The 144,179-nt window shown below is 36.5% G+C and overlaps 2 protein-coding genes and 1 long non-coding RNA gene across 3 annotated transcripts in view; 2 read left to right on the top strand and 1 right to left on the bottom strand.

Annotated features, from left to right (window-relative positions):
• Positions 1-30,405: 30,405 nt before the first annotated feature.
• On the top strand, positions 30,406-63,733 carry LOC115231171 (actin-related protein 6). Its single transcript, XM_029801252.2, has 12 exons — positions 30,406-30,520; positions 31,632-31,749; positions 34,797-34,865; positions 37,901-38,024; positions 40,075-40,213; positions 43,533-43,589; positions 43,847-43,945; positions 45,484-45,604; positions 54,678-54,801; positions 57,177-57,252; positions 59,704-59,766; positions 63,396-63,733. The coding sequence occupies exons 1-12, from the start codon at positions 30,450-30,452 to the stop codon at positions 63,523-63,525; spliced, it is 1,191 nt and encodes a 396-aa protein (XP_029657112.1). The 5' UTR covers positions 30,406-30,449; the 3' UTR covers positions 63,526-63,733.
• An 11,793-nt stretch (positions 63,734-75,526) lies between these two features.
• Positions 75,527-123,145, bottom strand: LOC115232345 (ubiquitin-conjugating enzyme E2 S). The gene is made up of 7 exons (XM_029802182.2): positions 122,933-123,145; positions 122,067-122,250; positions 93,925-94,085; positions 86,611-86,758; positions 82,929-83,119; positions 78,121-78,254; positions 75,527-76,045 (listed from the first exon to the last, which is right to left on the bottom strand). The coding sequence occupies exons 3-7, from the start codon at positions 93,946-93,948 to the stop codon at positions 75,895-75,897; spliced, it is 648 nt and encodes a 215-aa protein (XP_029658042.1). The 5' UTR covers positions 93,949-94,085; positions 122,067-122,250; positions 122,933-123,145; the 3' UTR covers positions 75,527-75,894.
• An 18,148-nt stretch (positions 123,146-141,293) lies between these two features.
• The window catches only part of LOC118762351, a 23,479-nt gene continuing 20,593 nt past the window's right edge, over positions 141,294-144,179 (top strand). Inside the window, exon 1 of the long non-coding RNA XR_004998098.1 lies at positions 141,294-141,339. This is a non-coding gene — a long non-coding RNA (uncharacterized LOC118762351). The remainder of the gene's footprint in view (positions 141,340-144,179) is intronic.

The raw sequence follows: 144,179 nt of genomic DNA, 5'->3' as shown, positions 1-144,179 counted from the left end.
AAAGGCCCAGTCTTATCACACTCTGTGTCATGCTTAATCTCCTCGAGAACTGCATTAAAGATTCACGTGTCCGTGGAGTGCTCAACCACTTGCACGCTAATTTCATGAGCAGGCTGTTCCGTTAATCGACTCAGCTGCGACCCACGTCGTCGTAACCGATGGAGTGTTCGTTTATAAATAAATAAATAAATATATATATATATATATATATATTATATATATATATATATATATATATATATATATATATATATATATATATATATATTATATATATATATATAATATATATATATATATATATATATATATATATATATATATAATATATATGTATTAGAAAAAATAAGGTGCTCAGAGATCCGGATGGTTGTACATTTACTGATTTTTATTAATATGTCACATGTTTTTATAAATCATATATTAGCGCTCGCATCTACTCTAGCAGATTCTTCAGATTTGAATTTTTTGAGGGGATTCGTCTCTTTTTATAGTATTATTGAGTGTGTAGGGATGGAGAGAGATATAGGATAGTAAAAGAGGGCGAGGAATGGGGAGAAAGTGAGAGAGAGTGTGTTTCTCGGTGTGTGTGTGTGTGTGTGTGTGTGTGTGTGTGTGTGTGTGTGTGTGTCTCTGTGTGTGTGTCTGTGTGTGTGTGTGTGTGTGTGTGTGTGTGTCTGTCTGTGTATCTGAAAGAAGTGTCAATGGAAAAGAGAAGGAAATAAAGGAAGAGAGAAAGAAGAAAAAATGTGTTTACATCTATACAGCTGGTCAGTTCTTTCAATAGAAAGTGATGAGTTGATTCTTGGCCTTTAAAATGGCAAAACAAGGTGGCTACTCAAAGTGGGGTCTTGTTTTGAAAAAAGTTATTTTTCAAAAAATTGTCTTGATTTATTATCATCGTCATCATCATTGTCCAGTGAGAGTGTGTGTGTGTGTTTTGTTGTATGTGTGTGTATGTGTGCGTGTGTGTGTGTGTGCCTGTGTATCTGAAAGAAGTGTCAATGGAAAAGAGAAGGAAAGAAAGAAGGAAGAAAGGAAAAAGAAAAAAATGTGTTTACATCTATACATCTAATCAGTTCTTTCAATAGAAGATGACAAGTTGGTTAATAAAAGTTATTTTTCAAAAAATTGTCTGGATTTTTTTATCATCATCATCATTGTCCAATGTTTGATTCCCGTGCTGGTATGGGTTGGAAAATCTGGATGTAAAATTGTTTCTATTTATGTATATGTACATATGTATAGTACTGTGTGTGTGTGTGTGTGTGTGTGTGTGTGTGTGTGTGTGTGTGTGTGTGTGTGTGTGTGTGTGTGTGTGTGTGTGTGTGTGTGTGTTTAATACAAAATTACAGTTTACTTTACAAAATTGGTCCTTCATCCAGTACAAATCATTACAGAAATAGTGATATTTCACCATTCACAGCTATATATATATATATATATATATATATATATATATATATATATATATATATATATATATATATATATATATTTCAAAAGGAATGAAGATAAGGAACAATTCTTTACAAAAATGAAGATATTAGGATAGGCAATAATGTACAAGGGAAAGTGTCTTGTGAAGGAGCTCAATGAAACAGATATGCATACATTTTCTTGTACATTACGAGGACATTATTATATAGACGAAGCTAATAGTTCTAGATGGGTTTATAGGGAAGTTGCTGTGATTTTCATATTTTGGAGGAGAACTTTGTTATGAAGTATTGTTCCATATTTTTTCTGAAGAAGGTGTCATTCATTGGGCATTTATAGAAAGGAAAAATCTTAAATTTTCCTTCTCTACATGTTTCTAAGTGTTTACTCAGTGGAATCTTTCGCAGTTCCTCCTGTCGGACATGTTGTCGGTGAATTCTGGCTCGTTGGCATAAAGAATTTCCAGTTTCGCCTATATAATTCTCCTTGCATGTGGGGCAGGTAAAGCAGTATATTACATTCTGCGTCTTGCAATTCATGTCTGCATTTACTTTGAATGTGACCACTCTTAAATTTTATTTGTTTGTTTCCCTCCATATACTTGTAGATGGGGTTACTGCAGATCCCACATCTACCATCTCCAAACTCTTTTACAAAGAATTCGGTTTTATTCTCTGATGAGAATTTTGCACTTGTTAGTTGTTTCTTCAGGTTATTCTCTTGGCGTTTACTGTTTTTTATGCAATATTTGTTTAATAGGTCTCCCATTTTGGGGCTTTGATAAGTTTGAATGTATAATTTGAAACATGTTGGTAACTCCAGGGTTGCGTGTGTTTATGAAAGGGATGATGTTTTCTTTGTTCTTCGTTTTTGGAGTTCTGAATTGTATGATGTCCAGTTTCATTGCTCTTGAGATTCTGTGTGTGTGTGTGGTGTGTGTGTGTGTGTGTGTGTGTGTGTGTGTGTGTGTGTGTGTGTGTGTGTGTGTGTGTGTAATGTATATATGCACCAAATAAATAAGCGGAAGAAAAATATAAGTTGATATGGTCTTTATTTTATCGTCACAATGTAAGATACAACTTCATCGAGTTGTACACAGATTATTTGCAATCTTGTCATCCATTCTGTAGGTGAGCGACTGCTAGAAGACAGATGGAAGAAGAAATGAGAAAGAGTAAAAGAATTTACCTCTCTGTGTTGACAAGCAGAGAGGGTGAAATTTGTTAGTTCCTCGCATGAGGCACTTCATCCGCGGTGCTTAATGAAAAGAGGAAGAACTGAATTTGGGTACATGCTGGGAAGCTGAACGTAGGACAGAGAACAATGAAAGTAATAAGTTTATCACACTTAAGTTGTATTTAACCCAAGAATGTTCACTTAAACAATGAAATTTAACTAAGTCGACCCCCATAAATTTCTAAGTACTTATATCGAGAACAATAGGTAGAAAGTTGTAGAAAAATCTAAGCTAAGATTTCTTGGCTAAGAATCTAGTAAACTATTCACTACACACACACACACACAAACACACGCGCGCGCGCGCACACACACATGAACATTAAGATAAACATAAGTATAAATTATTAGCTCCTACGTACGTTTCACTATTGCAGTTATTTGGAATGCTCTAAGTGCATCTGAATGCACTGGATCATCAGGGAAACACTTTATTGCATTCTGTTACAGAGATCTTATATACATACATACATACATACAATCATACATACATGCACACATACATACAGACATGGCTTAGTGGTTAGGGTGTTGCACTTACGATTGCGAGATCGTCGGTTCGATTCCCAGACTGGGCGTTGCGTTGTGTTCTTGAACAAAGCACTTCATTTCACGTTGCTCTGCGATTATTTTGACATCTGACATGTGGTACCCGTTGCACCTGTGCAGGTAATGTCGATCTGATGGAGGGAGCGAGCTTATGTCTACATAAACATTTGATCGCTATAAACAAATGATCTGTGTGGTGTTCGGTAAGAAATTGTTGAACCCTCATGCGTCGTCTAACGACAGAGGAGTACACCATGTGTGTGTGTGTGTGTGTGTGCATGTGTGTGTGTGTGTGTATTAAACTATTACGGCGTGTATGTGTGTGTATGTGCATGCATGTATGTATGTATGTATGTATGTATTATGTATGTATGTACAGTGATACCTCATTTTACGAAGACCCGCTTTACGAGACACCAGGTTTACGAGTCTTCTGTTTGCGAGTTTTCTCTTTACGAGTGTTCTCCGGGAACGAATTAACTCGAATATCGGGGCATTACTGTATGTGCTTATGTATATATACATGTACAGAGGTAAGAATAACAACGTGTGCATATAAGTATGTATGTATATGTATGTTTGTGAAGGTGCGTGGCTTAGTGGTTAGGGTATTCAGCTGACGACCGTAAGGTCGTGATTTCGATTCCATGTAACTCGTTGTGTCTTTGAGCAAGACACTTTACTCCACGTTGCTTCGTTCCACTCAGCTGATAAAAACGAGTTGTACATGTATTTCAAAGGGCCAGTCTTGTCACATTCTGTGCCATGCTGAATCTCCCAGGGAACTACGTTAAAGGTACGCGTGTCTGTGGAGTGCTCAGCCACTTGCATGTTAATTTCATGAGCAGGCTGTTCCGTTGATTAGATCAACTGGAACACCTATCGTCCTAACCAACAGAGTACCATTATACGTAACTGTGCATGTATATATGTGTGCAGACAACGATATGATTATATACGTAGAACTCTATGCTTTGCCTTATGTATTTGTGTAGATGCATATTTGCATCTTAACATCAGTGGATATATGCATTTATTACATGCTAGACTTCGGGAATATTTTACGTATTTTCACACTGCTTTTAACAGCTTGTAGCTGGTTTTTTAATTAGCTCTCCTCTTTCTGGTTTTGCGAAGCCCACCTAAGACACAGTCAATTACATATGAAAGAGTTCCAATAATTACAGGCTTAATTTTAAAGTCCTGCATATTTTTCATTATGCACTTGTAGTGTGAGTATGTTTGTTTGTTTGAACTGGGTATGATATTAAACAGTATCCGGTGGTAACGTTCCACTTCGGAGGAGTTGTGAAGAGCGTGTAGTCACCCCTTTAATTACCATTACTCCTGGATCTGTTCTCCGTCTAAGTCACGTTTATAGGTTAAATAGTTTTCCCAGAAGTACTGAAGGCTCCCGTTGATTTTGACAAAGCTGCGGGGAAGGCAGCTGTTCTGGGAGAAGATTACTATGACATAAATCTTGAAGTGAAAATAGTACTAGTCATTTTGCAATGCTTGTGACTAGAACTACTATAGTGACCGAGAGAGTGGCAAAAGTGCTGTACAAGCTTTTGTCACTTAAATCCAATGACGTACAGTAATCTCACTATCAAATTTGAAACGGCTATCATCTGACAAGATAAGACAGCCATCATATATGTATGGATGTATGTATGTATGTATGTATGTATGTATGTATGTATGTATGTATGTATGTATGTATGTATGCATGTATGTATCGATGTAGGTCACTTTCGAGTGCTACTGGTAACATGTAAGCCAGTACAACCTGTTGCATGGTCGGGTTGTCGGCGATTAAACCGGCAACCCCACCAAGCTTGCTTGGTGAGGAGGGTGTTTATTGGACACCCTGCGGGATGAAAAGCAAAACCCGTCAAAGGGCGGAGGAACTCTTGAGAGTCAACGGCCATCCAATAAATGTCTTAAGACTGTATCATGTGCGGGGACATAGAAATAATCGGACTGAATACCCGATCGCGCGGTTAAACTATTGGGAGTGAAGGACTCCTAGCCTTTGTTAGGGCATCCTTCTAGGAGAAGGTAACTCAGGTAACTGGGATAACTCCGACAGAAAACCTGCGGCTCAGTGGTTACCGATGATGTTGACTTGTTCTTCTTTTCGGATTATGGCTGCTGTTGCTTAGTGAGTGGGATTGACTCAGTGCACAGCCTTTCCTCACTTTAAAAAAATCTTCTTGCACAGGCATTGCACGATGACAACATTGATTAGGCTTCGTGCAATGGCCATACTCGATAACGAGGGGGCAGCCACCATGTATCGATGTATGTATCGATGTATATATGTATGGGCCGAAGAGTTCGTGAGCGGTCAACGGCCATCCATCAATATGTATACATGTGTATGTTTGCATGTAGGTATGCGCGGGGGGCATGGAAATTCCTGGGTTGGTGTTCAGGCGCACGTTTGGCCCACTAGGAGTGGGAGGCCCCTCTGTTGTTGTCACAACATCTCTCTAGGAGAGGGAAACTCTGAGAGAAAACCTGCGACACAGACAATATTCAATGATGTAGACTAGTTCTTCTTTTCGAGTTTATGCTGTCCATGTTCAGAGAGTGGAATTGGATTTGTGCTAATCTTTTCCCCGCTATAAAAAATCATCATGCACAAGCATCGCTTGAAAAAACGTAATATCTATCACAAAAATGGCTGGTTGTAGTATTCGCATGGTTAGGATTTTCGATCGGGTGATGGCAATACTCGAACACGAGTTTGCAGCCATTATGTATGTATGTATGTATGTATGTATGTATGTATGTATGTATGTATGTATGTATGTGTGATTGTATCTTTACTATCAGACAATTGCAAGAAAATGCATTGAACAGAATCTTGTCCAATATCATTGCTTTGAGCAAAGCATTCGATGCTGTTAATCGAAATGCTTTATGGCTAATTCTAAGGAAAATAGGTTGTCCAGAAAAATTTGTAAGCATGATCAGGGCATTGCATCAAGATATGACGGCTAGAGTTAAATTTGGCGGTAGGCTCTCTCAATCTTTTTCCGTGGAAAATGGAGTAAAGCAAGGAGACTTTGATGCACCCACCCTCTTTGCAATATACTTTGCTGTTGTGTTGTCACATGCTTTTCAAAACTCTGAGGAGAGTATTTACATAAAATATCGAACAACAGGGAATGTTTTTAACCTGACCAGACTGAAATTTAAAACGAAGGTTTTTACTTCACTCATTAGGGAATTTTTGTATGCTGACGTTTGCAATATTGTCAGTCATTCTGAAACAGGTCTGCAATCTCTTGTATCTGCATTTGACGATCAGCTTGTGATGATTTTGGCTTGACCATCAACTTGAAGGAAAAAAAACAGTTGTAATGCATCAACCTGCGTGTGGTGCTGTTTGTAATCCCACTAAAATTTTTGTTAAGGGTAAGTTACTTGACGTTGTCGATTCGCTTATTTACCTTGGAAGCTCTGTACAAAATGATGGAAAACTTGATACAGAAATACATCTGCGAATTTAAAGGGCAAAAGCATTTGGTGGCTTCGAGTCACGCATTTGGTGCTAGTGGCATATAAATAGCAATACAAAGCTGTCTCTTTACAAATCATTTGTCTTGCCATTCCTGTTGTATTCTTGTGAAAGATTGACTTGTTACGAAAGGCATTTAAAATTGTCAGAACAATTCCACCAAAAATGCTTCATCGCATTTTGAACATTAAATGGAGTTCTTTTACCCCAAACACAGATGTCCTTGCATCTACAGGCATTACCTCAATTAAAGCGATGATTTTGAGAAACCAAATGAGATGGTGTGGCCATATTGTTCGAACGCATGTCCAAACAGCTCTTTTATGCAGGGGGAAACGATATTGGTATAAACCTAAAAAAAGGTTTAAGGATGGCGTAAGGACTACTATGAAGTCATTTGGAATGGATCCAGAGGACATAGAAACCCTTACTTCTGATCGAGCTGGATGGCGAACAAAAGTGTGGAGTGGATTGAAAGCGTTTGAAGAGTCCAAGATAACGCATGCAACGCTCATAAGAGATTTAAAGAAGAATGTTACAATCGAGAAGGTAAATCACAATGACCTTTTTGTGTGCACAGTTTGTGACAGACCATACCTTTCTTTTGCTGGGCTCAAATCTCATTTGCGAACTCATGGAAAACGAACCTCTACCAACTACTCTGCCTATATGTCTGTGCACGCCTTTGAATGCAATGCATGCCAGAAGGTTTGCAAATCCAATGGAGGCCTCAAAAGACATTTTAAGATTCACAAAGATCAGAACTTAACTTGGTGGTCCAAATTGGGTGTGCAATTTATGTGGGGTCTTTTTCAGAACATTGTCTGGTTTAAAAAGCCACTTTAGATGCCATGATGGTTCTAAGGTGTAGGTACAGGGGGTGGTCAGACTCTGCATAAGGAGTATACAACCACCATGTATGTATGTATGTATGTATGTATGTATGTATGTATGTATGTATGTATGTATGTATGTATGTATGTATCCATGTCTGTATATATATGTATTTATGTATTTGTATGTAATAGTATGCATACATATATTCCTATGTACGTACATACACGTACATCGGTAAGGATTGGATGTCATATATGTGGATTTGTATGTTTTGACATTTGGATGTGTACACAGATATATGCTTGTATGTGCACTTATATGTTAAACGTCTTGATCGTTCAACATATTTTGACAGCATTTGTAGCAGTAATTTCCTGAATAAGCGTGTTTTCTTTTTTGTCTGAAACCAACTTTTCAAAATTGGTACTGAGACAGTCACGTGTCCCAACACTCTAATCTAAAGCTATAATTCCAATATAGTTACGGCATATTTTTTATCAGTTTGATACAGATATTTTCTTTTCCATTAATCTTTTACATTATGTTATCATTTGATAGGCAGCTGATTGCAACTGCTATGTCTAATTTCTTCTTTCTGTCCCAGATCATTCGGTCTGGTCTGTAATGCTTGCATTTTATCGAAATCGCGATAGGGACACTTCAGCTGTATTCTTTCATATTAAGTGTTTTTATATTCCTGCATCACTATAGTTTCTTTTATTTGCCACCTCAAAATTATCTTTTCTACCGATTTCGTTGCAAAATGCTTCAGCTACATCATTTAGGTAAATTTTGTGGTGACATTTTCGGATGTGTACTTTTGATATGGGTGCCATTCCCAGTGTTAATTCCACAAAGCCTGTAATCGGTTAACGCATCTAGATGGTTTACCCACCCTTTTTGTACATTATGTATTTTGTTATTATTGCCTGCTCCTGTATTGCAAAAGCTTATCCCCAAACCTGAGAGCAAATATCTCAGACAGATTACCTTGGTTATTAGTATTGCTGTAACTTCGGTCTTTTCTGGAAATATATCCATTCGTATATTCCAGTAAGATTGTGAGGCTTCTCTGTGTATATATCCCTAGTCAGGGATATATATACGTAGAATCAAGTAATACTTTCTAAGAAGCTCCTTTCCAACCATCATGCTGAGTTGATCCATGGGTGAATTTTGACATGTAGTAGTTTATAAGTTTTTCTAAGAGATATGATATGATATTCAGAGTCTAAGATTCTTCTGCTTTGATAGAAACTGTCTACATCACTGTTGATGTGGAAATTTCTGCTATTAGTTAACAATTTTTGGGCTTTAACATTAGTCCGGACCTCATATACTGCCAAGGAAGCTCAAATGCTGACATGAATACTGCTACAGCAAACATATTGTGGACTCTTGATTTGTTGTACGTGGAAAGTTTTGTGCGCTAAATTTTGCGTTGCTTGTTATGGATTCCATCCGTAAACACCTGCAACATTTTCCTTCCGATATTGGCAAAATAGTTGATAGCTACTGATATAAATGTTGCTATATGGGTTCATAATTGTATGTGTGCATGTATAACTGATGTGTTAACAGTGTTTCGTTTCGCTGCTATAATGTACGTTTACATAGCTTATTATTTAACCAGCACTATGTATTACGATAATTGTAAAACAATTCCTCTGTGCACTATGTGAGCGGACAGAAAAGGGGGAGAACAGCTGTTTGTACGTTTGGGGGTCTTTGTTCTAACTATTATAAACAATTGCTTACATTAAAGATTAAAGTAAATTAGACAGACCAATTTCCACATTTGACAATTTCATGACTGTGAGATCAAACATGAAATTATTGGTGTTTTAATTGAGTTTGATTTTGTTGCTATAATGTATTATAGAGTGTATCTATAGATTTTTTTAATATATGGAATGGAATTAGGCGAAATTTAGCGTTCACCAGATTTACATATAGATAAACGTATGTGGCATATTAACAATGAGGCTAATGGAAAGTTTGATGAATGGATGAGATGTCATTGTTTCCAGTCATATGTTTATTGTTAAAAATCGTATCGGACACGATCATCGGTGAGGAGCTATATTACTGTAGGAGAGTTGTTTTCATGCAAAAGGTTTGGTTAAGCAGGTTCTATTGTGATGTGCAGAATTGAGAGTGAGAGAAAGAGAGAGATGAAATATCACTGTCAGCTACCAGTACAGTCCTTAACCGTTAGCTAATAGGAGTTAGGTCGTTCATGTTGCAGAGACTTCATATTTGGTGAGTATAGTTGTCAACATTGATATTGAATAAAGTCTAACAAACGTATAACTATATCCTGTTTGTTCTGATGTCTGCTCTCGGTGCTCTCTGTCTTCTCTCAGACCCATTCTGTCTCTTCCTCTGACTTAGTTTATTTAAACTAGCCCGCCCGTCGCGCCAGCGGCAATGCGACACAAAGTCAGCGGCGTAACCTGACCGGATCCTCGACGGCGAAAAAACCCACAATCCCCTTCGCGCATCGAGCTGAGAGCGTGCGCGCCCAAATTAACTGATTTACTTCAAGCAACTTGAATCTAGCGTCAACCTTCTCCAGGAAATATTTACTTTTTAAAAAAGGCTTTATAATTTGTATGAAAGTTTTACGAACTGGAGAAAACAACCCGAGTTCAAACTGAAGTAGAAACCGGCTATATGCCCCAACCCCACCTTCACATTTTCTTAAACCAACAATTTTGTGTCACGAAATTGTAAACAATTCTTCAATATATGTGCAGACAGAAAAAATTGCAGGGAACAGCTGCACATACTTTTCAATTATTTTTGAAGTCTTCATCAGGAGCTGTGTATCATTGTTAACTATACATAAACACATTGCTTATAAACCCTTTAAAATCAGATGTTAAAATAGAGTTCATTGACCATATGTAACACTTTCTTGACAGTGAGACCAAACATTGAATTAATGGTGTTTCCTTTCTTTGCAATAATGTTCTACTGTACTGTAGAGCATAACTATGGATTATCTACAGATTGTAGTAGAGAGCATAACTATAGCAATTTCTCTATGCAATATAAGCGTGAATAGAAAATGGTTGGGGTGTTAAATATGCATACTGGCCTATCCATTTACTATACAATCTTTGTACCTTTAATAAGGTGTGTTTGTAAATACTTAACGATTCGTGTACCACTTCAAAAAATTCTCGAAAAGAATCAAAATGTGTATTCAGCTGTTCGCCCTTTCTCTGTTTGTACTCATTTGTATAACCGAATTCCTTACAATTCTCTTTCTCTTTTTACTTGTTTCAGTCATTTGACTGCGGCCATGCTGGAGCACCGCCTTTAATCGAGCAACTCGACCCCGGGACTTATTCTTTTGTAAGCCCAATACTTATTCTATCGGTCTCTTTTGCCGAACCGCTAAGTGACGGGGACATAAACACACCAGCACCGGTTGTCAAGCAATGCTAGGGGGACAAACACACACACCCATATATATATATATACATATATACGACGGGCTTCTTTCAGTTTCCGTCTACCAAATCCACTCACAAGGCTTTGGTCGGCCCGAGGCTATAGTAGAAGACACTTGCCCAAGGTGCCACGCAGTGGGACTGAACACGGAGCTATGTGGTTGGTAAACAAGCTACTTACCACACAGCCACTCCTGCGCCTATTAACAATTGTTAACTATTTATTACGAAATTCTATAGATATGTATGCATGAGTGCATGTGCGTGTGTGTATGTATAACGATTTTATGTAGGCAACAGTATAGTTTTATTAATTTGTTAGTGAGTTATACTAAAATACAATTCTCTTTTGCATTAATAGCTATGGCTGATGTTGCCTCATTTTTTTGCCTTTCTTTCCTTTGTTCAGCTAGAAATTAGCTTTTTCATTTTAAATTAGACTGAATGTGTCTTTATTGATACCCGTCTGAATGCGGCATGCCTAGGTCCAACATTTTTAGGTGTGACAAACAGTTAAATAGGCAGAGTTGTAACGATTATGATTTTTAGGTACAAAAAGACATGTGTTACAAGCGGACGGGGTGGAGAGATAACACACTATATATATATCCATGTTCACAAAGAAATTATACTTACTGAGATGATAAGAGCATTGTTCTCTTTTGTAGCTTATTTCAAGTGAAAGTTAATGAAAGCAGAATAATGAAGCGCATCCATATTACCCTTTTACTTGTTTCAGTCATTTTGACTGTGGCCATGCTGGATCACTGCTTTTAGTCGAGCACATCAACCCCAGGACTTATTCTTTGTAAGCCTAGTACTTATTCCATCGGTCTCTTTTGCCGAACCGCTAAGTTACGGGGACGTAAACATACCACCATCGGTTGTCAAACGATGTTGGGTGAGAGACAAACACAGACACACAAACACACACACACACACACACACACACGCACACACACACACAAACACACACACACACACACACACACACATATATACAACAGGCTTCTTTCGGTTTCCGTCTACCAAATCCACTCACAAGGCTTTGGTCGGCCCGAGGCTATAGTAGAAGATACTTGCCCAAGGTGCCACGCAGTGGGAATGAACCCGAAACCATGTGGTTGGTAAGCAAGCTACTTACCATACAGCCACTCCTGTATGTACACAGACATGACAGAAGTAAATAGACACCCTTATAATAGTTAAAATTTCTTTAAATCTGAAATTATATATTCACATTGTTTATTAATTATCATAATGTGAACATCTAAAATTTAGCAGACAAACCCTTTGCAGTTTTCAATGCAAGGACCCAATTAGGCATGCTACTGATCAGATGACGAATATTCTCTTGAGGAATTTCTTGCTAAGTTTCATGCAGTAATCTCAAAAGATCTAGCTTTGAGGATGCTTTCTTGTGTTTTTTTTTTTACCCCAGAGGTGTTCAATAGGTTCTTATCTTGTAACTACTTGGCCATGGAAGCTCTTCAATGCCATTCTCTTCCAACCAATCTTGGGTCCTTTTAGCTGTGTGACAAGGAGCTCCATCTTCCATAAATAGTCTTCTTTAATCATTTCACCACTAGAGAAGGTTGGAAGGAGTCCTTTCTGCAATATGGACACATTTTTATCTAAGTTTATGTTTCCCTCACACTCTACCAGCTCTGATCGACCATTTTTCCAAATTTCTCCCCAGACCATCACAGAATAGCCACTGTGTTTCATTGTTGCCTGCAAACTTTTCACATCAAATTCTTGATCAATCTCCAGACCCATGCTCAACCATTGTAAGAAAATACAGCAAATCTGGACTCATCAGAGAATATGACAGTGTCCCAGAATGCTAGTGGCCTCTCCACCATCTCCCTAGTCCAATCTTTTCTCCGCTTGATATTGGCTTGTGGAAGAAATGGCTTGTTTCTTGCTGCTCTGCCATAGTAGCCAAGTTTGTGGAGATATCTGTCAGCTTTTCTGGGACTGACATCAATTTGTTCTGCTATGTCAGAGGCCTTGCAACAAGGATTATCCTCCACACTTCTCTTAACAAAGGGCCCTGGGCGACCTGGGTGAGGTGATATGGACTCCTTCCATTCTCTGATGAATGGCACAATCACTCTATTAACTGCCGAAAGCGGAATCCCAAGGTTTTCTGCGATTTTACGCTAAATCCACTTTCAGATTGACTAACAATACGGCCTCTTTGAAATTCAAATAGTTCCAAAGCTTCTTTGTACGTGACATGATTAAACAGTCACATATGGAAACTGAAACATAAAAATGTCAATTAATAAAAATATATAAACCTTTTCAAATTAAAACAAGAGCACACAGAGAGCGCAAACCTCTGCCAAAGCAACGTCCTCTCAACGGTTAGCAGTTGATTTTTAAAATGAGAATATCTGAAATAAACTCGACTGCTCTCACAAACGGGAATACTAAAAATTAACCCGACCGCTCTCAAAAATTAAGTAAATAAAACCGGGAAAATCTGGTCCTAGACCGATCCCAAAATCTAATCAGTTGGTTCCAGTAATGAGACCAAACATCCCTGAAAATTTCAGCCGAATCCATCCAGCGGTTCTTGTGATATCTTGTTCACGGACAAACAATCAAACAAACACGACTGAAACAATACCTCCGCCTTCGCGGCTACGTCGGAGCACCGCTTTGATGGGTTTACTTGAAGAAACAAAGCCTACTACTTATTTTAAGCCTCGTACGTATTCTATCATTTCTTTTTGCCGAACCGCTAAGCTACGGAGACATGAACAAACCAACATCGGTTGTCATGTAAAGATGTGCAAATTATGCACAAGTTAAGAAATGGTAGCGAGTGAAAATTTTGTTAAAAAGAATTATAATCCTATTTACAAATGCCTACGTCCAAGTTTATATACCCTAATATTAGACCATTTTATGTTGTCAATATACAGTGAAAAAGTATAATTGTATTTGCGAAATTTTCTTTAGTTAGGTTGCCTGATCAGAAGCACAAAAGGAAAAAGAAGAAGTAAAAGAATGGTAATGGATTATTAGTTGGTGATTTAAACTCATTTTTCCTGCCCAGTAAAATGGAATGTAACCACATCCCGATGTACATAGTTTGCGACGAATTAAAATATGCGCTCAGGCAGGTGATGATGGAATCGCGACAGAAAAATGCAGGTCATTAAATATTGTTTCCCAAAAATTAGTGAGACCAAACATTGAATTAATGGTGTTTCCTTTCTTTGCAATAATGTTCTATTGTACTGTAGAGCATAACTATGGATTATCTACAGATTGTAGTAGAGAGCATATTCCATATTCAATAGAGGAGGATGTGTTAATTAGTCAAAATGCTTCTTAAATTAGAGATTCATACCTATCATTCTTACATACAATGATTATATTCAGTTTGACGAGCCGAATATTTTTGTGGAAGAATTTACACCGGAGCAGAAAGTCTAATTAAGACCTAATTAACGATCTAATTAAAGATTTCTTATTGTCTTCCAATACCTGGGATGTTTCTTAATTTCTTCCTTCCATGTCAACTGGGTCTAAGACATGTTTCTATGTTGCATTCATCACTTAGCTTGAAAACAGTTTTTCTGTATGTTTCTTCTTAATTAGTGTATAGTGATTAGTAGAAAATGCTTCTTAAATTAGAAATCCATACTTAAAATGGTTCTTAAGTGACATGAACAGATTCAGTTGGGTTTAGTGAACATTTCTGCGAAGTAATTGACGCTGGAGCAGAAAGTCTAACTAATTCCTAATTACGTGTCTAATTGAAACTTCTTAATTTGTCTTTAGATACCCGTTTTTTTTCCTTAAGTTTTCATTTAAGTATCACTTGTGTTTAAGGACTAATATTCAATGTAATTCATTACTGGAGCTTAAAGTCTAATTAAAATAGTTATTTAGGCTAGTTTATTATCTCATAATTAATAGATATTTGCAGATTTGAATTGTTATATTAACAGTTATTGACTACGAAGTTCAAGAAACGTCGTTAGTTATGTAACGCAAGATATTTTCAATAGGAAATTTAGAAGTACAAGCTAACATTTACCGGAAGTAAAAGAACAAAAAGATAACATTTCGAATCATCCCATCTGGAACTTGCCCATATATGTAAGAGTCTCTAAGATCAGTGTCCTTAACCAAAGATTTCTAGACATACCTTTACAAGTGTTCCCAAAATTCTTACTTCATAACTATCAGAAAAATGGATATCTTTAAACAGAATATTCTAGAAATACATTTCAGGTGAAGTAGATTATGAGTATTAATGGAATTTAATGAGAAAAACAAATTGGTGGGCGCGCATGCATGCATACATACATACATACATGCATGCATGCATGCATACATACATACATGCATGCATGCATGCATACCTACATACACACACGCATATATATAATACTATAGGAATACACATATGCATATATATATATATGAATACATATACGTATATATGTACATATATATCCATAAATATATGAGTGTATATAAATATGTGTGTGTGCGCGCGTGCGTGTGTATACTCAGCATATACTACGGTAACAGCGTTTTGATTCCTGGTTACAAGTTACTCCAGACTATACCTATTGATTTATTACCCAATGCTGTATGCAACAACGAATCTAAACAATAGATATTTACAGTGTGTTCGTGGACATAAAAAGAGGAAACGGCTGTACACAAATTCTAATGCAAGTCGTCTCGAGAGTTCATAAGCAGCTGTGCACTCTTTTTAACTATCTAAGAACATACGACTCATAAACTTAATATTTAGAGGCAAAGTAACGTACTTAACCCTTTCCTGGTAGCTACCGTATTTTCCAACGTTGCGTCCTCGAGGATGCACCCTAATTTTGACAAACAAAAATTTGAAAAAATAAATAAATAAATAAAAATAAATAAAATATAAAAAATAAGGTCCCGGCACTTCGGGTCTTGTTACCTTTACAGATGTAATGAAAAAAACACAAAACATCACTGTAACCTCCAGCACGCCATTTAAAATGTTCCTAGCATTTATTTTGGCTGTTCGTCTAATACTTATTTGCTTTATCCCTTACGTTGGCTAACCGTGACTGTCTCCCGTTATGACCCCACACTCACGTCTGTAAAACTAACAAAAGGCAGCACTCACCTACCTTACCAATTTGTTTCGTGGGACCGTCAGTACAGAGACATGGTATGGTAAGTTTACTCTCAAAGTTTACGCCTAGCGTTATGTACCCATTGTAATACTGTAACTACACTACAACAGGGATGAATTCAGAGGGGGGATAGGGAGGATGCAACCCCCACCATTAACCAAGAAACTTTTCAAATTTGACTGTTTTGTTTAAATATGTATGATGGAAAACATATTTTTGAACCAGCAACAAACAACCCTTGAAGGGTTCAGCGTGAAAATTAATTTTTTCAATATTTAACATATTACACTGCCATTTAATTGATCAATTGCAATGAATCAAACCTCAGACCCACACCCTATAACAAACGTTATAGACTGACAGCCAGTCCTGATTTGATTAGACTTGAAGCTCCAAAATACTGGCAAGGCACAATACGTGTACAAATGGTCCTAATACCATGAAACGTGATTATTAAGTATGCTTAGGTATGGATTAATTAATTATGAGATAATCAACTTGCCTAAATAACTAATTTCATTAGCCTTTAAGCTCCAGTAACGAGTCGTTGGTTTCTAATAGCCAGTTTGCATTTATGTGACATTTTTGTCCAAGGGGCAAGTTGCCCTTTGTTGTAGTTTTAATCCATTTTTTCATTGTAACAGTTTCCATTTTTGTGAAGTTTGTGACGGACAAGTCACCTTTAAGAGAAAAATTACTGCTTTAAAAATTAATTTTATTCGAATGAACGAAAGCGACATGCATCATGTGTTGACAGAAGTCAGCATCAGTAATGGAGGAAGGATTCCGATGCCATGCAATGGAAAATCAACATTTTTTCAGTTAAAGGTTTTTCCATATTCAATAAAGGAGGATGTGTTAATTAGTCAAAATGCTTCTTAAATTAGAGATTCATGCCTATCATTCTTACATACTATGATTATATTCAGTTTGACGAGCCGAATATTTTTGTGGAAGAATTTACACCGGAGCAGAAAGTCTAATTAAGACCTAATTAACGATCTAATTAAAGATTTCTTATTGTCTTCCAATACCTGGGATGTTTCTTAATTTCTTCCTTTCATGTCAACTGGGTCTAAGACATGTTTCTATGTTGCATTCATCACTTAGCTTGAAAACAGTTTTTCTGTATGTTTCTTCTTAATTAGTGTATAGTGATTAGTAGAAAATGCTTCTTAAATTAGGAATCCATACTTAAAATGGTTCTTAAGTGACATGAACAGATTCAGTTGGGTTTAGTGAACATTTCTGCGAAGTAATTGACGCTGGAGCAGAAAGTCTAACTAATTCCTAATTTTCTTAAGTTTTCATTTAAGTATCACTTGTGTTTAAGGACTAATATTCAATGTAATTCATTACTGGAGCTTAAAGTCTAATTAAATTAGTTATTTAGGCTAGTTGATTATCTCATAATTAATTAATCCATACCTAAGCATACTTAAGAATCACGTTTCGTGGTATTAGGACCATTTGTACACATTGTGTCCTGCTAGTATTTTGGAGCTTCAAGTTTAATCAAATCAGGACTGGCTCCTACATTATGTTCTGACTATATAGCTTAGGCAAGGTGGTGAACATTTTAAAAATATATATTTTCTTCAAAGTCAAAAATCCAGTAAATATTACTCATTGTGCCCCACCTACTCTTACTGGAAACTGTCGGGGTTTCCTCCGCTTTGCTTTTTTCACGCATTTCCAAACAATGAAAAGAAACTGTTTTAAAAGAAGAATTTTTAAAATCCATGTCGTTTAAATGTTGGTATCTCTACCCACCTCTCTCTCTCTCTTTCCTTCCCCCCTCTCTCTCTCTCTCTTACACACACACACACGCGCTCATCATGCCTTTGGAACAGCAACAACCACAAAATCCCAGAGTTAAGTATAGTGCGTGACGGGAAATTGATATGAGCAACGACGCCTTGTTTCACGTACATACAACCAAGATGGTAGCAATTTGCAAGCGAATGGCCAAACGGATTCTGAGAACTTTCAGAACACAAAAATTACAAATAAAACCTCATTGAAATTAACTGTAACGTATTTTCTGTTCGTTTTCCATAATTTTACTGAATTTTTCATTTCTTTTCAATTTGGTAATGTACTCTGCAATGAGAATTGGAAAAAAAATCGTGAATGTTTGAAGTTTCCCAAATTGATTTCATTCTTGTCTCTTCCATATCTGACAAACATCGATTTCTTTTTGCTAAACTGTACACTATGATAAAAATTTCTCTGGTGAACTCAACATCTATTTCGTTAATTCAAAAGTTTCTATCTTATTCATTTGGTATAGAACCGGAATGTAGCGAATAATAAACAAGTTATACTCTACTTTAGAGTGCATTCTACCGCAGTATCCGTAGTCTACACTGTGAGATAACCTGGGTTAGGGTTTAAAGTTAGAGGTCAGAGTTAGACAGTATGCTAAAGTGGCACCTAAGTTACATATTCTTATACATAAAAAATGCCAATTTACATAACGTTTACAAGAAATTAATATTGACTTTCTACCGATTCAAGTTATATGCTTAGCAAGATATATGCAAATACATGACTTTGAAAGTGTTCGTCATTGAAAAAAAAATGTCCATCAGTATTGCCATTGAACAATTGCGTGAGATGTGTCTTCAGATTTTTGTTCCTTTCCAAACTTGATTTGTGGCTTAGTTAACAGAATACTGACCTATTTAACTACACACACACACATATATATATATATATATATATATATATATACATACACACACACACACACACACATGTTCCTATCTCATCACTAATGCTTTGAACGCTATATACTATATATGTTCAAATCAATGATCTAATCTCTCGGTTGAAATAGAGGTGAAAGGCAACTTGCACTTCTCATTATATAAAAGGGTTATGATATAATTTATATATGTAGGTCAATAACCAACATAACCTTCCAGTTACTTTATCTCTTTTATTCATTTTAACATTCAGCTTCAGTATAGAAATAAAAACCTCAGGAAAATATTTTTAGCATGACCTCTCTGTATATGAGTAAGCTCGTGAAATGTCTCTATATTTCAAAAAATGAAAAAGTGTCTATCTATATTGCAAAACTTACAAGCTCTCAACAAAATCATTTACAGTATAAAATAGTTTACTGGTGAATGATCTTGCGATTCTGAAATAATATATCGCAAAATGTAAACCTGCATTTTCATACTTTCAGAATAAGAAAAGTTTTTAAAAAGGGTAAAATGTATCAATATTTGATGAGTTTCACGATCCAGTTGTACGAGAATTTGATACAAAATAGTCCTTTATTCTATTTTATTTCCAAGTAGCAGAGATATCCGGCGTTGCTCTGGATTAAAACCGCGTAGTTTGTGCGTGTGCGTGCGTGTTTGTGTGTGTGTGTGTGTGTATGTGTGTATTGCATAAACGACAATTTGAGTTTGGCACACCAAGTTGGACAGAATTATTATTTTTATAAGAATGGGATGGATCATATGTGAAAGCAGCTCAAAGTTTTGTGAAGAACGAATTTGTACGTAGTTTGTTTCGGAGAGCTATTCTATTGGACCTCTGTGTAATCAGGCTTGCTAAACGTTGTTTTAATGATTCAGCATCAAATGCTGCAGCATGCCTTTGCTGATCTTGAGAAAGTCTCATCTCCCTTCTGTCTTGAGATTCAATTTGATGTGCTGCGGCATGCCTTTGCTGATATTGAGAAAATCTCATGTCTCTTCTGTCTTCATACTCCATCAGACGTGTTGCAGCACGCTTTAGTTGATGTTGAGAAAGTCTCAGCTCCTTTATCTCTTGAGACTGTATTTGACCTGCTGCAGCATGCATTTGCTGATGTTGAGAAAGTCTCATGTCCCTTATCTCTTGAGACTCTCGCCTTCGATTTTCTGCACTCTTCCTTGCTTTGTATGTGTTTCTGGACAGATTACTTTTTACCTTTGGAAGCATTTTTTCTATATCTTAAACAAAAAATTATTTACACCGAAAAAATATACATTAATCTCTATTTTTGTAAGCAGTTGTATGTATATAATTTGTTTATATTTTTGTATGCAGTGTAAAGTAACCAAATATAAGCAAATTGTAAATACTTTGCAACCTTGCAACTGCTGCGATAATTATGAACTGTTAATGGAACGGTAGATGTGTATTTTCTATATAACTTAGACCTTTCACGTAATTGATTTTTTTCTAGAGTTTATGTAGATGTTTGTGTGTGTTTAATAACGTAGGTAACGGGCGCGCAAACACACATACACACACACACACACACACACACACTCACACTCAGACAAACAGTCATATAAAAAAATGTGACAATACGCACACATACACTCTCACATACAGACACATACATATGGTAAGAGAGACATATATAGACATACATTCATGCATGTCAGTCGTCACATGTGTATATGTATGTGTAGATGTCTGTGTGTATGTTTAATAACATACCTCTTGCGGAAGCACACATACACTCAGAGACACATACACACTTATATATGAGACGTCGTCGTTGTCGTGGTTTGAAATGTCCTTTACTATCTTGTGCACATTGAACGCATAAACACACACACAAAATTGAAAGAATAAAAGTGAAGGGATATTACACAACGGTTTTCGATGAAGGGAGAAATGTAAATGGTGAATTTAAATAGATGGAGTGAAGAAAATTTAAAATTAGTGTGATAAGTGTGGTGAAAGGAGCGTAACAGAACAAGGAAAAGAATTAGAAGTGTAATTTGGTCTTACCTGCAGAGATGAAGCCGGATTCGCCTTGAGCCAACTTGCTAGCGTCTTGTCGTCTTGGCGTCGTTCTCGAGTCTGACCGCCCTGGTCGATGCCGCACGTGCGTTCTGTCTCTCGCTTCCGCTTCCGCTTCCGCCGGCGCATGCGCCCTGCGAGACCTGCAAGACCCACTTCCGCTCCCTCCCTCTCTGTCACACTCCCTCATCACCACACCACACGCCCCCCTGATCTATAGATCACTGAACCGGCTTCCTCACTCGCTCCCGCACCTGAAACTGGTTTCGTAGTCAGCCAACCAGGGAGGAGGGTGCCGCTCCCTCTGTGGTCGCAGTGCGACCCTAGGACTTGTTTCTGGCGTGTTGCTGCCGACCTCGCCATCCTGTCTGTTGTTATCGTCTTGCCCACTGTTGCTTGTCCCATCCTCCGGGGCATGGACAATCCTCCGTATGTCCAAAACGTGGCGTGGCATACCATCTACCGAGATGTTATTCTTTGAATTTACGGAGGTTATTGTCCCCTTTCCCCATTGCGATGTACACCGTGCGTTCGGGGGTTTCACCCAGACTTCCTCCCCGACCTGCACGAAGGCGTGCTCTTCCTCTGCCCCGGGTCGCATTGATGTAGTACACGGATGCCTCCACTCGTACCTGAATATTGCCCTGTGTGGGACCGACTCCTCGGCCTGTCCTGATCTGGGCGACATGTTGTACCAAAACACGGCCTCGACTGGTGAAATGTGACCCCTCTCTGCCATGGCCTTGATGGTACGATGATGCCTTTCCACCACCCCGTTTCCACTTGGCCGGTATGCCGCCCTGAAGAAGCGGTTGACCTTCCACTCATCAAGCATTTCTCTCAGCGCCTCCGAGCGAAATGCAGTGCCGTTGTCCAGAAGCAGTTCATCCACGGGGCCTCGTTCCAGGAATATCTCGTTCAGCACTTTCGCAATTTCTTCTGCGGTTCCTGACCTCATCTCCCTCCATATGGCGAACCGCCCCGGTCCGCAGTCAACCATTGAGAGGTATGTCCCCTGCCGGTAGTGTGTTATGTCCACCGCCAGTCGTCTCCAGTCCTGGTCCACTGGAATACTTCCCGCTTCATGCACGACCGAAGCAGGGTCGATGGACTGGCACCTGTCACAACTGCTAACCACTCTCCGCACGCTCTGTCTTGTTACGTCGGAGTCGACTTTTCTGGCCAGGAACAACGTCCTGTCCACACCCATGTGATGCATGGTGTGCAGTCTCCGCAACTCCGAGTCGCTCAGATGGCATACTGCAGCTACATCCTGCTTCGCATCCTCTGGCACTTGCAACCAGGCTCGCTTAACCCTGGTCAGGACGTCTGCCCTGTTCTTCTCGGAAGGCACAAAGATCACGCTCAGCTTCAGATTGAACTCAGTGGTCAGTTCACGCAGTATCCCCAATCGACGCTTTACCAGCATCTCTGCAGCCCCTTTGGTCCGCACCCTCCGCTCATCGGTGATGACTGCCGTCGCCCAACCAAGTACAGTGGCTGAATCAGTCCTGATTTCTATGGTGTGCAACCCCCACTTCAAGGCTAGGTTCACCCCCTTCAGCACGGCTTCCAACTCCGCCACGTTGATGTGACTGCAGTCATCCATCTTCCTGAGCCAGGCTGCATCTTCCACCGTGACACCTCCCACTTCCAAGACAACCCCAATTGCGATGCTACTGGCGTCACACCATACGATCCCGCTCTTTGATTTGGGAACGTACCAGCTGCCCCTCACCGGGTCCTCTGCTCTTACTCTGACCAGGACTTCCTGCATCATGTCGATCGTCCTCTCCCCCACTTTATCATTCCACTTCACTCCTTCGGCTCGTCTCTTGATGAAGCTGCATGCTGTCCGGAGCCAGCCTGCAATCGGGTAGTGTCCCACCAGCTTCCCACACACAGAGAACAGCTCCCGTCTACTCATGCTGGCGCCCAGTTCAGGGATCTCATTCCCTCGCCGGAACACCAAGGCGCCGGCTTTGTCTCTCCATAGCTTGAGGCCCAGTGCAGCACCTCCCTCCATAGCCTCTGGCGGCTTGGCGATCAGTCCCAAACTCTTCAGGTGGCCTATGACCTCCGTTGCTGGTATCACGGTTTCATCCACCAGAATGTCGTCGATGTATGAATTGGTGGCCCTTTTTACTCTGTCCACCTTCCCCAGGACGGCCTTGAGAATTGTTGCCATAATCTTCGGAGCTGAATTCAGCCCGAATCCCAACCTGGTCAGACAGTACGTCCGGCCCCTATACCTGACGAGCTGGTACCTCCATAGTTTCTCAGCCACATGAACCTGAAGGTATGCCGACTTTAAATCGACAATCGTGGAGGCCCCCGCCGTCTGCCTCCACTCTCGCAAGGTGTCTCCGCAGACATCCGTGGCCTCGCCGCCTGTATGACACGACACGTGGTCATTCAGCTCTCGGAAGTCGAGCACTGGCCTGACCTTACGCTTTGTGGGCTGTATCACCGCCATCAGTGGCAGGACTCCGCTCTCTTCTTTTTCCCAGGGGATCAGTATGCCCTCCTTAATCCACCGCTCCACCTCCCCCTCGAACTCACTTCTGGCATCTCCTTTTAGAGTATGCTGATAGCAGCCCACTTTGTTCTTTAACATCGGGGGCTCTCCCTTCCAGTGCCACTCCACTGTCCACCTCTCGCCATCAAAGACAGCCCGAAAATCCTGGTCTTCAATGGTGTGCGCCGCATCCATTTCCTCACGGTTGTCGTCGGTGCGTGGTCTCGCCCTACACGGCTTCCCTGCTAGCCCAAACGTTACGCCAGCCTCGTTGACGGTAACACCTCCCAGACGGGTGATCGCATCCATCCCCATCACCACGTCGATCTCGTCCACCAAGTGACCGACCACAATCGCTCGCAACGTCAGCTGCAGTCCCTGCACCACAATCTGCGCATCCGTAACCCCTTCGCAGTGCACTTCTCTTCCGTCGACTGCCCTGACACTGCTTCCTCCACTCCACGTCTCTGCCACTTCTGTGGTCATCAGGGTCGTCGTACAGCCCGTGTCCACCAGGGCTCGCGACATCTTCCCCTTCACCAGAATGTCGACCACAGGTAACGATGAGAAACGCGCCGCTACTAATCCAAAGGGACAACTACCGGCGCAGTAGTCTCCCGCGGTCCGTTTCCCCGCAGACACTCGCTGGCCACATGCCCCGGCTCTCGACACCGGTAGCAAATCACCTCGGGCTTGGGCGACGCGCAGTCACGGACCATGTGTGGGCCCTGGCACCGGAAACACTGTCCGTTAAACGATCGCACGCGTTCTTTCCCCAGCCCCTCTCCGTTGCTCCTAGCTGGGCCACTTTTCGACGTTGCTGTCGCTGCTACCGACGTCAACCTGCTGCACGACACCAGTACACGTGCCCGCGATATAATCTCGGCCATCGGCATCGAACGCACGTTCGGGAGCTTCTGTAGCTCGACCGACATGATGTCGGGAAAGCCGGTCACGAACGCTAACCTGACCGTGCGTTCTAGCGACTCTCCCTCATATCCCGCAAGTTTTGCCAACCTTCTAAGCTCGCCGGCGAACACGTCCACCTGCTGTCCTGTCCACCTCATCCTACCCAGTCGAGTGTACGCTTCGAACATTCCTTCCGCGAAGGCCTCCATAAGTCGGATCTCCACCTTGTCCGCGCTGCGTTGGTCCGTCTCCTCCATCTCCAGATATAACGCCAACGCCGGGCCATCCAAATACAACGGCATAAAACTAGCCAGGTCAGCTATGCCGTGTAGCTTCGCCACCAACTTCACCCTCCTCAACCAAGCGACCACGTCGGTGTCGCCGCAAAACGGTGTTATAGGGTCGCGTGAAATCATAGCAGTCTGCATAATTTTTATTTTTTATTTTTACGAAACCGAGTGATTATTTTGCCGAAATAGCTTGTGATAAGTGTGGTGAAAGGAGCGTAACAGAACAAGGAAAAGAATTAGAAGTGTAATTTGGTCTTACCTGCAGAGATGAAGCCGGATTCGCCTTGAGCCAACTTGCTAGCGTCTTGTCGTCTTGGCGTCGTTCTCGAGTCTGACCGCCCTGGTCGATGCCGCACGTGCGTTCTGTCTCTCGCTTCCGCTTCCGCCGGCGCATGCGCCCTGCGAGACCTGCAAGACCCACTTCCGCTCCCTCCCTCTCTGTCACACTCCCTCATCACCACACCACAATTAGTAATGTTGTAGGGAGAACGTACAAATAGCGAGAAGACAAAAGTATTTACGCGCGACAAAATTGAAATGCACTGAAGTCAATTTTCATGGGAGCAACATTCCAGCGAACCGCGACATTCGGGTGAATGATGAATAGTCTCACTACAACCGTTTTCAATTGACAATCCTTTCAATTATTGCAATATTTAGATAACTTATTTACTTTATTCGTCAAGTTACAACGAAAGCAGTCCAGCATTCAAATTAGAAGCTATTATGTTGTCCCGTCTGAATTCATCTTTCTGCTATTTCTTTGATCCCACACTGATACCAGTTCTTAACTTTCGAGGTGAAGAACTCCTTCACTGGAGCTTCCACCTCCTCTTAGTTTATGAAGCAACACAAACGCAGAAGTGAGCCCTGGGTCGGAATAAGCAATAATGCGAAGGATATGTTCCGGACCATGTGCCGAGTGTGGAATCAATTCAATTTCCTCAAGTTTCTGAAGATTATTCCAGGTCCTTCGAGCGGTATGGGGTCTTGCGTTGTCTTGCTGCAGAAAAGCTCGTTTTCTCTTAATCAATACCGGGTATTTTTGCCTCACAAGAGCATACATCCGCTCCAGCTGCTCGGAGTACAGGTTGGCATTGATGGTTCGACCGCCCGGAACGAACTCATAATGACTTGTCCCCTCATAGTTCCACCAGACTCAGAGCATCCCTTGTGTTCGAAACGCTCGTGTTTGGTGGCACGTTCTTGCTTAACCACTGGTTCTTACTTAACCACTAGTTTATGCACGTCAGGATTGCAGAAAAATATCTCCCTCGGATTATTACTTGTTCCGATCCGTGACTCACTTCCTGTGCTCCGACATTTGAAGTGGATGCTTCAGTAAAGTTCTTCGCCTCGAAGGACAAGAACTGGTATCAGCATAGGATCAAAGAACTTACAGAAAAATGGCTTCAGACGGTGCATCATGATGGACTCTACTTTGAATGCTAGACTGTTTTTGTTGTAACTTGACGAATAAAGCAGTTACCAAAATATTGCAAAACTTTTGACTTGTAGCATAGCGAAGACAGGTGAATTACGTCCCTTTGATGGAAAAGTCCACCAGGTGGCGTGGCAGCAGACACATATATGTTCCAGCGTTTTGCGCTCTCTTCCTCTCTCGCCATTTCTCAACCAAGGAGTACTAATCTCTCTTCTGCCTATGGCTACAGACCCCATGCGATTACCGTCGTTCTAACGACGTCTGCCTAAGCCGACTTCTTATCACCATTGCTACAATGACTTCTACTTAATAGATTGCAGACCACCATTTTCTCCTGTTTTAACATGATGACTTGTTCAGCAACTAATTCTATTTCCACAAGGAAATTTGCTGTAGCGTTACCAACTTCGCTGGCACCTGTCACACAATAAGTCCAAGCCGTGAACGGAATATATTTTCTGACTAAACCACATTAACTTTTCTGTTACCTTTACAATTTTGTCTAACAGCTAATTAGCTCTTACTTGTCATTCAAAAGAGGGTCAAGGCACGTGGATATTCGATTTCATATCATGCAAAAGCTGTGTTTGTCCCATCCTTTCTAAATAAAATTTATTTATTATGGTAAACAGCCTTCATCTTTTCCTACACACTCGACACGCTAAAGACTCAACACAATACTATACATTTACTAACGTTTACAGAACTATCATCAATTTACCCATATCTTTACGATGCCTCAACATGATTTAATAATATGGAATAAAATAGGATTACATCTAAATCCGAAGAAACTGATGATGGTCTGCGCCGACAAAAATCCGTCAACAGGCTTTGAAGAATAGTAAAGTTTACTGAGTAGAAAATGTTTCGCATTATGGCTCTTGATATGAAAATTATGAAATAGTGGGAAAATTGAAGTTGGCGGATTAAGTGAGAGAGGAAATACTAAGAAAGAGGTGTGGTATGTGGGTGAGGAAGACAATAGTCAAAGTTGGACAAGAAAATATATACATCCTTACATCCTTGAAAAACCCACAATAAACGATACAGCTAAAATGACATGTTAAAGTAATGCTGAGAGTAAGATGGAAAAAGGAAACAACGTCAAATAGATATACAGGCACGATAGTTAAAGTTTTGTTGGGGGGAGAGAAGAGCGGCAGTGTAAGAGCAGCGGTAAGGTGATATAACGTCAGAGGTGAAGATATATTTGTAAATTATTCATACACACAAACTTATGCGCAAATAAAGCACCCCACCATATATTATACTAAATCTCAAAGTTTGGCTGTCTGTTTTCCTGCCCTTTAATTAATATGATAAAGATTACAAATAAAATAATCATTTCCCCCTTTAAGTAAAACAAAACAAATGAAGTTGAAAATGTCGGTTTGCGGCAGCAATCAAAGAGTTGTCGCAGATAACGCCGCCCATCCTTTTTCTTATTTTTGTTTTTCTTTCCTTAATCTTTATATATAAAACTGAAGTTGTGTGAGAGTCTGTCTCCTCTGTTTTAGATTCCTAACTACTCCCACATTTTGCGGTGCGGTTTAACCAAAAGCGGGTATCTTATAGTCGTGATTCATATCGAGGCCCTTCTGGGTATTAGCGCGCGTCTACGATGAGTCTACGATTTAAAAAAAAATTTACCATAATTTTTTCGTTTTTTAATGCATTTTTTGCTCGGTTTATATAAGGGAAGTATAGTTATTTCCCTTATTTAAACCCGAGCAACGCCGGGCGATACTGCTAGTCGTTTATACAACTTTTTTGTATCACGAGTACTTGATTTGTTTTTCTTAAAGGGGAAAATTACTATTTTATTTAAAATAAAATATTAGCCTTTATCATTTTAATCAAAAGGCAGAAAAACAGAGAAACTATTTCTTTGTAGACGAAGATCAGTTGCGATTGGAGGAGTCGAATCTCATAAGAATGGAAAAACAAGCAACAACAAATGGGTTGTACCTTATAATGAAACTCTTAAGAGCATTCAAATGCCACTGAAATGTTGAAATCATTGCCTCAATTAGGTCAATTAAGTACGTCATCAAGTACATGCTGAAAAGAAATGACCAAGCTGCTGTTCAAATAAACAATGATAACAAAATTAGTCGATATCTAATGGGTAGGTATATTGAACCATCCGATGCAGTTCCGGCCATTTTAGGATTTTCAATTCATGAAAGAGTCCATGCAATAGTGAGGCTGCAAGTCATCTACCAGATGAACAAAGAATATTGCTCAGAAAAAATGAGGATATATATGGTTGTCAATGAACGACAAATGAGAACAACATTTACAGAATTCTTTTCATTGTACATCAGTGATGACTTTGCAAAAACATTACTTTATGTTGAAGTACCCATGTATTTCACTTGGAACAGTTGCAACAAAAAAAGAGTGGCAAGAAGAAAGCTAGGAAAAGAAGTTGAAGGTCATTTGAACGTTTTCAAAGATGAAACACTTGGTTGTGTTTATGTTGTCCCACCAAGGAAATTGTGGTAAACTGTCAGGAAGATCGTTTCTGCTCGGACCGAGCAGGCTTTATCTGTCTCCTTTTTAACACCATCTTTTAGCCTGAAAAAGGGTCGTTGTGGAAGCTGTTTTGTCGCTTGTATCGAGGTGGTCAATAACAATATATTGTGAACGTCTGAGGCGCCATTGTCACAGTGGATAGCCTTATCGCCATTGTTGTGGTGTGCTTGTTAGTAATGTATAGTAGTGATGTGGGGTACTATTTAAGAAGAGTGGTCCCGGTGCGCGCACTCGCGCATCCGCGCTAGCTAGTCGTGACTAGTCGATCCTTACTTTGTGTTTTTGCGTTTTATTTACTTTGCTAGGTAGTCGTTGTAGGATCGACTAGTCACGACTAGCTTGCGCGAGTGCGCGCACTGGGACCACTCTTCTTAAATAGTACCGTGATGTGGAATGTTGTTGGTTGCATGAATAACTGAAGCAAACTTACGAACCTTTAAAGATGCTAATACAAACGCCGGCTGGGAGGAGAGAAGACTGCATCGTGTTAGTAGAAAGTTACTTATGGGTTACCGTGTGAACGTTCAGAATCTGTCTGTCCGAGTACCCAAAGTCATCTGTGCTAAAATCTGAAGCCGTCTGGTCAAATACCGTAGGTCATCTGCCTGTTGAGTTAGGCGCCGAACGGTTAAAACGAGGGTAATTCTTGAACATCTGAGAAGCCATAAGATACCTCGCTGATTGGCCGATTTAGAGATCACTCACGTGAAACAAAGGTGGCTCACTCGTGATGCCTAAGTATCTAGCGGTTAGGGTTCAAATCACTATAGGGTCATTGACACTACACTACCTCCTTTGACTTTGCCATTAAAAAAGAAAGAGAGAGAGAGAGAGAGAAAAGGTTCTAAGCATGGGTGTGTGGTAAGAAGTTTGCTTCCCATCCACATGGTTCCTGGTTCGGTCTCACTGCGTGCCATCTTGGGCTAGAGTCTTTTGCTATAGTCTTGGGCCGGTCAAAGCCTTGTGAGTGGATTTGGTAGATGGAAACTGAAAGAAACCCGTCATATATATATATATATACAGGCGTAGCTTCGGTATATGTACCGAAGTACAGGATACATTTCAAGAAAGTGTTTTTTATATGGGGGGGGGGGGGTTTAGGGGGGTTCTGTTATCTTTAGAAATGTAAACAAAGTCACGTATGTACCTATATCGAAGCATCGCCATATATACATACATGCACATATGTGAGTCTGTGTGTTTGTCTCCAATATTAATTGACGACCGGTGTTGGCGTGTTTACGTCACCATAACTTAGCGGTTGGGCAAAAAATGGATAGAATAAGTACCAAACTTTAGAAAGAAAATCGACCGAAAAAAACTTCAAGGCGGTGCCCTAGAATGGCTGCAGTCTAATGACTCAAACAAGTAAAAGATAAAAAATAAAATATAACCGAAAATAATGGAATGTTGAAAAAGTTTAAAAGGTTGGTTTGCTAGGAATTTAAAAACTTTCTTTAGCATTAGCTCACAAAATAATAGGGAATCATTAAATTAACATAGGTATATTATACTTATTTATTGACTGATCGTGAAAAAAAACAACGTCCGACGAATTTTAAATGTAAATACCTGATCCAGCTATCGTATCGTGTCTGCTGGCGTACACTCGTTTACGACAATTCCCTCCAGATTGGTTATTAATAATAAAAATTACATAAAAAAACTTTAATACGTTTTAAACTCTTCAAATAATTTTAAAAATCTATTTAAACGGTTTTTGTAGACAAAGAGAAATATTATTATTTACGACATTAAGTTTGATTTATGGCACGATGGCGGTAGTTGTTCTAGACAACGGTGCCGGTTTTTCCAAAATAGGATTTTCCACTGACGAACAACCAAGGTAATATCTCCAAAGTACTTCATGCATTTATTTTATTCAGTGCATTACATTTCCCTTTTTTTTTCTCAAACTTGGTATTATATTAATCGAAATTATTTAGAGTTCACTAATTGAAATCCACTCACGTGGCTTCATCGTCTTTTGTTTATATCTACATCTGTCTGTCTATCTATCTATCTATCTATCAATTTATCTATCGCACTCACACGTGAGTGTGTGTGTCTATATATATATATAGGTATATATATATATATATATATATTTTTCTACTACCTGTTAAGACAGACGAATAATATATCGACGCTAAGCTTTGCTCTGTCGCTATTTTAAAGTGTGTTGTGTATTTTTTCGTTTTGTTTACTGTATATTCCTTTCATTTGAGAGAGAGAGATGTATACATATATTGTTCCAGATTTAATGTTATAAACTGTAAACAGTGGCTCTCTTGAAGTTCGAAATATACGATTGTTGTTTTTCTTTGTGAATATAAGGGACATTACTGTAGCTACTTCAGTTAAGGGATTAAACTTTTAAACGTTGTGTCCTTAACGGTATTAGTAATGTCGCGGGTGACTGGGTATTTGTTGTGCAACCAGGTTGAAAAATAACGTTAGTGTCGACCTTTCAATATGCAAATGCCCTAATTTAATTTTTTGAAACAGTGGATCGCGAAGCACATGAAGCTATAAACAATAGCATGTAACTATTGGGTTTCCAAGAAAATGATTTCATGTTTTCGTGAAACTTTATAAGTTCTTATGGCGTCGGTAACGTTGTAATTTTAAGTAAAACTTGTATAAAAGTTTGAAGGAAAATATTGCTGCACATGTTCGAAATGAGATAAGGCAGCGAGATGGCAGAATAGTTAGCACGTCAGACATAACGCTTAGCGGCATTTCGTCTTTTTTTGAGTGCTGAGTTCAGTTTCCGCTGAGGATGACTTTGCCTTTGGGGTCGATGTAATCGACTTACAAACTCCCACGAAATTGCTGGCCTTGTGTTAAAATTTGAAACCAATAGATATAATGAAATTTCTTCCAATTAAATTTTTAATTTTAATGCTATCAGTGTTTTTATTTCCGTTTTAAAATTAATTAATTTGTCATTTCAGGAATGTCCCAAATTGTGTTTCCAAAGCCAAAAATGTACGAACGCGAATATTCATTGGTGACCAGATTGAAGATTGCAAGGACCTGTCTGGACTGTATTACCTTCTTCCATTTCAAAAGGTTTTTATTTTATATTTTTGTCTGAGGATGACATGCCCCCTAGATCATCATCATCATCGTTTAACGTCCGTTATCCATGCTGGCATAGGTTGGACGGTTTAACTGGGGACTGGCAAGCCAGGAGGCTGCACCATGCTCTAGTCTGATCTGGCAAGGTTTCTACAGCTGCATGTCCTTCCTAATGCCAACCACTCTGAGAGAACTTTTTACATGCCACTGGCATGGGAGCCAGTCAGCCTGCACTGGCATTGGCCATGTTCAAATGGTGCTTTTTACGTTCTACAGGCACAGGGAGCCAGTCTGGCGACACTCACATAGGCCTACGCATGAATGGTGGCTTATTGCGTGCCACCAGCACGGGAGCCTGTCAGGTGGCACTGGCTTCAGCCACATCTACAATTTCCATTTGAATTCGATTTGATTGAGATTCCAACTGTGATTTTGATTTTGATTTTACTTGACCCAATAGGTCTCCTCAAGCATGGCGTGTCGCCTGATTATTCAAAGGTACTTTTTGAATAGGCTGGTTATGCAAAACTGGTATAGGTTACAGCTGTGATTTCACTTTACTTGCTGGGTCTTCTTAATCACAGCATATCTCCAGAGGTCTTGGTCTCTTGTCATTGCCTCTATGAAGCCCAACATTTGAAGGTCATGCTTCACCACCTTATCCCATGTCTTCCTGGGTCTCCCTTTTCTATGGGTTTCTTTCACTGTTAGAGTTTAACACTTCTTCACACAGCTTTTCTCATCCATATGCAGCACATGACCATACCAGCACAGTCGTCTCTCTTGTACACCACATCTAATGCTTCTTATGTCCAACATTTCTCTCAGGGCGCTTACAGTCTGTCATGTATGCACACTGACATTATGCATCCAGCGGATCATACTAGCTTCATTTCTTTCAAGCCTGTGTATGTCCTCAACAGTCATGGCCCATGTTTCACTGCCTTGTAGCATGGCAGTTCAGACACATGCATTATACAGTCTACCTTTCACTCTGAGCAAGAGGCCCTTTGTTACCAGCAGAGGTAGGAGCTTTCTAAACTTTGCCCAGGCTATTCTTATTCTAGTGGCAATGTTCTCAGAGCATTGACCCCACTACTGACTTGGTCACCTAGGTAGCAGAAGCTATCAACTACTTCTAGTTTCTACCCCTAGCATGTGATGGAATCTGTTTTCTGAACATCTTCGGTGTTTATTGCCCCTGTGCATCTACCGCACACAAAAACTATCATCCCGGTTAACTTTCCTTTGATGTTGCTGCACCTCTTATGTGTCCATAGCTTACACTGGGTACATCTTATGGAGTTTCTACCTACACCTTTGCTACAGATCGAGCAGGGCCATCTACCTGAAGGGGTTTGTGATTTGTGTGCCTTCCTACTTACTAGGACTTTGGTTTTTGCAACATTGACTCTAAGGTACTTCGATTCTAAACTTTGCTTCCACACCTGAAATTTTTTCTCTAGTTCTGGTAGTGATTCAGAGAGCAAGGTCATCAGCATAGTGAAGCTCCCAGGGACAGCCTGTCTTGAATTCCTCTGTTATTGTCTGAATAAAAGGGGGCTGAGGACTGATCCTTGGTGAACCCCTACTTCTACCTGGAATTCTTCACTAAACTTGTTGCCAACCCTCACCTTACTGACAGCATCCCTGTACAGCTCTTACTAATCACTCGTCTACCCCTAGTTTCTGCATCGCCCACCAAGTCAACAAAAACCAAGTACAGGGGTTTATCTTTGGTTAGGTATTTCTCCTGTAGTTGCCTTACCAGAAATATAGCGTCAGTGGTACTTCTACCTGGCACAAAACCGAACTGCATCTCATCTAGACTGACTCTCTCCCTAATTAGTTGGGCAATGACCTTCTCTGTGACCTTCATCACCTGATCCAGCAGTTTGATACCCCTGTAGTTATTTCTATTTAAAGCATCACCTTTACCTTTGTAGCAGTTGACTATTGTGCTGCTACACCAGTCATTGGGTATGACTCCTTCGTGAACTACCTGATTTACAATATGGGTGATAAGACCATAACCCACACCACCAGATATTTTAAGCATCTCAGCAGTGATTCCTGACGGGCTGGGGGCTTTTACTGACTTTGTATCCTTAATTGCTTTATCTACTATGGTGCTATCGATTCAGGCCCCTCAACTGGGTCAACATTTGGCAGGCTCTCCTCCTCCCATTCATTCTCCACATTCAGCAGCCTTTCATAATGGCATCTCCAAGCCTCTTTCTTTGCAGAATCTTGACATTGATCTTCAATACTTCATCCCATGTCTTCCTGGACCTCCCTCTTCTGCAGGCTCCATCCACTTTAAATGGTTGGCACTTCTGTTTGCAACTGTCTACATCCATATGTATTACATGACCAAACCAACACAGTCTTCTCTCTTGCACACTACATTTAATTCCTCTTATGCTTAGTTTTTCTCTCAATACACTAGGGCTCCGTCGCATATGTATACTGACATTGCACATCCAGTGGAGCATACTTGCATTGTTCCTCTTTAGTCTTCACATGTCTTCTGCATTTACGGCACATGTCTCACTACCATGTAGCATTACTGCTCATATACATTCCTTTCACTCAGAGAGAGAGAGAGAGTCTTTTGGTTGCCATTTCTGCAGAAAAGGATTTGACAAAAGTGCTAAAATGTGAGAGATGAAATATAGTTAAAGTGATTTAAAGAAGAATGACAAGCTTGAGAGGGGGTGACATGAGAAGTTAAAGAGAAGAGTGATGAGAATACTCCCATTCTGTTGTATTCTAGCAAGCTAGTAGTGGAACAATTTTGTAACTTTGCTTTTTAAGCTGATGATATTTTTACTTATGTGAGCCAGTATTTGGAGGTGTAATAGATGATACATCCCACATGTGAAAACAGACATTAAACGATTTTGATGGTGATGATTTCAAATATTATTTTCGTAGATACTAACTTTCCATAATTATGTTTAAAAATATGCAGTTCTATTGGATCATTTAATTCTTTTTTAATTTTGTTTAAATTCCTTTAAATTTTTATTTAACAGGGTTACCTAGTAAACTGGGAGATTGAGAAACAAGTATGGGATTATCTCTTCGGCAAAGATGTTCTGAAGGTGAGCAACTCATTTCTTTACTGATGCTGCTGTTGTAAGCTGTTTCATGGAATGGAAATTAATGAAATATTGAGGCATCTTTTCTCTTTTATCTTTTACTTGTTTCCGTCATTAGGCTGTGGCCATGCTAGGGCATTGCTTTGAAGAACTTTTTTTTGGTTGGATGTATTGACCCCAGTACTTATTTTTTTAAAGTCTGGTACTTATCCTATTGCTGAACCACTAAATTACAGGGATATAAATACACCAACACCAGTTGGTACGCTATTGAGAAATGTAAGCAGTGTATTGAAATAGATGGAGTACTTTTTTCACAGTTGGTTTGTTGCATTACACAGGAGTTCTGGGCAAAATGTTATAGTGCATGACCATCCATGGCACATAAGTAATGTGTGTGTAAAGTTTGGTGAAAATCAGTTGAAAACTGTAGAAATGCATATGTATTACACACACATACAGACGTCCTTTGTTTTATATATATAGATGGAAAGAAAAATATCAAAAAACATCAATACATGTGAGTGATAAAAAAATATGGAGGGTTGTCTTGGGAGGTGCTAGAAATAACAGCCAAATCTGTGTAAATGTTTGTAGGTGTCTCTCTTACTATATGTATGGGTCTGTTTGTGAGAGTGTATGTATTTTATATATGTATGTGTCTGTGACTGTGTGTCTATTTAAATACACTATTTATGTTTCTCCCTCTATAGAAAACTATTGTGTAATATTGCTTCACTTTTATTCTTTCATTATTGTGTGTGTATTTGCGTATGAGATAGTAAAGCACATTTCAAACCACCAACATGACATCACATATATGAGTGTGTATGTGTCTCTGACTGTATGTGTGTGGGGGCCTATGAGTGTCTGTCTCTCTGACAGTGTGTGTGTGTTTCCATGTTAGGTACACTACTAAACACACACAAACATCTACACGTACATATACACGTGATGACTTACACGTGTGAATGTATGTCTATATGTGTCTCTCTTACTACATGTGTATGTCTGTATGTGAGAGTGTATGTGTGCATATCCTCACATTTTTTACATGAATGTGTGTGTGTCTGTGAATATGTTTATGTTTCTCAACATCAGCAAAGGCATGCTGCAACACGTCTGATGGAGTCTCAACACAGAAGGGACATGACACTTTCTAAAGATCACCAAACGCATGCTGCAGCATGTCAAATACAGTCTCAAGAAAGAAGGGAGATGAGACTTTCTCAAGATCAACAAAGGCATACTGCAGTACATCAGATGGAATCTCAAGAGAGAGTCTGTAGTGGGGGTCGATGCTCTGAGAACATTGCCACTAGAATAAGAATAGCCCGGGCAGAGTTCAGAAAGCTCCTACCTCTGCTGGTAACAAAGGGCCTCTTGCCAGAGTGAAAAGTAGACTATGATGCTTGTGTGCAAACAGCCATGCTACACAGCAGTGAAACATGGGCCATGACTGTTGAGGACATACATAGGCTTGAAAGAAATGAAGCTAGTATGATCCGCTGGATGTGTAATGTCAGTGTGCACCCTGAGAGTAAGCGCCCTGGGAGAAATGTTGGACATAAGAAGCATTAGATGTGGTGTACAAGAGAGATGACTGCACTGGTATGGTCACATTCTGCATATGGATGAGAAGAGCTGTGTGAAGAAGTGTCACACCCTAACAGTGGAAGGTACCCATAGCAGAGGGAGACCCAGGAAAACATGGGATGAGGTGGTGAAGCACGACCTTTGAACGTTGGGTCTCACAGAGGCAATGACAAGAGACCAAGACGTCTGGAAATATGCTGTGATTGAGAAGAACCTGCAAGTAAAGTGAGATCATAGCCGTAGCCTATACCAGTGTCACATAACCAGCCCATTTAAAAGCACCCTTGTATCATTGCAATACGCTGCGCTTGAGAAATATCAAAATCAAATGCAAATCAAGATCGAAATCAAATTGGAAATTGTAGATGTGGCCAATGCCAGTGCTGCCTAACTGGCACTTGTGCTGGTGGCATGTAATAAGCACCATTCATGCGTGGGTCGATGTGAGTGCCGCCTGACTGGCTCCCTGTGCTTGTGGCATGTAAAAAGCACTACCCGAACGTGGTTAATGCCAGTCTCCCCCCAACTGGATCCTGTGCTGGTGGCATGTAAAAAGCACCATCCGAATGTGGTTGATGCCAGTACCACTTGACTAGCTCCCATGCCGGTGGCACATAAAAAGCACCCACTACACTCTCAGAGTGGTTGGCATTAGGAAGGGCATCCTGCTGTAGAAACGTTGCAGTTTTAGATTGGAACCTGTTGCAGCCTACTGGCTTGCCAGTCCACAGTCAAACTATCCAACCTGAGTTTAAAACACTGAATGATGATGATGATTATATATATCTTACTAATTTTTTTTTATAGTTTAGAGAGCCTACACATTGTAGATTATTACAAAATGGAATGTAGTGTCATCTCAGTGATTAATACAAAATCCTGTGGATATCTAAAATGATAATCCAAAATAATAAAATGAATAAAACTAAACAGATATAATGCAAAGCCATCAGTAACTTATTTTCTTTTATAATATGATAATCATTATTTAGCCCTTTAGCTTTCAGATTATTCTGTCAAATGTGATACTTATTCACATTGTTTTGAATTAATCAAGCATTACTGTTACCTTTGAGATTTTGAAGATGTGATTGTTTATTTTTAGAATGACATTGTAGGGTAGGTGTGAAAGGCTGTATCTGATAAGTTTGAACATAAAACAGGTGGAATATTTGGACTGGATATTGCTGGTTTGACCCTTTAGCATTTGAACTAGCCATATCCAAATATGCTATCTATTATATGTTCAAACCAACCAAATCCACCCTATTACACCTACCCTTCATGTCATTCTTGAAATATACAATTACATCATCAAAATTTTGAAGCTATGAGATAGTGCATGATTACTTAAAAACGATGTGAATGAAAAAGCATAATCTGAATGCTAAGGGGTTAAAATATGGCATTTTTAAAAATAATTTATTATCAACTGTTTGCAGGTGAACTTTAGTGAGACAACACTTGTTGTCACTGAACCCCACTTCAACTTCTTATCCATTCAAGAAGCAATGAATGAAATTTTCTTTGAGGATTACCAATTCCAAGCTATCTATAGAACCAATGGTAAGAAAGAAAAATTGTCTTTTCAACAGAAAATTTACATTTTATTTTCTATCTATCTAGGCTATTTCTTAGTATAAGCATCCTCTACATTATGGAAGAATGGAAGGGTTGTGTTCAAAAAACCTCACTGTAACATGAGTTCTGTAATGTGAAACATATTTTCCCAGTTGACTTCCATATCGACTGGAAGTCAGTGGGGATATTTTTTTTTTGTAGTTCAGAACTTCACATTATAGCAAGATTTTGAGGAGTGCAATGCTTAAGTAACACAAAGCATACCTGTATATTAAAGTGTAGTATCTGACCTAACAATGTTTGTTAGTGTCACTAGATTTGACTCAAAAAATTCTTTTTTTATTCATTAGCCCAAGAAGGAAGTAATGTTCTCAGAACTTTTTAGGAATAAATAAGACTGATTTAGGTTATAACAGTCAATGCTGGATTTGTCTGTTGCTGGTTGCTAGTTGAGTGATAAAATACTCAGTTCTTCAAAAGGAAGTATTGGGAAAAGTGTTTAATAAAGGATATGTATTAGGCACATTGCTGTGCTCAAGAAAACCCGTTCACCACAACAAAATTGAAATCCTAAAAACAAGAAGCATTGGTGTGGGTGCTAGCGCCACATAAAAAGTGCTGGTGCTGGTCCCACATAAAAAACACTGGCAATGGTACCATGTAAAAAGCACCCAGTACACTCTGTAAAGTGGTTGGCATTAGGAAGGGCATCCAGCCATAGAGACCAAGTTAAAACAGACTAGGGAACTTGATGCAGTCCCTGGCCTTGCTAGTTCCTGTGAAACTGTCCAACCCATGCTAGCATGCAAAATGGATGTTGATGATGATGAGTCACAGTAAAGATGGTGGTAGTAGATGAGACATGTTCATTAAATGGAATCAGATGCAGGTGGTGGCAAATATTCCAACAGAATTGGCAAGGATGGGAGAATGTGACAGCTATTTTGGTGGTGGTTGAGGAAACAGAGAAACAGTTTTAAAATTGGTTTGTATGTCATCTCTGACATTAGTTTGTTTTAATGATTAAGTCTTAGGACATGATGGCCATGGACACAAGTGCCATCTATCTATGTACTTCAGACTACCATATATCTATGTTGTTTGTTGCAACATATTACTGAGTTACCATACCAGTTTTTTTCTTTGATTGCTGCCTAGAAAATGTGGCTGTGATAAAAATAAGTGCATTTATTGGTGCATATATTTCTATTTTAAAGCTGAGTCAGAGAAGAGCAACTGAAATTAAAATATTTTCTCAATGTGAAATAGAAATCCAGCATTTGTAATATAAAGAAGTTTTATCTAATAAGTCAGTGTGTACATACAACAGTGTGTAAGCATCTTGAGAGAAAAACTGGGTATAAGAAGCATCAGATGTAATGTACAATAGAGAAGACTGCACTGGTATGGTCATGTGATGTGTATGGATGAGGACAGCTGTGGAGGGAACCTGCGGAAGAGGTGGGACAAGATGGTGAAGTATGATTTTTGGATGTTGAGTCTCATGGAAGTGATGACAAGTGACCAAGACCTTTGGCGATTTGCTGTGTTTGAGAAGTCACATCAGGCTAAGTGAAATCATAGTCATGGCCAATGCCAGTGACACAAAAGCACCCAGTACACTCTATGGAGTGGTTGGAGTTGGGAAGAGCATCCAGCCATAGAAACCATGCCAAAACAGTCTATGGAACCTGGTGCAGCTCTTTGGCTTACTGGCCCCAGTCAAACCATCTTGGCCATGCTAGCATGGAAAACAGATGCTAAATGGTGATGATGGTTGTATTGTAAAATCAGATATTGTAATTAATTGCTACAAGGGTTGTTCTTTTAATAACATGTTATATTATAAAAAGAACAATTGTCTAAGCAAGATCATTGCAAAGCTTCAGTTTTTTTTAACTAATCCATTGCTATATTGGCATAAAATTCCTGATGAAATATAAAATAATCTGGTAGAGGATATTTAGTTTTCTAAACCTAAATCCTACAAAGTGCTCCTTCCTGTCCTACCTCCTTTTTCTTTTCCTTATTTCAGCCAGCCATTTAAGTGATTACAAACTAAGACGAGAACAAAGCACCAACAATCTCTGCAGTTTGGTTATTGATTCTGGTTATTCATTCAGCCATCTAGTTCCCTACATGAAGGGGGAAAAAATAACAAATGCTGTTAAAAGGTGAACCACATTACATTAAAATTCTCTTCATTTTCTGTATCTTTTTTTGAATTATATTTCATGATGTTGCTTGGGTAAAAAGTGTAAATGGTATGATAGCAGTGCATTTGTCCTTACTAACATGGCTTGGAAATGTTACTATGAGAAGTTACTGAAGGAGGAGAAAGAAGGCCAAATTTTTGTATCTCTATAAATTTGTACTTAGCTTATATAAAACTATACTGGTAAATTCACTACTTATAAAAAAAAATACTGCTTAGATTAAAATTTTATTAATGTATAATTAGCATGTTCCTTTACCCCAATACTCCTTTATTAATACCAGTATATACCAATTAATCAATATTCACAGATACCATCTGATGAGTTAGTATATAAGTATACAATATGTATAAATATTAAACTATTTCTGGATAATTTCTTTTCCTCCCTCTATTGTGGTAAGAAGTTTAGTATATACTCAAAAGTATTCATAAATTTCTATCCTTTTGTTATAATATTCTTCTTAATAATCCTTTGAATAACCCTAAACTTTAACGGTATACATAGCAACATTATTTAAAATATTTAACTATAGTACCATATGATAAGACTAGGCTTACAGGGTGCTTTTACATGACACCGGTATCTGCCACGACTGCGATTTTGCTCGGCTTGATGCGTCTTCTCAAGCACGACATAATGCCAAAGGTCTCAGTCATTGCCTCTGTGAGACCCAACACTCAAAAGGAACTCAAACACTTTGCCTCCATGAGGCCCAATGCTCAAATGTTATCCTTTACATGCCACTAGCACGGGATGCACTTAGCTTGATAAGTCCTCTCAAGCACAGCACATTGCCAAAGGTTTCATTATCAATAGTCTGCTAATGGGCGACCCCCTTAATTATCAGCTAACATCTTGTGTTAAGTTTTCCCTTACTAAACCTCATGATATTGCTTATAATAAATCTTGATTTTTTATGACTATACCAACTAGAATGTCTGTCTATTCCATCAGCCCTACCCCTAACAGATACTGCCGTCTGTTCCCTCAGCCTTAGATATACAAGGGATTTGATAAACTAGTCTATGAATTAAAACTGACCCCATAAAGACAAGAAAATCAGTGGCAGGCAGAGTCTTCTTGATAATTGTGAAGACCTATTGAGGCACGGGGCCAGAGGAGCAGGCATCGGCCATAATCGGATGGTGCTTTTTATGTGCCACCAGCATGGAAGCCAGTCAAGTATTTTGTGTTTACATTCCTGTAACTTAGCAGTTTGGTAAAAGACACTGACTGAATGAGTACTAGACTTATAAAGAATAAAACCTGTAGTTGATTTCTTCAACCAACGGCGGTGCTCCAGCATGGCCACAGTCATATGACTGAATCAAGTAAAGCAATAAAAATCTATGCCATTTTAATCCCGAGCAAGGCTGGGTATCTCTGCTAGTATATATATATATATATATATATATATATATATTAACAATTAAGGAACGGCCATAATAGGCCATTCACCCACTAGAAATAACAGCCAAAGCTTCTACCGCAAATAAAGATTAATTCCGTAAACAGGAGAAAATTAAAAAAACATTTACCCTGTAATTCTTGTACGGTATACCGTTTCATCGCTGTTTAATGGTAAACTAACCTGATTAAATTAAATCAAGCCAATCATCCATAAGCCCTCGGATTCTTCAGCAAGAAATAGCTCAAGTCGGAACAGATATTTACACGAGGCAAACCCAATCTAGCCAAGGCAATATCTGACCTAAAATTTCAAATCGTCGCACTCGCGCCAAATTTATCGGCAGCAAATAAATATCAGCCGTCGATTCCATTACGGAATTAACCAAAAAATTCATAATTAATCAATATAGGGTGGCAAGGAAAATTTTGTAGAATTTTATTGCCACCAGCGGCCCAGTAGGAAAAAATTAAATAGTCATAGACCATTTTTAAGTTCAACATTAACATTAAGGAACGGCCATAATAGGCCATTCACCCACTAGAAATAACAGCCAAAGCTTCTACCGCAAATAAAGATGATTGGCTTGATTTAATTTAATCAGGTTAGTTTACCATTAAACAGCGGATGAAACGGTATACCGTACAAGAAATTACAGGGTAAATGTTTTTTTAATTTTCTCCTGTTTACGGAATTAATCTTTATTTGCGGTAGAAGCTTGGCTGTTATTTCTAGTGGGTGAATGGCCTATTATGGCCGTTCCTTAATTGTTAATGTTGAACTTAAAAATGGTCTATGACTATTTAATTTTTTCCTACTGGGCCGCTGGTGGCAATAAAATTCTACAAAATTTTCCTTGCCACCCTATATTGATTAAATATATATATATATATACATACACACATGAGGGTACAGTGTACAAGTAAATTTTCCTTAGTTACGAATTTAGTGTACGGGTAGGTGCTCACCAAGGCTTGGTCCTCAGCCCCCATCTATTGATCATTGTCTTACAGGCCAGGACCAAGAAATTTAAGACTGGCAGCCCATGCGAACTGCTAAATGCTGATGATCTTGCCCTCATGGCAGAATCTAACAGAGTTAGGAAGGAAAAGGTGCTAGTGCCACATAAAAAGCATTGGTGATGATGCCATGTAAAAAAACAGTGGTGATGATGCCCTGTAAAATGCACCCAATACAATCTTTGGAGTGGTTGGTATTAAGAAGATCATCCAGGTGTAGAAACCAAGCCAGATCCTGTCAAGCCATTCAACCCATGCCAGCATGGAAAATGGATGTTTGATGATGTTGATGATGATGATTACAACGACGATGAAGAAGGGCTTATTTCATCTCCTTCCAAATCCACTCACAAAGCTTTGGTTGGCTCAGGGTGATTGTCGAAGTCTGAACCTAACACCATGCTGTTAGGAAGCAAACTTCTTAGCCACACAGCCATGCTTGTACTTGGCACATGGATCCTGGCTAGAGTTTTGCTCAACTGCCTCATTGCACATCTAGAGCAAGGTCTCCTACCTGAGAGCTAGTGTGGTTTTGGAAAGAGCGTGGGACTATTGACATGGTGTTTGCTGCTAGACAGCTGCAGGAGAAGTGTCAGGAGCAGAACATTGACCTCTACTCCACCTACATTGAGTAGGTGAAGTAGAGGGCTGAAGATATTTATAGTCATGTTCAGTTATTTAGAGCCAGCCACGGCCAGTGAGTTGGAACCATTTAAAAACTATGGCAGTACAGGTAAAGGTGTAAAAGCTTTGTGATAAGCACACTGAAAATATGAATTTATTTGTTTTACATCCTTTCTGTTCTCATTTTTCCATCATTTTCTGTTTTTGTTTTTTTTGTTTTTAGGATTAATGTTGGTGGGAAAATATTGACAAATCATTTGAAAGAAATAATATCTTATCGGTAAGCATGTTTATAAATATATCATTTTTTGGGATGTCCATAAAGTTTTAATGATTTTTTTTTTTAACAAACTGCCTATCTAAATATGTTGGTAGTTCTTTTAGTTAGTGTTTTATTCCTGTCGAAATAAATGGTATTTTTCTGATATTTTTTTATCACTTCAGTCTGCTTGTATTAAAAATGAAATGCAAGATATATTGTACTCTGTTAAATTTTTTTGACTGCTGATTAAATTTGTCTTTGCTTTTTGTTGGTAGGCAGCTGATGGTTATGGATGAGACATATGTTATCAACCAGCTTAAAGAGGATGTTTGTTTTGTATCTCAAGACTTCAACAAAGATATGGAAAAAGCAAGGTGAATATTACTATTTGCTTAGATATATGGATTCTCCTAAATAAACAATAGTTTTCAATTTTGTAAGATTTACACACACACACATGCGCACGCATGCACACACACATGCGCGCACGCACACACACACACACATGCATGCGCGCGCACACACACACACATAGACATCATCATCATCATCGTTTAACGTCCGTTTTCCGCGCTAGCACGGGTTGGACGGTTCGACCGGGGTCTGGGAAGCCAGGGGCTGCTCCAGGCTCCAGTCTGATCTGGCAGAGTTTCTACGGCTGGATGCCCTTCCTAACGCCAACCACTCCACGAGTGTAGTGGGTGCTTTTTACGTGCCACCTGCACAGGTGCCAGGGGAGGTCCGGCATCGGTCACGATCGGTTGGAGCTTTTAACGTGCCAGCGGCACGGAAGCCAGCCAAGGCGGCGCTGGCAACGTTCGGATGGTCTTTTTTTATGTGCCACCGGCACAGGGGCCAGTTGGGGCAGCGCTGGTGTATATATATATATTAATGTTTGTTTTTATGTTCAGTTATGATAAAAACAATTTTACATTAATTTCGTGGATTACTCTAGACTTTTGTAGAGTACAAATTTATTATTCTTAAACAAGAATATTGTTGACAGTGACTTTGAAGTTTCAACCAGCTAAACCATTGTTGGACTGGCAGTCTGACCATGGCTTAACTGGCCAAAATGTGAAAATCACTGTCAACAACTCTCTTACAGTTCTATATTTAAGAGATGAGGAATTATGTACATTATTTACATTCGACGGATATTTGTCCTCATCTTGTTTGTTGTTAACACAACATTTCAGCTGATATACCCTCCTGCCTTCTTCAGATGTCTTGGGGAAATTTCAAACCGGGGTTCTCATTCCTAAGGTATTTTTCGATATTGCTGTTGTTATTGTTATTATTATTATTGTTGTTGTTATTTTTATTATTATTATTATTATTGTTGTTCAAGTCACTGCTTGACTTGAACAATAATAATAATAATAATAATAACAACAACAACATCATCATCTAAAAATACCTTAGGAATGAGAACCCAGGTTCAAAATTTCCCCAAGACACCTGAAGAAGGGTGGAGGGTATATCAGCCGAAACGGTGTGTTAACAACAAACAAGATGGGGACAAATATCCATTGAATGTAAATAATGTAAATAATAAACAACTTTCTTGTTTAAAAATAATATGTATATGTAAATGGCAGCTGTGCCAGTGTGTGTGTGTGTGTGTCCTTGTCTGGACATCACGTGATAGTTGTAAACCAGTGTCCTTCGTTTCCAATTTTCTGTGGAAGTATTTTTATCCATTTGGAAATATCACTTTGCTCAGAAACCAGTGATGGTTGGTAACAAAAAGAGTATCTGGGCAATAGCAAAATGTTCCTCAACAAATCCTATCTGATCCATGAAAATATGGAAAATTAGATATCAAAGTAATGATGAATAATGATGATTTTTGCTAAATATCTCCCTTGGCTGTTTAAGGATTATGTTCTTCATAATCTATACTATGCAGATTAAACAGAAAGGATAATAGCATTGGACGAGATTATATATTACCTGATTACACAAACATCCACCGTGGCTATATGAATACACTTGAAGAATCTACTGGAAAGTCTAAAGAAAATGAGCAAGTAAGTATCTAACTTTTTATTTTCTTTCTTGTTAGAAATGCCATTTGTCTACAAATTATTGTTTCCTTCATTCAGTTTACTCTTTACTCTTTTACTTGTTTTAGTCATTTGACTGTGGCTGTGCTGGAGCACCGCGTTTAGTCGAGCAAATCAACCCCAGGACTTATTCTTTGTAAGCCTAGTACTTATTCTATCGGTCTCTTTTGCCAAACAGCTAAGTTACGGGGGCGTAAACATACCAGCATTGGTTGTCAAGCGATGTTGGGGGGACAAACACAGACACACAAACATACACACACACACACACAAAAATATGATGGGCTTCTTTCAGTTTCCGTCTACCAAATCCACTCACAAGACTTTGGTCAGTCCGAAGCTATAGTAGAAGACACTTGCCCAAGGTGCCACACAGTGGGACTGAACCCAGAACCATGTGGTTCATAAGCAAGCTACTTACCACACAGCCACTCCTTCACCTATCCACACACCCACTCCTATGCCTGTTTGGGAACTTTTTGCATATATTTCTTGAAATAGTAATTTAAATGCTTATGTGGTATACCTAACTTTGCAAGGGCATTTGAGAAAGTTGGTTTAGTAATTGAATATAGTCATGCAGTACATAAGTGAGACATTATGGGAGAAATTTGAGGAATCCCTATGACATATTAAAGAAATGAGTTAAAGTTAGTGCAGTTGCATTATATACAAGAATGGAGAACTAAAGTAACTTTCCTGAGATTATTACTTTTTGTAATAGCTTTTACAAATATGAAAAATCAAGCCCCTTCCACCTAGCTACAATCATGGCACTTGAATTAGCAAGGCTTTTAAAAGTCAGTGACAACATTAAATAATTGGAACAAAAGCATGGTATCAAATGTACAAGTAATTTTATGCGAACATGTATTTTATTGCTAAAGTCAAGCCTATATATTCTGTGAAACCATTGATATTTTTGTAATAGGTTAGTTTGTTACATTTGTGGCTATGTGGTTAAGAAGCTTGCTTTGCAACCACATGGTTTTGAGTTCAGTCCTACTGTATGGCATCCTGAGCAAGTGTGTTCAACTGTAACTCCAAGCTGACCAAATGTCTTGTGAATAAATTTGGTAGATGGAAAGTGTGTGAAAGCTTTTGTATCATCATTTAATGTCCGTTGTCCAAGCTGGCATGGGTTGGATGTTTTGACCGGGCTGGCATGCTGGAAGGCTGCACTAGACTCCAGTCTGATTTGGCATGGTTTTCTATGGCTGGATGCCCTTCCTAGTGCCAACCACTCTGAGAGTGTAATGGGTGCTTTTACTTACCGCCAGCACAGGTGCCATTTGCATAACACCAGGGCGCTTTTATATGACTCCGGTGTCTGCCACAACTGCGATTTTGCTCGGCTTGATGGGTCTTCTCAAGCATGACATAATGCCAAAGGTCTCAGTCATTGCCTCTGTGAGGCCCAACACTTGAAAGGAACTCAGCCACTTTGCTTCCATGAGGCCCAATGCTCGAAAGGTGTCCTTTACATGCCACTAGCATGGGATACACTTAGCTTGACAGGTCCTCTCAAGCTCAGCATATTGCCAAAGGTCTCGGTCACTATATGTATATATCATAGCCATCATCATATGTCAGTTTTCCATGTTGCCATGAGTTGGGTAGCTTGACAAGAATCGACAAGGCCCAGGGACCGCATCAAGTTCCATAGTCTGTTTTGGCTTGGTTTCTATGGCTGAATGCCATTCCTAATGTCAACCACTTTACAAAATGTACTAGGTGCTTTTTATATGGCACCATCACCAGTGCTTTTTACATGGCACCAGCACCCACACCAATGCTTTCTATGTGGCTATTTGTTTTTAGGATCTCAATTCTGTTGTGGTGGGCAGGTCAACAATACACCACATATCTTGGCTTTCTGTCATCTCCTTCATAAGGTTCAGTGTTTTGAGATTGACCTTCAATACTTTATCCTATGCCTTCCAGGGTCTCCCTCTTCTACAACTTCGCTCCACTTTAAGTGATATATATGACTATATATGTGTGTGTATATGCTCAATAGGTAAGAGCTAGATAAGCTTAGTATATAAACCACATAGTAGTGTTTGAATGAACTTGAACTTAAACTCTGACTTCTCTATCCAGGCCAAAGCCCACAGTGTCAGAAATGACTCTAATAGAAATTCAAATCAAGCTGATATGGAGGTAGTAATACAGATAAACACACTTAGGCTTGATTGATATATATATATTTACAAAAATATAAAATATGTGTTTATGTGCCCATAACTTAGCGGTTCAGCAAAAGAGACCGATAGAATAAGTACTAGGCTTATATATATATGTGTATATATATATATATATATATTTCAATATTTAAATAATGAGGGAGATAAATTAATATTAATTTTAATATCAATTTAAAACCAGTAGTCTATCGCTGAATTTTTCCTCTAGAGAACTTTCTTTGTAGTTTGATCGTTGATGATCTATTTCTAGCATGCCACCAACTACCTAGCAGTCTTGCCCTGTCAATATACACACACACATATATATATATATATATATATATATATATATGTATGTGTGTGTGTGTGTGTGTGTATGTGTGTATATATATATATGATGGTTTTTGGTAAACTGTGTTAATTTTTACAATTCTGTAAATAATAATAATGATATTTTGAAGCCTTAAATCTTATAAGCTATCATGTGTCACGTAAAAAGCACCATCCAAATCGTGGCCGAAGCCAGTGCCGCCTCGACTGGCTTCCGTGCAGGTGGCACGTAAAATGCACCAATCCGACCGTGGCCGATGCCAGCCTCGCTTGGCACCAGTGCAGGTGGCACGTAAAAAGCACCCACTACACTCACGGAGTGGTTGGCGTTAGGAAGGGCATCCAGCTGTAGAAACATTGCCAGATAAGACCGGAGCCTGGTGCAGCCTTCTGGCTTCCCAGATCCCCGGTCGAACCGTCCAACCCATGCTAGCATGGAGAATGGACGTTAAACGATGATGATGATGATGATGATGATAATGATATATATATATATATACATACATCATCATTTAATCTCCATGTTCCATGCTTGTTGAATGGTTTGAAGGATCTGATGGGTGCAAGGATTGCATTGCATCTGCTTTGGCATGATTTCTACGACTCGATTCCCTTCATTGCAGCAATTATTTTACAGTGTGTACTGGGTTAATTTTTTGGTGCCACTGGCACTCGTGAGGTCCCCATGCAGCTTGTATGTCTACAAAAGCTGAGGAACTGGGTGACGGTGTGCTTTATGGGAAATGGAGGTTAAGGTATGAGAGAAGGGTTTGGGGTCAAGAGGTTCTTGTAGAGGAGATACATGACTACTCATGTTTAGGGAAGAGAATGAAAATGAATCAGTGCTATCTCCAATGAGATAAACAGTGGTTATGAGGTATCCAGGTGGCACCTCAAGGTACTAGGTAAGTAGAAGTGACTGGTGACAGAAGCTAGCAGTGTGTGTGGGTGGAGGTTTACAAGAGTGTATGGCAGGGGCAAGAGACAGGGTGGATGGGATAGGAGATATAGGCAACATCTATATGATACATCTTAAGGAAAGCAATAGCATTAGCTCACATGGTTTATTTACATTAACTTACATGACTTATTTTGAAAATGGAACTTGCTACTGGTGAAAAAAATAATAGAGTATGCACATGCACACACACCCACCCACCACTATCACCACCACCACCACCATTTTACATTTGCTTTTCAATGTTCGCTTAGGTTGAGTGGGAACTCTACTACACAGCAACCAACCACTTACTGCATTCCTCTGTTTTCTGAAATTCAGCATCCTGAGATCAGCTTCCTCCACTTCTGCCTATGTCTCTCTCTTTTTTTTTTTCCTCATGAATCCCTTGGCACTTATTTACTTGGCTGTCATCATGCAGGCATATTTATATGTTTGTACCAACACAGTTGTCATACTTGCACTCTCCTTCTGATTTTCTTGTACTGCTAATATTTCTCTCAGCTCAACTGTGCCTTCTCATTCATACACGCTAATGATTCATAACCGGCAGGGCATGCTTGCATCATTTCTTTCCAGTCACCATGGATCATACACAAGCATCATGCAGTCAATCCTTTGCTCAAGGAGAGAACCTGCCTATTGTCAGCAGAGATAGTAGTTCCTGACTAACCTCACCTCCTAATTCTTTTAGTGCATCCTCCTCAGTTACTGAGTGGGGCACACAAGCTGCAGAAGCTATTAATGGCTTCTATGGAGCTTTCTAAGCATTATAGGGGCAGGTGTGGTTTTGTGGTAAGAATCTTGCTTCTCAACCACATGGTTCAGGGTTGAGTCCCACTGTATGGCACCTTGGGCAAATATCTTCTACTATAGCCTCAGGCCAACCAAAGCCATGTGAGTGGATTTGATAGATGGAAACTGGAAGAAGCTCGTCATATATGTGTGTATGTATGTCTTCTATCTGTGTTTGTCTCCCCACCACTCGATAACTGGTGTTAGTGTGTTTACATCCCTTTAACTTAGCAGTTCAGCAAAAGAGACTGATAGAATAAGTACCAAGCTTTAAAAAACAAGTCCAGGGGTCGATTTGTTCAACTAAAATTCTTTAAGGCTGTGCTCCAGCATGGCTGCTGTCAAATGACTGAAACAAGGAAAAGATAAAAGATTAGGAAAAATTTATTTTACTAATTCTCTGACAGGTAATTACTCCTGTGCAATTAACATACAAAGCCTGTTTGTGATCCCAGAACATTTGATATACCCATGCATTACATTGAGTACAGTGTGGAATTTCTTCTGACTCATTTGCTTTATATCAAGCACCTCTGTTTCCTTACTTACTTATACTGATACTTTAGTATTTGCTAAATTTACACTGATTCTTATATTGGAAGTTTTCATGAACTTTGTATTGTTTTACTGGCTAGATACCTTTGCTATCATCAACCACTTCAAAGCATGGACTAGGTATATTTTATTATGCCACCATCACTAGGCAGGTTGTCTGCAAGGAATAAAGTGTCTTTCTATGTTAGCATCTTCATTATCATCATCATTTAATGATTACTTTTCCTTGTTTGCATGAGTTGGACAGAATTTGTTGAGGCAGATTTTTCTTTTGGCTAAATGCTCTCTCTCTCTCTCTCACTAACACTTACCAGTTTCCAGGCAAAGTAATATTTTTCCATAGCTGGAAGACTGGAAATGAACAACTTGGCTTGTATAACAGTGATTCTCATTTACAACTATCACGATATCTAGACATGGATACATACAAGCATGCACACACGCGCGCACGCACACACACACACACACACACACACACACACACACACACAATGGGCTTCTTGCAGTTTCTGTTTACCATATACACTCATAAGTCTTTGGTCAGCTTGGTAATAATACCGGTAATAGAAGACACTGAAAGTGTCATGCAGTGGGACTGAACCCAAGCCCATATGGTTGGGAAACAAGCTTCTTAACCACACAGCCACATTTGTGCCTATGTCAATTTTTATTTGGAGTTACTATTCTTTCAGATGGGTTGTATTCACTATGACTTAGTAGAATCCACATCTCTTCCATATAAGTATTTATTCAGAGTATTGGCTCTCTTAGACAAGGGATGTGGGTGCCTTCACTCCAATTCACAGAGCCCATGTTTCCTTTGTGCACGTATTTATTTAGAGTCATTACTCTCCTTTCTCTTAGACAGACAGTAGGATTGTCTAAGGGTCTAGTTTGCAGAATCCATGTCTCTGTACAATTTTTCATAGTTCTTGTTCTCATGGATACATTGCCTTCACTGCTACTTGTGGAGTCCATGTCTTTTTTGTGTAAACTTTCAGTGACAGCCTACAATGCTTAACTCTTTAGCATTCAGATTACTCTGTCAAATGTAATTCTTATTCATTCCCATCATTTGTATTAATCATGAATTATCTCATAGCTTCAAGATTTCAATGATATGATTGTTTGCTTTTAGAATTACATTGTAGAGAAGGTGAAAGATGCTGAACCTGGGTGGTTTGAACATAAAACACATGAAATATTTTGGGCTGGATTTGGCTGGTTTAAATATTAAAGGATTGAAATTACAGTTGTAGATTGCAGTGTGTCAAAGCTGGAGGAGAGATGAGAGGGAGGGTATGAAGGAGAAGTGGGTAAAAGAAGGACACACAGAAAGAGCTGGGGTAGAGGAGACAGTCATACAAGAAAAAAGGGAATGTGGATAGAGGGTAGAGGGGTTGTGTGATAAGGAGTGGGTAGAGAAAGAGAGGTATGTGTGAGAGAGTAAAAAGAGGAAACGAGAAAAGGCAGATATACATCAATAAAGTATGAAAGGGCTGCTCTGATATTGTATAGTTTAGTAGGAAATGAGGAATGGAATTATAAAGATAGGTGTAGGTGGCGTAAAAAAAGAGGACAGGTAAAAGTGCAAGAAGAAAGTACATGTGATACAAGTCAGGGAGAGGGGACATAGGATATACCTTCTGTTGAGAACAAGAATATTTACATGGCTTGACTACATAGTTTAATTGCTAAGGGAGCCCGAATTGATAAGCTTCATAGACTTTGGTATGTGAGAGAAAGGTTAAATCAAGACTACAAGAGAAATACAGATAGGCAAGGCTGAGCGTGAGAGCTTTGCAATGGTGACCATGCATAATTTGATAACCAAGGAACAAATCTGGGGAAAGGTAAACAGTAACATATAAATAAAATAATAAGCAAATATGATAATTGTATGTCAACAGAATAAAATCAGAATGTCTTTAGCTGCCTGACTGCTTAACATTCATCATATAGAATGAAGAAACTGATAGATAAAGAAGGCCATGAATGTTATAAAAAAGTAATGAATTCTGAAAATTCTGAAATCATATTTCAAAACATATCTTGGACAGGCATTATTGAAATAATTTGAATGCTAAAGGGTTAATTATAATGACTCCAGTGCTCAATTGGTACTTATTTTATTAATCCCGAAAGGACAAAAGGTAAAGTCAACCTCCATGACGTTTGAACTCAGAATAAAACTCCTGGAAGAAATGTTGTTTTGCATTTTATCTCTTGTGATAATGATTCTACCAGCTTGCCATTTCAACACAAAACACAATGGAATTAAACTTGAAACCACATGGTTTTGAAGTGAGCTTCTTAAACACCAGGATACAACCATACCTACACTCTTATAGAAGAGAGAGGGAGAAAGAGAGAGAGAGAGAGAGAGACATACACAAAACAAATGAGAGAGAATTTGGAAGACAGCCAGAAAGTAGGTTGATCAAAGCAAATCTAAGTATAACTATAAAACAGTGAATTATATCTTAGTAAACTTGTCACTTGTGAAATTGTATCTACATTGTTTAAACTAGTCCACAAGTAAACAAGATGGACAGAACAAAACCAAAAGCATTTAACTGCTATTTCATTATTTTTAATTGGTAGTTGTCAGTTTTATGTGTATGCTACCACAATATGATTAGTAGTTTCTCTGTATCTTAACTATGAATGGCAGGCCTCACATGCCACCTGACTTAATGCTACCATATTGTCCTTGCATGCCATTAATAATGGTTGGGAAGGTCACACTGTTGCAGGTATTTAGATCAACATTTCACTCCTCACCCATACTTTTCCAGTGAACTTTGACCTGCAGATGTTCAGGATGAGACATTAGCCACAACAATCCCGCCAAAAGGTGGAGGGCCTTTATAAGTTATAAGTGTTGCTTTTCCTCTTCTCCCTTGACTGATTTACCAAAAAAGAATATAAATTATGATAAAATTTACATATGAAAATATATTCTGACTATTACCTTTTATTGCATTTTAGCAGTTCTCTGTCTGTCTCTGTCTCGCTCCCTCTCTCTCTATTTCTCTCTCTCTCTCTCTCTCTCTCTATATATATATATATATATATATATATATATATATATATGGCTTGGTTTTTCCTTGGGGCTGGCCGGGTCGGAGTAATATCGAGATTAAACAGCCGAAATTACTAAGATGATCCGGTTCCCAACTGAAGATTAGAGGCTTCGAGTGACCCGTCTGTTTTTTTGTGTTGTCTCCTTGTGTGTTTTTGCGTTCTTGTCCCACTTTGTAATTTATATTTTATATTTAATTTCTATACATATATATATATACACACACATAATTGTTAAACATGATGTCAAACATTAAGGCAAGGAGGCAAACATCTCAAGTCATATACAATATCATTATAGGAAGAAATTCAAAATCTTGCAGCTGCTTCTGGGATATCTCCAAGTAAGGGATATTCTGTCATCAGAGACAAATAGGGAGGAAAAATATGGAAAATGAGAATGGTGTATATCAATAAGATGACAACATAGAGGAAGGGAGTAAAAGAGTAAAGAGATGGAAAGAGAGGAGAAAAAGAAGCATAAAAGTTCATAGTTCAACTTTCTGAAGTTATAGAAACCAGAGCATGAGTCCTTAGGCTCTATTTTTTTTCACTATTTTCCTCTACCTCCCCATCTTCCCTCTCATCTTCTTAGCTACCCCCTACACAATTCTTAGACACCATACACATATGCACCTTACTTTATCCTATAGCCAATCCTTAAAATCTCCACTACCTCACTCTATCTACCTCTCTTTCTATTTAGTTTCTTTTCTTTACTTTTACCATTTAATAGCCACCTCTGCTACCATTCTGTTATTGAACAGTTTCTACTTGATTGCTGGTGCTCTAAATTATGTATGTTTGATACTTTTAAATATACTTTAAAGTTTAAAAAGTAATTCAACAGGCATGGTTGTGTGGTTAAGAAGCTCTCTTTGCAGCCACATAGTTTCAGGTTTAGTCCCACTGCCTGGTACCTTAGGCAAGTGTCTTCTACTATAACCCTGGGATAACTGATGTCTTGTGAATGAATTTGGCAGGCAGAACCCTTCAAGGCAGTGCTCCAGCATGGCTGCTGTCTAATAACAAAAACAAGTAAAAGATGAAAGATAACAACAATATTCATGTTATTATTAACTTCACAATTATTAATGTTTGTTTATTTTCCTCTATTTTCTTGTTCTAGTTAATCCGAGTAAATAACGAACGGTTTTCTGTCCCCGAGATACTTTTCCACCCATCCAATGTTGGAATAGAAGAAATGGGAGTTGCAGAAACAGTGGCACATATTTTAAGTCTTGTTTCAAAAGGTTGGATTACTATTATCAATAACATTTGTTTAATATTTGTTTGTATGTCTTACAATTGTATAAGTTTGATGTTAAGTTATTTAACCCTTTCGTTACCAACCCGGCTGAAACCTCCTCTGACTCTGTAGTACAAATGTCTTATTTTCATAAGTTTTGAATTAAAATCTTCCACCAAACATTAGTCACAATTTATGTTCCTAATGACAACTAAGTTATTTTGCTAAATTCTTTGTTATATTTAAAGTAATTGAAAGAATCACAGAGCATCTCAAAATAAATACAGTAATGAAAGGGTTAATTCTTAAAAATCTTGTGATAACATTTAATTGTCTAGATTTATTTTAGTGTTGTTTTTTTTTTTCAAAAACTATTTTACGCAAAGGCTTGAGCATGGCTGTGTGAGAAGTTTGCGTATCAACCTCATTGCTCTGGGTTCAGTGTCTTCTACTATAACCCCAAGCCAAAATTGTTTGATTGGCCTGGGGTTATAGTAAAAGACACTTGCCCAAGGTTCCATGCAGTGAGAGTGGAACCCCAAACCATGTAGTTGAGAAGCAAATTTCTTAACCACACCGCTGTGTCTGCACTTTAGCTTCATCATCATCATCATTTAGCATCCATTTTCCATGTTGGTATGCATAAGATGGTTTCACTGGAGCTGGTAAGCTAGAGAGCTGCACGAAGCTCCAATCTGTTTTTGCTTGGTTTCTACAGTTGGATGCCCTTCCTAATGCCAGCCACTCCGTAGAGTGTACTGTATGTCTTTTATGTGTCACTGGTATGAGTACCTTTTATGTGTCATTAACAACAGGTGGTGAGCTGGCAGAATCATTAATGTGCTTGGCAAAATGCTTAGTGGCATTTCGTCTTTTAATGTTCTGAGTTCAAATTCTGCTGCAGTCCACTTTGCCTTTCATCCTTTTAGAGTTGATAAAATAAGTACCAGTTGAACACTGTGGTTGATATAATTGATTTACTCCCGCCCTCGAAATTGTTGGCCTTGTGGCAAAAATTTGAAATCAATAATAAAAGCTAGGCTAGATAGGGATGCAAGATGTCAAGTACTTCCAACTAGGTAAGAAGTTGAGAGTAGTAAGCTTGTAAATGTTCTGAAATATTCCTGAATTGTAATGCAGTGAGAATTTACAAACCAGGATGTCATTGAGGAGATTAGCACCTAGTATTTTTATTGTTAATGAGGGCAGTAAAAATAAAGCAATATGGAAGTGTTATTTTGGAAGGTTATAGAGTGCGAAATAAAAATAGGATTGTGAAAATCTACCTGCCAAAGCAGAACCAACAAAGAATACAATTATAATTAATCATCATCATCATCATTTAATGTCCACTTTCCGTGCTAGCATGGGTTGGATGATTTGACTGAGGACTGGTGAACCAGATGGCTGCCCCAGGCTCCAGTCTGATCTGGCAGAGTTTCTACAGCTGGATGCCCTTCCTAACGCCAACCACTCCGAGAGTGTAGTGGGTGCTAACAATCATGGAGAAAAAGGCAAGGATAGAGGGTAGAGGAGTTGTGTGATAAGGAGTGGGGAGAGAAAGAGAGGTATGTGTGAGAGAGAAAAAAGAGGAACCTCTTTGGATGCAGGCCACTTTGAGGCTGTTGGATAGGCCTTGAATTATAGCTTAACATTATTGTAGAGAATCCACTTCTCATCTCTAGTAATGATTCTGTCTAAAAAAAAAAAAAGATGTTTGAAGTTCATGGGAATGCAATGACACATAGCAGTCCACACATTGTTTGTGATTGTTTTTTGACAGATCATGTGGAATCCATCTTCCTGCCTTGGAGACTTTACCAAGCCTTCTATTATTTCACAGTAGATGGTCATATGACTCACATTAAACTCCTTGCTCAGCTCCCTAGTTGTAATGGTTGGATTTTCATCAACAGTAGCTTGCAATTCCTAAGAATTGTGTCCTTCTCTTCTTTTAGACTGAAGTCATCCTTTTTGAAGTTACCCTTTCTTTTGAAGGTCCTTTCATTCACCACATCATTTCCATAAGTGCTTTTGAGTGATTTTGCTACTGAACTTGCTGTATTCCCCTTCTGGAATTCAAATAGTAAAACATGCCATATGTGCACTTTACTTGAAGTGTATATTTGTGTCATCTGAAAGTAGAAATAACATTTTAGTAATTTAGATAGCTACTAATATCATTTAGAACATAGACTTGTGTAATCATGTCTTATAATTATCCTTAAAAAAAAACAGACAGAACTTTTGTTACAACTTGATAATTTAGCTCATTTTAAAACAGGATAACTAGAAGTCTCACGAGAGTTGGAATCAATTCTAAAAAAAACCTATCTTTAGTACATTCATTAGTAAGAATTGTCATTATTTACTTATCAGAAATGGAACCTCATTTGTTGAATAATATTCTACTGACTGGTGGAAATTGCTTCCTTCCTGGTTTCAAAGAACGTTTGTAAGTTGGGATTTTATTATTATTATTTTCTTTTATATTTTTCACCTAATGTTACTGTTCACATGCATTGGAGTTTGTAAATTGAAACTTTTGCATGGCTGTGTGGATAGGAAGCGTGCTCATGGTTTTGAGTTCAATCCCTCTGTGTGGCACCTTGGGCAAGTGTCTTCCACTATAGCCATGGGTAAACCAATACTTAGTAAGTGAATTTGGTGGAAACTGAAAGAAGCCTGTCATATACATTTGTGTGTGTGTGTGTGTGTGTCAGTGTTTGTCCCCCATACCACTTGATAACTGGTGTTGGTTTGTTTATGTCTGAGAATAAATGCCAGATTAAAAAAGATAAGTACCAAGATCAATATGATATGATTCTGTAGACTGAGCCTTCATTTCTGGATCACAAAGATAAACCTATGTTCTCTTCCTTGTTATTAGATTAGAAAAAAATTATGCCTTCTTTGATTTCAAATGCTTCTTGCAGATCAAAGCAGACTTCCAGCGTTGTCTTCTTCAAATCAGTTGTCAATTGCTGAGGTATCTCCTTTTCACACACATTGAAAATCCCAAATTCTTTCACCATATATTTTTTTTATATGTGTGTGTGTGTGTTTGTGTGTGTGTGTGGATCAAAATAGTTTGATTCAAATTCTGTGGTACTTAAAGTTTCAAAGCATAAGATAATGCTTATCTTCAGCCATTGGAAATCTGAATGAGAACTCAGTTGGAGAAAGTCAGATGGTATTACCAATAGATGGACTGCGATTGGTCGAGAAAGGTCATGCAGTGTCACAGTTTGATGTTGGTATTTCAGCGACAACAATTACTTGGAAAATACTGCGTGCTGAACAAGAAATTGACCATGTGGTGCACAGGAAATCAGTTGCATGGTTGAAGGAAAGTAGGCAGGGGCAGGGTGACACTATATCTATGGTTATAAGTAAGCATGCATACACGCACATGTGGATGCATGTATGTATTTGTGCAGGTGTATATAAAATACATAAAATTGCATGTGTTTGTCTATATATATATATATACACACACACACACACACACATGTACATACAAGAACACATATGTACATACATCCATCAGTTTCCATCTACCAAATCTACTCACAAGGCTTTGGTTATCTCTGGGCTACAATAGAAGATACTTGCCCAAAGTGTCTACCCATGCCTCTATATGTATTTATGTATGTATGTGTGTCTGTATATATTAATATATGTATGTGTGTGTGTATGTGTATTAATATATATGGTATTGCTCAGCGATGTTGTTTCCTCCTTTGAGCTCTCTCGCAGTGCCTCTCTTGAAGACAAATGTCAGAGGCGAAAAAATTATGCAGCTGCATCATCAGACCCAGGACAACCATACCTCTGTGATCATTGCAATTGGATATGTCGATCCCACATCGGCCTTATTATCCATGAATGATCATACAGATAACGTAGATAACAGCCTTCCTAATATTTGTCAGTGAAGTGAAGCCAAGATATATATATATATGTATGTGTATATATATATATATATATATATATATATATAATATATATAATATAAATAATATATACATATATTCATACATATATGTACATACTTACATATATATGCATATACATACACATATATGGGCTCAGGACATCACAGAAAGTAAACATGAAATATGGAAACAACGTGAAATACGAAAACATGGAATACAAACTTTTTTTGCGAACAACAAAAGAAACAAATGGAAAACAAGACAAGCAACATAAAGAACGACCCTTCATCAGTTGTCAGCTGTTTTTCTACTCCATATTTCGAGCAATTCACGACAAGATGCGCTTTTGACAAAGCAGTTGCTCCTGCAAAGCAAATTAAATAAAATTTGTGATTTTGCAGAGGGTCAAAGTTGGTAAGAAAAACAGGACAGTGAAAACAAACAGAGATGCTTTAGCCCATGTAGAGGTGGCAGTGGCTGGTTACGGGGTATATCGCTGTAGGTTTCTTTGATATGAGCGTCCAATTCCTCTTTTGTACACAATAAAGTGCCACTCTTCAGTTCAGTGAACAGCTTCTTAGTAAACCTGTACTGGTCCTTCAGAAAATGACGCCTAGTCCTTTTACTTTCCTTTCATCGCTCATATTGGCGGATACGTCATTGCACGTACAAATCATTGTACAGCAGTGTGAGGCCAGGATTTTCGTCTTCTGTAGCACATTTCCATCGCTTTCTTAGGCTGGTCTTTTCCTTCCTCAGCTGATTCATGTTGGATATTCAAGGACCAAATGAAGGGCAGATTTTCAATCCAGGATCATCCTGATTCCAAATACATATAATATGTCTATGTAGAGCAAATGTAGACTGAGATACTGGGGTCCCGGACAGACAGACAGAGTTTTGCGTTAATTAAATAATAGATAAAATTTTGATGTTTCTATTTATTTTCCATTTGTATTGCTTTTCAGTGTAAAAGAAGTGAGAAGTATGATCCCCATTGAATATGATCTCAAAGTAACCATGCCAGACAAGTAAGGATATGTATTTATGTAATATAATTGTTTCTCTATTGCTTCATTACTTCAGAGTTGTATTTGCTTGGCAGCTGACATAATTTGAGATTTTGTGTGTGGAAAATGAAATGGTTAGAATGTGGGAATGTCATTGTAGCCATTACATATACAGTTGCATGGCTGTGTGGTTATGAAGCTTACTTCCCAACCATGTGGGTCTAGTTTCAATCCCACTGCACAGCACCTTAGGCAAGTGTCTTCTATAACCCTTGGTTGGCCAATTCCTTTTGAGTGTATTTGGTTGATGGTATGTATTTTATGTATTATGTTTGTTCCTTACCAACACTTGATAACTGGCATTGGTTTGCTTATGTCTCTGTGACTTAACAGTTTTGCAAAAGAGACTGATAGAATAAGTACCAGGCTTAAAAAGTAAGTACTGGGGTCGATTTGTTAAACTAAATCCTTCCAAGCAATGCCCCAGCATGGTACAGTCCAGTGACTGAACCAAGTAAAAGATAAAGAACATCATCATCATCATTTAATGTATATATTCCATGTCAGCATGAGCTGGGTATTACGATAAGACCTGACTAGCTAGAGGATTGAATTGGAATCCAGTGTCTACTTTGGTTAGGTTTCTATGGCTGGATGTCCTCCATGAGATTTGATGCAGTTTATGTTTATTTGAAGGGAATTCCAGAGGGTTGACATTCTGTAAAAATTACCTATTGGACTTTGTAATTAGTGTAGAAGACAAGGACAGGCACAGCATAAGTGAAGAAAGGCAGAGAGATGAGTATTTGAGCTGGATCTAGATAGAGGTGGTATGCAATTGCCCCCACCCCCCACCCCCATGATGAATATGAGCCATTGTGGAGCAATGTAGTCGGTAGAGTGAAGAGACAGTTTGCCTGTGTGTTCATGAGGGAGTTTTATATTACTACTGTTAGTATTTTGAACTCATATTCTTGCATATTATTTTACTTCCTCAGTCAGTATAGTTGAAAACGAAAGGTATTCTGTCTGTTTTACGGTTGAAATAGTGAGTACTATGAACATTAACCAGCTGAATACCAACTGCTTCAGTATTTGAATTTGATATCAAAATTTGTGTTACTGTAGAAACCATTCCAAAGCTAACAGTTGAGTTTGGTTCTGTCCTCTGGCTTGCCAGCTCCTGTCAAACCATCTAATCCATGCCAGCATGGAAAGTGAACATTAAATGATGATAGTAACGATTTTTGCAATCATATAGAAATTAAACCGATAATTTAACAATTGCTCCAAGATGTATGTTTATTAATTAGTGATTACACTGACGTTTTGATCAATTTGGAGGAGTTTATGAAGTTATTACTTAATAAGCACAGGCATGGCTGTGTAGTAAGAAGCTTGCTTCCCACTCACATGGTTCTTGGTTCAGTCCCATTGCACAGCACCTTGGGCAAGTGTCTTCTCCTATAGCCTTGAGACAGCCAAAGCCTAGTGAGTGGATTTGGTAGACAGAAACTGAAAGAAATTGGTTGTATGTATATATATCTACTATATATTTGTGAAAAGGGCAGACATTGTCTCACAAGCAGTTGTGCAGGCAAAAGTGTTAGTAAACTTGGTCAGATTGACCTGAATATCTGCACACCTATGTTAAAAGTGCCAGGGAGTTTGAATGGCAACTTTGAGTTTGCTCAATTGAAAGGGGTGGCCTCTTGGGCAAATCTACTATTTTTTGTGAAAAGCGGGGACGTTGTCTCACAAGTAGTTGTGCTGGCAAAAGTGTTAGTAAACTTGGTCAGATTGACCTTAAAATTTGCACACCTGTGTTAAAAGTGCTAGGGAGTTTGCATGGCAACTTTGAGTTTGTTCAATTGAAAGGCATGGCCTCTAGAGCAAAATTCCTCATCTTTAAAATGTGGCCCAAGCAGACATGAATGAAATCGGGTTATAATATTAATATATATATATATGAGAAAAGGTTGAGTTCTATTTCATCCTTTGCTTTGGAGGGTTCCAAAGGTCAATTTCTAATAAAGATTTTTCATTATTTCATTGGTAGCTTACTGTTGTAAGAATTTTGCGAATATGAAAATGCTACAAGTATAAAGTGTATTATGAGAATTTATAGAACAAGTATCCTATAGAAACTCAACAAACTGTTAAAGATGGAGAAGAGAAGATGTTCAAGATTATATATATGTGTGTGTGTCTTTCTGTTTATCCCCCACCCCCATCACTGCTTGACAACCAGTGTTGGAGTATTTATGTCCCCATAACCTAGAAGTTCAGAGTTCAGCAAAAGAGACTGATAGAATAAATATTAGGCTTTAAAAAAAAAGTCCTGGGGTTGATTTGTTTGACTAAAACCCTTCAAGGCAGTGCTCCAGCATGGCTACAGTCAAATGACTGAAACAGGTAAAAGAATATATATATATATATATATACTAGCAGTAAAGTCCGGCGTTGCTTGGGTTTGTTTTTTAGTTGCGCTTAAAACGGCAGACTTTGATGTCGCGTTAACAACGTTCTGTCTTACGCTAAAGCAATTGGTTTTTCTCACAAAAAATTGATTGAAATTGCTGAATTTTACTCAACGGTGTAGCAGCTGACGACCATGAAAATTAGTGCATTCATGCAGCGAACATTACTCCTCTGCATTGGATCAGTTGATCTGTCTTTCACTCAAAACCAATGACACCACAAAGAAATTCTTTTCGACCCTTTAAAATTGGAACTTTTGAAGAGTAAAAATTTTGCATTATGTAGCTTGTTATTCTCTTTAAGTGAACATTTTTCTGGTTGAAATACACCGAAAAATGGTGACACAGCAGTAAAAAAATTGTAAAAAATAGGGATTTTCATAGAAAAAGCACCTTTTTGATGTAAATAATTTTTGGTCTTAACATGGTCTGATTTGAATTTTTTCTTCTACGGAATGAAGAGCAAGCCTTCTTCTATCATACTCTCAATTTTGGTCAACTTGCACTGCAGGGTCTCCAAGGAGATAGTGTTAGTTGAAGGCTACCAAACCTGCCACACACACGCACACAGACAACTTCAGCTTTATATATATAGATTAATGAGTAATTCATATTTCAAACTTTACTACTACATCTGTTTAGTGGTTACTAAGTTGGCAAAATTTCCACTTGTACTCAATTGCTTATGACAAGAAAGACATCGAGTTGTGTACACAAATATTTCAACCATATGAAATATCTAATCCATGTTAGCACAGGAGAAAAGGTGTTACACAGTGAAAAAACAAAAAGTAGGAGGTTAGGCAGGTATGACTGTGTGGTTAATGAACTTGCTTTCCAAGCATATGGTCTCAAGTTCAGTCCCACTGTGCAGCACCTTGGGCAGATATCTTCTATAACCCTGGACTGACCAAAGCCTTGTAAATGAATCTGGTAGATGAAACTGAAAGAAGTCCATCATGTGTGTGTGTGTGAGACTTGTTTCAACATCACATGATAGCTGTAAGTATCACCATCATAAAAGCAATGCTGTTCATTTCTCGTCATCCATAAAAAACAAATCAGGATATAAGGAATATTAATGTTCATCTATTTATTGTTTTAATAATTTTTTCTTTACTTTTCCTAAATGTTATATTACTTTGTTCATTTTCACAATTTTCTTTTCAGTCCACAGACTTATGCTTGGCATGGAGGTGCACAGTTGGCTTCTGATCCTAAATTTTCATCTATGGTTGTCACCAAGCATCAATATGAAGAATATGGACACAGCATTTGTGCAGATAAATTCAATGTATAAGATCAAAACATCAATTATAATCACTCATTAATCAAAGTCATTTGTGTAATGGATGTCATTATTCATAATATTCATTCAGATTTCTTGGTTCACTACATCAAGTATGCTAGCTCCCATATTAAATATTGTATATTCTGTGCTTCCTTTATTCATTGTTTAAAATCTTAATCATGAAAAGAAATACACTACATGTTTGCAGGTAAAAGAGGAAAAGGGAGAGATGACAAAAAGGGAGAAATGGAGAGTATGATGGATGTCAGTAATAAGTAACTTGGCTGTAAGGTGGAGATAATCTTACTAGTAGAGTGCAAGTGATGTATAATTTAGATAACAATTGCAAGAGAGTGTGCGATGTCAATAAAAAACAGTGAGCTGAGAGGGAATGATGACAAGCAGCACAAAAGGGTAAATGGAAATCATTAGATCTGATGCAGACCCTCGTTATACAGGCATCATGATGGGAGACAGTTGCTAGTTGCAGCTTACATGCATGCAGGTAAGAAAGAGATGTGTAATGGGTAGTTACAGAAATGGTTGGCAGTAAGAGAGTATGAAGGCAGTATGGTGCAGTGAATGAAAGATGAATTATAGAGAGATTTGATGGTATCAAATTGACAAGAGGAGTAATTAGATAGAGACTTAGTAAGTACAAAATAGATAGGAGACTCAGGTATAAATGTATATTATATATCCCAGCCTCCATCACTGCCTACATTTTAGCAGATGTTTTATTATGCTTGCATAGATATATCTACGCATGTATCTTCTCCAGTATCATTTATCATCAATCATCATGGTCTTTTATCATCTCCTTTGTGATGTGAGACCAGTCTTCACTACTTTGTCCCTTGGTCTCTCTCTTGCTCCAATCACTTTGGTTCCATTCACTTTGAGCATACAGCTCTTTTTTTCATATCTTCCATACACATCACATGCTCATATCAAATCAGACTTTTCACTTGCATATCATTCCTTGTTCCTCTTATAATCCATTTTACTTTCATTTCATTTGTACTCCGTAATTCTTGTACACTAACATTACATATGCAGTAAAGCATGGTGACTTCATTTCTTTTCTAATCTTTGCATTCCTCTGCATTCAAGGTTCATGTCTCAATACCTTCAGCATTGCACTTTGTACACAAGCATCATATAATCTACTTTTTCAACCTTTTCTGATTCTGATCACTGCATTCTCAGAACCCTACCCCCCACTGCTAATTTGGTCATTTAGTAATAAAAACTATGAGCTGCTCTAGGAACTGTCTGAGCATTTGAGAGAATCTATTTCACGGGTGCTCTTAGGTTGTATTGCTCCAGTACACCTGCTGCATATAAAGTCTTATCTTCTCTGTCTACCTTACCTGTGATCTCACTACACCTCTTGTATTTTCATTATTTACATTACTCACTCTATGTAATTTCTGCTTTTTCTTTTCCTCTACAACCATTTTACAGATGGTAGCAAAGTTACAATTAATTTTTTCTATCGCTATTGGATCTATTGTCAAAATCATTTCATCATCATCATCATCATCGTCGTTTAGCGTCCGTTTTCCATGCTAGCATGGGTTGGACGGTTCTACTGGGGTCTGTGAAGCCAGAAGGCTTCATCAGGCCCAGTCAAATCTGGCAGTGTTTCTACGGCTGGATGCCCTTCCTAACGCCAACCACTCCGTGAGTGTAGTGGGTGCTTTTTACGTGCCACCTGCACAGGTGCCAGACAGAGCTGGCAAACGGCCACGAATGGATGGTGCTTTTTATGTGCCACCGGCACAAGGGCCAGGCGAGGCTGGCAACGGACACGAAACGGGGCGGTGCTGGCAACGGACACGAAACGGGGCGGTGCTGGCAACGGTCGTGAAACGGAAGGTTCTCTTACATGCCACCGGCACTGGTAACACATCTGCAATTTCCATTGATCGATTTCCATTCTGATCCTCACTTGCCTCAACGGGTCTTCACAAGTAGAGTTTCGACATGCCACCGGCACTGGTAACACATCTGCAATTTCCATTGATCGATTTCCATTCTGACCCATTACACATCTTCATTCAATTTTGGAAATTGAAATATCTGATTCATAATCACACATATGGTTTTTATGTTTGCCGTTTATTTTGCTAGATTTTTCTGGCTTCTTTCAAAAATCCTTCAAATTCAAACTCGCTACTTGACAATATGAAACCAGTATTCATTTTTCACCCATAGTAAAAAGTTTCAGAAAATTGAATTAGGGAAAAATGTGGGGAAAAAAATCTCCAAAATGTTGCAGAGCTCAGATATTATGAAAAATTATGTCGGACAATGTAACCCAATTGTTTATATAGTGAAATCACTTGTTTCCATGAATATGTTAATGAGATTTGCACTTAAATTCTCATTTAACCCTTTCATTACTGTATTTATTTTGAGATGCTCTGTGTTTCTTTTAGTTACTTTATATATAACAAAGAATTTAGTAAAATAACTTAGTTATCATTCAGCTAGTGTTAGGAACATAAATTGTGACTAAGGTTTGGTGGAAGATTTTAATTCAAAACTTATGAAAACAAGACATTTGTACTACAGAGCCAGAGGCGATTTCAGCCGGGTTGGTAATGAAAGGGTTAAATGTGAATGGGTCATTTCAGGCAAATTTGTGTGGTTTGGTAAGATGAACCAAAAGAGTTTGGGGGCGGTTTTAGGCAGGTTGTTAATGAAAGGGTAAAGCCCTTCAGTTCCAGCTTTTGCTTCCCTGTCAGAGTTGATTTTACTTGTCATCTAGTCATTGTCGATTAAATATAAGTGAAGTGTTTACTGGCCAATGCAGTTGACTATAGCAACTTTCCCACAACTTCATGGCATTTACCAGTGTAAGAATCAATTATTCTAAAGTCAATATTAAAAAAAGTTAAAAACTCTTGAGTGCCACAGAAGTAGTGTCTATGTAAGTCAGCTTTATCATTTCATTTTCCCATCTATACACTTTTCCTCTCTTTCTTTTCTGCTTTTATCTTTTCATACATCATATTGCCACCTTCCTTACAAATAACACTACCTTTCCTATAATTTTTTCCTAATTTTCTTTCATTTCTGGATACTTGAATGCCCTTCTGTCCTTTCTTCACAACATAATTATATACTTTGTACACTTGCATGTTATTTTGCTGTGGTTTTTTTGTGGGAGCTTTTTTCTGTTAAGACTCTTTGGATCGGATCTTTCTGCCCCGCTAGATTTCATATCCATTGTCTCCACTACCTCTGTAAACTTCTAGGACATCTCTATCTCTGTTGCGCACACCAGCCTTTACACTTCTGCCCTTTTATACACCTACTGACTCCAACTCTTACATAGGTTCCATCTCATCCCAACCTCACTCATACCAAATCTGCTATCCTCTACTCCTAACCAACTATTGGTGCCACTGCACTATTGAGAGGATCTCCAACCCTCCAACTCGTATCTGTCCCACCATCAACATTCTTTGCTTTCCCTTCACCTACATTCGACCACCTTACCTCTTGAATTCAACACCAAATATCCTAAAGGACACTCATAACTGACCAATGTTTTGTTAGCTTGCAGTACAGAGTTTCACTGTGCCTGTTGGCTTGAAACAGGAAGCTGCTACAGCAAATTATTCCTATAATATATATCCCCTGGTGATGTCAATAGATTTAATAAACCATTGTTGGTTAATTCTATGAGTTGAAAATATCAAACAACCAATGACTGTCATATTTGGTGGAGACAAATAAAATATTCTTAAAAATATACACCCAAAAGGTTTTCAACATTTTATAAAAATAAATAGTTAAATTATATTTTTAATTAAATATCAATAATGTTCATGCATTTTGCTTTAATGTGTTAACTACTTACACCTGTCTTTTAACAATTTAGTTTGTCTTCGATGTTTGGCTAGACTGTTGAAAATCAAAGTATGCAACTATATGAGGTCAGTAACAAAAAGAAAAAGAAAAAAAAAAAAAAAACTAATTGTTTCTTTTGATGTCATCTGGTTCATATTCCATTTTATTTAATTTCTCATTAGCTATCTCATAGCTCACACCTCTTTAATTTTCTCATGTAATATTTGGTTGCCCTGAATCTGAAATTGTCTTATTGAATTTCAAAATCAGAATATCAGATATGTAGTAGGCATATGAAAGTAGGATTGTGAATTAAACAAATATTTAGATCAGTTGAAATATGTTTTGAGACATATCTGACCTATAAAAACACCTGTTTCCAATGCAATTTGCCATGGAGAAAAATCTCACTTTAAGCGATATGTGTCAAAACACCAAGTCATCTTATGGCATCCTCTGGCCTACTACATTTTTTTTTTTATTCTAGCCTATTTGGCATTGCATTTAATCACTTTATAATTTATACTGATTTTCTATAGAAGCCATAGCACAGTCATTTCTAAGTTGTCTCCCTTGTTGTACTTCATGCAGATGATAACCAAACAGTTTGAAATGCATTTATTATTCCACTGGAAGACACTGTGAGATGGCTTGGTATTCTGACACCTGTTGCCTGGAGCTGGATTTTTCTCTATGACAAATTGTGGTGCTAACAGCTTTTTTCACAAGTCTCAAACATATATGCACTGATCTAAATGTTTGTTTAGAATATCAGGCTTATATCGAATTGTAAGGCTGCTTGTCAGCATTACTCTTCACACATATGTAATATCCAGCGTTTTGTAGATTGAATTAAATCTCTTAGTACATTACAGGTTCTGTAAAGTGCTCCATACCTTTAAGGTGATCTATCTCCTAGGAATATAACCAGCTTTTACATGAACAATCAATCCATACATCAATGAAACTGTAAACATTAACTATTGCAATTTTTAATAAATTGTTTGAAGAAAAATAAAAATTACTTATCAACTTCAGTTCTACATTTAAGAGATGAGGAATTATGTGCATTATTTACATTCAATGGATATTTGTCTTCATCTTGTTTGTTGTTAACACACCGTTTCGGCTGATATACCCTTTAGGTGTCTTGGGGAAATTTCGAACTTGGGTTCTCATTCCTAAGGTATTTTTTGATGTGATTATTATTATTATTATTATTAACATCAAAAAATACCTCGGGAATGAGAACCCAGGTTCGAAATTTCCCCAAGACACCTGAAGAAGGCTTGGAGGGTATATCAGCCGAAACGTTGTGTTAATGTAAATAATGCACCTTCAGTTTTGTTAACCTTTTCAGGGTCATAATTCTTTATAAGCCAATGGTTTTGGAGGACCAAATAGTATACATTCTCTGGAATGTGGCTACAGCTTTACCAATGGTTGATATTAGACTCTGTATCACCATTGTTACTGATGACACTATCCAGATAGGTAAGCAAAGATTTGCATCAAACGTAAACCACGAAAGACTGATATACATTATAGTACTCTTTTACTTGTTTCAATCATTTGACTGTGGCCATGCTGGAGCACCGCCTTTAGTCGAGGAAATCGACCCCGGGACTTATTCTTTGTAAGCCCAGTACTTATTCTATCGGTCTCTTTTGCCGAACCACTAAGTGACAGGGACGTAAACACACCAACTTCGGTTGTCAAGCAATGCTAGGGGGGCAAACACAGGCACACATACATACATATATATATATATATATATATATATATATATATATATTCGACAGGCTTCTTTCAGTTTCCGTCTACCAAATCCACTCACAAGGCAGTGGGACTGAACCCGGAACCATGTGGTTGGTTAGCAAGCTACTTACCACACAGCCACTCCTGCACCTATATTGAATAGATTAGTTGCATAAACAACAGCACATAAAATACCAAGTCACAATAATCTTAAATAACATATCCACACTCCAACATCATACAAATGCAGCATGTTGCTGTAAATGATTTCAAATTTTAGCACAAGGCCAGCAATTTCAGAAAGGATGTAAGTCGATTACTTCAAACCCCCCACCCCCAGTGCCCAACTTGTACTTATTTTATTGACCCTGAAAGGATGAAAAGGTAAAATTGACCTCAGCAGAATTTGAACTCAAAACATAAAGATGGACAAAATACCACTAAGCATATTGCCTGGTGTGCTATCAATCCTGCCAGGTCGCCACCTAGCATGTCATCATAATATACCATTAAAAACAACAAAACATGCCATAATTTAATCTCTTTCTTCCATCAGACAGCAGATAATAAAAGACTTAGTAAAGAAAGCAAAATGACAAACAATCATACTTAGAGCACGTACATTTGGCTAACAAAAGGAAAGAAAAAACGTGTACAATGAATATATTAGATACTGCCTGCATCACGAATTTCTCTACTATAAACTACAAAGTACACAAAACAGCATACACATACCCCATCATTTAACATCCATTTTCCATGCTAGCTTGGGTTAGACTTTTGACAGGAGCTGGCTAGCCAGAATACTGAACCATGCTCTATTGTCTGCTTTAGCATGGTTTCTATGGCTGTATACAGTAGAAAATACTACAACAGCATTCCAAAAGCACTAACTATCCCACAAAGCATATAAATAGTTGCAACAACCACCACCTCGCTAGCCCCAAACACTGGTAGGATACATATCAAGAGTATCTGTATTGACTGAGGCCACTACAAGATGTGCAGAGTGCAACATTTCCAGAATGTCACTGCATGTGCAACATGGTCCTCAAATATGCAGAGATATGGTATACCTGGAAGCCCTCCCAACTTGTTGATTTTACATAGTTAAACAACTACTTCTATGATGTATAATGTGTCTCAGATTATATCTAATCTTTAAATAAATGCTTGATAGCTTAGGGCAGTAGTTATCAACAGGAGTCCATACGGCACTTAAAGTTCCATGTAAGATTTTGTTCAAATTTATCTGCAATAAATTGCTTATACTTCTATAATACCCCAAATATTTTAATATTGTTCTTAATGTTCAATTATAAAAATACAGTAAGGTTAATATATATATATACAGCAAATGGCTATGAAAATCCAGGAGAGTAAAATAGGAATCAAAGAGATTCATAGGTAGAAAAATGGTCGAGAACCACTGGCGTAGGGTGTTATTACCATGCTTGGCAAAAGGGAGAGCACCTAGCTGTAGAAAAAAAAATCTGCCTTAATGAATTCTACCGGGTCCATGCAAGGATAGAAAAGTGGATGTTATAATGATGATGACAGCAAAAAAGAAAGAAAGCAAATTTCAGAATTGCAAATCTGAAACACAAAAAGAATCAAAAGTGAAATTTTGTTGCATTCAGCAAGAACATCATTTTCCATTGTTACTTAATCAGTATTATTTAAATTCATTATTTTGACAGTGAACCATTTGTTCCTCCAGCAACTGGTAGACAAACTGAAGAAGCCTGTCGTGTGTGTGTATATGTATATATATATATATATATAATTATTAAAGTAGTTAGAGGCAATTTAAAAGCAAAAGGCACATACAATTATCACTACAAGTGACTAAGGATGCAAGTCAGCACCAGCATTGTTAGAAATAAGAGTTAAAATAACTCTTAAGCCACAAACGTGTGTAATTCATATTTTCTTGTCTAATGTGTTCATTAAATAAAACAACTATCTCACTCTCAAATTAGCCTTAATTACCAATCTTTACACTACAAGTCTCTTACTACATACTACAATGATAACATTGTTATTTCTGAAATACTAAATTTCTAAATCTCTCGTAGAGACATGTACGGTGGTGGGGCAATAGAATGGTTGTATACTGTCAATCTAACACGAACGTGACAGTAGGGGGTACACCACCGCTGTTTAGCCCTTGGAAGCATCGACGCCTCCTGATGGCTTTGACACATTTTTCCTGTGTCATTATATACAATTACGAAGGGGAGACAAACACCCCCAGCCGCCCGGGGCTGCATCTAGGGACACGTGTTTCAGGATGATTGTCCATCGGCCTTGAGTAGCAGACACTGGTCAGCTGACGATATCTGTCTCGACTCGTAAATAGACTTCACTGAAATTTAGATATATACATTACGAGTTGAGACAGATATCGTCAGCTAACCGGTGTCTGCTACTCAGGAGGCGTCGATGCTTCCTAGGGCTAAACAGCGGTGGTGTACCCCCTACTGTCATGTTTGTATTAAATTGACAGTATACAACCATTCTATCGCCCCACCACCGTACATGTCTCTACGAGAGATTTAGAAATTTAGTATTTCTGATTTTGATAATCAGTGAATAGACTTCACTGAAATTTAGATATATACATTACGAGTCGAGACAGATATCGTCAGCTGACCGGTGTCTGCTACTCTAGGCCGACGAAGGACAATCATCCTGAAACACGTGTTCCTAGATGCAGCCCCGGGTGGCTGGGGGTGTTTGTCTCCCCTTCGTAAATGTATATGAGGACACAGGAAAAATGTTTCAAAGCCATCAGGAGGTGTCGATGCTTCCTAGGGCTAAACAGCAGTGGTGTACCCCCTAGTGTCACGTTCGTGTTAGATTGACAGTATACAACCAATGTTATTTCTATTTGGTTGAAAATCCTAATATTTCCTTGATTTTAATTTTGCCATTCATTCAAATCGTAATATATTTTAGATCAGTCATGGGCAAACTGCAACCTGCAGGACTTTCTGAATGGCATCCCTAATTGAAATTGCCTTTTTTTTTAGTAGTGTGACCCACCTGATGATGAACCAGGTCTCATGTAGCCCCCTTCTTGAAAAAGGATGCCTATACCCATCTTAGATTCATTCAAAATAATCAACAAATTATCATTTTCAGACATGGATAATTTACTTTCAGTTAAAGATTTAAAGAGAAATATTAGGTTGCCAAGTAAGTTCCCGCCGTTTATTTTAAATTTTTTTAAAAGGTTTAATAAAAAATGATAACTAATTAATCAATAATGTATTCACCCTTGTTTACAACCTCTTCCCAAAATTCAACAAGATTTTCAATACCTCGTCGGTAGAAATCACCTGATTTCGACTCGAAAAATTGATCCAATCAAGCTCTCAATTCTGCATCAGTATTGAACGAAACTCCACATATAGCATTTGAAAAAGATCGAAAGAGGTGGAAATCCGGAGAACAGCAGATGTGGCAGCACTTCCCAGCCATGCGTTTGAATGGCTTCCTTGGTCATATTGGCGATATGAGGGCAGGTGTCGTGCAGCAGAACTCCATGTCAATGATTAGGTCTTTTCTCTTGAATAGCCGTGTTGAGTTGTTCCATCTGTTGAACATAAGAGTTCCACGCTGAGCGTTTGGTTCTGTTCAAGCAATTCATAATGTATAGTCCCTTCCCAGTCCCACCATACGCACATCGTTTTACGCAGATGAAGATCTTGTTTACCAGAGCTAAGCCATTCCTTACACTGCTCCATATTGATGTACAGGCACCATTTTTTGTTACTGGCGACGAAAAATGGTGCCTGTACATCGTTGCCAGAAAAATACAATGGTGCCAAGAAATCATTGCTTGTGTCCATGAGTTGAGCGGTGACGAGCAAGCAAACCAGCGGAGATTGTGGCTCGTTGATTTTTGTTGCGGAAGCCATGCTCCATACTTCTGAACCTTCCCCATCGAGTGAAGATGCTTCTCTATAGCAGTGTGGGAGCATTCCATTTTCTCTGCTAGTTCCCTTGTCATTTGACAAGAAATTTCGTGCAAAAGTTGGTTTAATCGCTCTTCATCAAACCCAACTGGACGGTCAGAACGAGGTGTCTTTGAGGTCAAAATTTCCATTTTTAGATTTAGCATGCCAATCACGAGTGGTTCTTTCAGCTATGGCACCCTCTCCATACACAGCACAAATGTCATGAGCAGCTTTTGTGGCCTTAGAACTTTGATTAAAAGCAAAAAGAAGGAGGTGTCGAAAATGCTCGTTTATCTTAACTTGACATTCCATTTTAATGATCTGAAAATAAACAAAAATTAACTAGAAAAAAAGACAAAAACAAAATAGATTCCAAAATGATTCAAAAATAGAATTCTCAAAAAAATAGATTCCAAAATTTAGAAAAACGGCAGGAACTTAGTTGCCAACCCAATACAAACCCTTCAAAATTGCAACATTTAGTTATTGGAAATTTAGTACTTAGCTGAAAAACTCAATTTAATTTTAGTATTTTCACTCATTTTTACTATTCTCATAAGAAAGATGCAAATGAATCATTAACTAATTTTAAAAAGTCATATATATATATATATATATGTGTGTGCATGTATGTTGCCGGTGGCACGTAAAAAGCACCATTCGTTCGTGGCCGTTGCCAGCCTCGCCTGGCCCCCGTACCGGTGGCACGTAAAAAGCACCATCCGTCCGTGGCCGTTTGCCAGCTCTGTCTGTCACATGTGCGGGTGGCACGTAAAAAGCACCCACTACACTCACGGAGTGGTTGGCGTTAGGAAGGGCATCCAGCCGTAGAAACACTGCCAGATCAGACTGGGCCTGATGCAGCCTTCTGGCTTCACAGACCCCAGTTGAACCGTCCAACCCATGCTAGCATGGAAAGCGGATGCTAAATGATGATGATGATGTATATATGTGCATGTATATGCATATATGTGTGTATATGTATATATATATACAAAATAGGGGAGTTTAGTTCATAGGTGATCTAAACAACTAGGTACGCTAGTTAAGTGTTGTAATGGATTACCAGGGCTCCAAAGTTATGGCTGCGACAGTAGTTATGGAGCCATTGCAGATTTCTGATATAGCAGATATAGAATTGTTAAAGAGAACAACAAACGTTAAAGCAAGGCAACTATCTCAAGTCATGTACAATTTTATTATTGGAAAAAAAAATTCAAAGACTTTGAATTTTTTTCCAATAATAATAATATATATGACTTGAGATGTTCACCTTGCCTTAACATTTGCTGTCCTCTTTAACAATTATATATATACATATATAAATTCAACTTATGATGAAAGATACAAAAATAAATTTTTTTATTCTCAAACGCGTGATAATGCTAATAAAATATCATGAACAGGATAAATTATCCATACAATGCAGAAAAATACATTGGCTGGCCAGATAATTTTATATATATAAGAATATGCATATATATCTACTTGGTGAAATTATTAATTGATTGATTAATTAATTTAATTGATAAATTTTACCCTTTTATTATTAATTTAAAATTATATATATATATATATATACACACTCTCGGAGTGGTTGGCATCAGCTGTAGAAATTCTGCCAGATCAGATTGGAGTCTGGCGCAGCCATCTGGTTGGCCAGTCCTCAGTCAAATCATCCAACCCATGCTAGTGTGGAAAGCAGACGTTTAACGATGATGATGATATATATATATATATATATTTAACGGCAGTGCATCAGCATGGCCGCAGCTCTGAGCTGAAACTTTAATAAAAAAAAATTTTTTTTTTAAAAGCTGTAAAATTTTATTCAGTCAGACACTGAACTATGAGTCGACCGCATTTTATAATGGAAACAGCTATAAGCTAATGAAATTCATTAGATAATTGTTTATTCCTTTGTCATCTCATTTCACACACACACACACACATGCATGAGATTAACTGAACTGAGGTATTATTGCATATCCAATTGAAATATAATGATGATAAAATAAGGTTTTTTTTTTTTAATTCATGATATAAAAAGGAAATATTGAATTTTAATAATTCAAAACATTTTTAAAAATGAAACAAAAACTCTAAAACATAATAATTGTTTTAGTACAGAGAGATAACAAGGTGATGCTGTAGCAGGGTGGTGAGAGGGAGTGCTATGCTAACAGAAGTAAAGTTGAGCTAGGAGGAAAGAATGAACAGGTAGGAGGAGGAGGTAATGGAGGGGGATTAGCAGTTTATTGATGAGGAAACCAAAGGTTAAGAGGGAAAGATAGAATTGAGCAAGAGAAAACGTGGAGATGTGACAAAATGAAAAATTGAAAAGAAAAAAAATTTGAAAAACATTGAAAATAATAATCATTATACAATAAGATAATCATTATGTGAAAAACACAACTCATAAATATGTTGCTTGAAACTTTATTAAAATCTTAGAGTGATGACATGATGCACTCACAAATACTGTCATCGGCCAGTTTAAGTCTGAATGGATATCGAGGATGGCGACTTCAGCAATATGGGTGATTGAGATGGGAGAGGCAGGCTTTTTGGTGTTCCATTGCCAGAGCCATCCTCTGGTAGGAGCTGTAGCCAAGACTTTTCAGTGGATGATCAGAAAATGCCCTGTCTTTACATTCACAACAGTATGAAAAAGAGCGAGAGAGAGAGAGAGAGAGAGAGAGAGACTGAGAGAGAGAAAGAGAGAGAGAGAGAGAGACACTAAAGTAGTGAGTCTATTTATTCACAGTCTGTACAAAGTATTAAATAGCTATCATAATCTCTTGAGTACTTTCTTCTTTTCTTTTTTCTTTTTGTCAACTGGTATAATTTTCTTTTCACCAGCAAATTTGTCTCCTGCATGTTTCTTGGCTATAGGACCATCTGAGGATTTGTCCCGAACATTGGACTGCTCCTCTTTGGGTCTGGAAAGAAAGAAATCAAAGTTGAATTACATCACTATACAATGTTTTTTAAAAAATGTAATAAAAACTTTTGCAATGAAAAATTTGTTTACAAAATTTCTAGAAGAAATACATAGACATTTAGAAGTTTTGGAAAAAACACCCAACAGTTTTGCAGGAAATTAAATGTTTGCACAACTAATATTCCTGTATGACAAAAAAATTTAGGGATATGAGGACCCAGAGACAAACTGATATGGAAAAGGTGATTATGAAAGCTCAAGGATCCTTCAAATGGGCAGAGATTTAGAAATGTTCTTAAAGATATCTACCACAACCCCAGTCCCCAAGCCTCCCCTACAATTTTCTCCATCATTTGCTAATCACCTCTATCCTGCCCACTCACCCAATCAAAACCTTTGTATCACCTCATCTATTCTCACCACCCCCAATGTCCCTCAAGGGCATGTTCTAATGCAGCTTTGCCATCATCTCTCACAGTATCACTCTTATCCTACTCTTTCACTTTCTTTTCCTATTGGAATATCCATTTATCTACAGCAAGACACCTTTCTTTGTCCCTCCTTACCTTTAATCTCTCAACTGGCCCAAAGCCTCCTCCTCCCAATGCTACTTCACACTCCAAAGTGAGGAGTTTTTGCTTTTACATCTTACAAGGTACATGGTGACCCTGTCAGTGATAGTACCATGTAAAAAGTACCCAGTACACTTTGTAAAGTGTTTGGCATTAAGAAGCGTATCTCCAGCTGTAGTGTGTAAGTATTAATAAATGAAAAGGCAGTAAGTGAACCAATACTGCAAGCATAAAGAATTTAGTAAATAGCAACACAGTTGCCTGCTTAGTGTTTCTATATATCATCACAGATACACAGCTTTAATTAGAAACTGTTTTCAAGTTATTTACTTGCTTTCTCCTTGGCTCCCTCAATATATCAAGTGGTGATGAATATTTTGGTGCTGTAAACTCCTGGACAATCATCTTAAGTTACATAAAAAATTTGTCTGACTTTCTTCAAAACATCTCCAGAGTATGACTTTTTAAGAGGGAGGAATTTACAAAGGAGATAACTTTCATATAACAGCTAAAGCAGCAAATTGATATTTTTTAGGAAGAAGTATTGAGATATATAAAACTTATATACAATAAACAATGTGAAGGTACGTGGCTTAGTGGTTAGAGTATTCGGCTCACAATCATAAGGTTATGAGTTCCATAACCAGCAGTGCAGTGTGTACTTTAGGAAGATACTTTATTTCACATTGCTCCAGTCCACTCAGCTGGTAAAAAGGACTAGTACCTGTATTTCAATGGGCCAGCCTTGTGACATTCTGTGTCATGCTAAATCTCCCAGGGAACTACATCAAGGGTATATTATGTCTGTAGAGTGCTCAGTCAGTTGCACATTAATTTCATTTGCAGGCTGTTCCACTGATTAGATTAACTGGAACACCCATTGTTGTAACTGATGGGGTGCTTGTTTACAATAAGTATTCACATGAGCTAATAAAATACTGACTTAGTAAAAAGGACCAATGATTCATATCTATCAATATTTTGTGCTATATTAGGGCAGTGAGCTAGAAGAATTGTTGGCATGCTGAGTAAAGTGCTTTGCAGTATTTCATCTTTTTGGGGTCAATAAAATAAGTACTAGTTTAGCATTGGGCTCAATATAACTGACTTACCTGCTCCCCCGAAATTGCTGGCCTTGTGCCAGAATTTGAAACCAATATTTTGTGCTATGTCCATGATCAAAATATCTTAACTCTTGCTAGTCCAGCTTGCATAATTGTAAATTTCATTTGGAGGTCTATTTCACTAACACACAGCCAAAATATCATAAGGATAAAAATAATTATGTCAAATGTGCCAGGAGGGAATTATTCACAAGTTTTTGAAGCAGCTAATTCAGTTTACCATCTTGGAAACAAAACTAAAAATTACAGCTCATGAGTTCTCAAAATTCCTCATTATTTCTGAGTACTAACCAACAATTTAATAGCATAGTCCTCCTTGTATTGCAGTCTTAGCAACTGATGGATAGTAACTAGTGAACAACAAATATCAGACTTACTTAGGTTTTGCATGGATTTCAGTGTATAGTCTTGCTCTTGTCGAGTAATCATCATATTGTTCCAATAGCAGTTTACCGGCTTCCTCATTCAATGCAGACTCTGGGTTTGGCACAATCAGTAAACATTTTACCGTCTATATAAAAAATAAATTGGATTATTCAATTATTAATCTTGGCTGTAGGCAACAAAATGGTTATCAATCCATGTGACAAGGGAAGATAATTTAGTAAAAAATAACAAATAACAATAGGCGCAAGCATCACTGTGTGGTAAGAAGCTTGCTTTTCAACTACATAGTTCCAGGTTCAGTCCCAATGTGTGACACCTTGTGAGTGGATTTGGTAGACAGAAACTGAAAGACGCCCACTGTATGTGTGTGTATATATATCAGTGTGTGTGTGTGTGTGTCTATGTTTGTCCCCGCAACACTGTTTGACAACCAGTGTTGGTGTCTTTATGTCCCTGTAACTTAGTGGTTTGGCAAAAGGGACTGATAGAATAAGTAACAGGCTTATAAAAAAAATAAGTACTGAGGTCCATATATTCGGCTTAAAATTCTTCAAGAGACTATTGACTGGTTCATTAACTAAGCCTTGTTAATTCATAACGTGCATGGTGATGGTTATGAATTGATATTATTTGAAGACTTTGGTCAGGAATAGTAAAAAAAACAACACATGATTGACCAAGTACTTTTTGATACATACATACATACAGATATTCTGGAATTAAATCTTCCCCAGAACTAATTCAGCAATACTGAAAAATGGTCTACTATCAATGTCAGCAGAAGAGATATTAGCATTGTTTAATTATTCTGTATGAGAACTTATCTTTTCTATCTAACTGAATACGAACTGCAAACCATAATTTTTTTTATCAAATGTACGATTTATATATCTCTGTCAATTTCTATTTATTTTTTCTCTCAGTTCTTACTAAAAATGCTTTGCAAATATGATAATAATTGGAAATTAAACATTAAGCAATAGAAAAAGACTTTTATTTAATTATATGTAAGAGAATACATTTCCAGCAAGTCTTCTCTCCTTTGTTGGGAAAATAAACAACCAATCATAAATGAGCATAAAATTGTACCCATTAAGTTTTTAAATATCTTCCTAGTAAGTCAATCCTTGAATCAAATACTCTCCAAAACACCATAAAGTTTATTTTAGTAAATGTTAAGACCAGGAATATTTGTGGTTAAAAACTTTATCACAGACACATGTAGATAGACAACATTCTGAATCTTGTCCGGGTGGACAATACAATATTCAAAATGTTTGAACTGAAAACCCATGCAGTTTGTAGCCCAACACTACATTTACAGATATAGAGATGCTATCAGTATGTATTACATGATAATGTACATGGATGAAATTGGAATTTAATTATTTCCAGTAAGAGATAACTAAAAATTTATTCACAAGAAAAATTACCTATGCAAGTAGGAAGTTAGTTATATTGACAATAATGTTTACACACATCATCATCATCATCATCATCCTCATTTAACGTCTGCTTTCCATGCTAGCATGGGTTGGACGGTTCAACTGGAGTCTGGGGAGCCCGAAGGCTGCACCAGGCCAGTCAGATCTGGCAGTGTTTCTACAGCTGGATGCCCTTCCTAACGCCAACCACTCCGAGAGTGTAGTGGGTGATTTTATGTGCCACCGACACAGGTGCCAGACGAGGCTGGCGAACGGCCACGCTCGGATGGTGTTTTTTTTTTTTTAACAGGTGAATATGTATGTGTGTGTGTGTGTACACACACACATACATATTCACTTGTTTATGTAGGCATTATTGTCAATATAACTTCCTATGTGAATAGATAATTTTCACTGTGAAAAAAGAAATATATATATAATCATCATTTTAAGGCCAACTTCTCCATGACTGTAAGAGTCAAACGGAATTTGAGGTAGATTTTCTAAGGCTGGATACCCTTCCTGTGGCCAATCCTCACTTGTTTCCAGGCAAGGTAATATTTCCCCATGGCCAGACAGGCTTTTTAAAGAAGATTGGAAACAAAAGACATGACTTGTATGACAATGAAGATTGCTTTAGAACAATCACATGTCAAGACAAAGAGACACTAACACATATATATTTATATGATGGGTTTCTTTAAGTCTCCATTTGCCAAATACGCTCACAAAGCTTTGGTCAACCTGAGATTATAGAAGACAATTATTCAAGGTGCCATGTAATGGGACTGAACCCAAAACTATGTATTTGGAAAATTTCTTAACCACATAGCCATTTAATGCTAATTATAGCTACTTTTAGAAGAAAAAGAACTCAAAACATATAGAGTATGTATTTTTTATAGTGATAATTGAAGGTACAATTTCTCACAACAACTAACCTGTTTCATCTCAGCAGAATCCAATGATTCTCCATTGAGATGACTATCTGGTCAGTCACAGTGAGGAATATGTTATCTAATTCCCTCAATTTTACACACACACACACACACACACACACACACACCACTGCTGCTGCCACCACCATTCAATATCCATTTTCCTTTTGTGCATGGGTTGTTGGTTTGACAGGGATAGGCAAGCCAAAGGACAGCACCAAGCTCTACTGGTTTTCATGGCTGGGTGCTGTTCCTCACTTTACAGGGTGTACTGGGTGCTTTTTCTACCATGGCACCAACACCTGTACATTATATATATATATATTATATATATATATATATATATATATATATATATATATACATATATTCTGAGATTGAAATGAACAATTCACTAATGGAACTTGTACTAAATAGTGATCACTGGTAAGTCTAAGTGCATTATAAATATCACCAGCCATGGTTTACTTACTTTCCTTCTAAAGAATGGTATCTAAATGTTTTTATCTGCACAAAATAGGCTACTTCTAGTAATGCTCAACATGAGCTATCACATCTTAATACAATGTTTCTGATGGGAATTAAACCCCAAGAAGATTTTAACAAAAAGATTAACTGTTAAGATTATACATAATGTTAAACTCATCTAAGTGCTAATGAGAGATTTAAGGAAAATATTGAGATACATTGATGCTTTTGAACATAAGATGAATGTAGGCTTATTGTCAATTTCCAACAGACTGTTGAAAATCATGCCATCTTGTTAAATGTGAGTATTGCTAATACTTTTTATGCTAGCATGGAAAGCGGAAATTAAACGATGATGATGATGACTTTTTTAGAATGGTATCAGTCTTACATAATCATATCCTTCTCTATAAGTTAAGAGTCAGTCTGCATATAAAAATATGATATTAAGTAAAATGTTACTAGTATAATTAAGAATTAAAAAATTCACAGCATAATTACTTCAAGTTTATCTTAAGGCAACATCAAATACATGAGCATATGAATTTATATTAGCATCTGAGTGCACACAGATGTACATGCATAATTTTATATGCATATTCTATTTTTTCTTTTACTTGTTTCAGTCATTTGACTGTAGCCATGCTGGAGCACCACTTTTAGTTGAACAAATCGACCCCAGGAGTCATTCTTTATAAGCCTAGTACTTATTCTATCAGTTTCTTAGACCGAACCCCTAAGCTATGGGGATGTAAACACACCAACAGCAGTTGTCAAGCAATGGCGAGGGGACAAACACAGACACACACACAAACATATATACATAAAAATGGTGGGTTTCCTTCAGTTTTTGTCTACCAAATCCACTCACAAGGCTTTGGTCAGCTCAAGGCTATAGTAGGAGACACTGGCCCAAGGTGCCATGCAGTGGGACTGAACCCAGAACCATGTGGTTGGGAAGCTTCTTACCACACAGCCACACTGCACCTATGAGTAAATGGTTATCTTGGGTTAGAAAATACACTCTTCAAGGAACCAATGAAACTGCTAGGATGTATGAATAACGCAATATCAAATTGGTTAACTAAATATCCATAAATGAAAAGCTGTAATATGTGTGTGGGATATTTTATGACTTAATTAAAAACCAACTATTCAAGATCAATGAATGAATGGTAAGGATTCAGGACTTTTTAAAGCAGTAGCTTATTAAACTAGTAATTTTACCTGATGATGTTTCAGAGCTGTGTCAGTTTGGCAGTGACTTAATCTAAAACTGTGTATTGGAACTGAAACAACTACGTCGTAGGAGAATCATTTTAATCATTTAACCCTTTAACATTCAAACCAGCCATATCAAGCAAAATATTTAACCTGTTTTAGGTTCAAACTGGCCAGATCCTGCCTATCACACCTACTTTACAATGTCATTCTAAAAATATACAATCACATTACTGAAATCTCGAAGATACAAGATAACACATGATTAATTCTAAGCAATGTATTACATTTGACAGAGTAATCTAAATGCTAAAGGTTTAATACACCTCAATAGAGCTATTGCCCATTATGAAATAGTTTTATTACACTTAAATGATGTGGTGGCCACAAGGAATTTCACTGCCTCCTTATCTAAAGGGCTGCATCACTTAATGATTGGATATCATTTTGTCCAAATAAGAAATACATGTGAAATGCTGTTTACTTTCATTTCATTAATAGCACACTGCTATCAATCTGCATTGATCAATGCTACAATGAAAATTTTTCGTAATTTTTGTGTAAACCTAGACAAATTTGAAGGTGTTTTTAGTGGGGTTTTTTTTTTACTTTATTGGTTATATATTTTAAAACAGTGCTATATATGAACTAAATTTACCATTTTTTTCTATAAAATTTAAAAGTGCAACATAACAGAATTAAAATATCATGCACTCTAAAACATAAAAGCAAAAAGTATCCACTTACCAAAAGAATGTGTTTGATCCCCAGTTCTGGTTTCCAGTCTTTCTTCAGCGTATTTACACATATCTCCCCATTATTTGCCACATTTGGATGAAATATTTTTGTCAAGAAAAATCCCTTAGGTGGTTCAGTTGGGAAGTTTTTTCCTAAAACTAGTTTCATTTTGAAAACACCTCCAGCATATGGAGTTCCGGCTGATAAAAAAAAAGTGCAAATATGTATATTTGAAGCTGTACATTACAAAACCATTAAATTAAAATAATGTTTATAAAATATCACAATGAAATAGTAATCCCATTTTCATATCTAGGTAGAAAATATAATTTATTTGCTATACCTGAATCTGCACAACCATCTAGCTGTGTGTGTGTGTGTGTGTGTGTGTGTGTGGGGGGGGGAGAGAGAGAGAGAGAGAGAGAGAGAGAGAGAGAGAGAGAGAGAGAGAGAGAGAGAGAGAGAGAGAGAGAGAGAGAGAGAGAGAGAGAGAGAGAATGTGTGTGTGTAGTGTGAATAGTTGAAGTATTTAAGGTTACTAATTACTAGTGAATAAAAGCAGACAAGAAAATTTAGGCAAGTTATATGATAGACATGTCTGAATGTGCAAGTCTAAAATCTGTCCAGACAGATGTGAGAAAAAGTTCAATAATCTGTAAGATCAAATGAGGAGGTGGCTAGACTAGTGGTTAGCATGCCAAATGCCACAGACCAGAAATAATAGCATTGTTACAGAGAAAATCATTCAGGATTGAGTCATATGGTGATGCTATATTGTATATTCAACAATGTTAGCATAGAAAATTTCCTATGTACAAATATAACTTGAAACTTCATATAAATTACACCAGAGGCAATTAAACAATAAATTATAAAATTTTTATACAACACAGATATGACAAAGTTAAATTTGAGGAGGTATTTTTTACATTTCATATTCTTTTTAAATGCATAAAATTCTCAGACATTGCATGAAAAACAATACCTAAGTTTAGTGTTAACACATTTAATAGGTTAACTAGAAATAAATATGCAATGAGGAAAAAAATCAATAGTAGTCAATGATTAACATAAATTTCATTTTTCTAGCAAGTGCAGGAGATACCTCCTGACATGTTTTGGAGTTATGATATACTCAGCAAAGCATAGCATTCATTGTACTTGCAGAAATAAGGATTAAGTATCACTAAGTAAATGTACAAGATTATACATTGGTTGGCACAGGAAACTAGAATTGGCTGGTGAATAAATAATTCAAAGATGTAATATAATAATATAAAAAAGTTATTTAATTCATGAAGCACTAAATAGGAGGGAAAAAACCCTCCAATATTATCTTTAATTTTTACTTGTTTCAGTCATTGGACTATGGTTATGTTGGGGTACTGCTTTGAAGGGTTTAATTGAACAAATCAATTTGTACTTACTTTTTTTAAGCTTAGTACTTATTCTCTCAGTCTTTTTGCTGAACCACTAAGTTACAAGGACATAAACAAAGCAACATTGATAAGCAGCAGGCTACTTTTAACTTATGTCAACAAGGCTTTGGTAGGCCCAGCAAGGTACCACGCAGTGAGACTGAACCCAAAACCATGTGGTTGGGAGGCAAACTTCTTAACACAATGCTGAAATCTACACTATGCTGATAAGGGTTATAATAACATAATAAGAAAATGAAATATCAACCATTGAAGAATATTGTTTTCTTTATCTTCACCCCATAATTATGGCTGATTAAGCCTTTTAGCGCACCCTCCAATAAATATGATAACATGGAGAGTTAACTATTAAATACAACAGTTCACTGACAACTTTGGCGTATTCACTGTTTGCAATGAAAATTTAGAAAAAAAGATATAATTTTTAATCATATATCTAACCTAAAGCTACCATTAAACTGAATGAAATGTTTGCTGCTAATGTTCTGCAGTAAGAAAACCTTAAAATAATGTTTAACCCTTTAGCATTTAAACTGGCCATATCTAGCCAAAATATTCTACCTGTTTTATGTTCAAAACTAGCCAGATCTGGCCTCTCGTATCTGTCCTGCAATGTCATTCTACACAATTACATCATTAAAATCTTAAAGATATGAGATAATGCAGATTAAATCAAAACAATGTGAATAAATAAGCATTATATTCGACAGGATAATCTGAATGCTAAAGGGTTAAATCTATGTAATAGTCATGTGCAGTCATTTTTAAATACATTAAGAGATTTTTAGGGTCACTGAATAAAACATTAGCAATTTTAAATAACAAAGATTTTCATGACTTTCTTGATGGCAAAGTTGTTAGCCCAGCAAACCATACTTATAAATCTTACATTATGTCATAATTTAATGAATATACACACATATTCAATTTCAAGCGAAAGCGAAATCGAAATCGAATTGAACCAGCCAGGATCCCTGGTCTGGTGGTACGTAAAAGGCACTATCCGACTCGTGGCCGACGCCAGCGCCGCCTCGACTGGCTTCCGTGCCGGTGGCACATAAAATACACCAATCCGACCGTGGCCGTTGCCAGCCTCACCTGGCACCTGTGCAGGTGGCACGTAAAAAGCATCCACTATACTCACGGAGTGGTTGGCATTAGGAAGGGCATCCAGCTGTAGAAACATTGCCAGATAAGACTGGAGCCTGGTGCAGCCTTCTGGCTTCCCAGATCCCCGGTCGAACCGTCCAACCCATGCTAGCATGGAGAACGGACGTTAAACGATGATGATGATGATAAATTCAGAAATTTCTTAATCTAAGTTTTCAGACTCCTGTGTATGTATTTGTATATATACGATACAACATGTACAACCATTAATACAGGCACATTTTTTTTTCTCTTTCCATCTGTTTTCTTTCCTCATTCCTTTATTTTCCCTGAGCATTAAACTAATACATCCTGTTGCTTCCTCACCTGCACCTGTCCATTGTTTTTTTGGCATCATATATATAATGTCAAAAGCATTTAGAAACTTCAAGACAAGTGAAATAATTTGTTTTTAACAGTGGAACTTGAAGTAGATAGAAAACAATCGAAGGCTATCATTTATAGCTTTATCTACTTCAAGTTCATCATCATTTAACATCCTCCTTCCATGCCGGAATAGGTTGGATGGTTTGACAGGAGTTGGCCAAGCAGAAGCCTGCACCATACTTCTGTGTCTGTTTTGGCACATTATATATAAATCAATTATAAGATAATCATAACATATTTTGATTATTTTATGACAAGAATATTTCATTTAAATTACTTTAATTGCTTAGGACAGCAGCCAATCTTGTTTGGTCAAAAAAAATTTTGAACTGGTGAGCAAGGAGCATATTAATGGCATTTTGTTATAAATACTTCATAAACATTAAGCTAAGATAGCATTCTATAGCCAAAAGTTTCAAAATTTTTCTCTAAAATTTTCCAATTATTTTATAATTTAATGTACTTATGTTTATCAACAAGTTTAAAAGTAAACTAAATTGGATGTTTCAGAGCAAAGTTGTCATTTTAGACTTACAAACTGAATTAAGAAAAACAAATTCACTCATTTAAAAAAATATATTTAATCTCTCTGTAACTTGGAATACCTTTAAAATAGATGTGGAATACATAAAAACTAGAATTATTATTCTACATCACAATAATGTAATCAAGTAGATGAAATGTAAAAGAAAAATGAACAATAAAAATGTACATACCAGGCCCTTCTATTCTAGCCTGTATATCTGTAATATCCTCTTCATTGGGGAAGACTTTTACTCCTTCAGGAGGGTTGCTGGATAAATCAGCAAGTTCCTTAGCAACTTGACGGATAACTTGGGGAGACAAGTTTTCCACATTAGAACACTGATAAAAGAGAAAAAATATTATTAGCCAAAACAGTCACAAGTTAATAAATATTCATGTTGTAAATTATCCTCTTCAATGATTCCTTTCATAAATATGAACTTAGATTTCATAAAGTGAGATAAATCAAGAGTTGTGCTATTCATTACAAATGTAAATCAAATGGTTCTGCTTAAAAGTCAAAAAAGACAGTGGAATAGTTTTGCAGAAATGTCACAATTGCACTATGAGGAAATTAACATTTATAATGCACATTTTTAAATTTTATATAGAGGTATATTTTATATAGAGGTATAAATTTAAAATGAAATTACTCTATAATTTTTTAAACCAAAACAAACCAAACTGAAGTGCAGAACATTAATGAATCTCCTGTACTCAACCTTTCCTGGTTTGATAAACTTGACATTTTGCTTTCTGATTAAGCTTTTGATATTGATTCTTCTTTGCGCTACTTCTTTAAGGCCAGTCACATAGCTTTTATAAACCTGACATAATATCCTATTATTACTTGGCAGTGGGCAGCATGTAGTAGAAATAGCATAACAGAATTGTAAAACCTAAGTGCAACACATGGAAAGACTAAAAGGAATATCAAGAAAGTAAGAAGATAAATATCAGATTTATAAAGAAAGAAAAGATGAAAACTAAAAGTTCATAATTTTGCATGAAGTGGAATGAAATAGTTTGGATTTCAAAATGGCAATCCACATGACCCAAGATGAGTGGGGAGAAGTATGTACAACTTAACATTAGTGCATTCACAGTCAATAACAGTGAAAAGAAAGGTATGAAGATGTTGTTATAAGATGTTCTGTTGAATATGGCAAATCTAAATGGAATCATCTGCAGAGCCATGTACAAAAGAAATTTTTAGTATAAATTGCCTTACAGATTGTTAGCAGTATACCCATCAGGGATAGTTGAAATTTTCCACTTATCAGGTCATGTAAATACTATACTAATAACACACTAAACTAATCAGGTAATACAGAAAGGTGCAACCACCAATGACAAGTAAAAGAGTATCATCAGCTGTAATACTCTTGCAAAGTTACAAGGGATAAAGATGAACTGGTGAGGTTCGATTATAAACCTTTAAAAAAGATAAAACATGCCTTGAAAGTAGTTGAGAGAGAAATAGCAAAGTTATCATATGCAGGATTGGATTTGATAAGATACTATATTTCTGTCGTGACAACTACAAGAAGTTCCTTGCTAAAAACTAGCCACTCTATTTTTGTTAATCTGAAGAAATCATTTTAACAATGTCATGCCCTCAACAGTTTGGTGTGCATTAAGACTACATGTTGTAACAAGCAGAGGGTTGGCAGAAACAAATTGTGCAGAAGAAGGTGGGCTAAAACACAAAAATTTAAGACTTGTCTCCGAGAACTTTTTGTTGTTAACATGTTAAAATCAATTAAATAACTGCAGGCAAAGATCAAAGTGTTATTTAATAACAGAGAATACATAAAAGTTATTTTGCTGGATATGTAGGAAGGAGTAAGTAAGAACTCAATCTTACAAAATAAAACAATAATTCTAGATTTTTTATAAGAGGCTCTTAAAAAAAATGTGTTATTTTTGGTAACTAGCAGAGAACCAAGATCTTTGATGTACAAGAGTACCTAGCATCAGCAGTACATGTAATATTGATACTTTATAAAATATAGAAGTAGATAACTTCTGTTTTATGGGTAATTTAATTAGTGCTGGAAATGTAATAGCAAATACTTAACTGCCAATGTAGGAAGTGGAATAAATATATGAAATTATTGACAACAAAAAGTTTCTGTGTGTGTGCAAAAGACAGTCTGAACAATCTGTAAGGCATATGATGATAATGCAAGGTAAAGTGTATCAAATGTAAAGGAGGTTGTGTAGATGATGGAAAGAAATGAGTCAGCTTATGATTTACTGGATGTGTAATGTTAACCTGCAGGACAGACAGAGCCACGTAAGCTAAGAAAATGGCTGGGCACTAAAGGCACCAGCTGATATATATGTAAGAGACATCATTTCAGTTATATGAACATGTGATGCAAATAGATAAGTGCTGATTGTAAGATGAACTATATAGCAAACATTAGAAAGTAATTACAACAGACGCAGACTGAAGACTCAAGAAGAAGTGATGAAATGAAGTAGATTTGCTGGGTCTTACAGACAAAATGATGGAAGATTGCTATAAGTGACAGTATTCTGTGCTGTGAACCCAACAAAATCATGTTGGCATGGCAACAATAAGACTAACCTATGTTTAGCATTAAAAAAAAAATGCAAAGCAAAATTAATTGTAGAAAATAATGTTCAAAATTATTGCCAACTTCGACAACTTCAAACATTTCAAAGATGATAATTCACATAACTAGAGAAGAGAAAAAAGCCCATCCTTATTATTATTACAAAGAGTGATTATAGAAACAAACAAAGGAAAAGAGGAATGCAAACAAATATTCAATAGCTGGTGTATGTAGGCTCATGAATGTTTTTTTAGTGCAGGTGTGAACAGCATAATTAGCCAGCTGTATATGAATGATTAGTAGTGCTAATGTAAAAGTGTTGGTAGGTACCTGTGAATTAGCACAGGGTTAAAGAATTGACATGCTTGCCTCTGAATGTGAAAAGATCATTACTGAAGGAATTTTATCTGTAATATTGGTTGTAAACAAGTATTTTGCTCTCAAAAAACATGTTTCTCCCATTTCCCTTCATAATTGCAAATCAACTATTTCAATCATAACTCTGGATAACCATTCATGAAGTTAGAAGCCTGTCTGTTGTTCAGTAACAAATAGTTGTTTTTCTGTCTCCATAACTATCCTTTCTACATAGTCACATTATCTCAGACTTACATTTTTGGATTTACTAAATTTCTTCATTTAGTTTATCTTATCTTTCAAACCTAGTTTGCAATTCATCTGTGTGTGTTGTTCTTATATTTTTTTCCCAGCTATCGCAGCCAAAGCAATAAGTACCAGAGCAGTACCTTCATGTACATTTATCTCTTACTAGCAGAATTGCCCGGCGTTGCTCGGGGCTGAATTGCTTGAAAGTACTGTTAATGATTGCACTGAATTATGATGATTATTCAGGCAAATATTGAAATAAGCTTACGGTGGGAGATAAGGACAAACGTGTGCCATTGCATTGTTTTGGGGGAACCAAATTTCTGATGAGCATTATAGGGGCACTAACTTTAAGTTTGAGAAAGTGTGGTGGTAGTCCGGGGTGCTCAAAGGAATTGAGTACCTCTATTGGATAGTTGATGACGTCCTCTGGGTCAGGAGTTGTATCGATAGACTGATATACATCGACTTCCCCAGGAATGAGTTTTAGCATTTCATCATTAATATGGTGAACAGTTTTATTCCTCGGGGCCAGTATAGCCTTTTTGCCAATCCAATCCATATTCTGATAATTAGCTTGTAAATCTGGGAACACTGCATCTCTGAGATCAGAAGGCGTCTTAACAATGGTACAAATGGAATCGATGGCAATATTACCATTTTCATCCCCTGGTATTTTGCCTTCGCCAAGTGCAAGGAGGGTGTGAGGAAATGCTGGTGATGTGATATTACGTCGCATATGAGCACGCATATTGGTGTGAAGTTTGAGAGTTACTTCCGTTTATTTTAAAAAATATGCATTAAAATGGAAAAAAATGATGGTAAATTATTTGTAAAATCATAGACTCATCGTAGACGCGCGCTAATACCCAGAAGGGCTCGATATGAATCACGACTATAAGATACCCGGTTTTGGTTAAACTGCATCGCAAAATGTGGGAGTAGTTAGGAATCTAAATCGGAGTAGACAGACACACAACCTTTCTTTTATATATAAATACATACATACACACACACATACACACACACACACACACACACATACATGCATACATACATATACACATAAACCGAGTAAAAAATTTCAGTTATCTCTCTCTTTCACACATTACTCTCTCTGTCTCTTCACACACACTAACAGAAGCACTTCACTTACACAACATACTGTCTGTCTCCCACACTCCATCAAACACACACACACACACACATGTACATCAATGAGTCCCATGCACGGTAACTTGAAAGGAACTTCCCTCTTCATACAATCGCTTTCTCTTAGTCTCTTTCACTCTCATTACTTATGTAAAAAAATAAAAGTTTTTTCTATGTGTGTAAAGAGGAAGTGGGAGGCAGAGTGAAAGAATCACTCACTACAGTAAGTGAATTACTTTCATTTTATTCCTTGCCCACTGTGTGTGTGCGTTTGCGTGTGGTGTAAACCAGACTAAGAAAAGCATTTGACACACACACCAGAATGTGAGTTTTCTGTAAATTTTGCTTAATTGGAGTTTAAATTTTAAAAACTGGACCTGGCATGACGCGATGCATTGTACTCTCAAAAATGCTAGGTAAATTGTAATTGAAGAAATCCTATATTGTAGATTTGTATAACTCCCAAAGGGAGGCAGATAAAATCTGCCTTTTATAATCTCTTATTATAAAAGGCAGATTTTATCTGCCTCCCTTTGGGAGTTATACAAATCTACAATATAGGATTTCTTCAATTACAATTTACCTAGCATTTTTGAGAGTACAATGCATCGCGTCATGCCAGGTCCAGTTTTTAAAATTTAAACTCCAATTAAGCAAAATTTACAGAAAACTCACATTCTGGTGTGTGTGTCAAATGCTTTTCTTAGTCTGGTTTACACCACACGCAAACGCACACACACAGTGGGCAACGAATAAAATGAAAGTAAATAGCGACAGAGTGATTTGAGGAAGACTAAAGTGAAAGTATTCTGTCTATGACGCTGATAGATACATGAGTAAAATGTATGGGAAGCTAAGAGCTAAGAGTGAGTGAAAATGTTCTTGGAAGAGAGTAATTAGTAATAAAGTAAACATACACTCATACATACATACATACATACATACATACATACATACATACATACATACATACATACACACACATACACACACACATACATACACACACACATACATACATACATACATATACATACATACATACACACACACACAGTATTGAAGCTTGAGAACAATCAGATACATTTGCAACACATCTGTTGAAAATATTATTGTTCACACACATACATATACATATATACATACAGACAGACAGACAGATAGACACACACACACACACACATGATCCAGCCTGGCCACAACCTCAAGGCTGAAACATATAAAAGAATAACAGAATATAAATGTGTGCAAAGTACAAGAAATATTAATGCAGTATATGGGGATTGGACAATAAGCGTAAGGCAGTGTCAATGGTGGTTCCAGAAATCCCGAGCCATAAACTACAGCCTAGAAGACGAGCCTCATCCTGAAAGATCTGTAGAACTCGACAAGGACATCCTGAAAACCCTGGTGGAACAAAATATCATCGTAACTGTTGAGGAACTAGCAGAGAAGCTTGGATTTGGTCATTCAACCATTCATTGACACCTGTGTGCTATCGGAAAAGTCAGCAAATTGGGTCAATGGGTTCCTCACGAACTTTCCGAGTCTAATTGCATGCAGAGAGTGAATGTATGCTTTTCTTTGCTGTCATATCTCACCACTACTGCGCTATGTATATCTATATATATATAAAACTGTAGTTGTGTGAGTGTCTGTCCCCTTCGATTTAGATTCCTAACTACTCCCACATTTTGCGGTACAGTTTAACCAAATTCGGGTAGCTTATAGTCGTGATTCATATCGAGCCCGTCTGAATATTAGCGCGCGTCTACGATGAGTCTACGATTTAAAAAATAATTTAACATCATTTTTTATTCCATTTTAATGCATAATTTTTCGTGTGTCGATGGCGGCGGAGTTGGCGTCCACGCTCACACCTGCACCTGTGGGGAAGGGAGTGTAAGGAAATCAACGTCGTAATGCGTTGTCAAGGAGACCAGTGTTCTTTTAGAACGACTTCATGGCTTGAAGACACCAAAACAGAAATGGCTAAGAAAGCGTCTACATGAGTCTACGATTTAAAAAAAATTTACCATCGTTTTTTTCCCATTTTAATGCATTTTTTCGCTATTATATAAGGGAAGTAACTCTCTAAAAATGTCTACGATGAGTCAACGATTTAAAAAAAAATTTACCATCATATTTTTTCTATTTTTAATGCATTTTTTGCTATTTTTTGGCTATAACTCTCTAAAAATGCTTATATAGTTATTTCCCTTACAAACCCGAGCAACGCCGGGCGATACTGCTAGTATAGAATAAAATTTAATTTAGTTGAGTCTCATACACAATGCAAATTTCTTCAGATTCAAATATTCAAGTGATTTCATTTTTTCAATCACTGGTTTCAAACCACTAAACTACAACTGTCCAGAGGTAATACTTATATACTCAACAATAAATATTTTTCTGTTGAGATATTTCATACCATAAAACAATTATTCCAAATTACTTAAGTCATAATACTGTGATTTATTCAATCAATTCTATATAGAACATTTTTATATACGGTAATATAAGGTTATTGTGTTGACATTATACAAAGCTATTTATCTGCCTCGATTAATCCATTCATCTTTTAAATCAATGGAAAATTGATAATTATTTCAACATAAAAAGGATTACATTGATATCCATATTTGTGGATTGGTCTGTGATCATATATGTAGAAAATAATCAAAGAATTAATCCATGATTATTGATTTCATATAGGAAGAAAATATCTTATTTCAATAAAAATCATCTATCCATGAGTATACAAACAATTTAATTGACAGTAACTTCTAAACCATTCACCTTGTATTAATATTATACATACACACACACACACATGGAAACCTGTGCAGCTTTAACTTTTCAGATTCAATCATGATTTTAGGAACATTGAAAAATACAACCAACTTTAAACATGTCCCAATCTGTACTGATTATAAAAAAGATTTCTTTAAAGAAATATACCTGGTCTCTAATAAATAAAAAAAAAATCAAAATACTGAGCTGAGGCAATTGTTCATTTTTTCATGATTTCCCCTTAAAACATAGGAAGAAATAAATCAAAATAAGATTAAAAACAAAATAGTTTGAAAAAAAAAAACAAATCAAACAAACAAAATTACAGGTACACAAATCACAATTATTTCTGAGTAGAGTGACACTTACCAACATAGGTTTGCAGGTGAACATTGAGTGGATAGATGCTAAGCATACAAGCAAGTATCAAGTTCTAAGAGGTGTAGATGGTAGGCAGGTCGGCCTCCACCATGCAAGGGTACACACTTCTATGATGTTGTTTCCACTGATTAGTTAATTGAAGTGGTTTCCTATATTATGTAAATAAACAAACATTCCTTTGTTTTAGTATTATATCAAATAAACATACAAAAAAGTTTAAAGCATTTGCAAAGAATACTTTTAATAAATATCACATACTAGTTATTATTGAAAAAAAATGGAAGAAAAAAGAAAAGAAAATATATCTTTGACAAATGAAAGAACTACAAAAAGTACACAAGTAATTGGATTTTTGAAAGATTTTAATTATGCCTTTACCGATACAGAGATAATCACAAATACCTTTTATGAAAAAAGTTCATAGCTATAAACTGCTCTAAAATGTTTCCTATTGTAAGTCTTCTTATTTCAAACAATAGATTTTATCAGAATCTACAATACTAAAGTCACTATGGAATGTTTTAAAATATTTAAGACCATTTTGTCAGTTATGTTGTAGTATTCTGCTGGTGTAACTAAGGAAGGCTGTACTCAATAAACATACCATCACCCTTTCTGGATTGCCAATTATCACTTTCTCTACTGTCAAACCCTGTGGTGGCTTGTGAATATGCAGCACCCCCTATTTCCACTAAATATTATCAATAACACTCAATATAATGAGTCCTTTTTTTCTTCAATTTTTTCTTTATACTTGTGCGTTATATAATCCTTAAGCTTAATGTCAATAGCCATACCCTATTTTATGAAAAAAATACAAAATATAGAATTGTGCGCTTCACACAAGGGAGAGAGAGCACTGCATGAACGACAGTGCCAGGTGAAAGTATTGTTTCTTTTTGACTCTGCGTGTGTTGTGCTTAAAAATATGTTTATATTCTTGAATATGATTAAGTGTAGAGCACATTTCCCCACCTTATTTTGTGATTTAAAGGGGAATATGCAACAGTGTTCAGTGAACAAATTAAATACACTACCCAGCAGTGGCTAAAATGTGAACCGATCAAGTTTATGTATAAATTATCATTTTATATGTTTGTTTCCTTTTACACAATATTAAAAAAACTAAAAAATTTCTAAAGCAGCACTCCCACTAATTTTATCTATGAGTCACCACTGGTCAAACCATTCACTATTGACATCCATCACTTCTGTTACTAACTACCACTCCCTTTCTCCCATTCTATCACACTCTCCTGCTGCTAATTTTCTGTGATTATTACTTTCTCCACTCACTTTCTCAGACACATTAACTTTGAGATACAAGATACCAGTGCCATGCTAAAATGCACCTTGTCCATTCCATAAAGTGATTGGTCAACATGCAGAGACAATGTAGGGCTGAAAGAAATTTTTAGTCTTGTCAAGGACAAGACAATCTCTCAAGTGCTGGTGCTATAGTAAAATGCACTCAGTACAGTGTAAAGTGATTGGTGATGGTAAGGACATCCAGCCAGAGAACATGCCAAAATTAAAAAGGTCAAGCAAGATGTGGTCCTCCAACTTATCTATGAAGGTAGTAACTTTGAATAACAACTGCCTCAAACTGTGATGACCTATCTAAACCATGCCAACAGGAAAGGTGGATATAAAATGATAAGTAGACAAAAAAATGTATTTCTTTGTTTTCTTTCTTTCAAGTATCTTTCATTAAAACAAAGGACAATCATATCTCCTATACTTGCAAAGATAAATAGTTACATTATTTACATTTGATGGATATTTGTCCTCATCTTGTTTGTTGTTAACACGTTTCAGCTGATATACCCTCCAGCCTTCATCAGGTGTCTTGGGGAAATTTCGAACCTGGGTTCTCATTCCTAAGGTATTTTTCAATTCCAAGCAGTGACCTGAATAATAATAATATCGAAAAATACCTTAGGAATGAGTACCCAGGTTCGAAATTTCCCCAAGACACCTGATGAAGGTTGGAGGGTACATGAGCCGAAACGTTGTGTTAACAACAAACAAGATGAGGACAAATATCCGTCAAATGTAAATAATGTACATAATTCCTCATCTCTTAAATATAGAACTGTATAAATAATTACTTTATGGTAGAAATGTGTATATTTTAGACACTCTAAAATGACAAGAGTATGTACAGTGAGTTAAAAGGAAAATGACCATTGAAACGAATACATGTTGAAGAATGACAATAAAACTCCAATCAAAACATGCTCAAATCTTCCAAAAGAACAAAATTGTTTTTGTGGTGCTGTGAACAACTTGGCCAAACAATTTATTTTAATTAATCACAACAAAAATATTAATATAACAATAAAGATGATTTTCTATTTTGGAGAGTTGAAGGAAGAGTAAATAGAGAGTAGTTTGGTTTTAAACAATTAAACAAATAGATTTCTCACATTACACTTTTTTATTCTCTGTATTCTAACTAAATGTTGTCATCTGTTTTCCATAACTAGCTTCCAATATTGGTTTCAAATTTTGGCACAAGGCGTGCAATTTCGGAGGCAGTTGGTACAAATCAATTATATCGACCCCAGTACTCAACAGATACTTATTTTATTGATCCCTAAAGGACGAAAAGCAAAGTTGACCCTGGAAGCATTTGAACTAAGAATGTAAAGATGGACGAAATGCCACTAAGCATTTTGCCTGACATGCTAACAATTCTGCTAACTTGCCAGCTTAGTTCCAATATCGATAACCAGAACTCTTTGCAACAAATGTAAAATATATATATATATATATATATATATATATATATAATGCTAGCCAGAATACCTGGTGTTGCCCAGGTTGACAGTACAGGAAATTGAAGTTAATGTCACAACATAATTTACTTAAGTTATAATAAGTTTCTAGACAAACAACAGCAGAATATCAGACTTAGTACCCTACATTTCCCCTCCCTTTCAATTTTAGAAAATTTACTTGGATTTCTGTTATAATTAGCAGATTACAATTCCACAAAGAAAATATTTGCAAATAATTTTGAATCCCTTTTCTCCATTTAACCCTAAACTGTAAACCTGAATTCTAAAAACTCTAAAACTTTGTCCTAAAATACTCATCCATAATCCATATTAATCCTGCCTCTAAATCTTAACGATATTTTTTTTTAGAATGATAACTTCCTGTGTTCTATGAGGGTAGTTCACACTTTCACTGGAAAAGGAAACAGTTCCTGCAGACATATTTTCATCACAATGCAATGTTGATTCACTATAATGTTAATCCAATGAGTTTTTACTCCAGACAATGCCTGGTATTTCAGTTAGTATATGCATGTATGAGGGGGAGTGCATGCAAGTGTGTGTACATCTCAGAGAAAGAGTGCCAACTGTGTATTAGATGTGGTGTTTTGATTAATAAATGGCACAGACCTACTACCTCTGCTTCAGGATTCAGAATGTGAAGAGCCAGAACTGAAAAGTATGGTTTGACACACTATTTACTGTGTGTGTGTATATGCATACACATGTATGTGCATGCATACATCTTTATGAGGGAGAGAGGAGTGTGTCTACATGTAAGTATGAGTGTTTATGTGTACATATTTGTGTGTATGATTATTTGTTTATATATCTATATACATGAATGTCCTGTGTATATCTATTCATATATGCACACATGAATATGTATAAGGATAACTGGTTGAATGTCTACTTTGAGCTACTGTTTCTTTACTCAATCTCTACAATTTATCAAATTTCAATGTTTCTCTATCTACTTTAGATCATTCTCTACTCTCATTTAAAGCTTGCATTAAGAAGCATACATACATGCATGCATACACACATTCATCCATACACACACACAAGCAGAAACATTAACTGGATGTGGTAGATACATCACATCTCTCCTAGAAGGCTTTGCTTTTGCTATCTGGCAACAGGAAATAGCTATTAAACACTTCATCAATGAGGGAGACAAGGAAACCTTTAAGCTTCCATGTTATATAAAATGTTGATCGTGTGAGAAAGGTAGATATTACCCACATCATCAACAGCTGTCCAAAGATGCCTGCAAAGTACTACCTTCTCATGAGACATAACATTGTTACTAAAACCACTTACAGTGCTATACACAAAAGGGAATGTTCTGATAGCCATACCAAAGGTACATCAGACTGAAACATATCCATACCTTTAAAAATTAGGAATTGGTTGAACATTCCAATAAAACAGCAACCAGGTGCACACACAATAGGCCTGATGTTATTCTGAGACAATAAAAAAAATCATGTACTACTGTAGAGTTCAGATAGTCAGTGATAATGAATGTTCCATCTAAATTGGAGTAAAGATGAATAACTTTAAGGAATTAATGAGGACCAGAGATCTCATATCCAAGCTAGAGATGTTTGTTTGTACCCAGGGTGTATAAAAGGCAAGTTCAGCTGGTATATTGATCTGGAAATCCGAGAGCCAAGGAATTGCCAGTGAATATTTAAGGCCCTATCTGTCTGCCTGTCTTCCAGCTTAATAATTTTGTGTTGTTAATACAATAAACATGTTTCGAGAAACCAATTTTAATGGTGAAAGTTCAAAGTAAATATTCACCATTAATTTACACACACAGATACACACATTTGCCTTTGTAAAACCTACCGTTTTGTTACCTTCCCTATCAACTGCTTATCTATTATTTATAATAAGTTGAACTTTTATTTATTTATCAAAGAAAAAAAAGCATAAAACTTTATCAAAAAAAAAAAGAATTACAAACAGTGCCCAGGTTATTGCAAATCTAACAATGAAAAATTGAACAAAATTAGTTTAAATTCCTTCATTAAATTAAAAAATGCAATCACTCAAAAACAAAAGAGATTGGTCCTTAACAAGTGATTATTTTGACATGAGTAAAAGACTGAAACTCCATTGATCATTTGATAGCTTATCTTCTGAAGTGTAAATTTTGATGGTATAAACAGATTCGATAAGAAGTTGTACTGTATGAAATATGGGCAAGATGAACTAAGAATAGGATCAAAAACAGTCTTATAGATAATACAATAAAACCCCACTTAAATGAAAATAAAAATCCCCTAACAATAAAATTTGTCCAAAATGCTATAATCCTAGTAATTATCTGAAGCTATTAACATTAAAAAGCATTTAATTCTGTAGAGTATTAAAAATTATCAGTTAGCAGGAGGGATTTTCAGCAAGCATATTCAGAATACTTAAATGAAGAATGGTGTACATCCATTCAACTTAGCAGTAATATTCCCTCTCATTTTATAATCATTAAATATCAGAAGTAATATAATAAACCTAAAAATTCAGTTATTTGCACATATTTCTAATAAACTGCTTCACGTCTGCCTTCCATGCTGGCATGGGTGGGACAGATTTTATATCTAATACCAATGCTTTTATTTACAATATGACTAATTAATCTAGCTATAATGACAAGAGTCTTATGATACAGTGACAAACTAACTCACACTTGACAACCAAATAGTTAACTAAATTTTAGTGTCTTGTAAAACTAGAATTATTAAATAATATCAAAATATTAAATATTGTTGATAAATTTGATTCTAATTAGTATTGCGAGTTCAGATGTCAAAATGGAATTTTTATGAAGAAACTCAAAAAACAAAATTAGTTAATAATATTACAATAACCAAAACGTATTTCAATTTTTTAACCAAGTGTATACCAAAGTTACCATGCAATAAATACCTTTCACAACAATCTAGTTAAAGTGCTAGAACATCAGACTAACTAAATAATATTACAACACAGAAATCCTCTGTGTTATGGAAATAACCTATTCCTGAAAATCTTGTCATAACAGAAAATATATTTTCCCATTGATTTTCATGTTATCAAGTGAGAATGTGGTTTGATGGATTTTTCCCCAAAACAATAAAATAACAAAAAAACCAGCAACACAACCACTTTTATGTATGAACATAATTTCTAAATGTACACAGTACAATATGTATAGATAAATATGTTTCAAGAGAAATACATTAGGAAATAAACAGAAATCATAATACCATAATAGGTTATGTTCCTATTACAAAACTTGTCGATTACTGTGTGAAGGGGTGGAATGAGAATTACAGGGAAGATGAGGGACATCATCTTCTCTCTTACAGTTCATTATCATCAACATCTACTTGATGTTTATGGCATAACATCTCTTTGTACAGCTCAGTATAAGGACTGAGCTCATGGTAAACTCTTCTTGTAATTTTTATGCTTAAGGTTGTTATGAGCAAAAACTTGTAAATCTTCCTCAAAAAGTGCCAACTCTTTAGCAATATTCTTTGCACTTAATTTAAGTGGAGTTGGTAAAATCTCCATAGTCTCAGGTTGCTCTTCCAACAGCATCAGCTCTTCATGAGATAAACTTCCTCTATGGGATATTAGCAACTCAACCACATCATTCTCTAGGACTTATTCAAATCTTATGTTATTTGCAAGTATCACAATATCTTCTGAATTTGATGGAATTGCTTATCTTGTTCATACTATTGTTACCGTTGTTGTTGGTCATTAATGAGTTGGTGGGTTGGTAATGGAGGTGGTTGTATTGGTCTTGGTGTTGATAATGGTGCAAGTTGATATAAATATATATACACACAGAAAGGTAAAGAGATACAGAGATATTCATAACAACTCAAGAAAATATACACAAATATTTGCAGTGAAAAATTCCACTTCATACATAATGTTTAGCAAGATGCATACACAAACACTTGCATATACACATAACACACAGGTATGTATACATGTATTGTTATTATAGTTTCTCAAGTTGTTAGCTATACTTTGATCTTAGCTTAAATACTGAGAAACAGCTTTTGGCTAAGAAGTAAGTGTGGTCTTTAAATTCTTAAAATTTATCTGAGTTTCCAAAGGGGGAAATTTCAGACTGCATCCCAAAATTAGTGGTCATGTGCAAAATACCATAACCTGCTGTAGCTGGAACATAGGGCATGTCTGTACTTAGTTTCAAATGTTTCAGTTTAAAATTAAAATTCTGTTGGAGATGAACTGGTCAACTTTGGCTTGTGCTTTGAAAACCAATAAAGCAAATACTGGTAACATCAATATCAATTCAATTGACTAATTGGCACTTGGTCGGTTATGACGATAAGTGTTCCAGCTGATCCGATCAACAGAACAGCTTACTTGTAAAATTAATGTGCAAGTGGCTGAGCACTCCACAGACACACATACCCTTAACGTGATTCTCAGGGAGATTCAGGACAACACAGAATGTGACAAGGCTGGCCCCTTGAAATACAAAGCACTACATATGTTTTTTTCAGCTGAGTATACTGGAGTAACATGAAATAAAGTGTCTTGCTTAGGGACACAACATGCTGCCAGTTATCAAACTTATGACCTAACAATCATGAGTTAAATACCCTAACCACTAAGCCATGTGCTCTCACAATTTAAGTGACTACACATACTTTTAACAACAAAAACCCACCAATATTATAGTTGAATTTTGAAATGCACAAAGTTCACACTCCAATCACACAGAAAAAAAACCCCATTAGAACAGCTTTATTATATCCATGAAAAAGATTTGGGCCAAAAGCATATTTGTTAAGAAATATGTTAATCAATTTATTGCTCAGTTTTTGCTGTTTCAGTATCATTTAAAAACTATATTTTTGTCATCAGTTGTTTTATTGTTACAACATGAAATATTACCCAATGAAATAATTTGGTAATTCAACTTCAAACCTATAAATATCTCAACTGAAGTTTATTTTCCATATTTTTTTCAACAATGTGAATTATTTCATTATCTGTTAATAAAGAACACTGGTTTTAAGGGCCAATGCTTTAAATAGCATGCAAAAAAAAGGTAGCTCATGAAAAAAATCATTTCCTTAACCCTTTAGTGTTCGCATTATTCTGCCAAAATTAATGCTTTTTTATCCACATCATCATCGTTTAGCGTCCGTTTTCCATGCTAGCATGGGTTGGACTACATTGTTTTGAACTAATCATACATTATCTTGTAGCGATGAAATTTTGATGAGGTAACTGTTAATTTTTAAAATTATATTGTAGGGTTGGTGTGAGAGACCAGATCTGGCCAGTTTGACCATAAAACAGACAGAATACTTTTGGCCGGATATGGCCGGTTTAAATGCTAAAGGGTTAAATTGGTCTATGTGGTCCAAATATTCTACCTATTTTGGTTCAGACCAGCTAGAGCTGGCTTCTCACATCTACCCTATGATGTCATTCTAAAAAGAAACCATCACAACATTGAAATCTTGAAGCTACAAGATAATTCATGACTAATTCAAAACAATGTGAATAAGTATTACATTTGACAGAATAATCTGAGTGCTAAAAGGTTAAACCATGGCTTTGGTTGAACACAATACACACAAAATGTGTACTTAGCAAATGTACTTGTAAAATAATAGTTTCAGTTTTATTGAAATAATTTGGAATAATTCAAAACAATACCAACTCAAACTCTAATTAACAAAATATGAATCCAGTTAAAGTGGCTCATTATTAATTACCATTGCTACACTAACTGTTATTCATTATTTGTTGTTACTGAATGAAACACTAGTCAAGTGTTTCTTATAGAGTGGGACCTTGGAAACTGAAGTTGCAAAGGAAGCAGGCAAATAGCTATGCTGAATAAAATTAAGATGGTTGATTTCCTAACTTGTCCAACACAGTAACAAAGAAAGAAAAATTATATGACTGCAAACCCAATTTTGTCTTTCATTAATAAAGGTGAAGGGGATAAAAATATTTCCCTAATATTTGGTGGAGGGGGTTAGCATTTAATTATTTGAGAACCACTGCACTAGGCCATGTGGCACATAAATTCAGACGATTAATAACTATCCTTTATATAAGTTACTTCATAGAATATGCTTCCTTTAACACTACTTGTTATAGGATCAAATGGTTATAGTTTCTTTTGCAGCACTTGCCAAGTCTAGCCGTTTTCACACATATACCAAGTATATTGTGTGCAGTTGCTTTAATATAGTAGTAGAAAGCCCTTAATAATCCAAACTTACAATCCAGTTCAATTCCCAAGTGGTGATATTAAGCTTCATATATATTTCATGCTTGTAAACATTCACTTTCTCTCCTCTCTAATAGTACACATGCACAAATGTGCTTGAGTGAACATTTGCAGAGAATCAATCATAAAGTCTTCAACTAACCAATAATAGAGGTTGAAAAAAAAAAAAAATGTAGTAAATCTCTTTTTTTTTTACAATAAAAATAATAGTGTAGACTCTCCAAATCATTGATAATCTTCCTTTTGTGGTCTACAATTGTAACACAAACTATGCAATGGAATGAAGTCAACAGCATAATCTATTATACTAACATTTATATTATTTACAAATCAACTGACTGATAAATATTTAAAATTAACTGTGATATATGTATGAATAAATATATTTTCTATTAGATTCCACAGCTCAATAAAGTAGCCCAGTTTACTGGGACTGTGGATTCAAGTCCAGTCAAAAGTACTTTTCTCTGATATTAAAATAAGGATGGAGTTCAACAAAATTTGTAAAATAGTTACCAACACAGTCATAGTTATAGCATAAGAAAATGTTATAGAAAGATTATGCCCTTGATTTTGATCTCTAGTTAAGACTGATTATATACTACATTTTCAATAATTTTTACAGCTTAGAAAGGCAAATAGAAGTGAACCACTTTTTTCTCAGAAACAATTATATGTAGCTCTTTCTAGAGTGCATTCATTCTTTGATGTACGGATAAAAATAATGGATAAAAATTCTCATGATAGAAGAGGTGACAAATAAGTTTATAACAAAAAACAGTTTTCAAAAGATGCTTTCTCCTAAGACTGTGGGACTTTACACCATCTCAAGAATTAAACATTTCAGATAAACTACAATTCCCCAAGAAATATTTCATGGTTTTCTTTAAACTTTAAATAATCTTATAGTTTTCAAAATAACTGGAATTTCCATGGATGTTGTTAGTGTCAAGTAAATATTTTGCAGATATGAATCCATAAAATTAACAAGTCATTATTTGTCTCAGCACAGAAGTCCCCTAACAAGATCTTTTAAATTTGCAATTCTTTCCTGGTACTAAAAAGATTGCCAATCACTGACCGAGAGTCCCTAATTCCCAAATGCCTTTGCTGATTTTAATATAATTTCTTGTATAAATGCAGAGCAAGAACATTATGCTTATTTCATTTTTCCTGGCATTACAAACTTTTCACTTTTATAAAAATTCATTGCTGTGTGAAACACTGTTAATGTGGCTGTTCATTAAAAGGAAAGGAAGAAAAAAGATATTGGTAAAGATAAGAGAGAAAACTTCAGTCACTAGGCAAAAGAACTCAGCTATTAAGCTCTGTGGTCCTATCCCATTTCTATGCCTTGTTTAATCAGACAGCAACTCGTAAAACTATTACGTCATTTTCAGTCTCACCAATTTGTATTTATACCATTTCAATTTATCACAAATCTAAGCCCTAGTTTGGTTAGTTAAGAGAATGACAAGTATGTTGTCATTATAGCACACAAATATTTACTAAATTTTCTGGTACAGAAATCTGTGTTCTTATGTCAATGTAAGAAGTAATTATAATAGGGCAGGGGTATGAGTGATTCAATCATCTAAAATATTACTGGTACATATTTTATTGATACCAAGGAGTAAAAGTTTAAGTAAACCTCAACAAAAGTTGAATTCAAAACAAAGAGAATTTACTGTAATACTGTAAAGTACATTGATGGTTGAATGATTTTTTTGTATTTGCCAATAATAATGGTTCCTTGGTTACAAGAAGAAAAATTGATACCATATGAAGAGGGCTAAGACCAAGAAGTCCCCACAATCCTGGAAGTTTTTGATAAAGGAATCAACTGATGCCCTTCATCTCATTGAAGTGAGGATGACAAAGTTACAGGAGCAAGATCCTAATGCAAAGAGACTCAGCAAACTTCAGATAGTTGCTGATGGCCACAGTTGCTTCAAGGTCATTTATAATGACAAAATGGAGTTTTATTGAAGGTTCCACCACTGTTTACTTCAAAAAAGTTGACTCCAGAAATAAACCTCTAGAACCAAACGCTAATTCTCCAGAACAGGCTCACCAGTCTTTAACAGTAGTCATCTCTCCATCTTCTTCCACATCATCATCATTTAACATCTGTTTTCCATGTTGGAATGGGTTGAACATCATTCAATTAATATTATCTTAATCAAGTATGCCACTTCTGATATGCAAGAATTGTTAGGAATGAGAGTGAGTATTAAACTTTAATCATTGTCTTCTTTTCTCTATCTAAACTGCTGAAGAAGTGTTTGTTTTTTTTAATGTTTTTATACTTCTTACACAATTATCATTTAGCAAACTCAGAGTATTGGACAAAATACTTAGTGGCATTTGTTATAGATCTTTATGTTCTGAGTTCAAGGTCAACTTTACCTTTCATTCTTCTGTGGTTGATAAAATAAAGTACCAGTCAAGTTTTTTCATATAGATTGCTTGGCATTGCACCCCCCCCATGTCAATTTCCATCTGCATCACATCTCTTGCATTCTACATTTGATTTCTCTAATACTCAGCTTATTTGTGTTCACTACACCCAGCAAAGCATGCTATCCAGCCATTGTACATTAATGCATCCAATGACCAAGTTTCATTGCCACCTCACTGAGAGAAAAAATACTTTTTTTCCAGTTGAGGCAATATCTCCCAAAACATTTTCCATACCATTCTTACACTGGCTATGTTTTCAGAGCAAAGTAACAGAAGCTATCAATTACTTAATATGGAGCCTTCTGAGCATTTCAAAAGAATTTATTTCACAAGTGCTCTTACTACAATGAACTCTTGTAATAAAGGAAATGCTTTACATATTGTCTGAAGAATTATGAGAGAATGTGGAAGTAAGTGCACCAGCCTCTTCGTATTCATTCTGAACAAAAATTTAAGATTTCAACACCTAGAAGTTATGAACATAAGGATCTTTAGCATGAAAACAAACAAGAAAGAAAAACAGCATCCAAAGAAACATATGAATATCTGTACCAGAACACATTGGTTTCTGATGAAGGACCTGGTTTTAAACTTTAGAATTCAATGTTTATCCATGAAAATAACTAAGAATATTCTAGTTCATATTTGTCAAACTTGAGGGAAATCAGAGAAAACTATTTTTAAACATCATTAAAGTAATATCAATTAAAACCTTAAGCAGAACATCAATCAAAATAAGTATAAGAAATTATCAATTTTGAAAATTTAGATATAAAAGTATAATGTACACAAGAGATGAAGACAAAACAAGGCATTCTGTAATAAAACAAGAGGGAATCATTAAAGGTAGACAAAACAAGACTTACTCACTTATTGAAATAGTATTACCAAATTCAAGACATTCTTCATAGAATACTATCCAATAGATATATCAAGTGTTCATTCACAAGACAATATATTTTAAATTGTAAATGCCAGTAACCCAATATTGTATACTGTGTATTTAAAGCAACAAACCGAAAAAATGCCTAAGTTCATTTTCCTTTTTGAATCCTAAATGTAAACAAAGCTTTACAGCAAAAACTTACTCTCTTTACTTCAAAACAACCAGTAGACAAACTTCCTTTATAAACAAATTTTCTTTTTACTATTACACAAAACTGTTTAAAGTTGTGTTACTTATTAAACAAAATTGTTGGTCAATCTTGATAGAAAAGCATCTAAAATGTTGCTTTTATGCTTTGCTACTTCAAAGTAGCACTGTACGTTCTAGCATAATTACATGCTGAAAGTGAGTGAATGCACATGTTTTAAAATGATAATTTCAGGTTTTTGTGAGCAACTTTATAAAGCCTTACAAATCATCTATCACCTTTCAGATGAACCGCAGCAGTTTCTATGGTGAAAAGCAACTGCTTCCTCTCAACGCACAAAAGCTACAAGACATTCCACTACCTGATGTATTGGAGGAAAGCGAATTGTCATCTGACAATAATGATGAGCAAAATATTAAGAGTGAAACAGAGGGTTGAAAAATCGCACAAATATGCTATTCAATGTAACCCCAATACACCACTCAATTTGACAAGAGCTGAGCTGGAACAAATTTTTGGAATCCTTTACATGAGTCTCATCAAGATGCCCCTGGAACAAAGAGTCTAACTGCCAGTGTCATGACTGTACATTGTTTCAAACAAATTGAAAAGTTTTTACACAGCAATTACAATCTGACTAGTGCTCAAGACTGTACAGAGAGATGGTGCAAAGTTAGACCAATTGTTGACTGATTGAATAAAAAGGTTTGCAGAAATTAACCCATGTGAATATGTGAAAGGTTATGCATTGGTGAGCAAATGCTTCCTTTCAAAAGCAAATCTGGAATCAAGCAATATAACCCCCAGAAACTAATGAAGTGGGGTTATAAGTTGTATGTGTTGTCAGGAATAGATGGACATATCCACAATCTTGGGGTTCACACTGGTGTAATTGGAATATGTCCAAATCAGCAAGACTGAAAAACCTGGAAATATTGTGATAATTTTGCTGCAAAATATACCAAGAAACATGGCACTAACTGTATTACAACAATTGGTATACAGGAGTTGACCTTGTAAATACCCTACATGAACAGGGTATAGCATGTGTTGGTACAGTGCATACCAATTGTAAATTATCATCAGACGCAGCATTAAAGAAAAAAAGGCAGGGTCTGTTGAAGTATGGATGATCAATTTTAGTGATGTGGAGTTACATGTGGTAAAATGGTTTGATAACAGGTGTTACTCTCTGTTGCCAATATACGAAGCAGCCAATCCAACACTTGAAGTCTCCAGATTTGAAAGAAAAGTGTCAATTAACCATCCCATGTCCTTCAATTGTTAACACAAACAACAACAAATTTATGGGCAGGGGTTGATTTACTGAATGGGCTATTGAACTGTTACACAATCTGCATGGATGGTATAGATCACTGGCTCCAATACATGGAAGGCAACAAGAGGGCAGATGCAAGAATCCAGTTTGTGAGTCCATTACAAGGGTTATCTGTGGTAAAGGTTAACTTTTGTTTTACTGCAAAATCAAACTGTTTCAAGCACTTTCACACTGTCACATGACAATTCACTTTCCTTCAATACATCAGACAATTTCCAGACAAGTACAGCTTTTTATTGTTGTTCTTGTGTTTTTGGATAGCCTTGATATGATAATAAATTACATTTCAAGTATCTATTTACTATCTTTGCTTTAAATTAACAAAGCCCAAAATGCCCAAATATTCATACTTGCATAGAAATTTGCAATGATTCACTTTTTTGGCTGTGGATTTTGATTATCCTTCAGTAAAAATGAATTTTTTGTATGTCCTTAATAATTCATGCAATATAGGGTTAAGAGAGATGATTATAAAATCATCTCTTTTGATGAGACAAGCTATTTAAAAGAGAAGCATATAATCAATATAACTGACACAGTTCTCTTAATGGTACTATTTTAAAGACCTTGAAGATATCAAAAACAAAGCTGATGGTGGAAATTAAATTTACAAATGGAAGACATGAAACTACTATAAAACAATCATCTCTACAGATTTGGCCATCTATTTCTTTGCTACTATGATTATTTTTTTATATAAATAACTAGGGAGTTACAAATATAGAGGGAGAGAATTAAGGCGGTGATATTGATATCTTTTACAATGGCATTAGTGGTATAACAGAAAGGAACTGGCATCAACCCAGAATCAACAGAGAGCCATAAACCATCTGCCTGATTTGCAGAGACTCACTAACTTACTCTAAACTCTGACCCACAAATGCACCATTTTCTCACTACCTATTCTACCACTACAATAATGGCTGTTACTACCTCAAACACATTCTCATAGGATATCCTTTCTCTGCTGCCTCTTCTCACTAACCACTATATCCAGTCCTTCCTCTCACGAATATCTACTTCTGGACTACCCTTCTGACCCACATTTTCTCTACAAATGTTGACTTACAGATGCTCAAACTGACCATCAACCATGTCATTGTCACTAGTCCAAGAAGACCTGTGAAGTTCATGAGTACTTTCTTCTGACCAAACAATATAAAATGAAATTTTTCTCTATAGTGCTTCCAGTTAATAATTTATTATACTGGTACAAGGTCACAAATTTGTAGGAGATAGAGTCAATTAAATTGACCATCACCTGTCTAGTATCTATAAATCCTAAATGAATGAAAGAAGAAGAATAAACTGGTAGAAACTAAATACCAATAAATGTTTAATCAGGTACCATCATTCCTACCATAAACAATGAAGCTTTGAATCTAGTTAGGAGGAACAGAAATTTAAAAAAATATTTTAACCCTTTAGTATTTAAACCAGCCATATCCAGGCCAAATATTCTGTTTTTCGTTCAAACTGGCCAGATCTGGCCTCTCACACTTACCCTACAATATCATTCTAAAAATAAAAATAATCACATCATCAAAATCTCAAAGCTATGTGATGTGGGATTAAGTTAAAACAATGTTAATAAACAAGCATTACATTTGACAAAGTAATCTGAATACAAAAGGGTTAAAAGCAAATAATAATATCTGTATAACTGAATCTACCTATATACAATCTCAATCATCTGAAATCCTAAAATTTCATTAAAAAAAATTTTTTTTTTCAGTTTTCTGCAATTTGAAAATATAGATATAGCACTTTCCATTTTCTTCCATGAGTTAGTCCAATTAATCATATTCTCTTGATCCTACTCTAGCTAGTGGCTTTTATCAATTTCAACTCCAAATACCTTCTCAACACGATTGTTGAGTGTCATAATTAGTTATTTTATGCCTGTCATAATTATGACTTTTTAATCACATATCTAAACTACATCAAGACTTTCTCATGATATGACATGAAGCCAATAGTTTTAATATCAAGCTGTATTTTTTAAACATCTGAAACACAGCTGAAATTGTTCTTTAAGAGAATGAAGAAGCACTACACTTTCATACTGACATAAAACTAACTTTTGTTTCAAATTATTCCATTGATAATACAATCACTTCTGTTCCAAAAAGTCCCCTACCCATGACTAAATACAAATTTATCCACAAAGGGCAATACCATAAGCAAAATATCTATACTTTTCTGTTATACTTACAAGTTTCTTCTTTCACCAAATATTCATAACATCTCCAAGATACTATCTATTAATAATTAGGTAGAATCCACTTAATTATGACTTGTATCAAGAAAAAATAAAGGCTCTATTTTCATTATCACAGATGAAAATACATCAGAAGCCATTTAATTTGTAGGTGATAGAGTTAATTAAATTGACTATCCTAAATGAATGAAAGAGGAAAAATAAAATGAAGTGGCAGAAACTAAATTCAGAAGATAATCAAATACCAAAGATATTTAATCAGGTACTATCACTTTAGGACACAGTCTTTTCAATAAGAACTGGCTGATAACATTATATAGACAATATAACAATATCTGGACCTTTAATTCTATTTTCATTTCCTTTTACGTTTATTTTTCCATGCTAGCATGGGTTAAACAAATATACTATTGAAGCTTTGTTTTACAACCAGATGCCCTGGCTGTCACTAACCCTTACTTGTTTTCCAAGTAAAGGAGCCTTTATATTAAACATCTTTGAAGCTGCAAAATCAGCAAACAATTTACTGACAAGGGAAATAACGACATCACTGCTTGTAGCTCAGCTATTTTTGGAGAATTGCAAATGTAAACAAACATACAGACATATACATGTACATCAATCTTACTAGCTTTGAGTGACCAAAGCCTTATGAGAGAATTTGGTAGATGGAAACTGAAAGAAACTGGTTATGTAGGTGTGTGCTTGTGAGCAGGTTTGTTTACATTTGCATCTAATGGTGATACTGTCACCTCTGTCAACAAATTCTTTGTTTGCTTTGTGCCTTCAAAGTGTGAAATAAGAGATCTCTTACTTGAAAAACAGGTTAGCAACAGGGAGGGCATCCTGGAGTAAAACAAAGCCTCGATAATATTTATTTGTGTAACCTTTGGTATCATAGAAAAATGGACATAAAAACAAAAATATATATATATATATTTCACATGACAAGTTGCTTTCAGTTTCCATTCACCCATATAGTTTTGGTTACCTTGGGGTTCTAGAAGATATTTGCCTAAAGTGCCATGCAGTGGAACTGAACCTGAAACCACATGGTTAGAAAGAAAACTTCATTGCCACATAACAATGTCTGTTAAACTGATAATTTGTTTTAAATAAAAAGGGACCCTTATTTTGATAATCTGAAGTCATTATATGTAATTATAATACAGGCTTTCTCTATATGTATGTTAGCATGTGTATGTGCACACATACATGCGCCAATAGAGCTTATAACATTGACCAACACATAATTAACTCCATTTCCAATATCAGCATGATTCTACTACCACCAACCCAAGCATCTATCATGTCTTCATACTTTGCACACTTTTCTTTTGATCTTCATAATGATTATAGTCGTTGTGTAGTAATTTACTAGAAAATTTTGAAAACAATATCTAGTAATTTAAATTTAAGAAATGGATAACAAACAGTTTCAGATTCATTAATTTGGATAACGTTATCCACGATTACAAATGGCTTCTTCTGTATTTTTTAACTTTATTAACAGAAGTAATTTTTAACAGAATTTGTTTTGAGTTATATAGTTCTGCATATATATTTTGAGTTATATAAATTTGCATATAGGCTGAATTATACCAATTTATTTGTAGATTGCAATAACATTAATGTTGTTTTCTTACCTTAACTTTTTTAAAGTAATGGATGAAGAAAGAAAAACGGTTTTACTACTCTAGTACATACATCTCAAACATAGGATATACATTGAATATCTATCTATCTATATATATATATTGTGCTGTAGTTCTTCCGGAAAGCTGCTTGCTCCCTCGGTTGTTGTTCGTCGAGACGACGTGACAACCTGTTCAGAATTATCTTCGTGAACAGCTTGTACACATGAGACAGCAGGCATATGGGTCGGTAGTTCTTTAGATCTTCTCTGTCGCCCTTCTTATACAGCAGGATGGTATTTGACTCTTTCCACTGCGAGGAAATTCTTCCCTCGTCTAGATAGTGCGTAAATCGCTCAGCGAGGATTTTCCAGAGCTGCTCTCTGCCAGACTTTAGCACCTTTGATGTTATACCGTCTTTCCGTTTTTCATCGAGCCGATGGCTCTTTCAACCTCACTGACATGGCAGTGAAACATGGGCTACCACAAAGAGAGAAGAGCAAAGACTGATAACGGCTCAAAGAGCCATGGAAAGGTCAATGCTTGGTATCTCGTTGAGAGAGCACATAAATAGCAACATCATCAGAAAGAAGTCCGGCGTGAGAGATGTCATCGCAGAGTATACTCGCAGCAAGTATAGATGGGCTGGACACGTCGCCCGGCTCACCGATAATTGGTGGACGCACGCAGTTGTCGAGTGGTACCCGCGTGAGCGGAAAAGACCACCCGGAAGACCTCCACAACGGTGGAGTGACGATTTCAAGAGGACGATTGGGATCACGTGGATGAGAAAGGCGCAATCCAGAGAGGAGTGGACAGCGTGCTGTGACCAGCGGTGTCAAATGGACGCCTGACGGACTGGTCGGTCAAAGTGATATATATATATATAATATTTAATTATAACAACGGGTAAAATCATTAATAATTTTACCAGGTGGTCAATGCAGAAATAAAAAACTCATAGGTAAATTTTACAAAATATTTTATAATTATATATAATTATATATATATATAACAAGGGATTGGCTTTATGCCTCACCATGCACTGTAGAAATAAACGTCAAATGCCCCCATTATCACCTCAAAATCTCCTCATCAAAACTGTATTAACTGTGGCCTAGATCTTGACACACTACACATGGGTATAAAAGAAAGATGTGAATTCTACTTTGCAGTATATTTCTACAAGTGGGGATGGATATTGGTTATGCGATGTCGCAGCTCACATGCATATTTTGAGATACTTGTAAATTTATGCTATGAAATACTGTCACTGATGAGAGCAGTAGGTAATATTTCTTTACTTTAAGCTTGAAACAGGATCTTGTACGCGGTTAACCGAAAAGTTGTCGATTCATTATTTTTCTTTTGCTCACCTACAATATAGTGTTATTGTCGGAGATTTTAAGGTGGTAATAGGGCATCTGACGTCTATTTCTACAGTCCGTGGTGAGGCATAAATTCAATCCCTTGTTATAATTATGTATATAATTATAAAATATTTTATATATATATATAGTAGATAAGGCAATTAAGGATATGAAGACAGGGAAAGCCCCAGAGCCATTAGGAATCACTGCCAAGACGATTAAAATTTCCGGTGATGTAGGATACAGCTTAGTCACCCATATAGGTAATCAGGTTATTCAGGAAGGCACCATCCCCAATGAATGATGTAGTAGTAGTAGTACAGTTAGCTGCTACAAGGGTAAAGGTGATGCCTTAGATAGAAACAAGTACAGAGGCATTAAATTGCAAGACCAAGTCATGAAAGTTACTGAGAGAGTTACACCTCAATTGGTTAGAAATAGAATTAAACTAGATAAGTTGCAGTTTGGTTTTGTACCTGGGAAAAGTGCCACAGATGCCATCTTCCTAGTGAGACAACTGCAGGAAAAGTACTAGGCCAAAAGCAAGCCATTGTACTTAGCCTTTGTCAACTTGGAGAAAGTTTTCAACAGGGTTCCCCACTCTGTTATATGATGGTCTTTAAGGAAGTTAGGAGCAGAGGAGTGGCTTGTTAGAGCTGTACAAGCTATGTACAGTGGTGCTGTCAAAAGGGTGTGGCTCAGTTCTCAGCTCACTTTTATTCATTATAGTCCTCCAGGCCCCTCTCAAAACAGATTTTTTTTGTCTTGCAAGTACTTAATGACCCTGTCAATGCAGGTGCCACTTAAAAGCACCCAGTCCACACTGTAATGGGTGTTGGCATTTGGAAGGGAATCCAGCTGTAAAAAGCTTGCCAAAACTGGCCTCACCTGTGCTTGTGCCACGTAAAAAGCACAAACTCCACTCTGCTGAGTGGTTGGCTATAGGAAGGGCATCCAGCTGTAAAAATCCTGCCAAAACAGTTACAGAAGTCTGGTGCAGGCTTCTGCCTGGCCGGCTCTTGGCAAACTGTCCCACCCATGCCAGCATGGAAGGTGGACGCTAAACGAAGAGGATAATGATATATATATAGATCAAAAAAGTTTGATTCAGAATCCTTGGTACTCTGAGTTTCAAACACAAGGCTAGCCTTCAGCCATTGGAGAGTGTTGCTTGACACTCAGAGTACCAAGGGTTCTGAATCAAACTGTTTTGATCTATACATGTAACTCCCAATAAATGTGTTGAATGCCTTCTTTCATTTGTCTACTCACTCGTGTATAAATATATATAAAAACACATTTTACAATAAAGTTGTTTAATAGATTTGGATGTAAATTTTCATAAAATTATTTAAAAACTTATTGACAATTTATGAAATATTACTTTCTCTCTTACACACAAATTATTTTACCTGTGGGTGCACAAGGCAATAATCAGTAGCAAGAGATTGACTTGACCAAAATAATATATATATATTGCAATTCAGAAACTGTTAAATAGGAGAGTCTGTGGCATGTCATATAAGTTTAATTGCCATGTGGCAATTAAACTTTGTGACATTTCACAAACTCTCTAATTTATTGTTGCTGACACAGACTTTCACCAGTTTTTTTGGATTCTGGAATTTACACTTGGTTAAACAGGTTTACATTATTATCATTTTGCAAACTTATCCTATTGTTAGCTTTCCCAAACCTATTAATCTGATTTGACTTGTTGCAAAGGTTCAAAAAGACCCAATTCCTTGGGTTGAAATGTGAATGAACATAAACAAAAACATTTGACCATAAAAGCCATGGAAAAAGGATGAAGCCAATGTTACAAGTAACCTTAAACTTGTGTAAAGGTAGATAGATGGGTTTTTCTGTTACTATTATTAAATTCATCTGACATATTTAATATATATCTATAGAAATAACTAGTTATTAGTCATTTATGGCTGATTTATGTTGATACCAACTTTCCAAATCACCATTACAATGTAGTAATTAATAATCATCATCATCATCATCCTTAAATATTTACTTCTGAAGGGGTAAATTTACCTTATGAATTTTTTTATAATTATTTTTCTTGGGTGATAGAACTTTTAAGATTAGTTACCTGGTGTCCATTACATTCCACATGAATGGGATGTCAGTTCATTACAAGGTCCAAAGCCAGCAATTCTGATGGAAGGGGAGAAGTTGAATACTTGACTAATACTTTATTTTATTGACCCGAAGGCTTGAAAAGTAAAGCTGACCTCAACAGGATTTGAACTCAGAACATCAAGAATCAAAAGAAATGCTATTAAGTATTTTGTCTGATGTGCTAACAATTCTGCCATATATCTCATGCAGTAGCTTACACAAATATTCTGGTTAGCATTTAAAACAGGTGCAGGTCACAAATTTCAATGATTTTCCAAGCTCAGCATTTAAAAATGATTACACATTGCAAGGAGTGTTTATAAGTGGTAAGTAATGCACAACTGATTGGCTCTTTACACACCTCACTATGTTCTGTTATTTAATTGTAACCCTCAAACAAAAAATCAGTTATGGTAAATAAAGTTATATCAAAATTCACATTTTAAAATTTTAAATAGAAATATTTGGTGAGTTATAAACCCAAGATATCTGCAAATAATGTAAACAAAAGAATATAATTTATAAAATACAAAGCAAATTTATTTAAATTCCTATCTAATCATTTTGACATGTTAATCTTGTTAAACTTCTGAAAATAAAATGAGAAAACTAGGTCTGTCCAAAGAAAAATCTATGTCTTACATGAATATAGTGTAGATTTCAGAGCATATAACGTGAACATTGAAATAATTGTACAGGGTATGTTCAACTATGATAGTCTATATCAGCATGGTATCAAAATTTTCAAGTGTGAAAAATTCCCTAAATGTTTTAACTTTGTTCCATGTGAAATTGAGATCTTTTATCTTATACATTTTACATGTTTCATTCGTTAGACTGCAGCCATGCTGGAACACTGCCTTGTAGAATTTTTTAGTTGAATGAAATGACCCCACTACTTACTTTTTTTTAAAACTTGGTACTTATTCTATCGGTCTCTTTTGCTGAACTGCTATTATGAGAATGTAAACACACCAACACACACACACACAACAGGCTTCTTTCAGTTTCCACCCACCAAATCCACTCTCAAGGATTTGGTCAGCCCAAGGCTATAGTAGAAGATACTTGTCCAAGGTGCCATGCAGTGAAACTGAACCTGGAACCATGTAATTGGGAAGCAAGCTTCTTACCACACAGCCACACTGTAGAATAAAAGAAAACAAAACCTTGCTTATAGTACTCAAAATCCAATGCCTTATCAGTTTAAACTATTTAGTTTCTTTGAAAGTATACCAGCCTAGTGAACCCTATTAGTTATCAGTTTAGCCATGATTTAATCTTATCAATCAATCTTAAGAACACTTGGTCTTAAATACTTATTTACCAATGCAGAACAGTGATGTTTTCTTCTGTTAGAGGGGAAATTAGGTTCTCCACAAGTCGGTAAAAGCTTTTTGTTTTTCTGTTTATCTTTAAGCTCAACTGTTGTGCAACTCTGGCAAAGTTATCTACCAGTTTCTGTATATCTTCAGTATTGTAGGCAACCAGTGCACTATCATCAACGAACAGCGTCTCCTGCACTAGGACCCTCATAGTGCATGTCTCACCTTTGTACTGTACAGCATTTAACAGATCAGCATCAGCTACATATGTTTAGCGCTGTGGGCAACCAGTACACTATCATCAGCAAACAGCATCTCCTGCATCAGGACCCTTGTAGTGCTTGTCTTGGCTTTATACTGTACATCATTAAACAGATCAGCATCATACAGCATCTGGATGTAAATCCCCCTTGAATAAAAGTTATGTATTTCATAATTAGAAATATGTTTCTCATACTTTTAAGAGAGAAAAACTTAGCACTTTCACTCAACAGGTTTCATTGGGAGGGTAAACAAAATATGTAACTAGTTGCTAAGGCCAAGTGCAAGCACTGCTATGCAATTTGGTGAAAAACTATGAAGTTCTTAGTGAACTGAACAACCCTCATTTCATTTTCATATAAGACCAATTCCTTTCAGATACATTTCTAATGTTTTGGAGAAAAGGAAGGCATGAATATCATGACTTCTTATACTTTTTCTTAGATGTTAAATTTCAATTAATTATTACATCAATTTCATAAGAAACAAGGCTGGGAAGTTAATATGCTAGATTACATTAATTTAAACTTTGCTAACAGTTATTGGAAACTTGCTAAATTAGGCATATTACCATTTACTTCATTCTGGTCAATGGCAAATTTCACTTCTATAGCTGAGTAGGTAGTGGAATAGCATGCAGTTTATAAACACTTGTACCAAAAGCTATTCCACTTGTGCTAGCATGAAAAAGAAAGTTATTATAACAAAACAACAGAAAAGCACTTTGGACAATAAAAACTGCTTCGATTTAATTGGAATTATATATTTCAAGAGATATGAATACTAGGATTGAGACATGAGTACTAAGATTTCCATTTCCTCACACTGAAAACTTTTTCGCAAAATAATATTTATATGCCTCCTTTCGTTTCCTTGTCAACAGACAATTAAAAAAATAATTGATTCCCGTCCCTTACTTTTTTAGATACTATTCATAGTAATATATTGTTTCAAAATTCATAGTATTATTTGAAGGAAAACATTTAACTTATTGTAAATGTTGGGAATAAAATTTTTTTCTAGTATTAAAAGTATTAACGGTTTGGCAAAAAGATATCGATAGAGTAAGTACTATGCTTAAGAAATAAGTCGTAGGGTCGATTTGTTCGACTAAAAAAAACCCTCCAACGCGGTGCTCCAGTCAAATGACTGAAACAAGTAAAAGAATCAACTATTTATTCAATATTTTAAGAATTAGCAAGTTCTGAAAATTCAAATATTTGCATAAATCATAAAAAGCAGTTGTTTTTTTTTAATATTAATCCTTCAAATGCAATGTAGTAGCGATAGCTATTTTTCAGCTGTGTAAAGTATTTTGCACAAGAGTAACCGTGTCAGGGCAGGACTAGTAGAGTAAACAATATTTACTCGTGCTCATTGAAATCTCAACACAATATAGTTTGCCCTTTTAACCCCGGAAAGGGTCAGAGTACGAATAATGTGAGATCATTCAACCGAGTCCATCCCTTTACAAAAATTAGTCTTGTACCAAAACAAATTTGTCAATAACTCTGTTTGCATTCATTTAAAAGGGACTTTAATGTACATTTAGCTAAATATTTGAAATGGAATTTTTTTCTTTACGTGAGCCTTTTATTCCAGGGTGAGCGCAAAGAAAGGGAAGTTATATAGTTTGCGTTACCGGAGGAGTATTTTAGTGAAGTGAAAATAGTTCCAAGAGAGTATCAAAGGCGTAGTTCTTACACAGGCATGGAATTAGACATGTTTGGGAAGCTACGTTGATGAAATGGCTCTAATTCAATCCTACCATACTTCCAACGTAGAAAAATGGACGTAAAATGGCGATGAACTGTTACAATGTTGCAAGTAGAAAACCATGTAAAATGTATTATGTGCCGCCGAACGAAAATGTGAAAAAACAAAAAAAAAGTAGTTGTTTCACACAACAAAACTACTTTAGAAAATCCAAGTGTGCAATGAAATAAATAATTCCTAGCGTTGTTCAAAAGCAGTGAGATTATATTATTATCGTATACAATGTTTATGTTCACAACATATAGGCTATCATTGTCTCGACTCTGCTAAATATATAAAACCTCTTAGTGAAAATACACAAAACATAAACGAGAAATTATGTATGGGAAATCAACATATTAATAGGATCACGTATTTTGTACATTTGTCAACATTTTGTTTTAATCAAGACATTCCGATGCCGTTTACCTGCTTAGAATAAGATGGAATTCATCAACCATTTTTGAATCGCTTTTAAAGTTCAGCCCCTGCAAGGCCGAATGAATAAGAATGTTGCTAATAAGAATCCTTGGATTCAATCTAAGCTCAAGAATGTAGTTCAAAGCTACACTCAGTGCTTCAAGTGCTATATAGAGCGCACATACAGTACTTTTGTGTGTTAAAATATTAGGAAATCATAACGTAAAAATTAAGTCTAAAATGAAAATAAAACGGTTGACACTACAATTTGGACAGCTAAATCATTAACGATAATTATGTGTATAGTTATATTTATAAATGTGAGTGTGTATGTATATATATATATATAATATATATATATATATATAATATATATATATATATATATATATATATACGTGTGTGTGTTGACAAGAAAGGGACTCTTTCTTCGTGTGTACGAGGTGCGATATTGCTTGGTATTGCGAAGGCTGGAACATAAAGAAACGAACCTGATCCACTGGATCTAATGTTAGAGTGCATCTATGACCGAGCACAAATGAACTAATAGAAAAACTGGGTATAAAGGGAATCGGATGTAATACGCAAAAGTGAGGACTGTACTGGTTCGGACATATACGTATGGAAGATAACAGTTGACTTAAGAAGTGTCTAGCGACCGAAAAGGAAGGGGACTGCAAATGAGTGGAGTAACGGGAGTAAATATGGGCAGGAGTAGTGAAAGCAGATCTCAGGATGTTGAATCTTACAAAGATGATTAGAAACCTCGACTGGCAGAAAGAGACCGGCCAACTCATGCAAGCGTGGAAAACGGACGTAAAATGATGATGACATAATGAGGTCGCCAAAAGTGATCGGAGAATATATATAGAAATGTAATTATAAGTACCATAATTAGGTCGCTCAGTTTCTGCTTCCTATTTCAGAAATTCTTAATTCTGATCGGAGATATTGAAGTAGGAGAGAGTGAAGGTAGATAGTCGCAAAAATAAAATTTTAATGAAACTGTCTATTGTAAATACGAAACTGAAACACTGCTGTTTTTTTTTTTTTTAATCATGAGCTAGAACGGTACAACTTGACGCAAGTAGTTTATTGATAAACAAAATGTAAATTAATAAAGGTATGTAGTAGAGATTCAAGCATCCAATTAGAGAGACTTTAGTTGAAATAACCACTTTGGTTTTTAATGCCGTTTTGAAAATTAGAGAAAAACAAAATGATGGTGACTATTATTATTACCGTATAAATCAAAAAATTACAGAGTATTAATAAACCATAGAGGCAAAAGTAAACCAAGTTTTTTTTTTGCATATTTGCATAATTAAGTACAAACAAATGCGCACAACAGAAAAAAGGAGGGGGTCTCGAGAATCAGTTGTTTAAAGTATTTCTTCGTTCACAACAAATGATTATATTTTAAAAGGGTTCAAATTACTCAATATTTAATATATATATCTCTCTCTATATATATATATATTGTAAAAACGTTCTGCTAATTTGTTTAAATTAAATATCATTCATTGACTATATACAAATTGATCTTATTTAATGAAGCTGATTTTTTTTTAAATACGAAACTCACTCATATTTTTAAGAAAATTCAAATTACAAGACTGAAATCTTAACAGATCCATTAATATGCTTATCATACGCTCGAACAGACAATAGATCCTAACAGATCAATGTTATTGATTTTTAATATGGAATGAATTTTCTTGTCAAAATTTACATCGTAAAATTCTATAAAACAAGAACATGAAGCAGTTTTCTGCATCGGATAGCTCCTCTAACCAAATAATGAAACAATCCGAGTTATTTCCTATTTAAATATTACATACACAAAAAGCCTAATTAATTTGCTTTGAGGTAGATATTAGATAAAAAGAAAAAAATGTTTAAATACACCAGGTAAAACATTTTATTAATTATATCATTTTTTTTTAAATATTATACAACACAGGGTTTGTAGGACAAACACTGTGACAAGCTGATGGCTATATTATTATGTTCAGCTGTCCAACAATAACAAAACCGAGAGCTATCTCACAAAGGATCAATTTTTTTAAAAATTTATATTTAAATAATGGATATATAATATAGATAAACCTAAACCACTACATGTATATTTTCTATTAAAATAATTTTAAAAAATTCAACATTAATTCAACATGTTTTATTTTTAAATTTCCAACGGAAAACGATATTAAATGAAATCTGTAACAACGAAAAAGCGCTTTTAAGTTTGCGCTTCGGATTTCATGCAAGCAGAAATCCTTATTACCAGCTGGATTAGAAGAGTAAATAAGGGATAATTGAACTACAAATAAATCAAACCATTGGAAGAAACGATCTATAAATGGATCAGTATATACTAAGAGATTGTGTGAAATTATATAAGTCTGTGTAAAGGATCGACCAGTTGTAAAAGTGTTAGTTAATAAGTGAACCCCCATTTTATAGTCACATATACTTAAAACAATAGTAGCGAATTGAATTTTAAGAATTGAAATGAGATATATATGCATATATATTGAATAAATGTAAAGAATTGTAATGGACGTCGCTAGAATATATGAAAATTAGTGAAAGAAAAAGGTTTGCTACAACAGGGAAGCCGGGGAAAAAATCGAAGCACTGAGACGATAGCCAAGTAGTGAACGGGAGCCATGATAATAAGTAGGATACGATTTCTTTACTTTTGAGAAACTATCCATTATTAAGAACTTAAAGAAATAAATGAACCTACGTGAAATCAATAACAGATAGTAGTAAATACAAATAAAACAAGTACTCTTACAGCGATGCAATTTAAACAAAGTTTCAATGAATCGTTGTATTTGTGTATTTCTAGTAGTGAAAATTTGACAACAGGAATAAATCTAGATAAGGGCCACAAACTCAGGGATCAAATTATCATCACTTTACTATAACAGTGCGATCCCCCAATTTAGAATCAAAATGAACGTAGTGTTACTAATAGAGTCAATGTTTTAAGTTTCTTCTTGTGTTTATTTTAATTTTGGGGAAATTCTCTACTTACAGTCTTTTTTTTTTCTTCTCACGTTAAACCAGGTAGTAACCGATGAACGTGCGATGCCTTATTAGAAATTTCAAATAAGACAAACCGAACAGCTGCGCTTCAGAATCGGTAAGATTTAGAAAAATAACGTATTTCAATTTTTCGAAGGCAACCAATCAGATCACGGCTTAGGCATATCTGTCGTCTGCATAAAAGAAAAAACATGAATAGTTTTATAAATAAAAAATTATTTTCCACAGAAGAAATTGCCATGAAATTCAAATTAAAAGCTAAAACAATGGTTTGAACATAAAAATAAAATAATAAAAATATAATTATTCCTTCGGGCGAAGCTCGTCGTTAGACAGTTACAATGGCGGCTTTGACGATTCAGTTTGTGTATAAACATTTGATTTAGGTGAAAACCTTTTATTTAATAAAAATTACGACGTTTAGATAAATTTTAACCTTGTAAAAATATTAATTTAATCCATATCTCCAACTTTCGAAAGATGTGGAATACATAAATCGCGTACGGAAGAATTTGTCGTGCGATTAACATGTTTTGATTCCTGTTCGTTTCAGTCCCAATTGTTAATTAGTGCTTAGATCGTGGGTGTCTTTTTATTTGTTAGGAATTTCATCTACCTTTAACATTATATTTTCATTCTCAATTTAAAATGTTTATTCTAACGTCTTTTATCTCCACGTTCTCAAGAAACGCGACAGAAAAATAAATTATTCTGAGCCATTTTCGGCGTGAAGGATTTGACATTTTCTTCGTTTATACAAGAATAAATATAAGACATGTACATCTAATAAAGAGATGTACATTTCATCAGTACATTTTATCAGATACCATGTGAAAAAGGAATTCTAAGACATACCTATTATTTCAACGCTGTTAAAATTGACGTTTTTTTTTTTTAGTTATTTGTGGGTGGGGGCAGCAATATTTCAGTAAAATCAAGTTCTTTTGAAATTTAGATATTCAACCTTTACTCAAAATTATATTATTGATGCTAAAATTATATTTTCAATCGACTCATCATAATCTCCCAATCTCTCTCTCTTATTATCAGTCATTTATCTTTTTCTATATCTTGTAACTATTAACTCCCCCGCCCCTAAATCTCTGTGATCTCTGTCTCACATCACATCACATCTATATCCATTGTCTCTGTTTTATCTATTCTGCCTCTGCTAACAATTGTTCTCATATGTTTCTCCCTAACTCTCATTTTTATACACTCCCTTTCTCCACACACACACATACATTTTCTTATATTCTCTCTTTTTCGTGCTTCTTGGTAAATCGATGATTTCTATATGATCTGCTTTTACCTCTTTAACTTTCTCTCTCTCGCTAGCAGTCCCTAACTTTTTCTCTTTTTTGATTCTCACATATCCTCGCTCAACTTGCTAAATACAACAACCGTATTTCCATCAAATTACACCCTACTGTCTAAAACAATAATAGTAATGCTTTTATTAATGCAAATACACATTGGAGAGTTGTTCAATATTCACTATGCGAGAAAAAATTCGGATAGTGATGAACGGCATGCCTATTGGTCAGAGCTACCTTTTCACTCAACAATTTTTTACTCTTAGTAATTTTCTGACACTCTTTTTCGCATTCATTCATTCGTTCATTCATATCATACTTGATTCATTCACTTTCATTATGGTAAGATTGAAGCGGAATGCTGAACTGGATATGTTTCAGTATCCCCAGTTTGTTATCTCACTGATCAAAGTTCTAATCCCACCAGTGGAGAAACTTTTAATTTAGTATAAATTTAAGGTGATGAGCTCGCAGAAACATTAGCATACCAATCAAATTGCTTAGCAGTATTTTGTTTGTCTTGACATTCCGAGTTCAAATTCTGCCAAGGTTGACTTTATCTTTCAGGGTTGATAAAGTAAGTACCAGCTGAGCACTGGGGTCGATGTAATCAACTTACTCCTCCCCTAAACTTGCTGGCCTTGTGCCAAAATTTGAAACCTATTTAGCATAAATGTACAAGCATATATGTACATTATATATATGCTATCAAGATTACTGTGTTGTAGCTTGAAAATCTGACAGGTATATTACATGGTATATTCCTTGAGCAGCTGACCCTCTTTTAGCAATGAGTACAACTCAACTGTATTACATTATCCTTACCATGCTGGGCAGGACTGGTTTCAAGCCAATTAGACAGTTTTGTTCAAATTGGGTCTTGCACCAAGAGAAGACCCCACGCATATGCTCGAACAGAGATTGCTATGACGAATTTTTAGCATACCAAACCCTCAATGCTTTTTGGCTGGGACTAGCATACTACACAAAACATCTATCTTCAGTTTTTGTAAAGTAGAGAGCCCTATTGACAATTCTCAAATTTTTGGGAAGCCCCACACTTCCTAACACTGGCCCTGATGCTGAATACATTTCAATAAAATTTTGCCAATCACTTAGAAAGTTGGCCATTGTCAAACTAAAAAGCTGGGCACTTTCAGCATCAATTATCAGTGTTGCTACTTATAATGACCCTTCTTCTTTAACCCTTTAGCGTTTAAACTGGCCACACCAGGCACCAAATATTCTACCTGTTTTATGTTCAACGTAGCTAGATCTATGCTTTCTCCTCTACCCTACAATGTCATTCTAAAAATAAAACAATCACATCATCAAAAATCTCAAAGCTTGAAGATAATACATGATTAATTCAAATTTTAGAGTTTATGACCTGTAAATTGTATTTCATTATCTGATACCAATGTGTCTGAAACAACATATTGGGCAAATGTTTCATACAGGAACTTTATTTTTGTCTTTGTGGATGGTTTATTGCACCTGCATACTTCTGGCTACTTTGTACCACTATCAACAACAATTAGATAGTATGCTCCATTCACCAGTCTAGTGTAGTTGATATGTACCCTAGACCATGAACAAGAGGGGGATGAGGACTAAGCCTTGGTAGATCTCTTTTTGTACCCTGAATTCATTACTATATTCATTGCTAATCTTCACCTTACTGACAACATCCCTGTACATAGCTTGTACAGCTCTTTCCAGCCACTCATCTAGCCCTAGTTTCTGCATTGACCACCAGATAAGGGAATAGGAGACTCTGTCAAAGGCTTTCTCCATGTTGGCAAAAGCTAAGTACAGGGGTTTATTTTTGGCTAGATATTTCTCCTGCAGTAGCATAACAAGAATATAACATCAGGCATGCTCCTGCTTGGCACAAATCCGAACTGCATCTCATCTGCACTAACTCTCTCCCTAATTATTTGAGCTATGATCCTTTCTGTGACTTTCATCACCTGGTCCAGCAATTTGGTGCCTCTGTAATTATTTCTATCTAAGACATCACCTTTGCCTTTGTAGTAGTTGACTATAATACTGCTATACCAATTGTTGGGCATGATACCCTCATGTACAACCTGATTAACTACATGGGTATCTAGGCTATATCCTACTCAGCCAGATATTTTAAGCATCTTAGTGGTGATTCCTAATGGGCCAGGGGCTTTTCCTATCTTCATATACCTTAATTGCTTTATCTATCAAGGTACTGTCAATTTGGATAGCTAGTTCCTCAGAAGGGTCAACATTTGGCACTCTCCTTGTCCTATTCATTCTCCACATTAGCAGCCTTTCATAATGGCACCTCTGAGCCTCTTTCTTTGCAGAATCATTAAATGCAAATGAACCATCATCCATGCAGGCACATTGTTCTCCTATGACATCACAATTTTCTCTCATGCATTGTCTTGCAATCCGAAACACTTCAAGTCTCTGGTCCGCACATTGCAGAACATTGGCAAACTTCTTTTCTGCAACTTCCCTGGCTAAATATACCTGTCTCCTAGCTTCCCTTCTGGTAATCCGATACAATTCCCTGCTACCCCCACACTTCCAGTGCTTCCAGGCCTGTTTCTTTTATCTTAACTAATACAGAGTGTTCCATAAAGGGCACCAAATTTGAAAGGTGAATAATTAAAATGAATTCTTATAAACATGGTTATATTCTGCATATTTCTAATGAGGTATGTCTCCCGTTTAGATATGGAACACAATGTCAGTCATATGTCCACCTGCACTGAGTCTGTATACATTTATATGCTCCTTGAAGTTTCCGATAATTCTCTCAGATGTGTGGCTTGATGCCTCCAGTCATATGCCTGATTTCAGCTTTGAGTTCAGGAACTGTGTGGGATTTTTTGATATATACTTGTGATTTCATATACTCCCATAAGAAGAAATCACAAGGGGTAAGATCACACGACCTTGGTGGCCATTACTGGTCACCATGCAAAGATATCACTTGTTGCAGAAATTTTTCATGGAGTAATGCAAGCGTTTGGCAATCTCTGTATCTTCCAAGTTCAGCCATAATTGAGTGGATATCATATCTCGGTAATGTTCTCTATTAATAGTAACTGCATACCCCTCATCATTTTCAAAGAAGAACAGTCCAAGCACTCTGCCTCCCCAAAAACCACATCACACAGCCACTTTCAGTGGATACATTTCCCGCTCTTGCATTATTTGAGGATTTTCATTTCCCTAAATCTGGCAGTTTTGTTTATTAACAAACCACTCAAGTGGAAGTAGGCCTCATCACTGAAGAGGATTTTCTTTGCAAAATTTTCGTCAGCTGCAAGTCTCTCTACAACCCAGTCAGCAAATTTCCTCCACCTCCTGTGGTCAGGTGGCTGAAGATGCTGTGTAAGTTGAATTTTGTATGCCTGCATATGGAGATCTTTATGAAAAATTCGATGTAATGAAGTGGTTGCAATGCACAACTGTTGCGAACATCAGCAAATTGATTTTCCTGGACTCAGAATGACACTGTCTCACACAACAGCAATTTGTTGCTCTGTCCGATGAGAACAATTCCACCCAGGTGATTTGGCCATTGCAACTCTTTACTCTTTTACTCTTTTACTTGTTTCAGTCATTTGACTGCGGCCATGCTGGAGCACCACCTTTAATCGAGCAAATCGACCCCGGGACTTATTCTTTTGTAAGCCCGGTACTTATTCTATCGGTCTCTTTTGCCGAACCGCTAAGTAACGGGGACATAAACACACCAGCATCGGTTGTCAAGCAATGCTAGGGGACAAACACACACACATATAATATATATATACATATATACGACAGGCTTCTTTCAGTTTCCGTCTACCAAATCCGCTCACAAGGCTTTGGTCAGCCCGAGGCTATAGTAGAAAACACTTTCCCAAGGTGCCACGCAGTGGGACTGAACCCGGAACCATGTGGCTGGTAGACAAGCTACTTACCACACAGCCACTCCTGCGCCTATTATTTTAAACTTCATCATTAGTCTGCAAACTGTAGACTTGTTTGGTGCTTCATTTCTCCCCCAATATGTTACAAAGTGTTTGAGCTGTTTGTGTTGTACTTTCTCTGTTTTGGTAAAATGTCTTCACAATGAGAACGTATTGCTCAGTTGTAAACTGCTCCATGACACACTGTACTCTATTCTGAAAAGCAAACAAAAAACTATTAATTGGAGTGAAGAGAGATAGGAAACATGATAAAAGCATTTCTTAAGCCTTCAAAACGCAAAATTGTTGCTCAATTCAAATTCGGCGGTCTTTATGGAATACCTATACTTCTAATATTAAAAAAATATAAAACTTTATTGCTATGGACTGGTCTGATTACCCAAATTGAAACAATATCTATTTCCTCTTCCTTTCAATTCCTTTTAGATTTGTCCATTTATCTTAAATGGCATCATATTATACTCATTATAAGTGGTCAGTGATGTGAATGGATCCTGACCTAATTGAGGTTTTTTCTACAACTAAGCATAAAAAGTAATCTGTTCCCTTAATATCTAAAAAGGTGGTTCTAAGTTTAAGTGATACCAGAACTATAGTTATATCATGACTTGTAGGTACATGGTATTTTGTTAGGCAACCATGATATACTATAAAGTATATTAAACGTTTTTATAAGTCAATACTGCCTTCTACTGTGTTAGCTGTGTGTTTTACATTACTTGTTAGGGTTATCTCTACAGATATTCTATAGAAATTATAGCCAGCACTGATTTCTATAGAATATCTATAGAGATAACTTTAACAAGTAATATAGTTATATCATATTTCAATGCAAACTATTCTGTCCTGTACCCTGGTGTTTTATGACCCTTCACCTGGAATATACTTTAAGAAGGACTATCTGATACTTGAATTTTCAGTTCAGTTCACTCACCCAAATGAGATACTTAAAATATTTGGTGGAGTAGGATATAGCCTAGTCATCTATATAATTAATCAGGTTGTACATGAGGGAGTCATACCCAATGATTGGTGTAACAGTACTTGAACAAAATTGCAAGGAATGTCTACCTTAGATGAATCAACTAAATGCACAAAAATTCTACATCAAAGGACGCTAGAACACTTATCCAGCAAAAACACACATCAAATTGAAATTTAATGAGAATAATACTGTAATAAATGAGTTTTGAAGATGTATAATTCCCAATTCTTCTTTATGATGTCTTATATATATATTACTCTTTTACTCTTTTACTTGTTTCAGTCATTTGACTGCGGCCATGCTGGAGCACCGCCTTTAGTCGAGCAAATCGACCCCGGGACTTATTCTTTGTAAGCCCAGTACTTATTCTATCGGTCTCTTTTGCTGAACCGCTAAGTGACACGGACGTAAACACACCAGCATCGGTTGTCAAGCAATGCTAGGGGGACAAACACAGACACACAAACACACATACATATACATATATACGACAGGCTTCTTTCAGTTTCTGTCTACCAAATCCAGGCATTGGTCGGCCCGGGGCTATAGCAGAAGACACTTGCCCAAGGTGCCACGCAGTGGGACTGAACCCGGAACCATGTGGTTGGTTAGCAAGCTACTTACCACACAGCCACTCCTGCGCCTATATGTACATATATTTTTACATACATACATGTATAATTTTTTTTTTTTACTTATTTTAGTAATTAAACTGTGACCATGCTGGGGCACAGTCTTGAAGAATTTTAGTCAAATGAATTGACCCCAGTACTTATTTTTTTCTTTAAAGACTGGTGCTTATTGTATTGGTAACTTTTGCTGGACCACAAAGTTATAAGGATGTAAATATACCAACACCAGTTGTCAAGCAGTGATGAGAGGCAAACAAATTTTTGCATAGAAAATGTGGTGTGGAAGCTTGGCACGTGTGTGTGTGTGTGTGTGTGTGTGCATGTGCAGTGTTCCAACTTGGCTGCAATCCATTCACTGAAACAAGATAAAAGATATATATATATATATATATATATATATATATGTATGTATGTATTGCTCCTCTCAGCCACCCTTGGATTCCATTACTGTTGTCATGACTGCAACTTTCACTCCTGGACTTCTTTGTCTGTGCATCTTTTTTGAAAAAATCCTTTCTATTTTACATGTTCTCTTATGTTTAACTGGATTTTGTTTCCCCTTTATTTCTCTTCAGACAATATACACAACCTCTTTACTTTCATGTATTTTTCAAACTATGTACATCTTTTTCTTCTAGCTTTGTTCTCCTTGAGAACTCAAGTTCAGGCATGCACACTATGTATGTATGTATGTATGGGAGAGAGGGGGAGAGATAGATAGGGAGAGAGAGAGGGAGAAAGAGAAAGAGAGAGTAGATGTGGCTAAGCAGATAGGATACCAGGCAACCAGCAAAGATGTCAGCAGCTTGTACTTAGTGTCCCCTCACCAAGAAAAGTCTGAACTAAAGATTGAGACTCATCATAGATCATTCAACCACCCCAAAACAGCAGCCAAATCTCCTTCAAATTACACACTATCATCTTAAAAGCCAGTAAAGACATGTTAGATAATGTAGTTTTAGTTACTGCTGAAAAACACAGGATAATCTCTTCTGGAAGATCTGGGGTTAAACAGCAACAACTTAAAATTGCCAGGTCCACCTAGTCCTAAAGAGGAACCACAGGTGGTAAAATTAATGCCAGAAACATTAACAGCAATTTGAATTGGCAAATGATCCATTGTTAACCTGTTATTTTCACTTTGTTTTTGTAATTAGTTTACAAGGTTTTTGGTGTGAGTTCATGTGTTGAAACAAATCTTGTTGTGTCTTGTTGGGAGGGTCATTATGCAGATAATAATAAACACATGCACTGGTTCACTATCACTTCTTTATCCCTTCAGCATTCAAATTACTCCATCAAATGTAATGCTTATTTCTTCACATTGTTTTAAATTAATCATGCATTGTCTCATAACTTCAGTATATCAGTGATGTGATTGCTTATTTTTAGAATGACATTGCAGGGTAGGTGCGAGAGGCTGGATCTAGCCAGTTTGATCATGAAACAGGTAGAAAATTTGGGCCAGATATGGCCAGTTTGAATGCTAAAGAGCTATTGTTACTCAATTAGTTAAATGTCTAACAAACTAAGTAATCAATTGTTTGTTTAATGTGCTAGTTAAACAATCCATCAGTTATTTGTTTGTAAAGTCCTTTTGTCACTATTCAGGACCTCATCAATAACATGCTTTCTCTCTTAAGATTTGTTTGAGAATTAGTTGTCTTCATTTAACTCTTTTCATACTAACCTGCCTGAACCTACTCATGATTCTAACCCTTTCATTACTGTATTTATTTTGAGATGCTCTGTGTTTCTTTCAACTATTTTAAATATAACAAAGAATTTAGTAAAATAACTTAATTATCATTAATCTAGTGTTAGGAACGTAAATTGTGACTAAGGCTTGGTAGAATATTTTAATTCAAAACTTATGAAAACAAGACATTTTACCACAGAGCCAGATTAGTAACAAAAGGGTTAAGCTTCTTGTTTTAAAAATATCCAAATTAAAAACCCTTCATTAAAATTTCATACTTATTTAAACTCCCAAGGCCAACTCAATAATGATAAGGTTACTTTACTAAATTCTTCATTATCTTTTATGTTTTACTTGTTTAAGTCATTTGACTGCAGCCATGCTGGAGCACTGCCTTGAAGGATTTTTAGTCAAAGAATCAACCCCAGGATTTAATTTTTTTTAAAAAATCTAGTACTTATTCTATTGGTCTCTTTTATCAAACTGCTAAGTTATGAGGATATAAGCACACCAACACTGGTTGTCAAGAGTGATGGGTGGGGGGAGACAAACAAAGACACACACGGATACATACATACATACATACATACATACATACATACATACATACATACATACATACATACATATATTGTTGTTGAATGCTCAAAATGAAGAGTAGATAGAGATCAGACAACTGATGAAGGGTCATTCTCTGTTACTTGTCCTGTTTTCCATTTTTCTCTCTTGTTGTTTGCGTATTTAACTTGTTTGTTTTCATACATCATGTTGTTTACATAGTTGGTGATGTCCTGTACCCATATATGCATACACACACACACACATATATTATTTATATTATTATTTACTTGAATGCCAAGCATCCATTTCCAAGTAAGTTTATATATATATATATATATATATATATTATTGGTGAATTGAAGAAATGGAGCTGAACGCAGATTGAACAGAAATCGTTTTATTTCATTCTACACGTGTTTCGAAAGGCACAAATTACCAAAATCCGATTGAATAATGGGACCATATTGTGTCTTTCTCTTCAGGAAGAAAAAAGGAAATCCGTTGAAAAACAAAAACAGAACAGAGGCAGAGCAAAAAACAAATTGCTCTGCCTCTGTTCTGTTTTTGTTTTTCCAACGGATTTCCTTTTTTCTCCTGAAGAGAAAGACACAATATGGTCCCATTATTCAATCGGATTTTGGTAATTTGTGCCTTTCGAAACACGTGTAGAATGAAATAAAACGATTTCTGTTCAATCTGCGTTCAGCTCCATTTCTTCAATTCACCATAATGTTTTAATTTCAATTATCCGCACCAACGCACGGTTGCAACGCCAGATGGTTGTACCTCCAACCGTGCTGTTCACTGCTGTGATTTTTGCTACTAAGGTATCGGTAAACTTTTGATTAATCTACTACAAGATTATTCATCTTTCTATTTCACATTATATATATATATATATATATATATATATATATATATACATACATGACAGGCTTCTTTCAGTTCCGTCTACCAAATCCACTCACAAGGCTTTGGTTAGCTCAAGCCTATAGCAGAAGACACTTGCCCAAGGTGCCATGCAGTGGGACTGAACCTGGAACCATGTGGTTGGGAAGCAAACCTTTTAGCACACTGTATTTCAACAGAAATATAATAACAAAAGGTTAAAGGAAGTGGTGTAAGCTATTTTGCTATGCAAAATAAAAATTAAAAAAACAAGTCAGTCAAGAATTGAAACATGTAAAAAAAATCTTATCATTAAGTATAAACTGTAATAAAGCCTCTATCCAGTCATTCAATTTGTTTTGAAATTCAACTTGGTTTGAACATTAGTTTGAAATTCAAATCTCAAACCATACCTTTATCTTGTACTTGTTTCAGTCATTGGACTGCAACCATGCTGGAGTACTACTTCAAAGGGTTTAGTCACACAAATCAACCCAGTAATTATTTTTTAAAAGTTGGGTTCAGTATCAGTCTTTTTTGTCAAACTGCACAGTTATAGAGATGAAAACACTGGTTGTCAAGAAGTGGGTGGAACAAAGACACTTACATACATACAACAGGTTTCCACATACCAAGTTCACATACAAGGCATAACTTGATCTGAGTTTATAGTAGAAGACACTTGTCCAAAGTGTAGTACAGTGGGATTGAACCCAAAAATATATGGCTACAAAGCAAGCTTCTTAACTGCTAGGTCATTCCTACACCTTACATTTTTAAGATAAAGAGCTCATTGAATACTGTAATCCCAGACAGAGGTGCACTGTGTTTTAAATAAAGGTGGGAGGGTTGGTGGAGGATGGTCACAGCTGGAATACCTTTGATCATAGTTATACTCAGGATTCACTGGGGGTCTATTAACCACAGTTTTTTTTTTATCATCTTATAAAGGCACAGGCATGGCTGGGTGGTAAGAAGCTTGCTTTACAACTGTATGGTTCCAGGCTCAGTCCCACTGCATGGCACCTTTGGTGAGTGTCTTCTACTGTAGCCTAGGGCCAACCAAAGCCTTGTGAGTAGATTTGCTAGATGGAAACTGAAAGAAGTCCGTTGTGTGTATTTATATATATTTTATTTCTGTATTTGGTTTGCAAGATTCTTTATGTGAATTCATGTGTTGAAGTATATTTTATTGTCTGGAGAGAGTTATTCTCTATTAGTACCTTATTAAATTAATAAGGCACTAACAGAGAATAATTTTCCCCAGACACAATAATATATGTGTGTGTGTATATATGTATGTGTGTGTGTGTGTGTGTGAGTGTTTGTCTCCCACTACTGCTTGGCAACTGGTGTTGGTGTTGTTAAGTCCTTGTAACATAGTGGCTCAGCTAAATACCCCAACAAAATAATTTCAAGGCTTAAAACAATAAAAAACCAGTACTGGGGTCGATTCATATAGTCAAAGATCATATAGTCAAAATTGTAAATCATTTCACTGACAAAAATTAAAAACTTCAATACATCATTTCATAAATTTCATAAGAGACCATATCACTTCATCAAATATATTTCTATCTAATTTGATTGTTATTATGACATGTTGATAATTGCTGTCAGCTTAGTAATCTCCATCTCAATTGTTTTGACAGGTTTTTCTAATGTACTGGTATTGTTTCTCATTAACTTTTATACTAAAAGGGAATTCTGTTATTGTAAATTGTAATGTAGTGTGTGTTCTGACTCCCTTCGGTCATGAATGACCATGGGATTGCACCTAGAAATTTACCCTCCGAGGCACAAGTCTGGGCAAGGTTGTTTATGGAAGACCAGCAGTCGCCCACGCATACCAGCCTCCCCTCCCCACTGGCACCAGTGACGTCACAGCTCATTTATTAACGTGCAAGTGGCTGAGCACTCCACAGACACGTGTACCCTAAATGTAGTTCGCGGGGAGATTCAGCGTGACACAGAGTGTGACAAGGCTGGCCCTTTGAAATACAGGTATGACAGAAACAGGAAGAAAGAGTGAAGGAAAGTTGTGGTGAAAGAGTACAGCAGGGTTCACCACCACCCCCTGCCAGAGCCTTGTGGAACTTTAGGTGTTTTTGCTCAATAAACACTCACAATGCCTGATCTGGGAATCAAAACCACGATTCTATGACCGCGAGTTCGCTGCCATAACCACCAGGCCATTGTGCCTCCACTGTAATGTATTATTTATTTATCTATCTATTCATTAATCCATTATAATTTTTTTACCTGTACGAAGAAGAATATTGGAGTCTGTTGCGATTTGTGGTAATCAAAATTTTTTATTCTTTTCATACACAAAATAGGTACAGGTGTGGTTGTGTGGTAAGAAGCTTGCTTCTCAGCCACATTGTTCTGCGTTCAGTCCCACTGTGTGGCACATTGGGCAAGTGTCTTCTACTATAGTCTTAGGTAGATCAAAGCCTTGTGAATGGATTCAGTGATGGAAACTGAAAGAAGTCTATCATATATATATATATATATATATTGGACTTCTTTGCCAAACTGCTAAGTTACAGGGATGTAAACACACCAACACAGATTGTCATGGTTATTCCAGTAACGATATTAAATATCTACCAAAAAACTGAGTTGTTATTTTCTGCAAATTGCATTTCTTACAAAAACTTGACTATCTCAACAGGAAATAGTTCTAAAAAGACATGAGCATGGCTGTGTGGTAGGAAGTTTGCTTTCCAACCACATGGCTCTGAATTCAGGCCAATGAAAGCCTTGTGAGTAGCTTTAGCTGACAGAAACTGAAGGAACAGACATAGATACACACACACACACACATATGCACATATATATATATATATATATATAAAAATAAAAAGAATTCCAACCTTGTCTGATTTTCACGTTTTATTTACAATCTTATAATGATATATTATAAGATAATATATTATAATTGAATAAAATAAAATGAAATAGTAGAATGTTAAATATTCATTCTGATTGAACTAGTACTTTCATGCATTGAATTCTGCAATCTTCGGGTTCATGTAGTAGTGTTGACAGTCATGCTTCACAATTTTTGACTGTAGCAAGATGATTGATTCTGTGCTATAAATACAGCTGGGAGAGGCTCCAGAGTGCTAGGTTTTGCAAACTGTATTCTGACCAATCAGTGTGTAGTATCACTCAATTACTTAAGCTGATTGGTTGGTTGAGCTGATTGGTTTAGGCATCACGCTTTGTTGGACATGTCAAGAGTCCTGTATCTTGACCCTGGCCGAAGCAGCAATTGTTGAGTTATTTTTAGAAATGTTGTAAATATCCTTTGTCAGAGATTTTTATATTTTTATATTTCAATTGTCATCATCATCATTGTCAGCACCTTAATTATTGTTGCTAGTGGTGATGGTGGTGGCAATAGAATTTTTAACCCTAAATAAGATAATTTTCCTGCTATCTTCATCTTGATCACCTTTAGTATTGTTGTTGTTGTTAGTGGAAGTAATACCTCTAAGTATTATTATTATTATTATTATTGCTTATTTAGCTTGGGTTCGAATTTATCAATAAAATTCTTTTCTCTGATTTTCCTCTCGATTTCACTTGGGCTGTGTAATTTGTAGAATGGAAATATATATATATTTTCCGACCACATGTTGCTAGGTGGTTACTCAAAGGTATCTGACGGACCTCTGGGTCTCTAATCTGTTGCCAGTATACACGTGAGCGTTCTAATAGTGCGTTTCCCGTCTGACCTACATATATTTCTTCACAATTTGGGCATTTGATGCAGTAAATTAAATTTCTGCTTTTGCAGTTCATATTCGCGTTTGTGAATATTTTCCCGGTTTTTGTGTTTATATATTGACCGGTATGTATCAATTGGCATGTGCCACATCGGCTATCATTGCATTTAGATACCGTGAATGTTTGGTCTTTGTTGCTGAGGTCAAATTTTGCCTTTGTTAGTAATGTTTTCAAGTTTTTAGGCTGTCTTTTACTAAGCACCATAGCTCGATCCGTGATTATGTCTTTTAATTCATTACTTTGGGCAATGATTGGTAGGTTTGCTTTGGCAATGTTGAAGATATTCTGGTGACATGGGTTGTGTGTCACTATGAATGGTATGACTTGTTCTTGTTTTCCTCTTCCTTGGGTTGTCCTAAGTTGTTGTATGGGTATTTTTATAGCCCGCTGTATGCCATTTTCTATAAGTAGAGATGGGTATTTTTGTTTGAGCAAAAATTCTCTTAGTTCTATTAGGCGTTTGTTCCTGATATTTGCATCTTCTACAATAGTACAAATTCTTCTGGCTAGGCAGTATGGGATGTTATGTTTTGTATGTGGTGGATGGCACGACTTAAAATTTAGGTATTGATGTGTATCTGTGTGTTTATAGTATATATCTGTGGTGATGGTGGTGTCTTTTTTAATTACCATTATATCCAGGAATGGTAATTTGGTACTACTCATCTCCTTTGTAAATTGGAGAGATGGGTGTAGGTTGTTCAGGAGGATATTGAACTCTTCCAGAGTATTTAGAGATTCTGTCCAGATATATATATATATATATATATATATATATATATATATATATATATATATATATGTGTGTGTGTGTGTGTGTGTGTGTGTATCTGTTACATCCCTGTAACTTAGCAGTTTGGCAAAGAAGACCGATAGAATATGTACTAGGCTTTGAAAAATAAGTCTTCAAGGCGGTGCCCCAGCATGGGTGTAGTCAAATGACTGAAACAAGTAAGAGTTTGGAGATAATTGTTCTTGAGTTGATATGGTTGAAGCAGCAGTCAAAAGGTTGGCTGCTGGTCATTGTGTTGTGGCTACTCAGTGTTCAATGGTTTGATGTTGTCATCTGCTGTTCTGCTACTGTCTCCTATGTCCAGTATGGTGTCTCCTCTTAGCTGTCTCACATATAAATGCTAAGATGGGTGTCAATGCTTTCCATGCTGTATCCCATAGCATGTTCTGTCTAGTAGTTACAGTGTGTTAAATTTATGCAGAAGGAAGCCAAAAAAGACGCCGGAGCTTATTCCATGCAAAGTTGTGATGTGGAGAATCATGACTTTGAGTGATTACTGAATACTCTTCTTGCAAACCCTTATACTCTAGATAGCATATATATCCACTCAAAATTAACAGCGGGAAGCAGCTTTATATACCCGTCTACCTTTTCTAGAGGTATGTCATATTTTATCCTTTTTATCTTTCACCTGTTTTGGGTATTCGACTGCGGCCATGCTGGAGCACAGCCCTGAAGAATGTTAGTTGAATGAATTGATCCCAGTACTTATTGTTTTTTTTTTTACCAGGTACTTATTCTGTCATTCTCCTTTTGCTGAATCACTAAGTTACAAGGATGTAAACATGTCAACACCAGTTGTCATCACCTGGTGGGGGACAAACACAGGCATGAATGCACCCCCCCACACACACACATACAAGAAGGGCTTCCTTCAGTTTCTGTCAACCAAAGCTACTCACAAGGCTTTCATTGGCCTGAAGCTATAGAAAAGACACTTGCCCAAGGTGCCATATGGTGAGACTGAATTCAGAGCCATGTGGTTGGAAAGCAAACTTCCTACCACACAGACATGCTCATGTCTTTTTAGAACTATTTCCTATTGAGATAGTCAAGTTTTTATAAGAAATGCAATTTGCAGAAAATAACAACTCGGGTTTTTGTAGATATTTAATATCGTTACTGGAATAACCATGAAATTTAATTTTTCAGTTAAAGGGATAATATATTGTTTATGTACATTAGGCAATGGATAACTCTAGTATTAAAGGTTTTATTCAAATGGGTAGAAAGCTTTAGTGATTGGAAGAAATAAGCCTTTACTGACTGTTGCTTAGATAAAAAAAATCTATAACAACCAAAAAAATAACAATCGTTTTTATATTTGCCTGAAGTCAGAAGATATAATGTTGGAAGTGTTACAATGAAAGAGAAATACTTTTCAAAAGAAATCGGATTATATTAAATTATAAGTCCGTCCGTCCGTCTGTCCATCCATCCGTCCATCCATCCATCCATCCATCCATCTATCTATCCATCCATCTATCCATCCTTCCATCCATCCAGCCATCCGTCTGTCCGTCCATTCATCCATCCATCTTTTCTGCTCACAATTCCTAGGAGGATTGCGGGGGAAGCATCCTCAGGCACCTCCTCTGTAGAATCCTATCAGATGCAGCTGCCATTAAACTTTCTGGTTGTATTCCCAAGTGAAACCAACTGAAACTATGAATATTATCCAATCCTCTCGTTCTTGGTTTAACCCTAGGTCTCTTGCCAGTTGTTCTGCAGGAATTAGAAGTAAAATGATAATATGAATAATATTAGGGTTTCGAATTTTGGTACGAGGTCAGAAATTTTGCATGAGAGGTTAAATTGATAACATTCACTCCAGTACTTAACTGGTACTTGTGTTATTGGCTCTGCAAAGATGAAAGGCAAAGTCCACCTTGGCAGGATTTGAGCTCAGGACATAATGAGGTGGAAGAAATGCTGTAAGGCATTTTGTCTGAATGCGCTAATCATTCAACCAGTTTGCTGCCATGATAATATGAATAATACGATGAAAATAACTCCAAAACAGAAAATTGCTAAACAGGGCAAATCAGGACAACCCACAAACTCCAGCAACTCTTAACACAAAGGCAAGTGCTTTTATTCTTGCAGTTAATCAACACAGCTGAATCATCTAGTCACTGTTGAATTTTGTATTAATATCATTGTCCTAAAATTTAGTGGGAGTCCAGACATTTTTCTTCTCTACTCATAAAAAGATATCATAAGAAGACAATGAGTGCTTCTTACTTGATGGCAAGACCTGACCACAAAACATTGTGTCTTGTGTAGGCATTACTTCTTTTACTAGGTACTCTGTTAGAGTTGATGCAATCGACTTATTTTCTCCACGAACTTGCTGGCCATGAGCCAAAATTTGAAACCAATAATTATCAGGTACAAAAACACTGCCTGACCTTTGTCAAAAAGAAATATCTGTACAAATATTACAGTGACCCAGTAGATAAATTGATCTGTATCACACCAAGCAGTAAACAAATTGGTCCGGTTATGATGGACTGTGCACCAGCAAATACAAAGTTAATACTGTTTGTCTAAAGACCAATTACTGATGCGGAATGTATCAGGATCTGGAGTCCTGGGTTCAATCCTACTGCATGGTGTCTTGGGCAGGTATTTTTTCTACTATAGCCCCTGGCTAACTAAGACCCTGAGAGTGGATTTGGTAGATGGAAGCTGAAAGAAGCCTGTTGTATGTGGTGTGTCTGTGTGTATGTGCATGCATTGCTGTCTCCTTGTCTAGACATCATGTGATAGTTGGAAATGAATGTCTCTGTCATTCAAGTGGTGTCCCCTGTACAAACCCATGGTTCTTGGATTTGAAATCCAGCACACTATCCCCTGTGTTAAGGGACATACATATGTATAGCCTGTCATCTCATCGTTTTGTTTGTTGTTTCATATTAGAAGTTTTATTTTGGCTTGTGAACAGATAAATTACTTCTTCCCCATTACTATGTCCACAATGTAGCCATGTGGCTTGGTTGCTTGAGGTGTACTCTCCCATCCCACCCCTCTTCATCTATGCTGGAAGTTTTTCTTCTGGAAACCTTTCTTGTATACAGGAAACCTGTTTGAAAACCTCTCTTCCTCCTCTCCCATTCCCTCCCACTGACATCTCACTATCATCAACAGTACTACAATATAAAAAAAGGCACAGCTAGCATACATGTATCAGACATTTGGACAGGTGTATTTGTCAGTGGGTTAATTATTGATGCTATTTTATCTTTGTATAAGCAATAGTTTATACCAGAAGAATCTGGTGGACATGGCAAGCATGAAGCAAATGAATTATATATGATGAAACTTATGTGAACTTATATGATATGCCTGTTGTTAAACAACCATGCAAACTTTCTTTTCAGACGTAGAATGCTATCCCCTATTCCCCTGTTCCCTCTTGTCACCCTTTTCTCATCCTTAGGGTTAACACACTCAACAAGGGCACATTGAAAGGTAGGCCTAGTGAGATTGTTGAGATGCAGGAATGAAGGTGTGTGGATGTGTGTTGCATTCATGAAATAAGGTGGAGGGGAATTTTGGTCAGGTTCCTCACTAGCAAAGAATACAGGTATAAAGTCTTCTGGGTGAGCAATAGTGATGCATTGGTGATGTGGAAATACTTCTTACTGAGAAATGGGTTGATAAGGTGATTGAGGTAGTCAGATTGTGTGATAGGATACTTATGCTGAGACTAGTTTCGCAAAATAGAATGGCAACTATTATTTCTGCTGACATTCTTCAACTGGGGCTGCCAGATGACCAGAAAGATCGATTTTATGAAACCCTTTTACAGACTACTTTGTTGACAAATGACAGTGACCTTCTCTTCATGTTTAGTGACTTTAATGGCCATGTTTGGCAGCATCTGGGTGGGTTCCACAGTGTGCGTGGAGGATATAGAATTGGTTCCTGCAATGAGGAGGGAATTAGACTATTGGAGTTCTGTGATGCAAATGACCTTATGATCTGCAACACTAACTTCAGGAAACCAATCAGTTACCTGCTCATTTATCAATCTAGTGACTACACAAGCCAGATTGACTACGTTCACACCAGAAAGCAGGAAAGATGGTTGCCTACAAATGCAAAGACCTTCCCAGGTGAAGAGTGTACACCTCAATATAGATTAGCCATTAGTGACTTCAGACTTTAGACTAGAAGGATATCAAGAAGCAAACCAAACTAGTAAAGGAATATTTGGAAGCTTAAGGATTCTCTGAATAGTCAGAGATTTAGAGACATTCTAATCGAAACATTTGATGTGGAGGAGGAAATAGTGACATAGAACATAGAGGACCACTAGAAGTTCCTATGGAACAGCCTAATGAGAGCCACTGACCAAATTTGTGGCTGGTGAAAAGATTCATCCAGATCTAAGGTGACATGGTGGTGGAAAAGTGTAGTTGACCAGGCTATTAGAACAAAGAAGAAGGACTGGAAGAGGTGAAGCATAGAATTATATAAGGTAGCTAAAAAGGAAGCTAAGAGACAGGTATATTTAGCTAGGGAAGAAGCAAGAAGGAAGAAGTTTACCAATGTTCTACAGTGGGAGGACCAGAGACTTGAGGTTTTTCGAATTGTAAGACAGTGTGTGAGAGGAAATTGTGATGTAGGAGAGAAGTGTATATGCATGGATGATGGTTCACTTGTAGTTAGTGATTTTGCAAAGAAAGAGACTTGGAAGTGCCACTATGAAAGGCTATTAAATATAGAGAATGCATGAGAGAATGAGAATCTGCCTATGTGAACTCAAGAGAGAGTCCAACTATCCAAATCAACAGTAGCTTGATAGATAAAGCAGTTGAGGATATGAAGACAAACCCCTGCCACCATCAGTAATCACCACTGAAGTGCTTAAATAATCCTTCATTTCACCTTAATCCTTCATCTACATTTTCTCTTTTTTTTTCTCTGTCTTCTTCTAGTCTTTTGTTATCTCCATAGTATAGGTTGTCATAGAGTTCTTTGAAACTTTATTATCTCTGACCTCTGTTCCATGTGGATGCATTGGAGTCCATTGAATTTCAACTGTTCTTCATATCTCTCACTCGCTTGGGTGATGCATAACAAAGTGGGTCACTCAGAATCTTCTCTTACCTGAGTTTAAACTCATCTAATGAAAGCAGGTTATTTTTATGATGTAATTGACCTATTCATCAACAAAAAAAGCTGCTGAAACAACCGCTGTGTACCTTAAAAATCCATTTGTGTTCTATAGTAATAAAAGTGAAATTCTGTCTGTCAGTCTGGGACCCTGTATCTCAGTCTACATAAACATATTATACTTTTTGGGAATCAGGATGATCCCAGGATTGAAAATCTGCCCTTCATCTGGTTCTTGAACATGCAGCATTGGGATCTGATTTATAAGCATTTGGGTTGCTATTTCTTGCAGGTAAAGCTTGACTGATTCATGCCATCTTGGTTGGCGTTTGTCAAATGATGTCAGAGATCAAAGGGGAGATAAATGACATTTGCTTCATTAATTTTATGTTGAGATGAGAACTTTGGGACAAATTGGCCAACAGATGGAATTGGGATCTGATTTAAAAGCATTTGGTTTGCTATTTCTTGCAGGTAACACTTGACTGATTCATGCATTTGGTTGGCATTTGTCAGATGATGCCAGAGATCAAGGGGGAGATAAATGACATTTGCCTCATTAATTTTATGTTGAGATAAGAACTTTGGGACAAATTGGCTAACAGATGGAATTCAATTTGGGACTGAAACAATAGAATGATTGCATTACAGATCAAACACCACTGGGGCAAATAGTCATTATAGATATATTTTGTCATGTTATCTACCTCTAGTTTTGGGCTACAGGCCCAATTAGACCTCTGCAGGTGCTAGCTTAAAAGTCCTCTTGGAGTGCAGGTTTTAAGCTAGTATCTTATAAATCTTTTATCTTTTACTTGTTTGGTCATTAGACTGCTTCACAGCTGTTGTTCAGTGTTTTATATTTTCACTTGTTTCAGTCCTTAGACTGCAGCCATGCTGGGGCACCATGTTGAAGAATTTTTAATTGAATGTATTGATCTCAGTACTTACTTTTTAAAAGCCTGGTACTTATTCTATTAGTCTCTTTTGCTAAACCGCCAAGTTATGGGAATGTAAACAAACCAACACCAGCTGTTGAATGGTGGGGACATCACATACACAAAGAAATACATACACACACATACATATATATGACAGGCTTCTTTCAGTTTCCATCTACCGAATCCATTCACAAGGCTTTGGTCTGCCCGAGGTTATAGTAGAAGACACTTGCCCAAGGTGCAATACAGTGGGACAGAAACCCACATCCATGTAGCCTAGCAGTTTGACATAAGTGTCTGATAAAATAAGTGTTAGGTTTAAAAACAAAAAGTACTGGGGTTGTTTCATTTGACTAAATTTCTTGAAGGTGGTACCCTTGCATGGCTGCAGTCTAATGACTGAAACGAGTAAAAGACAATACACACACACACACACACACACACACACACACACACACACACACACACACACACACACACATACATGCACACACATATATATTCATAACCTTATATATATATGCATGCACATGTAGATACATTTGCACAGATATGCATATACAAATATGCATACAATTGCATATACACATGTAAATATATATATACATACAAATACACTCATATATATGTCTATATACACAAACATATATATACACATACATGCATATATACGTGCATACATATATGATCTAATCTATATATATATGTTTTGACATAATACATATGCTCGGGCTGACTTACATATCTATATATTGTCAATAAAGAATCAAGTTATTGGGAGTAGTTATCTGTTTTTTGTTCTGTCTATATATGTTACGATAAGATGCTGGTTATTTGTGTTTACTTTTTTTTGTGAATACAGATATTGTTTTTTTTCCCCTTGTGTGAATGAGAATCTCTTTACTAGGTCAGCAGAGCAAACAGCTTGATTCCTGTTATTTATGTATTGCCAATAAACTTCAGATAAACTTAAGCCATTGTTTACTTAAACTAGTAATCCGGAGAATATAATACAGTAATACCTCACTTTAGGAGGATCCACTTTACGAGACCCCAAGTTTACGAGTTTTATTTTTCAAGAACAAAAACCAAATTTTGATTCAGAAAATGATAATAATAATAATATTTTTTATTATAAACGATTTTGACATTCTTTTTACTTTACATAAAATATTCTTTACATTCTACTGTTGTTTTATTGCTATTTATTGACGAGTATTATAAATGTTATAAGTAAAATATTTTTCTGGGAATGAATTATGATTTATAATATTGCTACTATGGGAAATTATTGCTCTGCTTTATGAGCAGTCTCCAGGAACAAATTAACTTGTATATCAAGGCATTAGTGTATGTTTGCCTTATGAAATTTAATTTGGCAAAAGAGAAAGAAAAATATT

Source organism: Octopus sinensis, linkage group LG2 (assembly GCF_006345805.1).
Source record: "Octopus sinensis linkage group LG2, ASM634580v1, whole genome shotgun sequence".
NCBI lineage: Eukaryota > Metazoa > Mollusca > Cephalopoda > Octopoda > Octopodidae > Octopus > Octopus sinensis.
The sequence above is the reverse complement of the archived record's forward strand: the minus strand, read 5'-3'. Positions and strand labels throughout refer to the sequence as shown.

Excerpts from the sequence above, each read along its gene's own strand:
- LOC115231171 (XM_029801252.2), top strand. The coding sequence starts at position 30,450 with ATGGCGGTAGTTGTTCTAGACAACGGTGCCGGTTTTTCCAAAATAGGA. Across the intron at positions 31,750-34,796 it reads ACCTTCTTCCATTTCAAAAG|GGTTACCTAGTAAACTGGGA; the intron begins GTTTTTATTTTA and ends TTTATTTAACAG. Across the intron at positions 38,025-40,074 it reads AGCTATCTATAGAACCAATG|CCAGCCATTTAAGTGATTAC; the intron begins GTAAGAAAGAAA and ends TCCTTATTTCAG.
- LOC115232345 (XM_029802182.2), bottom strand. The coding sequence starts at position 93,948 with ATGTTCACCTGCAAACCTATGTTG. Across the intron at positions 83,120-86,610 it reads GGCTAGAATAGAAGGGCCTG|CCGGAACTCCATATGCTGGA; the intron begins GTATGTACATTT and ends TTTTTTTATCAG. Across the intron at positions 78,255-82,928 it reads GGATCAAACACATTCTTTTG|ACGGTAAAATGTTTACTGAT; the intron begins GTAAGTGGATAC and ends TTTTTTATATAG.